General features: G+C 37.5%; 2 protein-coding genes across 3 annotated transcripts; both read left to right on the forward strand.

Moving 5' to 3' along the window:
- Positions 1–3,042: 3,042 nt before the first annotated feature.
- On the forward strand, positions 3,043–11,887 carry HAUS3 (HAUS augmin like complex subunit 3). Of its 2 annotated transcripts, none has more exons than XM_063157515.1 (7): positions 3,043–3,275; positions 4,207–4,266; positions 4,398–4,448; positions 4,910–5,942; positions 6,971–7,407; positions 9,006–9,234; positions 10,555–11,887. In XM_063157515.1, exons 4-7 carry the CDS (start codon positions 5,028–5,030, stop codon positions 10,819–10,821), a joined length of 1,848 nt encoding a protein of 615 aa, XP_063013585.1. In that variant the 5' UTR covers positions 3,043–3,275; positions 4,207–4,266; positions 4,398–4,448; positions 4,910–5,027; the 3' UTR covers positions 10,822–11,887. The 2 variants fall into 2 exon arrangements, with proteins under 2 accessions (XP_063013585.1, XP_063013586.1); XM_063157516.1 differs by having other exon boundaries at positions 3,045–3,275; positions 5,226–5,942.
- A 1,360-nt stretch (positions 11,888–13,247) lies between these two features.
- Positions 13,248–100,686, forward strand: POLN (DNA polymerase nu). Its single transcript, XM_063158098.1, has 25 exons — positions 13,248–13,263; positions 13,389–13,523; positions 16,280–16,341; positions 19,555–20,040; positions 20,396–20,589; positions 22,365–22,477; positions 24,028–24,185; positions 26,745–26,813; positions 28,168–28,228; positions 28,439–28,503; positions 29,278–29,361; positions 29,762–29,851; positions 31,294–31,350; positions 32,167–32,220; positions 32,444–32,509; positions 47,202–47,259; positions 48,758–48,835; positions 49,260–49,374; positions 66,775–66,857; positions 71,002–71,133; positions 74,021–74,131; positions 78,168–78,246; positions 88,930–88,997; positions 97,646–97,707; positions 100,618–100,686. Exons 1-25 carry the CDS (start codon positions 13,248–13,250, stop codon positions 100,684–100,686), a joined length of 2,565 nt encoding a protein of 854 aa, XP_063014168.1.
- The last annotated feature ends 15,752 nt before the right edge of the window (positions 100,687–116,438 follow it).

A 116,438-nucleotide genomic window follows, 5' to 3' on the forward strand; every position in this document is an offset into this window, starting at 1 on the left:
ATGCTGAAGTACACGGGTCTGAGGTTGGGTGGGGAAAGGGGCTGTTAGAAATTCTGATGATATGTGATGATATGTTTGTATGTTTAATCTCTGCCCTAAGAGCTGATGGATGGTCTAACAGATGAAAATTTGTTTCTCTTCAGAGGCTAGTTCTTTCAAAATGAGAATTTTAAGTGCACAGTGTTCTGACCTAAAATATTTCAATTCTAGCCTGAATTCCTATGCCAGCAGGGATTATGAGATCATGCTGTCTGTCAACTCTTCTTTTGTCCATCTGTTCCCCTCCTCCTTTTCTTGATAACTTCTGAACCTTCTGGCTAATTTTCACCAAATTTGACAAAGCAGAGATAGAATGGAGCCTGCAATTAATAATCCACGATGAAAACTTACATGGAAATTCCATGTCTGGGTAGAAAGAAAAATAAATGATTTCCTGCATTGAACATGGCCAAATTGAGCTCTTGCCTGTTTTCAAGAGGTGGCCACTGGCCAGCACGGACATGGCTCCAAACCTGCTCCAGAATGAAATTAGTGCTGCTTCCCCAGGTGAACAGATGGGGACATAGGTTTGGGAAAGGCCACAAAGGAGGTGGGACATCGTAGCCGTGTGAGTCTGGAAGGAGGGAGAGGAAGCAGCCACACAGGGAACTGAAGGCATCAGTTGCAGCAATCCAGGCAGACAATATGATAGACAATAGACAGGCAAACTTTTATCAGATGTGCTTGTGGACTTCATTGGCAGAGCTGCCTTTGGACAGCAGAATTTTAGGAATTTTTCTAGGTATTTAAAATTTGCTTTTACACAGGCATTTTTTACATGAATTACACCGATACTTATAAAATAAAACCAAACCAAAACCCCAAACCACAACACTGTGAAGCACAAGTCTGCAAAATACCACTGTAGGAGAAGTCCATTTTGGTGCAAGTAACTGAGTGAACTGAAACAGCAGGGCATTATGAAATAAGCTGGTGAATGCTTTTGTTCCTTCCCTGTTGGACAGACACAATGCACTCTATCTGCAAGATGATTTGAAAGTTCAGCCAGCCTAAACTGCAGCTGCAGATCAGACTGTAATCTGATGGGGAGGAATTCAACACTACAGCTCTTTTTGCCCATGAGAACTCGCTGCCAGGTCAGGGTTTAGTCTAAAAATGTCTTGCACAGGCCACAGTATACCAGAAACCAACATTCTGTACTTTGCAAGTGATACAGGTGCCGATTTTGATCAAAAAAGCCTAACATGAACTTGCCTTAGCTGTGCTAAGCTACAGGTTTGCTCATTTCCCTGTGTTGGTTCATTTCAACAATTGCATTAAGTGAGATTAGAGAAGCTGGACATTTAGGACAAGTAGTGGGAGGGCTCAACCACCCACATATGGACTGGGTCAATGCTTCATCAGGGTGAAATGTAGAGATAACATTTCTGGATACAATAAATTATTTCTTTTTAGAATAACTTGCCCTATGAACCACAACAAAAAGAAATGCCATTCTGAACTTAGTCTTCAACAGTGCAGAGGATCTAATTCAAGAGCTATTAGTGGGTGAGCTGCTCAATAGTAGCAACCACAATATAATTAAACTTAACACTAAAATGAATGCAAGACAACTAAAGCAAAGAGATACTCAATTTTAAGAAAATGACTTATGCAAAAATGGGGAAAAATGCCAAAAAAATCCTAAATGACTAGTTCCAAACCAAGGAGCCTGCAAACATCCATAAGGCTTAAAAATACAGTTCTAGAAGCCAAGGTAAAATGTCTGACATAAATAGAAAAACATGGCAAAAACCTCCCCTCCTGGTATGACTCAATGAGAACTTTAAGGAGGCTGTTGCAAGGCACACGGGGAAGCCCAGGAAAACGTGGCATGAGAAATGTAAAGAGGAAGTGAAGACAGCTAAACTCAAGGAGTGGCTGATAAAGGATGCTCAGAGTGTTAGTGACAAGTTTACATGACGTTTGTTGGAGAGCCAGTCTTTGCAATGCAGAGGTGCCACAATCTGTGGCCAGAGCATTCTGGCAACCTCACGGGCAGCAACAGCCAAAAAGCCAGGAAAACAGGGAGCTTTGTAAGGAAGGCACTGGGAATGAGGATTCCACAGGAAACCTTGGTACACCCGTGCCCTGAGGACTCTGTGCAGTCTGGTCTCTGCACCCTGAGCAAGGCAAAGCGATGCTGTGGAAGGTTCAGAGGAAGATGATGGGAACAATGCAGGGAATGGAGCACTGGAACAATGAGGGGAATGGAGCACTGGAACAATGTGGGGAATGGAGCACTGCCCCTACAGAGGCCAAATTTTGGGACTCTCCAAATTGGAGAGAAAAAAGCTGAAAGAAAATGCTCTGGGGGTTTGTAAATTGTCATGAATACCACGGGTAAGATACATGCAGAAGTGGCAGTGACCAAATCCTGAAATGCGAATACCAGGAAACATTTGATGGGTTTTAGAGAGAGCTACAAAACAATTAGGAAAGTGCCTTTTCAAGCAGCACTTAATGATGTTCTGGATGTTGCCTTGTGAAGTTATGCGTCAGCATGTTCAAAAAGGCTCCAGGCAAACCCAGGGACACTAAGCCCATGAATTACCATGAGCTACGCAGGGGTGAAAACCAGCAACACAGCAACACTGGGTACGGATGCTGAAGTGCCCGCCGCTAGCCACGTCTGGGCTTCAAGGAAGCTGAAGGGCACAGCGGTCAAAGCTGGACGACATCAATTGCGCTCAGGTCTGCCCCATCCTCCCGTTTCCGTGTGCTGGGCAGGGAAATCAGCGAGCAAGGGCCGCGGAGAGCGGAAGGGCCGGGCCCGAGGGGGCTGAGGGACCGGACCGAGCGCTCCCGCCCCAGCCGAGCGCCCTGAAGGGAAGCACGGCCCGGCCGTTGGAGCCCCGCCCACATGACGTCACCGTGAGCTGGCCGCGCGCGAGGCGGAAAGCTGCGCGCGTGCGCGGGAGGCCCCGTGGGCGGAGTGGGGGCGCGCGCAAGCGCGGTGGGGGCAGCGGGGCGGGAACGCCGCGCGCGCGGCGGGCGGTTCGAGCTGCGGGCGCTTCCCTGAACCTCCCCTCAGCCTTCCCGCGTCTTCTCCCACCCCTCCCTCGGCCTTCCCGCCGCCGCCCCTCACCCTCCCTGAGCCTCCTTCCAGCCCTCCCTTAGCCTCCCCTCCGCCTTCCCGCTGCTTTCCCTTCGCCCTCCCTGAGGCTCCCTTCAGCTTTCCCGACATTTCGCTCCCCTCCCCTCGAGCCGCCGCTGCGGCGGAGCAGAGCTCCGGGGTGAGTATGGAGCGGTGCTGCGGGCTCGGGACTCGCTGCCGGCGGGGCGGGATCAGCCGCCGCCACGCGCCCCCGCTCCCCTCCGACCTCCCCCCCGGCCGGGGTCCCTGCGTGGCCGGAGGCCGCGGCTGCCCCGGGGCGGGACGTGGCCCTGAGGGCTCCGCTTGTGCGGCCCGCGCGGGGCCGGGCATCGCGGGGGCTCCCTCAGGGCTCCCGAGCTCTTGTTTGTGGTGTTTGATGGCGCTGGCAGTGCCGCAGTGGCCCAGCGTGCCGCTCTCAGGACTGTGTGGGGGTCCGCCCTTGCACAGAATCACAGAATCGGTAAGGTTGAAAGGGACCTTTGGAGACCACCCAGTCCAGCCCTGCTGCAGGGTCACCTGGAGCAGGTTACCCAGGAACGCGCCCACGTTGTTTTGGAATGTCTCCAGGGAGGGAGATTTCACGACCTCTCCAGGCAGCCTGTTGCAGTGCCCTGCCACCCTCAACGTAAAGTCCGAACTCGTGTTAAAGTCAAACTCCTTGTGTTTTAGTTTACAGCCATTACTCCTTGTCAGTGGGCTCCACTGAAAAGATTGTGGCAGCATCCACTTGGCAGCATATTTATGAGTTTTGAGGACAGCCCTTTTAAGCACGGAGGGCAGAGGACGCTTGGGGCGCTGCCCTGCGGTACGGAATTCTCGCAACATTCTGTGTCATCTGCGGTCTCTGAGCTAAGTCAGACACATGGGGAGTTTTAGAGGAATGGCTTTACTTGTTCAGCTCTCCAGGCTGGCAGAGTGGGCTTCTCAGGGGCAATGTATATTTTAGAAACAAAGTATTAGGTAGTATCAAACTAAAAAAAGTCCCTTAGTGTTCCTGGAGTATTGCAGGCAAGGCCTCCTGGCTGTTGATAACTTATCCCGTATCCTTTGCTGTCTGTTACACACTTTAGGATTCCAAAGCTGAGTACTTGTCTGCTAGGAAACAGAAAAGCCGCAAACTTCCTTTTCATGTAAGTTGTGACCGTTTTCACAAGGGTATTTTTACACTTATTTTAATTTAAATTTTTTATAATTGATAAAAAAATCTGCAGTTTTATGTTGAGGTATTTATATATTAAAGCATTTCTTGTTCCATTTTCAGAGGAAACTTTAAAACAAAGTTTTAGAAGACAAGATTCTGCTTGCTGTTGAGGTAAAAAAACCCTTATAGCCAAGATCTTGAAATGCTGTGTGACATCACTGTAGTTTTGTTTTTAGAACAAACTGAAAACCCTGGTCATTTTGGAATAGTTAAAATAATTGTGGGTGTTTTTTTTTAATGAATATGCAGAAAACCATGTAAGTAAAATCACTTTTGCAGGCCAATGAATTGCTCAGTATTAATACCTGTTGCTTTTAAATTAATGATACTCTACTGTTTCTATAATAAGCTTATGTGAATTAAGGAAAAACATAGCTGCTTGCAATGATCTGGGGTGTAATTGATACAAAAATATGTCCTGATTTGACCAACAAAATATATTAAGATATCTGAAATTAAAATTGATGTCAAGTCTCTGAATAGCCACTTTAATCCAAAACTGCCTTCAAGGTTTTTTGGTTTGGTTTTGGTTGTTTTTTTTTGTGATCTGACACTTCCTTTTTCCTGTACAGACTCTTTTTATTAAAATACTGAATATTCATTTTAAATGGCAAAAAAATTAAAGCTGGAATAATACCTCAGATTTTTTCATGTATTTGGATCTTTTCTACTTACAAAAATATTTTCATCATGAGCTATGGGAAGGATTTTGTGGAAACTGTTAAAAAAATTGGATATCCAAAGGCTGATGAGCTTAATGGAGAAGATTTTGACTGGATGTTTGAGTCTCCAGAAGAAAAATCAATTTTGGAGTGGTTTTGTGGAAACATAAATGTGCAGAATGTGATATCTGAAGAAAAACTGCAAGATTTTGATAATCTTCTCCAGCACGGTAGGGATGTTTTGGAAGGAAATGCACTGGATGAAGTCCTTAAAACCTTGGAGGCCACAGATTCAATGAACAGCAGCCAAGAGGAGGACGAGGAGGAAGTGAAGAAATTAGAGGATGAACTTCAGACTCTTCAGAAGTTAAAAACCCTTCAAATTCAGCGGCATACTAAGCTCCAGCAGCTGATTGCTACAAACAGACACTTGTTACGGACATACCAAGGCAGACAGGAGGAAGCACGGCAGGAACGGAAAGAAGGACTGGAAGTGTTTACTGCAGCAAATAATAAGCTTGACAATAAACTGCAGTCTCTTATAGCTGCAGTGAAGGAATTTGCCTCTTTCTTCACTGCTTCAGATTCAGAACGAGGGTCAGGTGCACATGCACTGTTTTTTTCCCAAATTTCTTTGGACAGATACTTGTCTGTGGAAGAACAAAGCACTGCAGCACGCGCTTCACACTTAAAAAAGATTTTTTATGAAGGTATGCCTAAATGTGCTGAAAATTCACATGAAGACATCTTTCAGCTTGAAGATTTTATCAAGCAAGTCCCTTTTGATGAGGCCAATGAAATGTGTGAAGAGAGGCAAGAGATAACCAGGCTCCAGGCAGCATATATTTGTGCTCAGAACCAGCTCATTCAGCTGCAGGCTGAAGAGGAGGGCCTGAATTCAGCTATCAAGTGTGCAGAGAGCCTGCTGCAGTCCTTGGGCAAGGTAAGGTAAAAAGGTGACAGAAGGTGCTGGAGTTTTAAACAGACAGGCCAGTTCCACTGGGTCTAGTGAAAGGAATTGCTGAGTTACTGTTCTTTCAATCATTTTTATGTAGTGAAATTGCACTTTTGTGAAGTTTTAGTCTTGCTCACAAAACTGCTCTTGTGAAATATCTTTAGTTTCCATAGTTAGAAGTTCTTCAGTGTGGTAGACTACCTTTAATTCTACTTTTCAGCATTACTACCTTTAAAATCCTAGAATCTATAGTACCTTTCTAGATTAGTTTAACTTTGAATTTTCAAATTAGAACTGGCTCTTTGTACACTAAACAGAATCTTAGCTTTGGTTGCAGTTTTGTGGTATCAGGGAGCCAATATGATAAATGTATTCTTGTCTATATTGCTTAGCATAAGCTTATAAAGTTTTAGTTCACTCACTCTGGCAACTCGAGTATTTGTACCAAATAAATGGATCTGAGAGTTGAAGCTCCAGAAGTCTTTCAACGAGTGAGTGACAGGCAGATGTGGTTAGTGGAATTTGTGAAGAAATCATAATAAAAGGAAAAGTGTTTGCTTATGCCAGGCATGGAATAACTTGAGGCATCATGTCAGTTTGCATATTTTCATTTATGGATGACTAGTATACAGGACTTGATTGATTAGGGTAATTTGGAAAAGATTGATTTTGCCAACAGTGTTGATATCTGACTGAATATAAAAAATTATGTTTGCTTGTGAGATTTCAGTTAGGCATGCTTGAAACAGGTGCAAGGTAAAATGCAGCTCTTTTGTTTTTAACACAATAAACTGTTTCCTGACCCTGTGATAAAAAGAAATTATATTTATTATCTACTTTGTTCATCTGTATTTGCATTATTTTGTAAAATTCTGTAAAACTACTTGTGGAGTTTTCATTTAATTTTGTAGCTAAATGTAACATAAATACATGAATTTTATATGAACTGAAGAAATGTTTGGGATGTGGCTTGGCGAGAACCATGAAGAAATTCACAAATATTTTGTTTTATGCAGGATACTGGACAACAGGAAAACATTGGTGCTAAACCATCTAGTTTAAATGCTGAAATTTCAGCAATTAAACAAGATATAGCTCAGGTAAATAATGAAGAGCTGCTTCCCGTTCTTAAGAAGAAAGCACAGCTTCTGACTGCACCAGTGCTGAAAGAATACTTAAATCACCAAATTGCTCGGCAGAACTGTTATGCTGCAATTCAAGCTAAAATAGGCAGGCATTTGATAAGACAGAAAACATCATTTGAACTTATTCAGCTGGCCTGTGAAATGGAGATGAAGGAGCACCAGGAGTTCAGCTGCCAGCTTGAGAACTTGGTGGAATCTCTGAAACAAAGCAATGATAAGTTAGAGCAGAGACTACAGGTGATAGCTGAACGGAGTGAGCAGGCAAAGCCAAGGAGCACTATTGGCCCAGAGGATGGTTTGGCTTGCAGGTAAGTGTTATAGTCACTGTTGGACTTGCTTTGAAATAATACTGAGGAGATGAAGGCTCAGCAAGGGAAGCCTTGCCTGCTGCCGAGTTCTTATTTACTGGCTGTAGCTAATTAGAAATTTGAATTTTCAAGAACTGAAACTTTCAACATGTGAAACTTGTTTCTTCCCTGTCCTTTGAAATTCTTTGCAGGTTTGCCTGAGGAAAAACTGTTCAATTATCAGTCTTTTTAATATTGCTGAAGCATTCCTAATTAATATCCATAGCATGAAGAATGTTTAGACCCAGGCCTGTCTTATCTAGGACCTCCTGATACTCTAGAGATACAGAAGTTAGTAGCAGTGATTTCCTAGGCTGTGTGCATGGCCGGCAAAAACCACCCCCCGTGTGGTAGGAGAGAGGAATGACTCCTCCGGACTGTGACATGAGTTCAGCTCGATTTTACTGCTTGATTTGCCATCTGGTTTGAATGTCCTGGTGCCCATGTAGGAGTCTGGTTTTTCACCATCTAAATAATTAAGTCTCCTTAAAATTCAGGTGATACAGTTAAGGGTGTGTGCAGTGCTGCTCTTCCATCAAGACTAAACCTTTTGATGTGATATATTGTATAATTATAGGTGTGTTACTGTCAGACTTTTCCTCCTTCTTTACAATGGTGCTTTAAGTGTTTGGTTTTTTTTCAATACTTGATAAGTAATAGCTGGATGTGGTTAGGCACAGTAAATAACTGGAAAAATTAGACAGCATTAATTTTACTCCTATTGTGTGTTTGTGTTAGCTTGTTACACTTTTGTTCAGGTTTATAATAAAGTCTCCAAATCACTGAATGCTTCTAGCTATTTTTTTTGTTTTAGATGAAGGGCAGGCAAGTTGAAAGATTTAAAAACCCTATAGGCTTTGTAAACAGAAGACACTTGAAAGACATTCAGTTACTTCTGAAACATAGCCCCTTCTCTTAATAAAGCCAGTGTGATTTTATATCGGGCATCAGCTCCTGAAGATTTTGTTATGCAGAGGTGGTAGTAACACTTGGACTGTGTAAACTTGTCTGTAATCTTATTGAGCCCATTCCTGATGCAGTGTAAGGGTACACTCTGCTGTAGTGTGCAATTCTGTCTTTTGCATGACTTGTAACTAATTGGAGAATTTCTTAGCAGTCTCTTCATAGAGAGATAGAAAACAGGAAATACTTCAGTAAGCTTGAAAATGTTACAGAGATTGTTCTTATTTCTCATTTGCTGTTGAAGTCTGCTTTCATTCAGCACTTAAAAAAAATCCATCTTATTTTGCAGCTCTTGAAGTGGCAGGAAATAGTTGGCAAAAGCACTGTCAACTTCTATTTGCATTCATGATGTACTTACTAACTGTTACTTTAATATTTCATTGCTGCTAATTTGATATTGAAATATTTTGGATTCCTATTAATCACTGCTATATATAGATGGAATCCTGAAATCAGTGGGAGACAAAGTAGTGTTGTAAAAGCACCCTCAGCAGAACTTACCTTGAATTCTCAACACAGACATGTTCTCTTAACTAATGATGATAGAGTGCTTAGGAATGTTAAAATATTTGTGTGTCTAACTTCACTTGTTACAGGCTGTATCAGCTCCTGGAAGGAGGAAGTAAAAAACAGCAGTTGTTTAAGACATACAAAAGCCTGGAGCAGATGGCTCAGAAGTTAAAGCAGGACTGTGCCACAGTAGAAGATCAGCTGGCAGCATCTGCTCAGGAGCAGTCTCTCCTTTCGGCCAGCCTGGAGAGGGATGTGGATGCCCTTCATGCTGCTCTCTATTGTGGGACAAACCAGCTCCAGCTCCGGAGTCCAGTAAGCCCTTAAGGATTGTTTTCAAATTACTGCATTGTTTGGCATGTTCTTTTACTGATAAAGTGTAGTGTGAAGGCTCTAGACATGCAGACTGTCCCCACTAAGTAGCAACAAATTTATTAACATAATGATGATGGATGCTGAACATTTACATTGTTCTTGGCTAATGCTGGATTTTTATAAATGCTGGCAGGTAATAATTTTTTTGTTTCTGAGCAAACAGTTGTATCTAACTGAATTTCTTTCAGAGGCTTGTGCAGTCCTGTATTCCTGTAAGTCTGTGGTGTGGGGGATCCTTTGTCTGGGTAGGGTGTCACTGGAAAACTCATTTAAATAGCTTTTCATTTTATGTGGGCTCTCTGCCCTGTTACCTCTAAAACCCCAATAGTATGGTTTGGCCCCTTAAAAGCCTGGCCATGGGTGGGTCATTTGGACAAAATAAAAATGGCAGAATTTTAAAAGACAGCTGTAGTAGGACAATCCTGCTACACAGCTCTCAGGTATTATGCTTAGAACATCTTTTAAATGGGAACAGGATTTGTTAAATGCACCTTGTTAGGGTTTTTAAATAGTTGTAGATATCTCAAAAATGCATCAAGGGAAATCTTCTGTTACATAATACTTTCTTGGTTAATTACATAAAAATATATTTAACATTCATCTGTCAAATGAATTTACAGCATATAGAACAGTTTTTATTTAAAAATGAGACTGTAATTGGAACAGTATGTATTTAGAGATTGAACATAATTTAATAAAATACCTTCCTATTGACTTAAGTTACTTCTTAAAATATGGCATTTTGTTCTACTGCTACTGTTTCTCAAGGAAAGTAATTCCTTTAATAAGGGAATAGTGTGCAAGTCGATGATTAGTCTGCTTATACTGAGCTATAACAAGAATGCCAGCTGGGAAAGTTTAGCTGGTATTTAATGATTTAATTGTAAGATTGATTTGGCTTTTTTGTTGTGCTTTGTTCTTCCCTTTTAAGACTTGACTAGCAGTGAAGACTTGGAATTGATAGAAAATGTCATTCAGTCATGTCTCTAGGTCAGGTTCAGATTTTTATGGTCTTAACTCATCTAGTTCACAAGTAAATGGAATTACATTGGCATAATATGATATGAGTTCTGTTACATGGAGCTCAAAAATTATATACATTGAATGGAATCCCTTATTATCTTTGTTTCTATTTTTTTGTTATTATTTTTTGATTAAAAATTAATGGCTTCCCAAAGCAAAAAATCTTTCATATTTTTAGTTCAGCTAGTATATTAACAATAGAAAGGTAATAAATTTTTGTCTTCTGTTTTTTGTTAGGAACTTACTGAGCAGTTTCACGGACTGGAAGTGGGTTTAGAAGAACTAAATCATCTCCTCAAGGATCTGCTTGCTGATCTGAAGTCAAAGAGAAGCTTTTTAGAGTCCAATAAGCTGCTTCAGATGGAAAGAGACTTGTATGTGTACTTTTTCAAAGATAAAGAGCAGTTGAAAGAGATGGTGGAGAGACTTGAGCAGCAGTCTCAGGCTAAAGCCAGTGGTCTGGAAAATGAGAATTTCACAACCAGTGCAGTTCTTAATGTCTAAACAGCAATGTACTCTTAAGGAAGGAAAATGTTAATGTAAACTGTCTACGAGTTTATGGAATGATAAGCATTAGCTTGTCATGGCTGACACCTGTCACTGCAGTGAATCTTACTGCCACTGTTACCAGCTGAGACTGTGTGCTACTCTATGGCTTCTTCTGCCCCTGAATTCAACCTCAGTTTTGTCAGAACTCTTGGACATGGAATCATTGTTGGTTATTTGAGGGAAGTATGTTCAGGCTGCTCTTCTGCTGGCCTGTGTGCTCATTTCTGCTGCACACAGCATAGCTTCAATAGGAGTGTGAACTCTTGAGTCTTTTTGCTTGCTAAGAACTTTTTGAGCTGCCAAATGAATGTGGAGAAGGCATTCCAGATTTTGGAGCAAGGATGTAATGTGCTCATAGTGAAGAGGAGAGTTCTCAAAGGCAACAGATATTTCATGATTGTTTCCCCTACAGTTCTTCTAAGAAGACTTGATTTTGTTAGAAATGTGTTGGAATATGTACCAGAATCTGTTTTAACTACCAAGACCATCTGTTTTAAGACCATTCCAATATCTCTTAATTTAACTTATGGCCTATCTTCTCCATTGAAACCAGTCTATACTTACTGTGGCTTGGCAATGAACAAGAATTTAAAATTTATCTTTTGTACTTCTGAGTTTGCCTTACAATTTATAATGATAGGCATTTCAATTCAGAGTGCTGATGCTTTCATACTTGTGCTTCCATGTACATTGTTAGCCCATTTATAAAATTTGTATATAGCTTCCTAATGTACCAATGGAACTAAATAGGCTTTTATAGTATGATAACTTCCAGTCTTTTGTATTTTGATGGGATCTGCTGTGCTTGCTTTCAAGCACTGTACATATTGATGAAGGTTAGTATATTTGTTTAAATTCAATAACAGTAGTCTTAAAACTCTTTTGATGGCACTCCTTTAACTTCTATGTGATTAGAACTTATTTTTAAATGTGTAATTTTTTTTAACTTACTGGTTGGGTGTCTTTATGTCTGGATTTCATGCTGCTTAACTCTATACTTTGTGTATATTATTAAATGCCAAACTCTATCAATTCAGTTCAGTGTGGTTAATATTTATGGTGAATCTGTGTGAGTTTTCTAGGCCTGTTCTCAAGCATGGTGTCTTGTTTGTATTTAGTGTGATGGGTTCTCATTTTGATCTGCCCCTGAGGCTGGGACTGCTGCTTCCCAGCTTGGGAAGGCAGGGAACACTTTAACCCTGTGTGGGGAAGAAGTGTTGCTCTTAGGCGTAGAAGTTAGGAGGAGTTGAGTGCAGGGAAGGATTGTGCTTCTGACTCCTGGAACGTCAGGGAAAACAAAGCCATTCCACCTCTCACCCTTTCCTTCACATGCTTCTCATTAGAACTAGATGGATATAGCCAGTGCTAATGCAGAGTGATGGGTGTTCCTCTGAATTAGATGCAAATGTTGGCACTTTTAAGTATTAGAAGTTGCAAGGTACCTGTGGTCTTGAGCCAAGAAAAATATTTCTGTGTAGGCGGAGGAATTGTTTGCTGATGGTGAAGTTTGACAGTCTGCTCATGCACTGGGTCTAGTGGGAGAAGACCAGAGTAACAGCACTCCTGCCACCCACTTGTGCAGGAATAATTGAGTCAACAGCAGGTTTTGCTAGAGTGATTGATTTGTACAGCTTGGATCCTTGAAGTATTTTTTAAAGTGTTGCACATTTCTCTTGTGTTTGTGACAAGTTTTACATGTTCTTCTGGTCTAACTGTAAAACAACAAGTGTGGACACTGTTACTTGTGATTCTCCAGAGTGTGGAGGGATTCTCCCAAGCATTTTGTAGGTTTTATGGAATATGGACAGGTCAGCTAGAAAACCAGCTCCTTTTCAGAAAAGGATAACAGTTAAAACAACAGTAGCTGGGGTCAAAGCTTGTAGGGACTATAAATGTTACTGACCAGTTCCTTAAATTAACAAGCTATAGTAGCTATTTTAAAGTTGCTAATATATGGAAGTATTTGAATGCATCAATTATACAAAATTTTAAAAAGTAGAGGTCTTTTATGACAAATATTTTCTGAAACAGCGCATAACTAATGGCTGTATATTGTGTTAGTATTGCTTGTTTCTTTAATCTTGTGTTGGCTTAATTTTGGCAATTACTTGAAAGTTAACTATGTCTTTCCTGTTAAAATCCAAGCACTAGTGACAATAAATATATCCATGTGCTAGATACAGACTACTTTAAAGATGCTGGGAGGGGGAAAGTATCTCAGACATATTTCTTGTTTTATTTGTCAGATTTTATTTTCTTTCAGTACAAGTTAGCTCTACTTAGGACTGCTGATTTTTTCGTTGGAGTATTAAAACACTATTTCAAAGAAGTTTGTTTTTATACATTATTATATTTTTACTTTCTATACAGTACTGATAGGCATGTCTGGCAGCAAATGTAATTTTCCACTGAGAATGAATGGTTAAACATGTTCATTATACTTTGTTTTTAATTTCAACAGAATGTAAGTGAGGATTACTCATGGCCCTGATTGATTTATAATTTGTGTGTTCTGTGTTTAGGTTTAACCTTAGAAATGGAGCAGTACATAGGATGTGAGATTTCTAAAGTGCCTTTATCTAATATTGCTCAGAGGATTATGACAGCTTTGCAGTCTATTCCTGTAGAAGCTCAGACTAACAGAGAAAATAACCAGAGTGAGTAAAACTTAGCCTGATTTTTTCTGTTGAAAAGTTGAAACACAACAGTATCAAACCTTTAGTCCCTGATTTTAAATAGAGAAAAAGAAAATGTTTAGGTTTACAGGTTTAGAAAAGGAATTAAGCTGTTACTGTGAGACTTGCTGGGACTTTTCAAATTCAGTAATGTTATGTGAGTGCAAGGAATGGTACCACCAATTTAATTTTTTCTCTTTCTGTTCCTCCTATGTGGTACAGAATTATATGGGAATTTCAGACTGTTCCTTAAGTACTAGTGTTGTAAATTAGATGCATACATTAACTTGGCTCTGGACTAGATATTTAAAGATCACTGGAGGTACTAGGAACTTAACAGGAGACCTGTGAGCTCTCCAGACTCATTGTCTGTCCTTAAAACACACATTCATTAGCACTGTGCTCCTTGTGAAATTCTAGGGGGAAGAGTGAACAAAAGCCCCTGTGAAAGAACAAATTAGGCAATGTTACAAGTACCTCAGCAGTTCCAGAATATTGTGGGCACTAAGGAGGTTTTGCAAGGTGCAGGTTTTATTCTCAGTTCTGTGCAAATCACAGGCAGTCAAATTGTGGCTCTGGAAAGAAATAGAAAGTTAAGAGTTTTGCTTAATTTCAATTGCCTGTTTCCTCCTGAGAGTTAAATCCTGGAATATTTGATCAATGGGCTTTAAATCTGATATTTATTCCTGTGTATATTGTGTTTTTTGCAGCCACTGTTGTATATTAATTGTGGTTCAGGCTCCTCTTTCAGTAAAGTATTGGATCAGTGGAGCCTGGTGGTGAAGCAGTGACAAAGGTAATAGTTCACTGTGTAAATCACTGATACACATTTAAAGAAATGTGGGATGAGTTAATTTTAAAATGCTACATTATATGGTACATCTGGGACCAAAACCCAGATGATTTTAAAGAAAATTTGATTTCTTTTGAGCCTCAGTTTGATATTTTACTTCTCTTGCAACCTTGTCATTGCCTACACATACATACATTATATATATATATACATACATGCATATACATATTGCTTTAGTGTGGGTCTGTAAAAAGAAGTTTACCTCTCTTAAAAAACCAAAAACAACTGCAAACCTCTGATGTTAGTGGTCTGTTTCAGACTGCATTGAACTGTATTTCATAGAGAGATTTTTAAATTTTTAACTCTACTTAATGGAAAAAAGGTTTGTCTTTAGAAGGTAAATATTGGGCTCAAATAGAAAAAATATCTGCACTGTTGACCTAGTTGGTGAAATTCTGTGGTTATCCTGGCAGTGGAGCTCCAATCTTTTCATCAAGCCTTGAGGAGTTGGAGGCAGGGATGGGTTTCTGCTGCCATCTGGTGATACTTTGCCATAATTCAGAAACTGGAAGTTGCAGATCTCTTCAGTACCTGTCATAGCGACTGTTGGGTGCTGGAGGAGAGAAATGTAATCCTCATCATCTTCTCTGGGGATTGGATTTGTCAAGGAAAAGTGTCTAACTGTAAAACAATTATAAGCACTGAATGTAAACTCAGATACTATAATTCTTAATTTATTATTTCATTGTAGAAAGTGTTGAGAAAACAAAGGTAAAATGTTTGAAGCTACAAACACAGCTGTGCCATTTTGGCTGTTCTAACAGCTTAGGTTAGAAGTTTGAGCTGGAGCTCAATGTCTGATTATACACTTACACCAACATGGATAAATAAGCTTATTTTCTTCAGTAGACAAAGGTCTTGATTTGCCCAAACAAGTGTTTTTAAGAACAGTTCTAGTAAATTAAAATAGGTTACCTTCTGCTTTTTTTGATATTTGTGAACACCATTGTTGTTTCAGAGAGTATCTTGCTGCTGGTAATGCCAATTCATAGCTGACAGCAGCAGTTTGGTGTTGTACCCAGTATGGGCAGACAAAACACATACTCTGCCTGTGAGGTGTCTTTTGGCTGGGCAATAAGATAATTGAGACATAAAGAAATCCTAACTGCAAACTCTGGGGAGACCTGCACTTGAGGGGAGTCCTCTTTTCCCCTGATCCTCTTTCTGTGCCCACTGAGGTAATTCCTGCTAGCCTGTTACCCCTGGCTCCTTCCTTCCAGCCTTCACTTGCTTCTCTTCTTCTTGGGACTTGTGGCCAGTATTAAGGCAGAAAAGAAAATGCATGTCCTAATGGTGTCACTTGCCATGCCTGTTCTGTTGCAAGATGAGCAATGTGAAAAAATTATCCCCTGCAGGTGAAACATGGTCAGTTTGTTAAACACGATGTGCTAAACTCACATAATGCTTTATAGAACAAAAGTTTTGTGGAATACTGCTGCTGAATTCCAAGAAAACAGTTAAGCTGTGTGAAGTTTCTAGAGTTTGGAAATTTTTTTTTCCTTCGTACTCATACCCCTTGCTTTACTATGAACAAAATGAGTTGTGTTTCCTTGAAGAGGGAAATTCACATAATTACAGAATTATAGTAATGCTTCCTCTGAATACCATGGAAGAGGTTTTTCTGCTTTGTAGTGAATTTTAAGTAATTTTTTTTCTTAATGGTGACAGAGCAGTCTTCTGCATATGCATATTTTGGAACCTGCAGGGCCCTTTTAAGCATGAATACTAACCTGATACTAACTTGTTAAATGGTTGTCAAGGGAAATTTTTTTACAATTCTTTCAGGTTTGGTAAAGTGTCAGTAATATAATCCTGTATGAAACCTAAGGTATATGAGCTACTTGCAGATTCATTTGTATTGTAAATTGTTTCTTCTTTTTTAAAGGTATAGAGAAGACAAAGGAAAATAAACTAGATGATAAGGATGCACATCTGAGAAATGAAAAGGCAAGCATTTTGTAAAATTGAAAACTAATAAAAGCAGTCTTTTTGTAGGAGGTTTGAAGTTATACATTGGTTCTTTCATAACAAGCTTTATCATGCTAGATTTTATACAGTCATAGTTCAGGTAACTTCCGCTGTCTTATTTTACACTCGGTCTGTATTTACCTTTGAGAATCTGGGCCCAACTTCTGTTCCATTTTCACAAGAAGTTGATCTTTTATGACAGATTGATCAGAAATGAGGTTGCCACAGACAGCCACCAGAGTTTAGAAGTGTTCTTAGACTCCTGTTACTTAACAATTATAAAGTGAGCTGATTTGTATGAAAAATTACTTTGTCTTAGGAACCCTTAATTTTGGGTTTAATAATTTCTCTGAATTTGGTTTGGTGTGCATGGGAGTGAGTGCCAGTGCAGGAGTGGGAACAGGTAACTATGGCAGCCCCAGCTCAGGCTTTGCTTGTAAAATCCATTGAGTTGATTGATGAGTTGCAGATGCTGCTTACTAATCCCAGCTGCAAATTTCACAGCCTTCCTTACTCTGACTCTGGTGCATGTTGCACTCTTCAATTCCATTCAGGTTGCTCAAGATGCAGAAAGCTGATGCCTTGAGTGGAATGAGATAGTTTCCTACAAATTGCACTGGCTCACAGGCACTCATGCAGCTGTGGGTGCACATGGATAGGAGTGGAACCCCTTTTTGTAAAGATGACACTCTAATTTTGACTTGCTGCATCTAATGAGATCTTCCTACATTGACATAAATTATGAAACTGCATCCTGGGAGTCATTTTCTCTACTTCCAGCCATGCCATTATTTCTAATAGAAGGTCAGTTCTTCACAGAAGCTGCTGTTCCTCTCTGTGGTTAATTGTAGTTCCTGCTGTATTATTCTGACTTGATAATTAAATTCCTTTGTTTATATTTTTTGAATCTTTAAAAGAGAATTGCTTATTCCTGGTTCTATAATTACTAGAGTGTCCTAATTTAAATTCTGCTGTGTTAAATGATTGCAGTTTGTCTGGAGAATACACTTGAGTGAATTAGTTGTCTTTCTATGGCTTTTAAATATTTGGCCCTTCTGTGACAGGATTTTTCCCCTTCTGGTAACTTTATAGTGCCCACCTTTTGGTTAGCATTGCAAAAATCCAATAATTTGTCTTCGTTTGGAACATGTGCTATTCATTTTGGTAGTAGCAGAAGCTGAATTAGCTTCCTTTTCCTGTTTACTTAAAGTGTTAGAATTACCTTGTAATTGTACTTTTACTGTAGAGTAGATCCTGTGAAGTATGATCTGAAGCACTCATAAGCCTTTTTCACCTCTTGACTCTATACTTCTAAGGTTTGGGAATATGGGAACTGGTTTGAGGCATATTGTGAAACCATAAAAAAGCCCCAAACTTACTGGCTTTGTCATTGTGGCTTGCTCAATCAATACAGATGGGACTGAGGTGGACAGCAGCCTTTGATCAGTGAAAACTCTGCTGGGGACTGGAGGGAGCCCAGCAGGACCTGGTGGTTCCTTTGAAGGGAGGAGCTCTCAGTTTTTGCAGTGGTAATGACAGCAGATGAACTGAATGAGACTGGGCTAGAAGAGACCAAAATACAGTAATTATGAGAGATTTCAGTCACTTTCCAGTGGAGTTGATGAATATTAAGCTTAGGCATGGTGCTCTAACTGAAAATTAGGAGACAACTGTTTTGTGGAACAGTTAGAGAACTCATGAGAAAAATTTGTTTTTATTTGATCTGTGTGAGATCAGGTCCAAAACCTTCCCTGCTGACAGGTGCTCTTACAGAGGCTATAATCTTTTGGAAGCATTGAAAGATAGGTAAAAGTAATGATTAATTTTCAACAAGAAAACTACATAAAATTGAAGAAGCTTTTAAAAGAAATTATATGGAATTTTGGATAGAAGCTTTTAAGAGAAATTATATGGAATTGCCCTCCAAATCCAGAACATTTGTAGGTAGTATAGGGATTTATTTGAAGTAGAATATTGATGATTTGAAATGAATACTAAATTGTGTCTGGAAAAAGTAGTATGGCTAAGAGGCAGTATGACAGAGACTACTAAAAAATGTCATCATGCAAAAATGTGACCTAAGCAGAATTTGTATTATTCTATACTTGCCTCATCTGACTAAGTTAAATGAAATATACAATGGTATGGTTCAAAATAACTTTGAGGAAAAGCTTGCAAATGCATCACTAATACATAATTTTTTCAAGTGCCTCAGGAGTAGAAACTCACCAGCTCCTCTAAGGCCTATTTGTGATTGAGGCATAAAAAGTGTTGAGGGAAGATGCAAATCTGTATATCTGTAAATAGTTAAACACACATTTACCTTGGGGAATCTTGGAAGGGTCACTGGTTGCCATTCCAGAGAAATAAAATCAAGGCAGAGGATCTATTTCAGCTGAGGAGTTTGTAAAATAAACTAGCAAAGTAAATAGTAAGAAAGCACTAGGGCCAGTAGCATAGCAAGGAAATTTCTGAAGGAAATAAGGATGGAGGAGTAGAAGTCAAGCACTACCATGCAGCATCTTGCTTAATGCTGTTCAGTAGCATGCTGCAGTGGAGGAATCCAGGCACTATCTGGAGTAGGAAAAACTGTTCTGGGTATAGTGGATCAAACAGAATAGAATGTAATACTAATATTTCAATGTAATATAATAATAATACTTCAATACTTCAATGCAACTTTCTTATGTATTTTTTATGTCTTGCAATCCTGTAAGTTATTTGAAGGGATCCAGTTGATTCACATACTTGATTCCAAAGCAGTCAATAAAGTCCCTTCCCAAAAGTTCTATAACAAATGAAACTGTCATGAAAAGTGCTCTGAATGCTGAAGCTAAAGATGAAGGGTCTCTTCCCTCTTCAGACAATAATAACCTTGTCACTATGGAAGACAGGCTATTGGATTAGATGCCTCTTGTGGTTGTTAATTTGCCATTTTTAGTGTTGGACTAATAGTAGCTTAAAAAAGAAGTGCTTGTGGATGCAAATGGTGTATGTCAACAAAATCTCTACTGATACATATTTGAATTTTTGTTTATGTGGCTCCCCTAAACTGGCTCTGTTTTGTTAGTACCAACAGTTTTTCATAGAATTTTGCTTTCTTGAAAGCTTATCTAAACTAACTTAGTGCAATTTTTACTTTCTCCTTATAAGCCAAATAGTTGGTTTGCTAAAAATTTCTGATTTTCCCAGGAGGATTATGATTCCAGAATTGCCACATTAAAAACAACTGTCAGCCCTGAAAAAAGAACTGCTGGTCAGATAGTCAGGACAGTGCATATGGATAAAATACTTCGCTGTCAAGATACCCAAATACTGAGCTGTTACCAGGATTCAGGCTTCCCAAAATGGGAATATCAAGAAAGAAATCTTTCAGTAGAAGGAAACACCCTGAAGGATGGGAAAAACAAAATGGTTATTCCTCTTAAAAGAAAGCAAAATGTATCTACATCTTGTTCAGAGAAAACAAGAAAATTGCATGTAAATACCTCCATGTTGCATGAAAGAAGGTACAGCTGTACCCCTGGACAAATAAAGTCTTCTGGAAAGTATCCTTGTGATGTCAGCAGTTTAGGATGTGAAGAAAAAAGCAAACTCCTTGCAACTATAGAACAGGCAGCAGCTTTTATAACTACTATGATATTTCAAGATGGTTCTTCACAGCTCAACTCAGAGCAGGTTAGTGAAGGATGGGTTTTATTTAGTCACTTCTGTAGAACCATTTGAGTGTGCGTGTGAGTGATAATCACAAACCCATGCTCATTGGCAACACTTTTGTGAATGACATACCAAAAATTATGTTTTATGTTACATTTTATTTTCAACTACCAGGTACAACTTAGAGAAAATGAAACCACTAGGATTTTTGTTTCAAGGCTGAAACATTTGCATGCTCCTCTTGCATGTGTCAATGGTGTATGCAGTAACTGTAGTGTACAAAATAGGTTTCATATTGTAAAATAGTTGGGAATTTTTCTTTATAGGACTGCACAAAATCTGTCAGAGGAAACACTATTGTAATTATGCTTAACAGGCCTCTACCTTATCAGTAAAAGGAGTTGTTGTGCTGGTGAAGAATCAGACTGATCAGCCTTGCTCTCCAGGTCACACTTCAACTGGCTATACTTGGAATGCTGCAAATGAAAATGATAAACTAATTTATTTAAAAACTGAACAGTCATCTCTCTGGGAACGAGAACGAGAACCGGCTCACAAGAAATTTTCTTGGTGAGAGCATGAAGGAAAGAATACTCTTTTGTTTTACAAATGCTTTCAGCAGTAATGGTGTTGGTTACTTAGCACAGGCCTGATCTTTACATGTCAGGCTCATTGAATTTCATTTTGGCTGTGTTAGTTCTGTATCAAGTCTGGGCTAAGAGAAACCAAATAACAATGGACTATTCCTTTGGGCTCAGCATATCGCTGACTGCAGCCCTTTCAGAATTAGGTTGGGATTCTGGTAGGAGCTGTTTACATTCACCTGCAAATCCTTTATGAGCTGTTAAAGCTGGACAGCACCAAAGAATGTTTTGTCCAAGTTTATCTTTCTTGTATTTTAACTTCCATTTAGTGAACTGCATTTCTTAACTAGTACGGTTTTGATGGACATTATTCCTTTCTGAGCTTTATTAATGCTTTACGTCTTTTTAGTACAGTTTTTTTTAAATGGCTTTTGATATTCCAGGTGAAATTCTACTAATATTCAGTAATAATACAATATAATTTTGGAAGTAAAGGCTTTATGTATCTGCTTAATACTTATGCTAAATTTTAATTAAAATTTGGACTATGTTTTAAACTTCCAGTTATTAGAATCAAAGTCCATTTTTATTCCTATTACCTTGAAAATCATAACCCAAAAAGGGAAAAATAAGAACTGAATCTGATTCCTAGGTGTAATACTCTAGCATGTTAAAACTCCATCAGAATATTTTATGACTTTCAATAATTGCTGTTTTATTGTAAACTGCTGAATTTGGATTATTAAATTACAAACCATTAATTTCAAGATGCAGGACTTGGTTCTTAGCTGTATCTCTTCCACTGCTTGTAATCGTGGCTTGAAACAAGTCATGGCTTTGCTTCTCCAGCTGAAATATTGGAGTTACATGACAAGTACTTTAATAACATGTTGTCAGCTTGAATATAGATTGTTGGGAACTGAGAATAACATATCAGTAAAGCATGTACATAGGAACAGTAAAAATTTGATAAGCTGATTAAGAGTATTAGCGTTTAGATGAAACCTATGGGTAATTACTTATTGTAAGAATGGTGCAATTGTTTAAAAATGGATCTATAGTGCATACAGCAATACCTTGTGATCTGTGTGATTTCTAAGGTGTCCAAACCCTGGTTTTGTGGTCTCATACCATTAAAAATGCTTTATAAAAACTATTATTTTTCTATATTGCCCAAAATATAACTTACTAAAACAAATGACACACATAGTTGGTAAATCTACACACTAATATTTATGTAGTTGGTTATATCTATTTAAAATATCATGAATGAGGCAATTTTAGACATTTTCAAGAGGTATGGAAATACATGACAAAGATGAAGCATTTTGGATTTAAACAGCATATTAACACAGGGCAGTAATGGCAATTTAGATAGTCTAGTAACTTTAAAATCAGTGTTTTATAATGCTACATCAGTTTAGCCTCTGTGATCTTATTTGGGTATTTTGGAGTATTACAGGGATGCCAGCTGATGTTTTGGATTAAGGTTGCACTTCAAGAGTTAAACAAGGATTTGTTTTCTTTATGTACATGTGATAAGGCATATCTGCTAGGATGTTTTAATTTCTCATAGAACATAGCTTTGAGGATTACTGAATTGATAATTTAATATTCAAATGCAGTATTCTGTCCTTATAGGAATAAGGAAATGTCTTGGGTTAACTGTTTAGTATTAGGTGCTAATTAAAAGAACAAAGTAAATAGATTGACTAAATCTAGGAGCAGTATAGTGTGTGTTAATGAGCTACTTCTGTGCAGGCAAGTGTTGTTCCAAATGCTGCAGTGCAAAGTTCCAATAATTTGCTTCAATGCAAAAGATTTCCTAAGGACTCTACTTCAAACTTATGGTAATGAAATCAGCTGGAAACAAGGCAAGTATTGAATCTATGATCTCATCCTGTAATCTCTGTGCCACTGGTGTTTCTGTTAAAATCACCGAGTGTAAAAATAACTAAATTTAGTAAGCAATATATTACTTACTAAATTAAGTAATATATTGAAAAATAGAGTTTAGTACCATACAAAAAGAACACCTTTCTTGGAGGAGGTCATGACCAGAGGTTTGGCATGTCAAGCCTCATGTATTCTTCTCGGAGTAGGAATTAAATCATTGACTTAAGGATAGCTTCCAGTGGAAACAAAAGCTCTCAACACAGTCCTGACTATAGCTGAAAAAGTCAAACTACTTCATGTTTTATATTCCCTAGGAAAAAACTTCCTAGGAAAATGCTAAAAGCAAGGGCTGAAATAAATCCCAGAGATGCTCATAGTTGTCAGAATTAGGAATGACTTGAATGAGCCCATGTTCCTTTGATAGAAACAAGTAAGACTCTTCTCTTTGGATTATGCTGTAAAGGGACTGGCAATGGTGACAGTATGTAACTTGTACACACAGGAAGTATTTGATACTGTGATGCAATTCATGGGATTTGAATCTGAAGTTTCTAGTAACCAAACCAATTCTTGTTTAGGCTTTTCAACTTGGAAACTTCATGCTTCCTCATGCATTATTTCTGCTATGAAAAAAACAGCACACAAAGCTCCAACAAAACAAACAAAATCCCTAAAATTCTCTTTAGAGTAGTCCTGTAGCTGTGACTTGCATTATGGACATTAAAATTTGCTTCCAGGTAACTGAGTCTGCAAGGTTGTGTAGCATGAAGTTCTCTAGAAATGTACCTGTAGGTCATGGTTTGAACTTAGGGGTTACTGAAGAGGATAATTAGGTTTATCTTTGAATATATCACAAAGCAGCCTAGTTATTAGTTTCTCCTGTTCTTGGCAGAAGTGCAGGAGGCATGTTGAGATTGTAGTTCAAAGGAAAGTGAAACAGCACTGGGCTTGGCCCATCCTATCCATCTGTGTGTACATGAGGGTGCAGTGTAAGCACATATGATGCTAAAGGACAAAAGTTTGAGTTTTGGCAACAGTTCATTGTGCACCCATATGTGAATTCATATATACATTAACAATTGCTAGGAAGTAAATCTCTCACTGATCCCCAATAGCAATTTTGTGGATATCAGTCTAGTTAACAACAATAAGAAAACTGTACCAGAGGGAGACTCTCATAAAAAAACCCTTCAGCTTGAAGTTTTCAGTTCTAAGAAAGGAAGGTTTTTACAGTTAATCTAAGGAGCCAAAAGTTTACTTAAAATTGAAAACTTGAAAAAATCAACCAACCAAAAATCCACCCCAACCTCATGAAACAACACTCTTCAAAGATGTGCAATACTACACTTCCTCCTGTGTAGTCATGTTATTAACCATGTGTTACAGCTGTGAATTCAATGTTTGATATTTTTGTAGAGCAAATATGGTCCTTTTATGATGTGTGTGTGTAGGAAAGATGGGCAAAACTTTAAAGCTGTTTTTCAGTATGGGAGGTATTTTAAATATTTTGAATAACTTGTTTTTGTAGTTGCCAATAGTGTTGTGTTAGATCCAAGGATTGCAGCATGGCTGATAAACCCCAGTGACACAGTTCCTTCCTTTGAGTGTTTAATACAGAAGTATTTTGAAAAGCCTTTTTCAAAGGGAGCAGAGAATACTGATACAGGCACTTTGAGAAATGTATCTGTAAGTAGTTTGTTTTCAATTGTTTGGGTTAAAAAGGGAAGGAAATGATAATAGAATTACTTTTGCTTAGAAGATATTGTAAAAGAAGATAGATAATAGATGAATTTTCTAATGGAAGATTTTATAATGGAAAAAAATACTATTAATGTGACTTGTTGGAAATTGAAAGAAAGGGGAGAAGGGGAGATTTTACTGCATCTAACAAGATGGGAGCTCATTTTCTAGGAACAGCTGTAAAATTTTACTTTACAACTGTAAAGTTCAGTAACAACATTAATTAATATAGAGTTTTATATTTTTTCTCTTCACTATCCTGCGAAATAATTTCCAACTCTCCTTTCCAAAATATCTAATGCTATGTTTGTTGTCCAGTTCCTGTGCACTTGTAGCCTGTATTTAGTTGATTGTTATTAACAATTTTGCTAAATTTCTCAGCTGGTATGCACCACATCATAGGCTGACAAACAGCAGGGAGTCAAATGTGAACCTTCAAGCATTTGTATGAAAAAATCTGTGAATTTTAATTCTCAGTGTGAGAGAATTCATGATGAAATTTTTGAGATGTTATCCCCTGCACTATGGAAATTGAATCTTCCTTTATTATAGCAAATGTCCCCTGTATTTCTATTGAAATGTATTGCCTGAATGCTATAAAATATTTGTATCTCTTTTGGGCAATGGGGATCTACTGTGGACCTATTAGCTGTCAGAGGTTGTTTGAAGGATAAGATGATGTAGAACAACCTAAATAATGTTGTCTTTTCTGCCATTCACTTTTCAGAGGCCTTGCTCATTCAGACCAAGTACTGTACCATGATTGTAGGACTTGTAGGATACAAATCCACAGATGCCAAGAGGGCTTGGAGCATAGACAGGGGTTGGTTATACTGGCACTTACCCATCAGTGTAGACATTTCTGAGAAAAGCAGAGGCAGTTTACTTGAAAGCACTGGCTGTAAACTGCAGTTCTTCAGAAGCTACTTCATGAATTAAATTATTAGTGTAGGAAAAGACAAGCAAATAGACAGAAGTTACCTATGGTTCTTTTATGTATGATGGCCTTGCTGTGAGTCAGCATCCTTAGTCTTGTCTCTTCCCTTAGCTTGACTTGGTCTTTTGTTCTTCAGATGTCACATCTGTTCTTAGTTATTTTTCAACTTTGTTATCCTGATTTCCAGCTCTGTGTTAAATATTGAAATTTTATTTCCTTCCTGTCCTGCTTCAGGTCTAGTTTGTTTCCTTGCCACAGCCATCTCCAGTGACTTGTTCACTCGATTCCCAGTTAATGTCTCCTTGTGACATCCTGTGACTATCCCCCCCCACCATTCCTAGTTCCTTAATTTGTCACCTGCACTCTCACACTTCCTTTTTGGCTTCTCTCTCTTTGCTCAGTGAGTTCCGGTTCTTCCTGTGTCTCCTGGTTCTTTGCCAAGTTTATCTCTTCAATCTTCTTGCTCTGTTTTTACTGGTAGATTCCCAACAGTTGTCCATACTGCCAGAGGGATCTGTGGTAAGTGATAAATCATCTTGTGCCTCACTGCTTCAGTGCAGCTCCCTGTCTTGTGCTAGTCTTGTCCACCCACCACAGTTCTTGGAATGACTGCTGGTTTGTTCTGTAGCCCACAGCTCACCCACACACCTCTAGCACAAGGATGTGCTGCTTGTCTGTGTATTTGGTGCTGTGCCAAAGTGCTCATGGTCCACCTCCTGAAACATTTGCTGGAGCAGGTGCTAAACATTATGCTGGTCTTGTCATTGCTGCAATTACTGATGAAGAATTTTGGTGTCAGTTGAAGCCTGTCACTGGCCTGTCACTGGGCTCTCTTCCACCTCCAGGAAGGGATCAAGCAAGCTGTTTGTATTTCACAGACAGCTCATTTGTTCCAGAACAAGTTGGTATGGACAAGGTTTCTCGGAGACAAAATGGTGACTTTTCACTGCAGTATGGACTAGACTGTTTTAGAGCAAGGATCATCACCAGTGGATCTGCATATTTCAGTTCTGTAGAGAGTCCTCTGCATCTTATCTTCCAGGCCTGCTGTTTCTCAGTCTTTATTAAGTTTATTTTAATGGTCATGTAACTGCAGCTAACAATCTTTCTCAGTATTTGTATACATTTCAAATGGTATTCTAGCCAATTGAAGGAGGTGACCTGGTGTTGTGTGGAACACCTCTGGAACAGAAAGGAAGGAAATGAACAGTTATAGCACAAGAGTGGCAGTACTTATGTGAGAAAAAGGATGCAAGGAGTTTTTCCTCATTTTACAAGTAGTAAGAGAACTCTGACTTCAGTGTCAAAGGCAGTTTATCAATACTATATTTCTCTGTACTTGATGCAAAATGTAAGTACAGGAACAGGCAAAATCTGGAATGTTCATAATCTAGTGCTGTGTTAATGATTTGGGTTTCACAGAGATCACGTTTCTGAAATGTTAACAGAAGGTAGACAGAAAATCACATTTTTACAATTTATGCCTTTTAAAGAAGTTATATTGCTAAAATATTTAGTGTATTGTTAGCAACAAAGTTACTGATATATTTTTGATTTATTTATGTCAGTATCAAAACTTAGGTGTGAACTTGGAGAAGCTTTATAACGTAATGATGGACCTTACTCATGGCTTAAAGGTAAGTTGTAAGTAATAACTATGTAAGTATTGAATTAAAGAGAGTTAATGATGTATTTCTCATTCAAATTAGAACAATGCAATGCTTCAGTCCTTTGTGATTTACATTGGCAGTCAACATTTAAAATAAATTGCCCATCAAATTTGCCATTTTTTCTAGAAGGAGATGGTCTCAAGGTTAATGTTTAGGAGAAAATTTTCCTCTGCTACATTTAACTAAATGAAGATTCTGAGAACAGGAAAGGTTCAGAATATTGACTTGTCTTTGAATATTTTAAATCTATATATTACTGTTTAAAATGTATTAAAAGAGATAGAACATATATTATTCTATATATGTATTCCTTGCTTATGAAAACTCAGCATATCTTTTGTTCTAGATTGTGTTAACCAAGCACTGGTCACATGCTGGGACAGGCTGCCCAGAGAGGTGGTTGATGGCCCAGCCTGTCAGTGTTTGAGAGGCAGTTTGACAGTGCCCTTATCATGTTCTTTAAATTTTAGTCAGCCCTGAATTGACCAGGAAAGGTGACTAGATAGTCATTGCAGGTCCCTTCCAAATGAACTATTTTATTCTATTTTACCCCTTATTGCAGTTCAGAATGCTTCTCAAGAAATCTGTTGGGGTATGTGTTTTCTTCCTGTGACCATATAGCTGGAAAGTAGATTTCCAGGTATAGAATCCAGGGATAGAATTTAGGGATACACCCAGGTTCTGCTAGAAGGGGCATCACAGTTTCCCAGGGATTGTTTCTGAAGTTGCTGGTAGCAGGTGTAGGGCTTGCACCACGAGGTGATGGAGCCATGTTAATGTGCATATCAGCAGTGTGGTGAGCAAACCATGAAGGGAGGCAGCAGGGAAACACCAAAGGCACAGAAACACTGAGCCTGAGCCCACAAGAGTTTTTAGACAAAGTCAGGTTGCTTCAGTGATTAGAAAAACATCAGGCTTTCTGTTCTCTGTAAGTAGTTTGGAGACATGACCCTTTCAACTCTTATTTTCTCCCTAATGAAAACAAAGTTATGAATTATGAGTGGTTGCCTAATCATTCAAGTGAACAAAGGAAAAAGGATAACTGTGTGTCCTATTATAATGAGGCAGGCTTTAAAAATAAACTGTTTAGAAAAAAGGAGATGTATATATATTTCTTTATTAGCATTCTTGTACAAAATAGTTACTATTACAAAATTCCTATTCCCCACAAAGAGAACTGACAGCATTTAGAAACTATAATTTACACTAAGTAGTATTTCATGCCACAGACACATGTTGTCATGTAAAAAGGGAATATACAGAAAGTGAAATACTGCTCACTGGGAAATACTGAAGAATGTATTTATAACTTACTTTACAGGCTCAAGGTTTGTGGAACTTATTTTGCACATTAGAGCTTCCACTTATCAAAATTCTGGCAGGTATGAAAAGTTCAGTTCAAAATATGAATCTTCACTGTTTTCACACAGCTGCTGACTATGCTCAAGTGGAATGTAATTCCTCTGAATATGAAATGTTATCTTAGCCTCATAACAGCTGTGTGAGCTTGAGTTTCCATTTTACAGTCTAAGAAAAATGTAAGATTGAAATTGTGAATTATAAATGTTCTTAACCTAAAATTGTATTTACAGTGATGGAAACACACAAAATATATGTGAACAAACAAGAACTGAAAAAAACGTCAGAGATTCTGGGGGTAAATTTTGTATTAATTTTTTTTCTTGAAAATGATGTAGCATCATCTTTGTGCTTTTACTGAGGATAACTGATTAAAAAGAGAAGGAATTTTGTCACATTTTATGTAATAGTGTGATGTTTTTAGTATATCATTATAAATGATTATATTTACATTTTAGGATACTTCCCTATTTATTTGCGCAAGTAAAAGACACATTTGAGTCATCAGCCTTGTCCCAGAACTGAAATTGCATTGCAAAATGCATGGGTCCTTTTGGGTTATGTGTTGTAGAGTAAAAATGGTAATGACTCTTTCTGAACTTACAGTTTTCAGTACCCATTTTCCTGAGAAGTGATAGACTTCTCTCCCTCTTTTTGTGAACAATGCACTCTTTAAATGAGTGTTCTTTGATAAAAATAGCTGCAAGAGGATCCTATTTTGTAACATAAAATTTGACTAGATAATCATACTGGTCTGACAGATTACTAATTTATCAGAATAATTTGCATAGCTGTGTTTCTCACAGATCTCTGTAGGCTTCAGTAACCTAAATTCTTTAACCAGAAATGTTGGTACTACTTACTACAATAAATCCACTTCCCAGATCATAAAACAATATAAATTAAGGAGTGTATAAGCAATCTGCTCAAACAAATGTTGGTAGCCAGCCATGATTACACAATATCAAGTAGTCCATTTTAAATAAAGGTCCAATATTCTCATGAACCTTGGAAGCAGCAGATATTGAAGAAAATAATAGTGCAAGCAGAATAATTTTGATGTAATTTATAGCTGCGGCTCAAAGAGCTTGAACAGGAGGCTCATGAGGCTGCTGGAGAACGATTCCTTCTGACCAGCAGCTGTCAGCTCCGAGAGGTATCACTTGTTCTACTGTTTCTGCTTAAGGTGTATGTTCTACAGATTTATTGATACAGGTGAACTCTAAGCAGATATATCCTTACCACTTCTGACTTATTCTATGTTAATTATTTTCTGGTTTTAATGAAGGACATATAATTTTTTTCATAATTGTGACAATGTTGAATAATCTGTATTTGAATGTGTGTGCATAAATTATGCTCTTTTTTTTAGTAAATATGTCACTGCTTCAATAGCTCAAAAATAAAGATTTTAAATTCTGTATTGGTTCTCTTTGCTACAGTATGCTCTATTTATCTTGTAACCTGTTTCTGTTTAAGTTTACACACCTAATAATTTTCCTTTCTATTTCAACACTTGAAACACTGAAAGATTTATTGTCTTTTTCTTACCTTAGGTACTATTTGATAAGTTAAAGCTGCATATGCTGTGTGAGAAACTTCAGAGAACTGAAATACAACAGCTCGTATCCACCTCAGAAGTTGTGGTGAGACAGGGAAGGGTTTTAAAACCAGCTGCATGATTTAGCAAAACTTTTAAGTTATATTTCAGCCCATTCAGCCTGTCCAGATCCCTCTGCTGAGCCTTCTACCCTCCAGCAGATCAGCTCTTCCATCCAATTTGGTGTCATATGCAAACTGACTGAGGATGCTCTTGATCCCCTTGTCAGATCATTAAAAAATCATGTTGTGGAGATAAAAATAGCAATGGAGATTCTTCTTAGAAGAGAAAAAGCCTCTGTGCAGCTGCACCTGTTTCTGATTTGGTGCCACAATTGAATTGCTCTAGGTTATATAGGAGTTAGAGTAAAGTGCATAACTCATTGTTGAACATGAACATATTTGGGGAAGGTAGAAAGGTAATATTTATTACTTAAAGAAATTCCACTTTCAGTTCCACATTCAGTCAAGTGTCTGAGCTACCAAATATGATCTCCAGTAACCTTAAGAGTATAACCATAAAACCCACACATTACTCAAGGAGAAGGAGGTTTCATAGATCAGCCATGTAACCTTGGAGGGTGACAGAGAGCCTTGGGAAGTGAGAGGCATCAGTGAAATAGAATTCACGTCACCTTTTTGTGGGAACATAGGATTTGTAGCTAAAATCAAAGCAATGCTTTTAGGTAGTCCAACAACTGCTGAGAATTGGTTATTTGGAGAAAGGTAGGATGAAACCTTGCAGGAGATGAATAGTAGACAATAAATCTGAAGATGTTAGTTTCTCCCTCATAGCAAGAAAAAACCCTTATATTTTAAATATAAATTTTAGTACAGTTGCATCTGTTTTTCATCCTGGACTATTGTAGTTCCAGGAATTTTTTGTTGTACTTATAAATATCCAATCTGTATTTTCATAATTTAATTGTATTTCTCAACAGAATTTTTGGCAGTTTCCAATCAAAGTAATCAGAAATATGCTTTATTTTATTGTTTTTTTAAATTTGAATTTCTCTTGAAGTTTTCCTGGAACTTTTATTAAGGCATGAACAGGAGAAATTCTCCTCTTGCATTGTGTGTATATAAATATGTACATATGTATATATGTATTATCTTGTCTATTTCCATCATGTTCTTTCTTGCACTGGTGCTGTATAGCACAAAAACCAAACAAAGGGCAATAAATAGTGCACACACATCTCACCCCAGTGTTTTCAAAGTTGCTGTGGGAAAGTTTTTATGTCTGTGTGTCTTTTTGTTCCTGTGTGGGACAGGAGTGAAAATAAAATGGGAAGGAAAAATTCCCATCCTTCCTAATGAAGGCTTTCTTGGGGCTGAGATTGCTTGAATGATAGCATCCTTCTGCCAGTATTTTGTCCATTCCGCTGGTCAAGAAAATTTCTTCCTCCAAAATGTATTCTGTTGAAGTTTGTTTAATAATAAAACTTCAAGTAAAGTATGCCAGTAATTCCCTTTCTTGATTTTGCAGCTAAATAAATTGCAAGATCTTCATCCCTTGCCTAAGATAATTTTAGAATACCGCCAGGTGAGCTGATACTTTTTCACAGAATGTAGTTGCATTAAAGCAAAATTTAGCAAGACAGAAAAATATTTATAGTTAAATAAATAAATAAGTTGACTAGCGAAAGCTCATTCCAATACTAATTTGAAGTCAGTATCCTTAAGACTTTTTAATTTTAATGCTTATTGTTGTTTTGCTCTATGTTTGATTTCAGCTTGCAAACAACTTGTACAATGTTGCAAAGACAATTGGAAAACTTCAGTGTTAAATTTGTGTAGTGCTGTAAAGCTTACTTAGGGCAAAATGTCTGTTTTTTGAGTTCTGAAGAAATGCTGTGCATAAAGTGAAAGAGATAACTGTTTATGGGGAATTTTGGGATGACAAGCCTCCTGAAAATCCTAAACTATCTAGTTAGTCTGCTCTCACACTTAATCATTATGTTTCCAGTGAATGAGCTTCCAAGAATTAAAAAAAAAATTAAAAGTTTAAAAGTTTGTGGGTTTGTTTTTGGTTTTGATTTTCTTTTAAATTTGTTTGTGGTTTTTTGTGTGTGTTTTTCATGTAATCTATTGACCTGGGGACATAAGATATAAAATAATAAATTCTAATGATTAATTTAATAGTATTTGCAAAGCTCTGTCTTTAGGTTATGACCAAGCATTTACCTAACTCACAGGAATTGGTTAGGCTGCCAGCGAGTATATCCATTATTTATTTGGATAAAACTGTCTTTAAAATAGAAAAGTCTACAAGCAGGATGCATTTGGAAATTAGGATCTTTAATTTGAAAAATCCCTTTTTTTATAAGTAAACATTTATCTTAAAGTTTATGTATTTTAGGTTCATAAGATGAAATCAGCTTATGTGGATGGACTACGAACGTGCATGAAAAAGGTAGAAATATATAAAGTAGCTTGTAAAATCCTAAAAATATGTGAAATGATTGCAGTGTTTACAGTTTAAGAACTTTTATACATGGAAAATTTAACAGTATTTCTTTTGTATTTTATTGTTTTGATTGCAGTGAATTTTTATTACTGATACTTATATCAAATAAAATATAGTTCTTTGTCTTCATTCTTTATTTTTTTCCATTTTTTACTTTACCCGATTACAGGGATTCATTTCCTCCACTTGGAATCAAACAGGAACTGTGACTGGCAGACTTTCAGCCAAACATCCTGTAAGTGAGGTTATTGGAAGATTTGCATTTTAATAGAAATGAAAAATTAATATTACTTGTACAAAATATGTAATATTTTTAACACAAGAAATGTTTGTTTTCATGCAAGTCTAGCAGTTACTGTATTGTATCTAAATGGTGGACAGAAAAAGCTTATTAAATGGGTGGTTTACTGTAGGACATCTGTTCTTAGGCATATTTTGTGGTATGTGTGATTAGAATTAACATTGTTACCTGAAGGAGAGGAGTACAATTGTGAGCAATGGATGTACCTTGGACACTTCCTTGTCATGAATTCTGGTGTTCATGAAGCACTCCTTGTAAAGCATCAGTGGGCCCTGGAAAGTGGGTATTACAGAAAGAAAGGAAGCTCTCTTCTTCTGGAATTTGGCTTCAGGCCTCATAGCAGCAAAGGGCTCAGCTGGCAGTGCTGGTGCTCTGGAAGTCTTGCTTATATGGCTGTGACACATGGGCTCTTTGTGCTTCCTCTTGTCTGTGACAATCTCAATGTACATGCCTGAAATGTGTTTTATTTTACTTTATGGACTGCTGCAGGCTTAGGTTACTTTTTTTTTTCTTGTTTTTTTTTCCTTTCCACAAAGTGGCCTTTCAAGGGCTTACTTGAATGTGTTCGATGATCCCATTTCTCTTGGTGTTTATGACACCCACTGACCATTTGCTGTAGGTCAAAGGCCTTTGTGTTCCTCTCTTGTCACAGCCCGTGGCTGCATGGATGAGAGTGCAGGAGCTGGAGTGGGACAAGATGGGGCTGCAGAGCTCCAGGGGCTCGAGGCATAGGTGAGAGAACAGCAGAAGAAAAGTAGTGACTGTCCATCTGGGGACAGTTTCTGTTTGGTTTAACCATTGTCTTTTCTGCCAAAGACCTGCCCTCTGGCCCTGTGGGTGACTGGGGACAGATGCAGAGATGGGACTGTCCACAAAGGCTAGAGGGAATCTGTGAGGCTGTTATCCTTCTAACTTGTGCCCCAAAGTGTTGTCACTTCCTGTCCGTGCAGATTTGGGTACTGCTTATCTCTCTGCAGGACCCAACCTTAAGCTTCATGAGCACAAATGGGATTAGGAGGTTTCTGCAGGCTTGGAGAAAGGCCATGGTGTTCCACAGCTCTTTGTGGGAGCAGAGATTTAACTTTAACTGTTGTGAGCACTTTGCACGGATGGGCTGCTGTGGTTCCTGGCAAGTCCTGCCTGGAATGGTGACTTTGGGTTTCTGACAGAAATCTGTCCTGGGGGGTTCTCACCCTCACCACACTTGGTGACTTCCTTAGCTTTTCTTTCACCTGTCTTCACAGTTCATGTTTCATTTGCATCTTCCTACCCTCATGCTACATATTTCCATGGAATTTGTCATCAAACAATTTATAGGAAGTGCTTATGCTTTTTGCTGAGTAAAAATCAGTGTTTTGGATTCTGAATTAACAACAGAATGGGGAAGTGTTACTGCTGCTGTCATTTCTCATGCACCCAGATGGGAAAAACTGAGAGCAAAAGATGATCATGAAGGTCACAGTTTGCTGAATTCTCTGGAGTGAAGCACAGGCATTTCCAAGTCATAGCTGAACAGACAGCTGTCTTGAAAAACCACAAATACAACACAAAGTGACCTTTGGCCCATCATAGTAAAAAGGACATGAAATCTATTTTTCTTAAAAGTGGTTTTTGTTCAAAATAATGCTGCTAAAATTAGCATCCAGGGTTGCCTAAGGCTGGCTTTTCCTTCTAAGGAAAAACATTGGCATGGCTTTTTTTGTTTGAAATGTTTATGGAACTTATACCATCTGTTTCTGAATCATTTATTGATATGGAAGATATACTGCAGTGCCCAGTCACTTTGCTAAGTGTTAAAGGATTGGGAAGATTCTTGCCAGAAATCATAAATATTGGAGATATTTTTGCGGTTACTATGATATTATGTCAAATTTTAGCTGAATTTTTTGCTGAGGCAGTTTATTTTTGACTGTTTTAAAATGCTTTAACAAGTGATTAAAGCAAAAGATAAGTGTGAATCACATTCTTTGACAATTCAAATGGAAAAACATCCCATATTCTGCAGTGCTTCTGAGAGATTGGATTCCAATCAAAGATTTCTTTATCTTTCTTTTGTTATGTAAAGAGGATGGATCTATCTGTCCTCTGTCCTGTAAGGCATTTAATGGAGTCCAGGAGAGATTTACTTGTAGGTTTGAGGGGAAATGACTAGACATTGGATACAGAGCTGAATTTCTTTTTCAGATAAACTCTGTCATCTTCTTTCAGACAGTTCCACATTTGATGATGTATATTTTTGGCTTTATGTGGGTTTTTCTCAATAGATAAGTTTATTCACATGCATTTTTATGACTTTTGTGTTGTAACAACTTAGAGGGGGTTTCTTAGCAGCACTTTACTTCAGTGGCTCTCCATGTGTTCATCTATTTTAGTTTAACTTTACACTTAATTTCTTCTCATTTGGTTTCTTCCTGTACAGAATGTGCTTTGTATAAATCATGTGTTTTTCACACATAACTGTTAATGTATTTTTGCTAAACAATAACATGTATTATTGCATTTGATCTTGCAGTCTCCTGTTATTGCATTGTAGATGTCTATTTGCTACTTTTGGAAAACTTGAGTATCTGAAACCTAAAAGTAATTGTAAACTCTACAAATTATTTTATAATGTATCCACGTGCCAGTTTGTTGGGTTTTTTTCTCTATGATGGATTGCTTATGACTGTTAGGAGAATTTAATTAGATTTATTATTTGAATGTGTTATTTTCAAATTGTTTTTGTATAAATGTATTAGTCTTGTCTACATTAGGATGCTTTTTGATTATATTACTCATAGATAACTTTTCTATTATATATATTTATGACATTCATAAAAACTTGTTTATATTCTCCAGAGCCACCTGGAAATATCTCTTTTCAGTCTCTTATAGTTTAAAGCAGAAATAAATCAAGACACAAATGGAAAAGCATAAACCCAATTAAGATCAAGCCCCTTTCAGAATGAAAAGAGAGAAATCCTAACTTGAGATATAAAGATTGCATAAAATTAGATGTTATAATTTGGTTTAAGATGTTAATTTCAGTGCTAGAATCAGATATTCTGTATTAAGGTTTCTTTCCTCCAGGCTTCTGCAGCAGAGAGAACTGAAATGCTGCTAATGAGTTTATGCTTCTCTACTTCAGAAGATGCTTGTATCATTAAATTAAGAAGCATAAAGTGGTGGGCTTCAGGGAGCATTTCCTTCCTTTTAGTAACAAAAAGTTATACTGAAGATAAATAAAAAATTTTCACCTTCTTGAAGAAAGTGAAAAAAAAAGTATTCCTGCTTTTCCTCAGGAAAAATGCTTTTGTAGCTTGTCCAAGAAGGCAAAGAAATAAAAGAATATAACCTGTCAAAGAAACATGTTAGCCTATAATTTGGAAATCAGGAATGTAATTTGAAAGGGAAGTAATTAGGGCATATTAAATGTTAACATGCTTAAGGAAGGATCACAAAGAACCTGAAATATTGCATATATCTCAATCTCTTCCACAGATATAAGATTTTCTGGTGGTGAATGCACAATAGAGAATTGCATGCTTGTTTATTAGAAAATGAGTGTTGCAAGCAGTGTTTGGAATATGAATAATGAATTTAGCATCTGGTTTTCATTCTAAGGGGAGAGACTCCCTTGAAGTAGAGGCCCCTCTGAGCAACTGCCATCCAAAATGAGTCTGTTCTCTCAATTAACTTAGCAAAGCAGTATTTCTGATTAGCCATACTGTATCTGTGTTATTTCCCCTCTGGGCTGTTTTTTTTGGAGTGAAAATTTTTCTAATTTTCTCTGAGATAAAATGGAAATGTGGTTTTGGCATAGTTTTGGGATTCTGGACGGTGTGGATGGGATGCTGCTTGTTTGTCTCCCTTTTGTAGCAGAATCCCAATAGGTTTTCCATTTTGGCATCCCCACATGTGCACTCCTAGCAGGGTGGTCTGACAGAATTGTCCTCCCAAAGCTGTTGTGGCAGCTCCAAATTTCAGGCATTTTGTCCAAGGCCTTAGTAAGGCTGCAGGATGATGTGTGCTGCTATAAATATTTTTTTTGGAAATTTGTAGTCTGTGGTCACAATTGGATTCCAGCAGAAACAGGATATTCTGCAAGGTGTTTCAACAGTGATGGGATTCTGCACTGTCTTGTTTTATCCCTGCCCCTTTCTTTCACAGCTTTTAGAAGGTTTGGCAGAGGCTGGTGCAATGTGAGGAATCAGACACCAAGACTGGGAGCAGGAATATGCTTGCATTTTCCTTTTTTTGTTTAACCTCCTCCCCAGAATGAGCCAAGGCCTTGGCTGCTTTTGAAACTGCACTGATAGGAATAAGATTTTTGTAAACTAGCTTTCCAAAACATTTGCTTTCCAAATATACTGTCCAGCTGAGAAGATTATTTATGTAAAATGAAGAAATTATATGGGCCTTACCTTTTCATTGATCTTGGAGTGTGTTTTCTATTTTTTTTTAAAGTATGTTTATTGGAAAGCACTGGGGATAAAGACATGTCAGACACATTACAGGTTCATATAAAACATCTTGTCTAAAGTTTCTATAATGTCATCTAGGCTAACAAAATCAGTTTTTGCTAAGTATTCCCTAATGTGGGCTTTGCTTATAACAAGGGTGGGTTGTCTTAGCAGATATGAGACTGTGTCTGTGCTTTCTTGGGCTTTTGAACTAAAGCAATTTAATGTTGTATTTTCTGGTCAGTACAAACCCCTGTCACTCAGATGAGCTGATGTGTTGTTAGAGAAATCCAGAGTGTACTTGCTGATTGTTGTGGTTGATTGGTGTTCTCTGAGCATCTTTTGCATTCAGAGCATATTTTTGTGCCATATTTCTTTTCAGTATGTTTATTCCAATACTCTTGAGTCATATGGTGGTTATTACTGCACTAATAGCACTAAAATAGTGTCTCATTTTATGAGTAGAATTATGTTTTTATAGCTGCTTTTGTTGTTGCTTCATTTTTTTTAAGTTATCTTAATGAAGGCCTGAAGAAACTGCATTTACAGTATTGGAGACACAAGTTCTCTATTTCCTCTTCCTCACTCATCACAGCTGAAATTCTGTGACAGGAAAATTGTACTTAAAACTGAGTGAATGGGCATGTTGACAAGCCTTTGGGCCAATGACATTTTCAGGATGAAATTTTACACTACCTTAACATTGCAATAGAAAGTTCTTAAGTATTAGTGTAACAACTGTAGTGTGGAAAGTCACTGTTGGTCACATTGTACCACTCATATCTGATGCTCCAGAACATCACTGTGTTGGTTTATTACCCAAATGCAGAAACAAGGTTTGCTCTTTGTTCTCTCAGCATCTGGACTGCAGTGTCCCTTTCTATGATATATGCACATCTTTGGCATTCTCTGCTGTAATGCTCCTGATTTGTATAGATTCATTTACCTCATGGTGAGTGGGTGTATCCAATACATGGACAACATTTTATAGCACAATTTGACTCACTAAAGCTTGTAGCATCATCTGGGCTGTCATTCTTTAAAACAAGCAGTTCAATCCTGTCCTCTTCTCTTCTGTTTGGGATCATCTTTGCATGTATAATTGTTCCGTGTGTTATTTAAAGAAAGGTAATGTGCAGCTGGTATAAATCTACTTCCATGCAGTAATAGCATAAAAGATACTTGCATTTTGTTTATGCAGGATAAGGTAGTCTGTCATTATTTCTTCTACAAGCTAAACATAAGCACAGAAATAAACAGAGCAATTAAAATTGGCTGCTCAAAAATGAAAGATTCTATACAACTTGGAAAAATATCAGCCAGAGTATTTTTAGCATATTATGAAATATTGACTATGGAGGCTGAAATCTTCCTTCACTGTCCTTTAGTTTCTGGCAAAAGAAATTCTCAGAGAAGCTTAAATTTGTAGAAATAGGGAAAAAAAAGTTCCTCTAAAATCTTTCTATGCTTGAGAGATGACAGCACTGCATACTTCCACTTGTTTCTTTGGAATTAGAGGATAATATATTTCAATCCAGTATGTATAAATTAAATTGTCAGCACTGAGCATTTACTGCTACTGAGTGGACATTGCTAACGTTGTTGATTATATGCTGATTCATTTTACCCTTTAAATGGCCTTTGCCAGTGATCTTTTGGGAATGCTCCAGGTAAAAGCTAAAGCTATGATCATGTTTTAGAAATTCACCTTGGAATACAGCTACTACTACTGGCAGGTTATTTTTCTCTATAATATGATTGGAGCACAAAGCTAACAAGAATCAAAATTAAAATCATCCTTGCTAAAAAGCTTGTTTTGATTAATGTAGCTTTCACTACCTCACAGATTCAGAGGTGTTTTAATGTAAAGTAATTATAGTAATATCTATTACTGGAAGTATTCTGTTACATGAGTTAGTCTATGCACTTTGGGGTGTTTCTTGGAATTTTATTAAGTCTGATTCCATGTAATCTGAGAATAGTTTAAGAGCAATATTAGCATGGAGTTAAGCTTGCAAGAATCAATTAGTGTCATTCACTGATGTCTGTCATAGTCATTGTTCTGCTGCTGTTTATCCATTCACATTTCAACTCCTGTCAGGGCACTTCTCTTGTGCCTGAGGTTGGCATGTGCAGCATCCCCTGATGTCCCCACTGGGCACTGGGCCTCTGTAAGCTCTCAGGAGTTTCATGGAGCCCATGTCCTGCTGAGGCAATTTTTACTGTCCTCATCCACAAGACAAGATTGCTGAATCTTCAGCAATGTGCACAAATACATGTGTGATTCTTATATTAAATATCTCTGTGTCTATTTGTTATTAAGTTTTCTGTTGGAACTTCTTGGGAATTAAGATTTTAGAAATTCTGCCTGATGTTTTTTTTTTGGTTTTCATATGAAGCACTCCATTAGAGGGAGTTTTAGATATACACTGTAGGAACTACTCAGTGCTTGGAGACAGAACATTTGAAATAAAAATCTCAGACACACAAATTATGTCTGGTGTTACATGCTCTCAAAAGGGGAAAGTGTTACTATATTTCTCTGATGGCTGAATTCCTGTTTGCAAGGACAAAATGCAGTCTTAACTCCATCTCAACATAGATTTCATGTTTGAATAGATAAATAGTTTATTTTGCTATGTAGTGTTCTTCTGCTGTACAATTATCTTCCAATTTTATCTAGGAAAAATTTAAATATCTAAGAGGTTGGACAAGAGCAGAAATGAAGAATGATTTAAAAAATGGTTTATAGGGGAAGATCAAAGGTTAGGTAGATTGAAAGAGACTTCTTGTCTTGGATGGACCAGGTTTCACACAGTAATGATTTTCCAAAGCTTTGTCATTGGCATTCCAAAGAAATTCAGGAAAATTATCTCAGTAGCTCTACATTCCTATTATATTCATCTTTCTCTGCTGACAATTATTTTTATTTCTGTGTCAATAATTTTCCATTAAGTGGAAAATTTACCAATTCTTTATTTCCTCAGCAACCTTTCATAAAGCCTCAGGAAACTTTGTGCAGAGTTTTGGATATGGATGTGCTCTCTCCAGCTGGGAACAACAGTAGAAAAAAAACAGTGGTTTGTACAACAGTTGCTGAAGATGGACAGAATAGGACTGGGGTCATCTTGCTGTCACCCCTGTGGCCTTGCTGTCCATAGTTCTCCTGTCCCAGCATGATCATGCACTGGCTCTGACTCTTGGGAATTTACAGTTAAGGGCCACTTCTGTAAAGTCAGGGACTGTCCTTTCCTCATTGGGAGCAAAGAGATATTACTTACTTGGGTTTCCTTAACTCCTTCAACCAGCCTCCTGTTCACAGCCTTTTAAGAGGAATTCCCTGCAAACATATGCTCAGTAAATTCCTCAGTATGTGGAACAATCTTGTTTGAGATGCTGAATTTTACCCTTTTCATAAAACAACTGTTACATCTTTTCTTTTAACAGTAAATTCCTCCAGCCTGGAAATCTTGCAATTTTTTGTGCAGTTAGAGGTCTGGTGTTTCTACCTTTGGACAATATTCCCCTGACACTGTTTGCTTCAAAGCTATAATATGCAGCTCATCTAAAACTGTACAATATTTGCTATCTCCAGCTGCCACTCAAGGAGTTATCTCTATGCCTTAGCATTGGATTTTTTCACCAAAACCAAGTCACATCTCCTTGGGGTTCATCCCAGAGTTTGAGCTTCCCAAATTAATGAATATTAGTGTAATAGAGCTGGTATTCTGTGTATATTTTTCTTTCAGGAAAATGAAATTAAATAAGTAATAAAATGTAGTCAGTTTGTAGATGGGGAACAAGAGCAGTCTTTTTCTCTTGCAAGATACAAAGAGCTGTGTATATAGAAACTTCCTTGCTTGCTGTACAAAGGTGAAAATTTGTTACAAAACACAGATTTTAATCAAAGCAGTGAGTAAATTTTTTTTTTCGTTTTAAAAATAGCTCATCAAAACCTTTTTCATGTGCTGCTAAATCTTTATTATCTGAGATCATTGTCAGGTGTAAATTTCAAGGAATATGGCAAAAAGATAATTAGTTGTAGGTAATCAAACACTATTCTTAGAGCCTACTCTCTGAACTCAGAAGTCACGAATTTTGGTTGCCCTTTTTTCCTTCCTTGTGCTCACATCTTTCAAAGCTGATTAAGCTTGTGGGAATGAGATGAATAACTTCTAAGTTTCTGATGTCTAAAAAACCTTGATAATTCCTTGCTGCTGGTAAGGCAAGAGGGCAGTGCCTTGCCTTCGATTGATTGTTCTCTGCTGAAAAGTGCAAACTGGGACCAAAAAAGAGGAAATCCTTCTCCAGAAGTCTTTATGGTTCTGTGGTTTTTGACAAGGAAAATAGATGTCCTTAATTTTCCCCAAGCCGCTAGATGGCGATTGCAGACAAGTCAAGGTTTGCTAAGGAATGCATGTACCATCCATACCAGGCTGGCATTGCTATGGTGACTTTGTTCATTTTCCTATTTTCTGTGTTTATTGAGATCCATGCCAGATTTTAAAAATTAGATCTTCAGACTGTCTGGAAATTGTGTTTCATATAGAAGTCACAAAAAATAGCTGTTTATTCCTTTGGAACTAATATTTAATGCTAATGTGGGCACTAATAAAATGTGGCAATTTTCCAAAAAGTTTTTTTAAATTATTTTTGCTGTGTAATTTCTCATGAGTGAGTTGCCTCCAGCTTTGGAGGTGCCAGATAAATTGAGTGAGTTTGATGTTGTGAGTGCCCTCAGTCTTTTCATTCTGCATTGCAAAGATGCTCTTCTAGGCAGGGTGCAGTTTTCCTTGCTAGTCCTCCAATACCTTTGGCCTTTAACAATGGAGCAAGTGAAGTGTTGATGGTCAAGGAAGCAGTTCACTGAACCTGTGCTTAAATTTCTTCTCAAACTGATTAAATGAGATGTGAGAGCACAATTTATGACCAGGTGTGGTCCCATGTAGAACAACAAAAGACAAAGAAGTGAGAAAATTTTGAAGAAGAAGCAGCAAATAAACTGGAGAGAACAGTAAAGAATAGCAAGAATTAAAAAAAATAGCAATTAGATTTTTTTTTGAAATGCAATTAGAAATTTGGAATGTAAAGCTCAAAGGAGTTGTCATCCAGCTATCTATTAGTATTGTAATGAAGTCTGGTCTTACAGACCAAAGTCTTGCTTCTGCTCTAAAAGTATTACAATGCTAGTCATCAAACAGATGCTGTGGATTTAAAAGCTTACTTTGTGTTTTATTGTGTAGAGCTGAGTTGGTGTTCAAAGAGAATAGTTGTGGCCTAATTATTCTAATAAACTTTCTGGAGAAGAAGTTACTAAGAGAAATCACAGGAATTTTTGAATTGTAATGCTTCAGTTTTTGCTGGAGTGCTACATTTCATGAGAGAAACTAGAATTTTGCTGTTCTGAACTTTTTTTCAAATGGAAAAGAAAGTATGTGTATTTCTCAAGTATGAGGAAATAATTGGTTTCCTGAAGCAAAATCTATTAGAGCTATTAAATCTAACAAGATCACAGTCCCAGTAAATGTTATTGTTTACAAGAAATGCAAGTAGCTTTTGCTATTTGTTGGCACTGGTAGCCACTGTAAAACAATTATTTTGCTCTTGTGCTTGGCACTGTGCCTCACTAACAGCAGGTGGATTGGTCACCACATCAAAGGATATGTACATAACTTTACCTGTCTAACTCCTTCCTTCTATCTGTTTGGTCTAACTCCTTGGCTATTTTTTAATTTCCCTTGTGATACATCCATCCTGTATATATTTATGAATGGATATTCTTATCTTAGTAGGAAGTTTTGTCTCTGTTCTTATTTTTAAGTAAGCTCTTAGAACAGTGAGGGAATTAGTCAGAATCAAATGCCCACAGAATAGTCAGGAGCCACCTCTGTGCATTCCCATTTATTTCAGTACCTACCTACCTGTTATATTGCTTTGTTCCCCTCCCTGCAGTTTGTAGGGCTTCAGAATGACATATTCCATAAAGCTTTAGAAATGCAGATCTGGGTAATTATAGATTAGTGAGCCATTTTCCACAAAAAAAAAAAAAAAAAAAAAGCTTGTAAGTATTGATGCCTTTGTATACAGACATGGATGTGTATTCTGAGTCACTGGGGCTGACTGAGGTTACTTGTTCAAAATAACAATTTATGCTATTAATAATGTAAATGGGAAGGAGGAGAGATGTAGGGGTTGGCTGAATCCACATAAAAAACTGAAAGAAGAATCAGAGTATAGGAAATACAAACAACAACCCTACTTGATGTAGAGTAAGAAAGAATTAAAATGCACCACCAGCCTCTGTGATTAGGTGAAATCTAACTTCACTGACTTCAAAGGTCATTTATCCAATATATGTCTGTATACTGTAGTCCTTGGAAGGAACTGAAATAATATACTGGTTTTAATCTAGGAGGGAATGAAAATATCAGTGGCAAATGAAGATGCAGAATTTTGGATACCAGAAATAAAAAGCTCAACAGAGTTGAACTGACTGAGAAGAAACTCATAAAACTGGGGAGCTGCTTATTTGATTTTGATGAGGGATTGTTTCATTGATGATTCTACTCTCCTTACATATAATGACTTTCCTTATGGATTAGAACATTGCTTATTGAGGCTTGCAGCTGTGTTTGTGAGACTTCCAGAGAGACACCCAAACCCCATCAGTTCTGAGCCTCCTTGCCAGGACTGCTGGAGATTGTCTGTTGAGGATTTGAATATCTCCAAGGGTAGAGGTTTTGGAACTTCTCTGGGCAGCCTGTTCCAGTGTTTGACCACTGACACAGCAGAAAAATTTTTTTACATTCAAATGGAATTTCCTGTAATGGTTTCTGATTGTCACCTCTTGTCCTGTCGTTGGGCATCAGTGAGAAGAACCTGGCTTCATCTTCTCTACATGCTCCCATCAGGCACCCTGAGCAGAGGACAAGGATCAGTCTCTTGTCCTGCTGGTGATGCTCTTCCTGATGCAGCCCAGGGTGCTGTTGGCCTTCCTGAGTACAAAGCTCATTGCTGGCTCACGTTCAGCTTGCTCTTCACCATGATCCACAGGTTGTGTTCTGCAGAGCTGCTTTCCAGACTGTGAACCCTGTGGGACCCTGCCATCCTGTGTCTCCAGCTGCCTGTGGTCCCTCTGAATCACTCATCTGCCAAGCACTGCTCAGGGTTTTGGATTGCCTGCCATCTTGCTGAGGTTGCATGAGTCCTGTGATCCAGGTCATAGATGGGGCTGCTGGACCTTATTTGCCCCTGGGCTGCTCCAGCAGTGACTGACCTCCAGCTGTGTGACTGCACTTTGTGCCACTCACCAAAGCCCTTTGGAGCTGCAGTTCAGCTGGGTTTCAGTCCACCTCACTGTCCACTTATCTAACTTGTACTTCAGCAGCTTCTCTGAGGCTTTTATGAGTGAGTGTTTTGAAAGCCTTGCTGGAGTCAAGGTAAACAACATCTGCTGCTCTCCCTGCCTCCACAGAGCTGCTTACTGCATTGCACAAGGTGTCACTGGTTAAACATGATTTCCTCATTTTAAATCCATGGTGACTACCCCAGATCATCTGCTTGACTTTAATATGTTTGCAGATGTTTTCTAGGTTTATTTGTGCCATCATCTTCCTGGGAACTGAGGAAAAGCTCATTGGCCTGTAGTTTTCTGCATCTTCCTTCTTGTCCTTGTGGAAGATAAGAGTGACAGCTGCTTTCTTCAGAAATCTGCCCTGATTGTCACAGCCTTTCAGACCTATTGGATCTGGGACTTGGGCTTCATCTATCCTTTTATCAGTTGGAAGATAATTTTGGATTACAGTGTTGTTTTTACATGTTTTTAATATTTTAAAAAATAATTCTAGGATTTTCTTGTTAATTATCTACTAGAATAGCTTAATCTTTTTTTTTACCCTCACTCAGAAACAATGAAGAGAGGTGTTATAATAGTTAACTTCCACAACCAGCTTTTCCACCACACCTTTTCAAGTTTTCCTTCTTGTCTGTTGAAACATGATTTTTCAGAGAGGGCAATTTTGTTTCTTTGTTGGTTCTAACAAGATGTGGATGCCCTTTTCTAACAGTAAGGGATAACATTCACATCTCAGATTGGATGGTCTGTGAAGTTTTTGCAGAAAGACTTGAAATGTACACATAAAAACAAAACTACAGGTTATATTTTGTAGAGGTAGAGCCAGTAGAGGTAAAATCCGTGGCTATAGAGGGATTCTATGCAGCCTGTTTAAACCAGCAACTTGCCTAAAATTAATTAATCTAAAATTAGATGAGAGGGATGTGCTGAACTATTCCAATAGCTTAAAGATGAACATTAGAACTCTCATGTTTCTTGACTTACCTCTTTTCTGAGGAGCTAGTCAAATTATGAGGTGTTAACTAATTTACAAGGGAAAACACATTTTGCAATTGTAAGTACTGGTGTTTTCCAGAATTATTAATAACACTTCTAAAATTGAGTTTAAGGTAGACTTTGTTCATATGCCCTCAATGTAAACAAGATAGCAATATAGTGATTGATTTTTACATTGCTGATAGATTTTGAAATACTTTTTTTTTTTTAATTCACTTTGTTCAGGATTTTGAAGCTAATGAGACAAGGAAAAATGTCAGTGAGAGTAACTATAAACAATTTTAACCTGTGCTGGAAATTACCTAAGTACATATCACAATACCAGTGTAGAGTCAAATGAAAAGCCCCTCTCCATCCTATGTTAGAATGGTTCTATAAATCATAGTTAAAATATATTTTAATGTGTGTAAAATTAGGCTCCCACATTCATTCATGTCCAGGTACATAATAAAGGACTAAATTTTCTGAGTTTCTGAGGATCTACTAGATTCCATGGCCACTTGGACTGCATATTATTCATAGGAATGAATACTAGTTCTCCCCATCTTGTTGTTAGTGGAAATCAATAGCTGCCAATGGTAGTGTTAGTTTTGTGTACAGATTAAATAACCACTTGCTTCAAAAATTACTTTAAAATATGCATTACCATAAGCATTGCCACAACTGTGTTTTTAACTGTTTCTAGAAGCTAAAGAATAAAATATTCCAGTTGGCAAGTGTTTCTTCTGAGTATTGATGGACTAAGAGCAGTGTTGCTAATTTTTACCCATGCTGTGAAAATATTCTGTATTTTGTGTGGTATTTTCCTATCTCTCTCTGTAGGATGCTGTGGCAGGTGTTCAATTTGAGTACATTTAATTGTACATCTTTAAGGGTGGTACTCATGCTAGGAATGGCACTGTTGTGGTTCAGAGGTTTTGTTCTTTTGCTTCTGCTTTAGATTTCAATAGCATTTGCTGTCTGATTACATCCCTCTTAAGTTTAAAATAACAATTTTGAGTTGAAAATTGCATAGAAAATGATTGTTCTGATTTGGAAATTATATAGCACTATTCCCACTCTCTGAACTTTCAGTATTGCATAATATTAGTATGTTCCTCTAATTCCTGAACCACTTGCAAATTAATTACATGGAATGACAAAATCAGCTTGACACACATTCTCTTGTCATGTGTAGCTTTTCTAGATAAAGAAGCATAATGACACAAAATAACAGAAAGGAGTTGTCTTGTGCATCTTTGATGCTTTACTGGAGGTGTATGAACCCAGACCTTGAAAAAAAATTTGCTGCTGATCCTAGACCTGCATATTGGTTGATAAAATTAGCTCTAGTTTTTAACCTGTACTGATGTGCTGTAGACAATAAATGGTTCCTTATTTATCCTGCATTTAAAAATAGTAGGAATAGATACTAGAAAAAATCCAAGAGGCTGAAGAATATTCAACTCCTTTAGCCTGCAGACAAGATTCACATGTGTTCTTTTCTCAAAAGTAATGCAATATAACTAAAAGACACTGGTTAAAACAGGAAGAAAATTCTTTTTTATTGGATTACTAATTATCTTCTATGGTGCATCCAGAGATTAGGCTTTGAAATGGTCACAAGCGAGTAATTGTTCTTAGAATCTTCCAATTTTTATGGAAGAACAAATATTCAAAAGTATATACAGATGCAGAGGGTGAAGATTCCTTTGGAAGGCAAAGTGGTTAATCTTTCTTATTATATGGGAAAAAGTTGTTGGCACTAGTATCACTAATGCTGGTAATAAACTGTTCCTAAACATATTTTAATACATTTTCACTTACTAAGCATTTTTATTCTTCCTGTTTGTAGAACATTCAAGGTATCTCTAAACATCCGGTTACAATTGCAAAGAAACAGTACATAAAAGGTAAACTGTGTTTTTATTAAGATGAAAAGACAGTTTTATCTAATTATTTTACTGTGTGGTATTATATTTTGAAGCAAGCTGATAGGTCCAGCATTAAATATCAGATGATCAATGCTTTGTTATACATTAGCATTTAAACCAATTACTTTTTCTGATGTTCCTGAAAAAAAAAAAATTGGTGTTTCAGCACTGATTTAAATAGTTACAAGCTTTTAGATTTTTTTTGTTTTCCTCACTTTTTCCAAATGAAATTATACATCTTAAATACCTTAAATATCCTAGGGATGATTTTGTGTGTTTAGCTTGTAAGGCTTTGCCTGAGTCAATGTTTAAGCTGGGCCATTTTAATCATACTCACAACTAAACACCAGTAGTTAGTCAGATGTGTTGTTTTTGATAACAGATGTGTTAAGGCAGATGATTTAAGGCAGATGGTTCAGAGAGAATCAAAGTGAAGTCTAGAAAAGCATGAGCCAAGTGATAAAGAGAGAAACCCATAGAGCAGACTCAAATATAAGAAAGATTTTGGAACACACATTCTCCTCCTGGAATGCCTGCAGCCACAGCTGGGCATTGCTGCTCAATGTTTTTCTGCTAAGGTCAAGCTTTGCCTTTTCACAGCTTTTCACTCCCTGTGTTGGAAATAATACAGGTCATTAAACAGGAGGCTAGGGAAGATAATATAAAATTTTGACAGCAGTTTTATTTTATCTACATGAGTCATTTTTATAAGTATTTTTTCAAAGTTGCTATTAAAAACTATGTCAGCAGGGGCAGCATAAACCTGAGGTGCTGGGCATAACTATGGCACATGAAACTTTCTGGAGACTTTGTTAATCATCTTATATGCTTCTCAAAAATGTATTTCTAAGTTTTTCCTGTATCAAGACACATTTTTTTCTATTTTCTTCACTTTTATGCTGACCAGATCCTGTTGCATTTCAAACACCATCCCTCCCTACACTATGTCAAGTGATATTCCCTGGATGCATTCAGTTTCTAGTACCTTGTGTTAGTGTTTCATGATATTATTGGGGATTTCTGTCTTTACAATTTGGATGCCTATGACAGCTGTATGTTCTCAACATTATATTCCCCTACCACCTCAGAATTTGGTTATTAATACATTGCTGCAGCATGTTTAAAGATACAAAAATACATATTTTTACTTATTTTTGTAGGCTCTTCTTTATGAATGTATCCTTTATTAAGTGATCTGTGAATAATGCTAGTTATTGTATATATTTGATAGCTTGTGTTTAGGAAAGGGTTTGGATTTGAGAAAGGAAGTGAGCAGTACTGCAAGGGTGGTGAAGGTAAAGTTGTACATGACTGATATAGTGAAATAATTGTGATGCTGGCAGTTGGTGCTCTGCTAGTTTGCTTACACTGCCATTTCTATGGTGTTGGCTGTGTATTTGCAATAAAACCTTCTATGGTTTGCAGCACAGTATTTTTGAGCTGGTGTTTGGGATTTAAATGTGGATCTCCTCTCTAGGAAAAGAAGAGGACATAATAACTATTTCCCCAAGAACACTGTTTGTTTCAAAAAAAGGATGTACATTTTTAGCAGCAGGTAAGAGAGAGAGTGAATTATTATTCTCATACATATTAATAGTCACAGTTCTCTCATGTCTTTTTCCCCTCTCCTTTGGATGACATATTTTACAAAGCTGTCAAATCCCTTAGTAACAATTAATTTTGTTATGTGATGTGTGTTCCTTATTATGTTTTGGAAGTGGATGATGTTTTTGCCTTGTGAATATAAATAGTTAATAATATTAATTGACACATGAAGATAATGAAGGACTGAGACACTTTGTGATCCATAACTGGAATATAGCATCTTCAGGATGAGCTTCTTACAGGCACCTGCCTTTTTTGAGAATGAAGAAATGATTGACTACTCCAGGCTTACATTTTAATTTGTGATACTCTGGTTAAAATGTAGGTATGTTTTTATTTTAGAGCAATAGATGCATTTTAACACTGTTTTCTAGACTTTTCCCATATTGAGTTAAGGATCCTTGCTGACTTATCATCTGAACCAGAACTTCTGAAACTGTTCCAAGAACCTGAAATCAGTGATATCTTTACTACACTGGCTTCTCAGTGGTAAGATTAAATGTTGCATATTTTAATAGTAATTAGACAAAATATTAAGAATAACCTAAGCTATTTTATTACTGCATAATGATAACAAAAGACAGTATTTTGTTACAATATCTATTGTTCATACTATTTTAACACTATGAATTCCCTTCTGTCTTTCTGAGCCTTCTCTTCTCCACATATCAAAACTCTGCAATCCAACTGGCCAGTATGAGCCTTGTGGCTAAAGCTGATGCAATGATATATTGTGAACAGTGGTTGCTGATGGCTTCCTCCTTCTATTATTTTTAACCAATTCTTCTAAAAAATCCAGAGCAGCACTTAGGTTATCCATCTAAAAAAGCAGAACAGTTTTTCTGAGTAGCAGTACAAGCATTATTGAAATTTACTTAGATATCCAACAGAAGTATTGGAATCATATTACATATACTTGAGAAACAGAGACTAGAGCTTATGGGATTTCTTTTGAACTAATAGGGTTTAGTGCTTCCATATTCTGGAATTATTTGGAAAAGCTGCTACCCCAATCATTTAAAAAAAGTAGATATTTTAATCTCCATATCTATATAATTATTTACTAATCTCTTCAGTATGCCAATTAAAATATTAACTGTCAAAAAAGATGGAATAGTAGTCACTTAGCTGTTGAAGGTATTTTATATTGTTGTTTATATCATGGTGATGCCTAAAAACCTCTCTTGAGACTACTACTCCATTGCACTCAAAAGTGCATGATCATTCAATAAGTGCCAGGGTAGATGTCAAGAAACTTTTGGTTTCAACAGATAGGTCAGAAAAAAATTGAATAGAATGCTGTAGCATAAAGCTGTTTGAACAGACTGTAGTTCATGTAAATATTATGCACTTCTCTTATTTTCTTTGTCTCCCCCTCTTTTTTATCTTTTCATCTCCATTTTAGTTGGAAGATTGTTAGCTGAAAATGAAAGCAAAAATGCCTATGATTGATTGAGCTCAGTTCTCATCCTACAGTTTCTAAATTTTTGCAGGCATAGTGTTCCAAACATGGTACTTCCTGCACACTTCCATAGTTCACAGAATCGTAGAATCCTAGAATGCTTTGGGTTGGAAGGGACCTTAAAGACCACCAGTTTCCAGTTCCCCTTCCATGGGCAGGGACCCCTTCCTCTATCCCAGGTTGCTCCAAGCCCCATCCAACCTGGCCTTGAACACACCCAGGGCTGGGACATATTTGTTAATATGTTCTGAATCTGTACAAAGAAAGGGAGCTCACATTATATTTATTCTGCTACCAACAACTGTTTCTACTTGAGATGTGTGCATTCAGGGAGAACAAAACTCCAGACCACAAGCATTCCATGAAATATATCTATGGAAAGTTCACCTTTTTTCTAAAGTTTCTTAGAGACTTCTCTTGATACTGTAATCAATTCATAGCTCTAACTCGATATCGCTGGAACCTCATGATGGAGTTAAATCCTTATTTTAGTTTGATGATTTATTGGAAATGTATGCAGGAAGATGAGTCAAATTTTGTCTCAGCTCTGGGCACTGCTCCAGAAATACCATTCTATTCAGCAATCTCACGGCTCTTGGCAGCCGTCAACCTCTTGCAGTTGCTACACGGTAACTTTAAATTTAATGAAGAATTACAGGCAAATATTTTTATCAGACAGAATTGTCATGGTGTGTCTACAAAATCATTACATAATGATTCTGCTGACTCTACTCTCAAGCTTCAGTAAAGCTAATGCTTGGAAGAAACTTTCTATTGAATCTGTTAGATGACTTATGAATCACAGAAACACGAAGGGCGTGTTTAATCTCATCTAACCTTGGACATCTGTCACATACTTGGAGAGATTCATTTGGCAGACTGCTGATATGCCCTGTGTAATAATATCAGTTGCACAATAAAAGTGTTGAGTTCTCAGTTCTCACCATTGAGAACAAAGTAGGTCTGGGGTGGCCAGCTTAAATGTGGACATCTGTATTTGTTCTGACAAATTGAATTCCTCCTGTTGGGTCAGTTCCTACTGAACTCAGCTTGGATTTTTGAATGTTGTCCTTAATTTCTTTGGCACCAAAGAGAAGATATAAAATTACAGGCTTCACAAATGCTTTCTCATTCCAGATATTTATTCTTCTTTCATAGTCTGTAGTTGATTCTACTGACTGGTAAGGAGAAGAACAAAATAAACAACAAATCTTTTATCTCTTCCTGGTCATCTAGTTTTCTCTGGGTCTTTATCCTTTAAAATCTGTGCAACTGATACACCAATGGGCATAGCAAAAGTTTTGTTCTGTTTGAAGGAATTGTGTGTTTTTACTATTTGTCTTTCCTGACATATTTTGTACAATTGGAAAAACCTTTACAAAAAAAAAGGTTTTTTCTCTACAAGATCTATAAAGAATGGATTAGTTTCTGAAGCTCCCTCTCCAAGGACGAAAAATTAGGTTAGTGTTAGTATCTAGTAGCATATCAGCTTCTGAATGCATGTCAGGTGGTATCTTTTATCAGGTTTTCTATATCTAAAAATCCTTAGTCTGATAAATATTAAATCATAAATAGAGAAGAATATATTATTGGATAGAAATCTGAGCCACACTCCAGAGTCCAGCCAAGTTTTGTATCAGTTTATTCATTTATTTTTTCTATACTTCATAGCTTCTTCACTGAAACATGACTCTGCTCCTTAGCTGCCCTTCAGACTAAAGCCTTCAAATGAAATCCAACCTTTTTAAAAACTTTCACAGGCTTTTTATAGCATTTGGCAGGAAATACACATGGGTGGGCAGTTTCTGCAAAGAGGTGAACTCTCTGAGTTCCTGATTAAATTAAGATCTCTCATGTATAAAAGCTTTCCTTTCACAATTTGGTTTGGTATCCTGTGCTGTGACTCAGCCTATCTCTGGTGCCTTAGAGATGCATTTCTCTTGGATCGCTGTTGGATCCATGTTTCTGCTAAACATCATTCATATGGAATCTTTACCCTGGTCATCAGAGCAGGTAGAAGTGTGTGTGTGTCAGCCCAGGCTGTGTCTGTACATGGTAGTAAAGGGCTGAGTGAAATATTTACTGCCAAGCTAAAATTCACTCATGTGCAACACACTACCCAAACTAACCCCAGTGAGAGGCAAGGCTCCTGCCAGGCTGGGCTGGATCTTGTGCTACTCTGGTGAGCTTGCAGAGACAGCTCATTTCAGGAGTAACTCAGCTCCAGCATTCTGTGCCTCCCTGCTCTGGGCTCAGCTGTTTGCTGAAGACACTGCTTGCTGTAGAGTGTTTTTGAAGTATTGTGTATTCCCTTTGGCAGAACTGTCTTGAAGTGGCCATTCAGCTAAAACTGTCAGAAGCTGCAGTTAACTTCCACAGAACCACAGAATGGTTTGTGTTGGATGAGGCCTTTAAAGATTATCTAGTTCATCCCCTTGCTATGGGCAGGGACATCTTCCACTAGACCAGCTTGCTCATCTCTGCCTTGTACAGCCAATATATTTTCTGGTCATCTAACATAGTTATTCCAGCTAAAACTAAGGTGATAGAGGTTTTGATGGTCACTTGTATATGCTTAGTGCTCTTCTTCCTGTTTTGCTGGGATGATGAGGTATTACCAAAATTATCTTACAGTGAGTGCTCTGTTATGTCCTACAAAGAAAAAGCCTTAAAGACAGGTCAACACCTGCTATTACAGCAACACCAAGAGTGCATTACGTTAATGACACACTGAACACGTGGCAAAATTTCAAGGCTTGCCTAAACTTTTAAAAATTCATGATATAATGGATTCTTGCTACCTGCAAGTTCACCTTGTGTTCTGTTGCCTTGATGGCCTGTGACAGTCATAATCCTTTTAAATCCAAATCATCATCCCAGTGCTGAAGGTGACAAGAGCTGTCCTGGCAGCTGTCTGACCAGCCAAGGGACCCAACTGCCATTAGACATCCTGATGACAACAAACCTCAGTGTGAACTTTCTCTCACCTCTTTAGCTTTTACAGAATAAATGAAAAATAAGTAATTCTGTGTAATTTAAAATGCTCTTGATGTGCATATCTTAAAATCACTTTCAAAAATAGATGCTGAAAAATAAGTTTGGTCTTTTAGGTAATCTGCACTTTGCAAAATTTAGTAATTTGGGGTGTAATGATTAGCTGTCTCTTTCAAACTGTTCTTTTGTCACCCTTCTCAGTAGGTTGTTGTTTCTCCAACAAAGTAAATACTCATATTGGCAATATTGAGTCAAAAACCAGGAAAAGTATCTTGATTTAGCTAAGCACTTAAACACATCATTGCATGATGTGTTTCATATAGGGGTTTCATCCTGTCTGACTTCTGCCTACTTTACTGCTTGAGTGATTTTTTAAATTAGGATAGTGCTGTTTCAGAGTTCCTATGCTTGGAGCATTCATCCATTCTTAAAATATTTGGGTAAGTCCTTTCCTTTGTTTCTTTAGAATCTGCCTTAGACAAATGGAGATCCCCAGTAGTGACAAGTTCAGCTGCATCCAGCAGAGCACAGTGCTGCCCTCTATTAGGGGTCCTGAGTGCAGCCTGGCCATACTAATGCAACTCTGTTATTTATGGCTCTGAACATGCTTAGTCAATTTAAGGTTGAAGTTGTTGTCACTGTGATCCATTATTTGCTACAGATATCCCTAGTATCTGCAAAGTGTATCTATGTTCTATGTTTTATGTTCTCACGCCTGAAATAGAACACTGATATGTCTGTCATAAATGGCCTAGCAGATTTATGAGACCATTTTGCCCTTTCTAAATTATAACTATGAACTAAGATGGTGAAACATGTAGTCTCTATATCCTCATAAACCAAGAGGTTCAGAGGAAAAGACCCTGTAAGCAAATGGATAGAAGTGAAAGTCCAATACTCCTATATCCAGAAATTTAGGAAAGGGAATACCCAGGTGGTTTATAGTCTCTAGGGATAATATTAGCATATGAAACAAAGAACATTCTCTTGACTACATTACTTCTCTGAGATTTAATACTAATATTTCTAGATGGTTTGTATTGATTTACTGTTATCTTCTCATGGTAAATATACCTTTTCTTTGGATGATATTTGCTATTTGAGAATGGGAGAAATTAACAAAGATATTTTGTAAGTTGCTTACAGTATGATCTACTTGCAAGCATGAATTTATTACTGCTATAAATGGTGAGTGTTTAATTGTGTGAGAGTAGAAAGATAACTGTCCCTGTGCACAAATTTTCCTGTGCAGTGATAAATTACCTGGGTATTTTATGTCGTATATTCTGTGCTATAGATTGTCTGTAGATCCAGTGTAATGCTACCCAAGTTGGTCTATGCCTCAGAAAAATGCCTTCAATAGACAACATTGTTAAACAGTTGTACTCTAATTCTTTTTCAGTATGGAAATCAGAGAACACACAAAAAGTCTGCCTGTATGCAGTGAGTTTTCCTTAAATTCTAAAAGTAAAAGAATAGGAGAGTAGAGAGATTTAAATAATTTCTATATTGTAATACTTACATGTTACTATATAGTAGAGGAGTACGTCTAATACTGTTCAGTATACAGATGTGTTGTGTATTAAAAGGTATAATAATCTGATAACTGCTGCCATTCCAGTATGAAAATGGGCATCCTCTTTAAAGTATCAGTGTCTAGCTCTGAACTGTAATTTAACCTATACACATTAACGACTGATAGTGAATTAAAGTAACAAGGTGCATACTCTTTAAGGATGATATTTGCTCTGATGATACCAATGAAAGGATGGTTTGTGGCAGTTGTGTGCAATGCTTGCACTCATGGCAGCGTTTGAAAGAAGGCTGGAGAAATTGATAGTGGTCTAGTTGCTCCTGTTTCACATTGAGATCTGAGTTTTGTAAGATCCAAACCACAAAATACTCCCTTCTCTCTCATCTGTCATCTGCTCCCTCATATTCATGCTATTAGTGCTTTCTTTTGTGTGGTGATGAAGAGCAGCATGAATACCTGAGCTTTTTCCAGGTATTGAATTTACCTTGGATATAATAATTGTTCACCTGAGTCTGTGTGGCTTTCAGAGAGTTTAAAAAATTGGCTCCAGAGAAGAGAATATATCTTATTATGTCTTTGTAGCCATAGCAGTTTATATCTAAAATAAAGAAGTGTGTAATTTTCCTGGAATTCCAAGGGATTTATAAATTCTTTAGCACCAATTATTTTGAAAAAAAAAATTCCATTTTTATAGTGTAGGCTTGGTTGGCTGATGCTTTTAAGACATGGAAAGGTCTTTAGCTTATACTATCCATACCACAATCTGAGGAACTTGAACACTTCATTTCAAATAACTTTGGGAACTGTTTATAAAATGTTCTGAACATGAAAGTCCCTGTCTCCTCAGCTGGTATTTCTGTGGTATCATGGTGATATCTCTTCTGAACTGTTTTGTTAGAGACTGACATGCTGGTTTTGGAAATTACTTAAGAAAAAGCCTAGAGAGAAGCAAAGCACAAAATTACTTGAAATTAGCATGTTGAAAGGGGAAAAGGCTTTTTGTTATGTTTTTGGGTGATTTTTTTTTAATAAGTTCAGCCATACTTGTATAAAAAGACAACAGTGCAGGAAGATTTGGTTTGTTCTTCACAGAATGTCTTCCTACAGGAAGTGTGGAAATTTATTTCTTTACCACCTGCAGAGCAGGGGGTTCACAGAGCTGATTATATCCAGTGGTGACCAGGTGAGCCAAACTGTTGCATGCTGGCAGTTGGTCTGGTAGGAACTGTGACAAAATAGGAACTCTTGTTTTTCCAGCCTCTTGGCAATTCAGGATACTTCCTGACAATAGCTCTATCTGCTGTTACCCTGCTGAGTTCTGAAGAACACAGGAAATAAGCAGAGGTATTTTGGATATTCCTGAAATTAATCAAAATAAGTCCCCATGGGCTGAATAATACAAAAAGATAACTGGGTCTGTTTGAAAAAGATAAGGTCAAGTATGCACAAATGCTTGGTGGTGGGCTGACTAAATATATACACACCTGCCCATATCCATTTCATATGACTTTGTTTCAAATACCTTCTTTGTATTGAATAGATTAAAGATTAATCCTCCACAAAATAGTATTTTTTCAGGTTAATTCATATAACTGTATGGTATAGCAGATATGGAATTCAGTTGGGCTGCCTTCTCAAATAGCAAGAGGAAAGGCCAGTTAATCAGGGATAAGTTAAATAGATTTCTGGGAAGTGAATGCCACATCTGCAGCTGAAGGGGTTTTAAACAGATATGAATATTTGTCCTTCTATATTAATTTTATGAAAATATTATCAACAAGCTTGAACAGAGTCATTATTAATCAAGAGATGTCACCTGTGTGTTTGTTAGGTGATTAAGGAATAATTAAATGATCATGCTTATCCAGGTGGATTTTTACTAAGGAAACAGGAAGAGCTTTAGCTCTCCTGTCCCCACTAGCAGACATAGAGTTACAAGATTCAGCCACAGGGTTACACAGCTCCCTTTACCCCAAACAGAGCTCTTTTAGTTTTGTCCTTTGTCTAAATAATGGGCTACGCCAGTTTAGGGTTCTTAGAGCCCCATATTTGTCTAAAGATTTTTTAGATAATCCAGGCTATTTCATACACTTCTTCTAATCTTCTAGGACATGGGATCTCTTGGGTTCATGCATTTCTCCCCTTTTTTATGAACTTAATGTCAAGTCTGAAATGAATTTGAGTTAATTCATTCCACTTCATCCATTGCAAAATGGCAAAATCTTTGGTTTTGGAGTTGCAATGAAGAAGAGACATTCCATGCCACTGAGCACATATAAAATGGTGAAACATTTGCAGTATTAAGACAAGTTACAATCAATGTCTACTCTTTTCTGGGGAGTATTTAAGGTTACTTCTAGAATCCTTTGAAGAGAGTGGAGAAAAGTTTTCCTGTGTGTTACATGGCAGCCCCCTTAAATAAGTGTAAGTGAGCATCTCTGCTGAAGTCTCCCTTTAGAAGTGTGTGACTGTTGTGATCCTTCAGCTCTGAAGTTTGGTTCTGTAACTCAGCCTGTATTGATTCACTGTAAATCAGGAGGCCCTAAGATCAGTGCTGCCTGCTAGGACACTCACTAAGGTTTAATATAACATTTCTTTCATTAACATTTACTTGGCAGGCTTTCTAATCCTATAACAATTTTTAGTTAGTTTCAAGGCTTCTACTTACTTTCCTTTGGTGAAACAGATTCTGAAGAAGGATTTTTTGCTATATATGTATAATTTCTATTCTGATCAATAACTAAAATATCTCTCATCTTGTACCTTTATTTAGAGTGATACTGATAAAAAGTGTGGAATCAGTAATTTGTTTCTTATATGCTGTTAAGAGAGACACAATTTCAGTTTGAATGGGAAGGCATGCTCTTTTAAATCAAGTCACAAATTCAGGAACAGGTACTATGTACAGGTATTGTCATTATGAATCTGCCATTTAATAACTTGTTTGGTAAAAAAGTTGTGAGTGAGGCTGTACCACTTGCAGCTCCTGCAGCTGCTGTATGTGGTAAAAGGGGAAGATGTTCAGTTTGCCTGCTCAGAATCAGAGCTTTAAAATGTTTAAGTTCCAAGTTGAACACCTCATAGGTGTTGGTGTGGAATATTTTAACAGTGTTACTTTTGCAGCAAACAGATTTCTATGTGTTTTGAAAGCTCATTTGCAATAGTTGATATTAATGAAATTTAACACTTGTCTTACTTTGCACTCTGACAGTCTGTATGATAACCTGTGGAAATTTCACCTTGTACTTTACACTGCCTTGTAAAAGTGCAGCTGTGGCTTTAGTTTAGACTGGCAGATGAAGCAGAGGGAATAAAATCTTCAGGAAGCATAATGGCTTTTGGTTTTAGAAGGTTTAAATAAATGAGGCAGTTAACTAGAACTTTAGGCAGACAGCTTAATTTTAGGTCACATTGGGAGCTTATTATTATTGCACATTAAATGCTTTCTTAGCCTTCTAGAGTAAATGAAAAATAAAGTTTTACAATTGCCACCACCACAACTAAAACAGAAACTAGAGAGAAAGCAAGCTCTGAGGAGGCTGGATAGTCCTCAGTTGTTTTGTGGTGTCTGATAACTTTTGGCTTTGCTAATTTCATAGAAAGGTTTTGTTGTGTATGAAACTCTTATCTCCAAACAGTCATGTCCTTCTAGAGTGACTTTGATAAAATGCTCTGTTTTATGAGCACACTCCAGAGCTCAGTAAAATATTTCTGTTTATTTCATTTAACTCAACTTCAACTCTAGTGCCAAGCTAAATTTTGATGAAATCGAGACTGTCACAGCAATTGATTCTTCACTTTTACTTTTGCCTTTAGTTCAGTGTTGACCCAAGGCATAGCAGAAATTTAAGCTGAAAGAGATGTTTATAGAGAAGATTGAAAAAATGGGATAGGAAGTTTCTTATCCCTCTCTGCAGGATTTGTTCAAGACCCTTATATATAGCATGACTGATTTCTTCCTTTTTTGATTGCCCGGCCAAGATATTTCAAAGTCTGTCTCTTATTTTTTTTCTGTCTTGTGAGGATGCAGTTTGATGTAATGTGACATCTCCTCCTTCCCCTGCCTATTTTTCCTGAGCAAACTATACATTGTTGGAACAATATGATAGCTCTATGTTTTATTCTGTGTAATGTCTGAGATAGCATGACATCATCTTTTGATTATATATTAAGAACTCTGTTCTTTCTGTTTCACTTTTCTGGTATTTATCTAAAGGCTGCTCTGAAGGTCTCTCTCTTTATGAGACTTTTGACAGGTCCAAGATGAGTAATTATTTGATGCTCTGCTGCAGCTGCCTGTGTCATCTCCCAAAATGGCTGCTGCTCTGTCTTAACTATTTGAAGCTTCTTGAAAAGTGATTTGTGATAAGTAAAGAAGGAACTCCAAGGGCATTAATTTGCATTTGATCCCTGTTGTTTTATACAAATGGCCTCTGGGAAATTTTATGCCATCCCAGTTTGCATAGACTTCTTAATCCATTAACATTTATTTGTTCTTTAAGTGATAGTGCCCATCACTCTTGATGCTCACACCAGCACCTGATGTGGGGAGTTAGTTACCCTGACTTCCTTCTCTTCTGTGCTCATAGACCCAGAGAGACCCTAAAATAAGACTGCCCTCATGGTTCAGAAATAAAAAAAGACTATGGGTATGTGAGGTGAAAGCCCTTTTTCTTTTTTTCCAATGGGGTGAAGGAGAGGCAAGGTGAAGGTTGCAGGGTAAGGTGTGTTCTTTCAAGTACTTATGTCAGTGTCAGGGACTTCCTGCTCCAGCTGACATATGTCCAGGATTGTGCATTTTTACAGAAAAATCTTCTAAGTGGCCTTTTTCTAATGAAGAGCACTGAAAATAAGTGCTATCTAATTTATCTCTTCAGTATCTGATACCTGAAACAGCAACATGCCAGTAAATATCTTCATAAAGATAATGGATCACTTCAGTCCCAAATTAATCTCTCAGCAAGTCATTACTGATGATAGCTATAATTTATGATATAACCTTGTTGCAATTGCTTTATCTGGTTCCCTGCTACTTTAAAATGTAACAACAGAAGACTTCTGACCCTCATGGCAAACTGCAAAGTCGTGTTTTTATCTTCTTTAAAATACATGAAAGTTAGATACCATGCTCTTTAAAAGGAGGCTGAGAACTAATGAAATAAATCTTCATGCAGTGGATTATAGAGGCTACTCACACAAAATAAATTATTTTATTATTAGGTACTGGAATAAGTTTTAAAATGCTAAAGTGCTTCTGGATTCTTGCAAAACTGTTTTATTGGGGTTATAAAGATTTTCCTGTGCTAAATACATATAAAAGAAATTAAAACACAGTTTTGTAGGGTGGCATACCCAAAGGGAAAAGAGACAAAATGACAAAAATGTTTTAGAGTTGACTGTAGTCTGGGAAGGATGACATCAAGATGACAGCTGTAGTCTTTATTTCAAAGAAGCTGAACACAAATAAAAACTTTTAAAAAAATTTCTTAGCTAAGTAAAACACAGTGTTTAACTCCTGAATAGTGTGTTGTGACTCTCTCCCCTCTGAGCCATGGCTACATGACCCAGTACTTACATGGAAGATCCATGCCAGAGGTCCTCCATCATGTGCAGTGGTTACTGCAAGACAGCTCTGCCTCTGCTGATGCCAGGGTGAGGATAAATACACATGGATATAAATGTAATACTATGTAATACTATTGCCTTCAGGTAAGGAGGAAGAGATGTGAGGGATCTGCTGTCCTATGTTGTGAGGAGTTTCTTGATGTTATTCTGTGACCTTTTAGCTCACTTATGCAAACCAGGTAATGATAAAATTGCAAATCCAGGCATTTGACATAACCTTTGAATCGGACATGAGAAGTGTTTTGAAGTGACATAGATAAAAAAATACAACAAAAAACTAATATAAATACAACAAAACACTAATATATACTTTGGTTGCAGCAGAAAGGTTTATCTTTCTGTTACTCTTGACCTGCTGTTTCCTTTCTGGCAAGATATTAGTCTGCATTTTAGTCTTTGTAGATGCTTTTGTTCATAGAATCCTAGAATCCTACAAAGTTTGTGTTGGGAGAGACCTGGAAGACTATATAGTTCCAGCCCCCTACCATGGACTGGGGACACCTTCACTGGGCCAGGATGCTCAGAGCCCATCCAGCCTGGCTGTGAACACCTGCAGAAATAGGGAGTCCACAGCTTCTCTGTGGAGAGGTTTCTTTCCTATTTCTAGAAAAGTATCTTAGCTGTATTTCCACTCTTCTGGGCAGTCTAGAAAAATTTCATTTTTCATCCTGCTGTCTCCATGCTCTTGTGTGAAAGATAATCTCATTACTTTTTTTTGAACGTAGTTGTGTAAATGCCTCATAGTTATAGAAAGCATAGAAACCATACATTTTACATTTCTGTATGAAAAAAAAGATGGGCTAATTTTACATATCTTATGTCTAGCTCTTGATTGATACAACATAAAAGTAGTGATACATTTTGATACGACAATGTCTTCAGGGAAACTGTTTCCCAGCCTCTTCTTTTTCTGTATTTTGTAGCAGAGATTAGCCAGGCAAAAGTAATTCCAAGTTAGCTTCTGCATATTGCCTTGCAAATATCTGAGACAAAGTATGCCTGAGCCTTGTCAGCATTTTCCATGAGTCATGGAATAGCAGCTTTCAAAAAAATTGTTTATTCTTGCTCATTGCATTAGCAGCAGGTGAACTGGATTACAGGTAGTCCTTTTTTTCCTGTATGTCTTGAATACTCATATATTTTGTTATATATATATATATATATGTTATATATATATAAATATATATATATGAAACAGTATATATATTCTGACTGCCTCAGATATAAGGTCTGCTAAACTGAAAAAGTGAACTTTCAGAATTTACATGATCCATCCAATGGTGATGCTGCTGTAAAACTGGGCTTTTCTAATTTCTAATTTATGATTACATAAAATGTCCATACCTGTTTCATATCCCAACACAAAGTTCCAGGCACAAACTTATCGAATATAACACTCTCATCTGCTATTAAACAGCAACAGGTGGTGGAAAATGAGATTTATATAGTTCACTGATGAAAACATAAAAAGCTGTAAGAGCCATCAGATGAACAAATGTGTACTCACTCATACATTGACTCATTCATTGGACATTAATGACCACATATAAAATGAATTTAATGCCACTCCATCTCATTTCCCACACCAACAATTCACAGCTTGGACTTGGATGAATTGGCAGATGCAAGAGAGCAGCCAAGGGTTTGTGGCTATTATGAGTGAGCATAGCTTGGCTGGAGTGTAATGCAGATCAAGGCAGCACATGCCTGCCAGATATTGTGTTTGAGGAGTTTGTTCTGCCATTTCCTGTGCATAAACAGTTGCCTTCCGTCCCCACACAGCGTTTCCCAGAAATTCTGGAATGTCTTATCGCATTCTTTTAAGACTGATTTCCTCCCATTTCTACCTGTTCTCAAGGTTTTATTTTGCCATTGCTCATATGTTATGCCCTGTGGCCTCTTTAATCTTAATGGGTTTTTTATGTGTTTATGTTGTGTGAGCTCATTTCTGTATACTAAAATTCATGTTAGTTTTTTAATATTCTGTACAGGTAAAAAATTAACCCATTGAGATGTTTACTCTGTATTAAATGTGCTATTCCAGTTTCCAGTTAAACTTTGTTAAAATTACAGATATGATTGCTGTATATTTTTGGGGTATAAAGAAACTTGGTGTTCATATGTATTAGTGACTTAAGACTGAATTCAGTAGAAACTCTTTGAGATGTCCATTAGACCCCATTAATAAATGAAAATGTATAGTGCATTTTGGAGAAATTATGTTAATATTCAAAGTATTTTCTCTGAAAAAGTAATAAATGGTATATACCTCCTTTTGTTTTGTATCTTCACTTTATTTCTTAATCATAATTTCATGTTATCCTTCTTCATTGTTTGCTAGAAATTTTTTTCTCCATGTTTTTTACTCTCAGAATTAGGCAGCTATTCCCTTTTAGACAAACAGTACAATTCTTACTAGAGCCACCTTTTTAAAGACTCTGTATCTCTACTCTCACTGTGTTTGTTAGATATACTACAATTTTTGTCTGCAAGTTGTTTGCTGCTCTTACAAACCTTCCCAGATTGTTTAGCTCTGCTAACTCTTTCCTAGGATACTGAGATTTGCCAACCTGAACATGTCTTCCAGCACTGAGAACTGTTCTTTTTTCTGCCTAAGAGATGTCTATAAAATAAAGTACTATAAGGCAAAGTACTTAGAAATCAGTGCTAAACAAAGTAAAGGACAAGCAAATCAGAGATATGGAAATAGCCTGAGGCAAGTATGCAGGCAAGGACAGGAATGCAGAAGGTGAAATACTGCACATTTGGAGATTTGAAGATGGTGAAAATACTGATTATGAACTTGAACTTTTCCCAGCATACTTGAGAGAGAGTAACGAGAAGGATGTGGAAAAATGGAAAAATGTTTCATACTAGAACTAGTAACTGCATATTTATTTCCTGCAGGCCTTCAGGAATTTTGCTGTTTCCACAACAAAATCTGCAGCAAATTCTTTTTCCTTCTAAGCTTTTTCTGTACCAATTTCTGTAACATTGCATTAACAGTCATCTTCTTACTCCAGCTGTACAGACAGTGCTGGCTGGGCTGGAGTCACAGCCTCAGTGTCACTGCCCAGCAGTTAAGACTACTTTATGCCTATTAACCTTCCTTTTTCAGATTCAAATCTATTTTAAAAAATGCATTTCCACTAAAGATCTATGTTACATATACCACACTTCAGCACTGAATATTTTCATGCCCTGGATGGCTTGCTAAAAACTTCTTATGCAAGTATGCAGATCACAATGTCTTTTTATCAATATTTTGGGTGTTCCATGATGAGTCCAAAGGCAAAATAAAGATTTTATCATTAAATAGGTTCTCACAGTACCCATTAAGACAAATCAATTATCACAAACCTAAATTAGTTTGTAAAGGAAACAGGATAAAGCAGAAAGCCCACTGGGGATTTCTAACATGGCTGCTGCAGTTCTGAGAAACTGCACACCTCCCCTTTAATTTTATTGTTCAAAGGAATAAACAGCCTTCACCTCAAACTGCAGGAATGCCTCTCTGAATTACAGAAGGAATCAAACACTCTAGGAGAAGCCAATAATTGTCAATACAAAGAGAAAAAAAGCATTTATTAGGAAAAAAAGAAGAATAGTTATGATTAATGTCTTCTGTTTGCTCAAGCAGTTTTGATTTATATGGCAATTTCATACCTTATAATTATGTATTCTTTCATGTGGTACATAAATTTGCAAATACTCAGAGTGGCACATGTAATGCCTCTCTGTCCAATGCTCACATTTCCCACTGGCATGCTTGGAGGTGTTGACTGACCATTTTGGTTGTAACATTATATTGAAGGAAATATTTAAGATAAGGCTCTGAAATTTTTATTTTTTCCATGTGTTTCATGACTAATCACAGACCAGGAATTGCTAAGTGACTGTTGGATGGCCATGATTACATGATGCATGTACATCTGCACCAATAACTGTGTTAGGCAAGGTTTTATTGTGATTGCTGACACTGCCAATCATCATCACAGCAATGAGACTATTTCTGGTTTTTCCAGTCAGCCTTCCAAGCTGAAGCTTGGATAATACAAAATCATAATCAAAGTTCTAGCAGCAGTTCTAATTGTGCACAAATCCAGTTCTGGTGTCTTTCACTGCTAAAACTTCTCTAGAGCCACCAGTCCCTCCCAGCAAGTCTCACCTTGTGTCTCCCTCAGCATCATGGTCTGATGAATATCTTTATTCCCCTACAAGTGTCCACAGTTCTTACCCACTGTGTCCCTTCTGTTGTAGCCCTTCTTTTCCAGAGAAGTGAGCAGCTGATATACCCACTGCCTCTCAGTTTTCTCTAGCCTCTGACTTCAGTAAATCTCCAAGTAAATTCTGCTCCTGTTCTCCCATTTCTTGCATGGTCCAATCCAACCTAGTTCAAATTATGCAGTATTAGGAAATCAGTATTACATTTTTAGGCTTTCCCCAGTTTCAGCATTCCCCAGTCTTAGTGTTGCATGTCAGATGATACTTGCTCTTACCAGATTCTATTTTCCCTTGGGATCAATGCTTTCTCAAGTGTCTGTGTAGTTCTCTGCCAGGTTCTTCAGGAAATTCCTGGAGTCTTTCTGCTGGAGATTGTTTCAGGAAATCCTTAATGATGTCTAGTTTCCTAATTCTGCACTTATTAGCTCTTATTGCCACTTTGTCCTTGTATTCAGGTACAACTGCGAATCTCAACCTATTGTATTCAACAAGATCCATGAACTTTTGACCTGCCACAGCTAAGAAAGTAAAGTGTAAGAGTCTCAAACTAGCAGAATGATTAAGTGGGAACAGTCTTCATTACAGGTGGAAACACTATTAAATTACTCTTGTTTCTCAACTAAACTGAGCAGTGAAAAAGTTTGTTTCATCTTTAAGCAGTTAGTAGTAGTCAACAGAACAATGTGAGCTTCTGCAAAACCAAAGACTTTTTGTCCAATGAAGGCTGGAAATTGTATTCAGTTTTATTTTTTCTCTTCAAAAATCTGTACTGCCATAAAGACTTGCTTAAATCTGATTTCATCCAGTGTCTGCCTGTTTGTCATTCAGAATGCCTCATTATACCAGCGCTGAGCATAGGCTTGGCTAAAATCAGTGTATGAGGTATGCAAGCAAAAATTTGTGGCTCTGCTGATTTTCTAGAAATTTGAATATCTTAATAGTGGCGAAAGACTTTCCTTGAAGAAGATTCAGAGAAATACACCATTTTCTCAAAGTTCCTCTAATAAAACCTTCACAGCAAAGCATCTTTCGTGACAAAAAAGCTTTCATAGCAAACCATAGAAAACTTTGGTTTTAAAAATGTGACCAGACTCATGGAAAAAATGGACAGTCTCCTGAGGAGACTTTTTCTCAAATGGTGCAGATGTCATCAAGTATCTCTGATAGCAATTAATCTCCATGTTTCAAATACAATTTTTGTAAGTATTTGTTTTCAGAGAGTGAGTGTATGATTTCCCCCAACACCATTCCATTTAAACCAAATGGTCAATATTCTTCAGTGCTTTCAGTTGTTAATAATTTCATTATTCTTTCTGAAGCATTTTGATAAGGAAAACTATAGATGGCACATACTTGATGATTGCAGAGTCATAGCTTTTCATTTTTCACGTTGCTAAATCCATTAGCATTTTTGTAGGACTGTTTTATATGAGTTGGGAGAGAATGGGAGCTGGTAAGGAGGACACTTGGCTGGGAGTAATCTGGATGCACTCTTGAGTTCAGAATCAGCCACTGCTGCTGTTTTATGGAGCCTTGCTATTGTGGAGCTCTGTAAAGCATATGGAGAAAGCTGTGCCTGTTCAATCAGTTATTTCTTGAGAAAAGGCTTGATATTTCTGTTAGTGAAGCCTTGAATATAGCCTTATTTAAGCAAGCTTTAGGTCAGACTTCTGCTTTGAGTCTCTAGACCCTCACATCTTGAAGAAATGCTGCTGCTGGAAATTAGTTTTTCTCATGAGCCACTATTAAATCCTCCTCAACCTGAAAAGCTAGTAATATAGTAGTAGGATTTTTCCTAACCAAGAATTTAATTGAAAGGGAAAGAAGAAGATTAAAATCAAAATAAATGGTTTAATTTACTATGGACTATCAGCATGAAAATTTGTAAAGAAGTTGTGCATTCCTGGTTGACAACAAAAGCCCTCAAGTACATCTATTCATATCTTGCAATTTTGTAGTTATTGAATGATTATTGACTTTAAATAAGTTTTCTGTGGGGATAACAACTTAGTTTTAACTGAAAATGTGTGATTTTTGTTTGTTTGTTTAGGAAAGGGATTCCAATTGAACAAGTGAAACATGCTGATAGAGAGCAGGCAAAGCGAATCGTTTACTCTGTAGTTTATGGAGCAGGTAGGCATTTTTAGAAAAAACCCAGCCACTGTAAATTTATACTTTATTCATCATTTGTATAAGTAGACTGAATTTATAAAGATGAGTAAAAGTTTATCAGAGTATTGCATTTATATTTTTATCCAGTATTATCAAATTATCTACTCAGTATAAAAATTAAGAATTTAATGTAGTTACATTGCCATATACAAAGATTGTCTGATTTTGTATTTATTTACTGCTGATATAACTAAAGCATATATCTAATTTTGAGTGGACTTTTTAATTAACTAATTAACTATAATTTTCTTAGCATATAGACAGAGATGAGAATAACTGCAATGAAATTTTAAAAACTCCATTATTGTTTGAAATCACATTTATAGAATCAGAGAATGGCAGAGATTGGAAGGGACCTCTGGAGGGCATCAGATCCAGCCCCCTGTTCAAGCAGGGCTGGTTGCCCAGGCCTGTATCCAGATTTTTAGTGTCTTCAGGGCTGGAGAAAGGGCTCTTCAAGGCTCCACAGCCTCCCTGGGCAACCTGTGCCAGTGCTTGCTCACCCTCACAGTGTAAAAGTGTTCCTTTACTTTGAGTCTTAATGTTTGCTGCCATTTCTTTACAATTGCAGAAATCATGCAAAAATCCACTGTTACCCATTCTGCCTAAGTCTTGACCAGGTCCTAGATAAGTCAAGATGTTCTTCACACTTTCCAAAACTACCTGCTATTTCTAAATGATGCCCCACACTCCTTATCCTTTGTACATGCCTAGAGTTACCTTTTCTAGGGAGATAAATGCAGGTATGTCATCAGCCTAGAAGCTCTTGTGAATTGGCTTAAGTGAGCACCTGACTAACTTTCTTTACAGAGGGTGAGTTCTTGAAAAAGTAATTTAGGAAATCAGAGCCTTGGGCTGCAAACTTTATGTAACTTGGAAACACTTAATGTTACATCTTGAGTTCCTGGTTGTGAATGCTTTCTAAGCCATCTTTTGCACTGAGTCCTTGAACCAAAGGCAGAATCAGCCAGGGTATTCCATTTATCATTTATAGCATTCAGTTGGGAATAAATGCATCAAATTCAGTTCTCCTGAATATCTTTTTTATGTTTAGGGGTGTGTGTGTGTGTGGGCATATGCATACACACCTGCATTTTTCCATTAAGCTGTATTGCATTTGAAACCTCTGTGTTTAAAATCTATATTAAAGAAGCCCAGCACTTGTATCCTACACTGTAAATTTAGACCTCTCTGTGCTGAGACTGGAATCAAATCTTCCATTTCCCACCTGAATGGTTTCATCACTGGGTTACTTTACAAAATGCCAGCATTATGACCCCTGCCCCTTGGTCCATGCAAATGGTACACATTTCCTATCTCTTCCCTTCACTGTGGGTGGAACAGGCAGATACCAGATATAATCAGAAGAATCACCACCAGCTGAATGCCCTGTAGTTCTGTATATAGTCAGAAATGCCTCAATTCCTAGGGCTCAGTAGAGCCTGTGTCTGTCTACTAATCTATAGAGAACTTTAATGTTTACATTTAAGCACAGTATTGGCACTCCCTCACTTGCTTTGAACCAGGCACTAAAGATTTCAGTGCAGCAGTGCTTGATATGTGTCTCCATTTAATTGTTTGCCTTGTGTCCCTCTCTCTCAAACAAGGGCAGTTGAAGCACCTCAAAGATAATAAGAAGTTTCCAGTTCATTAGAAGTGTGATCAGATCCTAATTAAGACATGAAATGATATCATTAAACCACTTAGATGGAAACTGGGCCGACAAAAAGTAATTGTTAGATACCTGAAATTGATGGTCTGAATTCCACCCACAGTTTGTCTCCCTTCAAAAGACAGCTCACTTTTCATAAATGAGACATTTTTAATACAACTGAAGAGTGTGAATAATGTTTCTTTTAGGATTGAAAACTACAAAAACACTCCCTGAGGAGCTTGCCTGTATTATGCTTACAGGAGCTAATAAAAACCTTTCATGTAGTAAATAGTAAGCTTTTCATTTTCTTTTTTTTTTCTTAGGTTGCATGTTCTGTTTTCTTAGGTTGCACTTGGTTCATGCCTTCAAGGTCTTTTCTTAAACTCTGAAGGATAATAAAGGAAAAAGAAGATTGGTAATTAGGAAAAAGCTTTCACCTAGAGGGGTGGTTGGGCCCTGGAACAGGCTCCCCAGGGCAGTGGTCACAGCCCTAAGTCTGAACTAGAGTTCGAGAAGCATTTGGACAACACTCTCAGGCACATGGTGTGACTCTTGGGGTGTCCTGTGCAGGCCCAGGAATTGATCCTTGTGGGTCCCTTCCACCTCAGGACATTCTTTAAGTATTTTTGGTTGGTTTGGAGCTGTTCAATTCACCTGCTTCTGCCTTAGTCATCTCGTAGAACTAAAATGCAAGCAACTTAAACATCTGTAAAATAAGGAATTCCTTCTATTCAATGGCAGGATGTTCAAGCCCTGGACTAACACTGAGGGCTACCACAGTGTATAAATGAAAACTAATGCTATTTTAAATTTTGAAAGATTATATTGCAGAATGGAGAACATTGAAACTCACAGGCTGCTGCTGCTAATTACCCTGGCACAGATAACTCCAGAAGAGTGCTCAGAGGAGGTTTAGTCCATCCTGGGCTTTGCCTTGCGTGGCCTGTGCTCCTGCACTGTGGAGCATGATCTGACACAATTACGTTGCTGTTCATTCCCCTCTTTTTGCTTCCTGGGAGCTGCATTTCCCTGGGACCTTCCAGATATCCTTGCTAATATTGTGCTTTAATTTTCCTAGTATTTTATGCAATTGTTCTGTATATTAATAGTTCTTTAAATGGCGAACATGGACAAACTTAGATGTTACAGTTCTCCAAGGAAGCTACAGTAGTCTCCTAGCTGCTAGCAATGTGTGCTTTATCAAATAGATTTGTCATTTGCTGACCCAGGAAGAAAACCCAAATTAATTAGATGTCAAAAAAAAGAGAGTACAGATCTATAATAGCTCAGCAAATGTCATCCTGGATGTCTGTGTGAATTTCTTCCTCTAGCACCTTGTCCAGACTGGTGTTCTTGCAGCTCAGTGCAGATCCTGGCGTGACTGAGAACAAAATGCTACAAGAATTGTTCTGAAGTGCACATCAGCCTGACAGTGATGGCATGTAGATGGCTGCAATCCTCCCTCTTTTTAAAGTGCCAGACAATTTTTCTTGACAGTCTTACTGTGACAAAGACTATTCCATGCCTTTGGTGCTTTGAGATGTCTCCTCTCAGCTTCAGACAGTGCTGGTTCTGTGTTCCTGTGCAGCTGACACAAATATATCTGTCTTTCAAACTTCATATGACTAATGTTGATGTATGTTTTATTTTTACTGGAACTGTTTGATTTATAAGTGGGTTTAAACAGTAGCTCTTAGTTGATATTTTAACACTCTGGAATATCTTCAGGTTTTTTCCACATCTTCTTTTAAATGCTCTTAGATCCAGCATAACAGATATTGTGCACCTATATCCTGTCCAAAAGCTATTATTCCTTTCTCCCTCTGTTGGAACACTTTTTCTGTTTTTTCTTTTCCCATTTTTTTCTTTTTCCAACCCTTTTATCTCAAAATTTGGACCCCAATTTCTACTGACATTGAGGTCCCTAGGACTCTTTGCAATCTGTGGGACCCAGCCTCCAAACATCTTTTCTAAATTCAGACTGAATTCTAAAGCTTCTAGCTAAATTTAAACATCTCCAACCATTTTAGATCTTCATTATATTTGTGTTTGTTAAAAGTTAGTTTCAAATCTTTATCTGCTCTTCTAAGTTTGGAGATTGCAACAGTGATCTAGTAAAATGATACTTAAAGCTACAGCATTGCTCTGTGAACAAAAGTGATTTTACCCACTTTATAGGTATAAATTTTAACAAGTAATTTCTTAATTACATACTTCCCATATATTTCTTACTAATTATATGCTTAATCCAGTAACTTCAGTAAAACATTCAAGCTCAGGGTTAAACATTTATTTTGCTGCAATATGATTTTAGTGTATCAGATCCATCCTCTTTCATAGAGGTAAGTAAAGTTAATTAATTCCACTAATTGTGCATGAAACCAGTGCTATTGTATGTAGTGGTTTTCTGTTCTGCTTTTTTGCATACAGAAATAATTTCTGTACCACCAGGTAAAGAACGTCTCGCTGACTGCCTGGGAATTACTCCTGTTCAAGCCAGTCAATTTATAGAGAGTTTTATGCAAAAATACAAGAAAGTGCATGAATTTACAAAGAAAACCATTGAGCAGTGCCGGAATAAAGGTAATCCAAAGTCTGTGACCATATTTTGTTTATTGATCTGCACTGTGTGACAGTGGTGAGGACAAAGATTCAACTTGGCCCAAATTCAGATAGTTACAGGACAGCAGAAAAAGATGGAATATCCTTTCTTGGTGAATCAGGGTTGGGTATTTTTTTTTCTTTTTTAGCCCTAAAAGGAGCTGGGTAAGTCTGCCTTTTCTCAGAAAGACACTAACAGAATAAGACATCTGTTCTCAGAATGAACCCCACTTAATGTCAAGTTACACTGCATCATTTTGACATATAATGTACTCCAACAGAAAAAAAGCCCTAGGAATCTTCTACCTAATAAATTTGGTACATGGCTGCTGGACCGTGGAAGTTCAGTCAATTTACACAGCCAATTTTTTTTAACTTATTTTTTCTTTGCATCATTTAGAATTTATGTTCTTGAAGTTCAGGTGGTAGCTGTAGTGACAGATGTGCACAGAGTGCTTCTGGAGCCAGCAGCTGCAAACTCTTCTTGCACCAAATTTGTTTTTAGTCTAAATATTCATTTATATTTAGTGAATCCTAGGAGTGCAGTAATTTGAGAAGAGAAAACATAGCTGCTTGAAATATTGTCTTTTAAAAGCTAATTAGCGGAACTGTCAAAATTGAATTCTTTTGTTTCTTAAAAGGGCAGGCAGTACTAAGACATTTTTTAGAAATAAACAGTAAATTTGCAATACAATATTACCCATTGCTGTATGGGTGAGTGTCCTGACAGAAACATATAATTCACTTCTAATCATGAGAATTGGTAGTATTAATTTTTTGTACTTTGTAGGCTCTCAAAATCTACTGGAAGTATGAACTGTCATTGTGTTACACATTTGCATTCCTTTGTTTATTAATGTTGCTCAAGAAAAGTGAAGTTACTGAACATCTATTTTTAGCTGTAATTAAGCCAAACATAACATACCTAGTAAAATATTACACATTTATGATATATTTTTGGTGCATTTAAAATAAGTCAGCATTCTTTTCTTTAAAGTGAATGAATTTCAATGAACAGACTTCTGTGCAAGAGAATCTGCTTTATGAATTCAGTCGACAGGAATATCATGATTAATACTCTAAAGTCATCACAGCACCCTTGTCTAATTATTTCTTACTCCTTCTTACACTCCTGCCTTTCAACCATTTTAACCATTAATGGTAGAAGAGCAATCTGTTTAGGTTGTACAAGCTTTAGAAATCTGCAGCAGATCAATATTATTTAATATTTTTCTTGTTAATCCACCTTGGATTCTAACTTTTCACCGAAACCTTCCAACTTATTGAGCTCATTAGTAGGTATTTTTTTTAAACTTATCTGCAGTTCAAAGGTGAGCAGCACCCCCCTGACTAATATATTTTAAGTGTTATAAATGTCTGATACTCCATGTAGACATGAAAAACATATAAATAATTCTATTATGAGGAAGAGATTTGTTTGTGTATATATTAATATCCTGCTGCTGTTTTTATGAAATTATTGACATATTGAAAAGACCACATTAAGGCCTCATTCAGGTATGCATTTGCAGATTAATCATTGACACCAGGCACCTTCTCTGCCACTGTTACACAGATGATGGTGTTTGTCTGGGGATGCTGCTCAGTTATGAGGAGTCACACCTCACAGGAATCAGGATATTGCAGCAAATCTGATTTTACTTAAGAATACAATCTAATTTTACCTAAGAATACAATGTTCAAGAATTCCATCTTTAAATACTATTCATCATGGAAAATGATGAAAATGTTAGTTAAATTGGGAAGACTGATTTGCCAAAGAATACCCTAACTTCCAGATAATTCAGTTTGTTGTTTCAAAACTGGTACTTTTGGTATCAGCCCTCCTGGAAATGCAATAATTCACAGAAAACTAAATTAATTCATCCTCTGCACACAAGCCTGGGTATGTGTTGTCCATAATAAGGTGACAACTTTTTGTTTGAAGAGGTCTCCTTACCACTTGTGCTTGCACAGAGGAGGAGATGAAGCCATGTCAGTCTGAATTTCCATGGTATCTAATGACAATTCATGGGTAGTCAAGGTGATCAGAAATAGAAAGAAAATTTTTTTCAAGATGTATTTTTAACATGGATGATTTTTCATTTTTCTTAAAATAAGAATAGAAGTTTATTTTTGAAGATAAGCTAAGTTTGTGTGTGTTATTTTGACAAGAGGAACCTCACATCTCTTTTCCTATCTCAACTCCTCTCACTTGCCCTCCAAATAGGGTTTTTTTAGGAAAATACATCATAGGGCCTAACATAAAGCTTTAACTGTGTTTTAATGTTTATTTTAAACTAAAAATTCCTACCACACTAGAGTTAAGGAAGTTTGGCTGTGAAAGGAACACAGAAATACTACATAAAGAAAATGGGAAAAAAAAAAACTTTTTCCCCCCCAAAAAACCTATTTTATATTTTTGGGAAATATTCATTACTGATTTAATGACTCTACAAATTGATTTTTCTTTACTATTCCCAAGTAAACTATTCATTGTGTGGAAAGCTCTAATTATGGCTGCTAATAGATAGCTAATTCTGCTAGGTATTTATAGTTTCATCCCCCACAGAGAGAGTTTGCTGCTTTATCAGTAGACATTCCTAATAAAAATTGAACAGCCTTAAAGCACTAAAGTTTTCCATGTATAACATGTACCAATTCTCTGAATTAAATAATACTTAATACAGAAATACAATAAGCGTTGAAGGTTTAAATAAACTCTGACTGTTTTCAGTGGACAAAATATTAAATTGACTCAAGCAGCACATAATTACAAATATCTGTATTATTTTCAAAAATGATTTTTGAAATTTAATTTTAATCAGTCTGTAACACATAAAAGTAATTTTTGTTTAAATCCTGCAAGGTTACGTGGTTTCCATAATGGGACGCAAGAGGCCCCTGGCCAACATCAATGCACAGGATTACAAGCTACGTACTCAAGCAGAGAGGCAGGCTGTAAATTTTGTTGTTCAAGGTAAAGATCTGCCTCCCTACCTTCCTCTCTACCCATCTGTCTTTATCCCTGCTTAGCTTTAGTGGGCAACAACTCTGATAATCTCAGAAGAATGGATATTGCAGTAGTCTACTAGACTAGGCGTGAGTTTTCCTGTGAAAAAGAAGTTAAAATTATATATTCTATCTACCTTGGAAATTGCCAGTAAACAGAATAATATAATAATAATGATAATATTAATAATAGCAACAGTATAAATATTCTAATACGCTAAAGTGCTCTGTGATAGTTAAATGTGGGTATTGATGAACACTATGTATAGAGAGAATATCTAGAATTCAATTCTTCAGATACATTGTTTCTTTAAACACTTGCCTTTCTGGTTTTTATAGTCTGTTACTCCAGAAAGGTTTCTGTGATTCTTCCTGTGATTCTTTCTGTGATTTCTTACAAATTCCAGCTTTTATTTTGCCAGGTAGCTTTAGTTTCAGAAATACAGAATGTTACAATAACTGTGCATTGTTATTATTTGTTTTGAAATCCAGCCCATTCTTTGCAGAAACTTCAAACATCATTCTGTAGAGGGCAAGAAAAAAGGTATTTTTTTTCCACAGAAAAGCATTTTGCATATAGATTGGAAATGTAAAAGTATTCTGTGCTCACATGTTAGTTAATTTGATACAATAACATACTCTGGTTAGGTCAGGTGTGTACAGAATTTAGATACCCAAAGAAAAAAAATCCTGAGCTGTCAGCCCAAGACTGAGATCCTTCCTACCTTGATGTCCCTTAGAAGAATTATTTTTTTTAATTGGATGATGCTGACAGGGTTTTCTTTAAGTTACCCTGGAAGTGTACAATTTACAGGCAAGGAAAAAGTGCTTTCTAGACATGGTGATGGCATGTTCCTTCCAAAGCTGTTTGAATTTTCCTTTTGAAAGTATCACTTTCTCTCCAAATATTATTCATTTGAATGTTTAATTTTTAAAATGACTTAAGTATTTATGTCATGTTTGACAGTCTTTGAGTACTGTCTCTGCAAAGATACCTACAGGTCTAGAATTCTTATTCTAATTCCCATTCTGTGAGTCCTGCAGTGCACACAGTGTAGCACTGATAAAGAGACACAACCCTCTGAGCAGCATTTGCTGTGTCCATCTGTCCCAAGAGCTGAAGCAAGGCTGTCTATGGAACACTCACTTCTATGTAGCTACAATAATGAGATTGTCAGATTTTGTTGTCAGTACTGGAGGACAAATCTGATGAAAAATAATATAATTGTTACTCAAAATGGAATGTTAGAAGGTGTAGTGAAGCAAGGATTAAAAACTCTAAAATATTCAGTATTCCCAAATTTTATTAAAAAAATCATTTTAGACTACCATGATGTTTCAATTTTAATATTTCACCTATAAGGTAATATTTGAAGTCTATAAAAACTTTCAAAATTGTAAAACTTTTTATCACATTTAGTGTAATAAATTGCATTTAATATGTTTTATAGTTTTTCCTAATAGTCTAATTAATTTAAGTAGTTTACATTTTGATTATGGTAGCAGTAAATGATAGTACAATGCATTTCAGATGCATTACAATATTGAGAGGAATGCAGAATTGCAGCTTTAAATTATTACAATTCAGTTTCTCACATTTCTTTCATAGTGTTTTTCTCTTTTTGAATATTTCCCAGTTCAATAGTTTTCACCAATGTACAGCATAATATTCTTCAGTTATTATTCAGTTGTACCTATTCCCATAGAGCAAATAGTTTATCTTTAATTATTTATTTGTAATTATTTTCTTTTTTAAAAGGAAAATTATTTACTTTTTAAAATAGGATACCTCTAAAAATCTTATTTCAGTAAAAAGATATTTTGAGAAGCCTTTCAAATTTTATTACTCTACAATATTTCATAAGGAATGTATCTAGAGCATATCTTTTGTGATGGACTAAATGCTAAGTATAGTTTTATTCTCACAATCACTTAGAAGATATTTACCTTACCTTTGCTGAAACAGCCTTTCTTACTTTTTATATCAGTTGTCCCTTTTTGTAATGTGTTGATGTGTTGTAATGTGTAATTTGCCACATCATTTAAACAGGAAAACAGGACGGGTATTTGAGGCTAAATCTGCAGTCAGACATTGCCATCTCAATCATCAGCTGAGGGTCAGCATGGGTGCAGTTAATGAGCAAAACAGAGTCTGCATGTGATCCAGAGGAGGCAGCTTGTCATAGATGACTGTGGAGAAGGAAGAGATGTTAAGCCTTTGTCCTTGTTCTTTTGGATATTCTTCCCTAGCCAAAAAGGTCCCGCTGTATCCTGGGGGACATCAGGCCCAGCCTCCCTGGCCAGTCACTGTCCCACTGAGCTCTGCCCTGGTGTGGCCCCACCTCACGTCCTGTGTGCGCTTTGGGTGCCTCCATAGAAGAAGGACATCAAACTGTCAGACTGTGTCCAGAGGAGGGTCACCAAGACAGTGAAAGGGGTTGAGGACAAGACTTACAAGGAGCAGCTGAGGTCCCTTGTGTTGCTCAGCCTGGAGAAGAGAAGGCTGTGGGGTGACCTCATCCCAGTCTGCAGGTTCCTCAAGAGAGGGAGTGGAGGGGGAGGTGCTGAGCTCCTTTTTCCAGTGACAGCTGTAGGACTTGTCACTACAGGGAATGGCATGAGGCTGTGTCAGGGAGGTTTAGATTGGATATTGGGAAAAGGTTCTTCACCCAGAGGGTGGCTTGGCACTGAACAAGCTCCCCAGGGCAGCAGTCACAGCCCCAGGCCTGACAGAGTTCAAAGAGTGTTTGGACAATGCTCTCAGTCATAGGGTTCGGATTTAGAGCCCTGCAAGGAGCAGGAGTTGGGGAGTTGGACTTGCTGATTGTCACTCTTGCGCCGGGCTCGGCGCAGGAGCAGGCGAGAGGCAGGGTTGTAGCAAAGGCAGAGAAAGCTTTATCCAAAGAACTGTGTGGTTTTTATAGAGTGGTACCATAGATTCTGTTCTATTGGCCAACTAACAGAAACATCTTTCTCACGCACTGTCCTTGAGAGGAACAGAAAAACAAAGTAGAAAGACACCTGCAAATTGTTTATAGTCAACAAGTTATCACATCTTTCCAGCTCCCTAAAACTTCTCACAAGCCGCTGTGAGAAACGCTTGCCATTTCTCTCTCTCTGTCCCATGGCATCCACAGATGATCTCTTCAGATTGGAGATGTGTCCCTTCAGGTGGGAGATTTCTGTGATTCTCTGATTTCCTCCAGCAGACTACCCTTGTCACTTGGCTACCTGGCTGTTCTCTGCCCCTATTCTGAAAGTTGAATCATTTGAAAGAAAAAAATTCAGAATTCATTGAGTTACAGGGTTGTAAAAATGACCATGACATTTAGGATGTTTAATGTTTAAGGAGGTTTATGGCTTCCACTCTTTACTCAAAGGATTGTTTTTATATTTTATCAGATAAATCTTTTGTGTAAAATGTTTGGAACAAAGCCCTTCACCAAACTACAGGCCTGGAGAATCATTCTGCTTCTTGATGACCAGAAATGTGTCATTTATTCCGTGCCATGACACTGTTTAATGCACCACTGCTCTTAACACTGTAATGTAATGAATATACTTTGCATATACATGGAAATATGAAAAAGTGTAAAATTAAGGCTCCAAATTGAAATGCAGCACTGAAACAATGTTCTGACCTTTTGTGACATTAAACTTTAATTGATTATTAAATAAATTTTAATTAAAGCTTAGAGATAGATAATTTCATACCTTTTTTATAGAAAGCAATTTTTCAACATATAGTCGGGAATGACAAATTCACCTTTAATTAACACATGATATCATATTGTTATTTTCTAGTTTTAATTAACATATAATTACTTCCTCTGTTATTTATTAATCTTAAAATGTTTCACATATTACATTAATTGGATCTGCTAGTTTACAAAATTCTTATAATTCAGAATCTTCTGATATTTTTTGTTCCTATGCCATAGTTCCAAGAAGAACATTCTCTTTTTGCATGCTTTAAATTAAAACCAGATCCCTTTCTTTCGTAGGCTCTGCAGCTGATCTTTGTAAAATGGCTATGGTGAAGATTTTTGCCTCTGTTGTCATTTCTCCAACTTTAACAGCCAGGTTAGTAATGAATAACTGCAAAATTTCTTGGTTTCAAAACAAAATGAGTTGAAATGAATGTTACTGGCATTTTAAGCAGCTCTAGAACTACCATGTGTACCTCTGAGTCTTTTAACAAGCAAGGACATGCAGAATGCTTTTATACATTTAAAGTTATATCTTTGTGCTTAAATGGTTAGATCTGTAAATGCATCCCAAGGCATTCAAGTGCCCCAGGGTCATTTGAGCTCAGTCAGATCTAATTCAGTGGTAGTTCTGCACCTTTGAAATCAAGTCCACTGATCATATCCTTCCTGTATTTGAGCGTACTGTACAGTGGGAATTGAACATTCAATGGACTGGGAAAAAAAACAGGAATCAGGAAACCAGTGCTCAAGCAAAATAAATGAACATTTTTCATTCTTGTATAGATGGCTTTTCTTTAAAGAAAAGCTTGGTCATCATGATTCTCTTCTGTTGTGACTGCTCAGAGTTGGGTGTGAGATCACAGAATGTCCTCAAAGAGCTTTATGCCAGTAGCAGAAATAATGAAGTCTACTTTTCCTGTGGAGAAGTTGGTCCAGACAGCCACTGAACATTATTATTTGCTGCAATAAAAAGAGACTTTGAAGTCAAATATGTAGAAAAAAACTCCAAATAAGTGGTTTCTCATCTTTGGTAATGCAAAGATTCTGTAGCAAACAATCCAGTAGAACATGAATTGGTGCAGTAGAAGTTCAGACAAAAGCAGACTAGTGCAAGTAGGGCAGAACATCAATGTTTCTGTTGGCATCTAGAAAGGATGATAACAATTTATCTGTAGCAATCATGCATTGAGGACTACTGTGGGTGTGTAGCTCAGTACAAAGAAATAGGGTTTGTCCTTCTGAATGTACTTCTATGGATATTATCTAATCCTATAAGTAATTTGTGTGTGTTAGTGTGTGTATCATTTACACAGAGCAGTGTTGTCTTATCTGATCAGTGTTTGAAAATACAATTTCTAATTACAAATAAAAGTTCAGTTTGTTGAATTCAAAGTAGTTGGACTCATTCCTATGCTAAAAATAAAACAACTTCTGAATAACTCTTAAATGTTCTTGCAACTTTTTAAGCAAAATACCATTGAACTATTTAAAAAAAAATAAAGTAGTACAAATCTGAAAAGGGAAATTGTTCTTTGGTGGAGATCCTGCCTGCACTCAGTCAATGATACATTTATGTATTAAATGTTGGATGATGCACTATCACATATTGCACTGTACACTGCCAGGCAGATTGTCTGCACTGATTATAATTCATTTTGCTACCTGAGTTGAATGAAGAGCCCAGAATCTGTCAGCTGTGGCATGGATGAAAATTTCTGTAGCAGTAGCAGGCGTAACTGAGTTAGATGAGTGATAGAGGAGCAGCCAACAGCTTTTAGTGGAGGAGGCAAGTGGAGGTGGTGCAAGGGCAAAGAACATACTACATTCTGTGGTTCCTGCCTGGCACACAGATCTTTAGGTTCAGCAGCTGCCTGTTTGTTGTAATTCTGAGAAAGCCAAAGTGTTTTTGCTACTAATGTCATGTCTGATTAAGCTTGTGAATGTTTTTTTCTCTCAACAAAAAATTTTACTTGAGGTTTTCTTTCTTAAAATCATTTATTTCAAAGAAGTAATGTCACCAAATGGCTAAGGAGGTAACAGCCATGGGGAAGTATTGGAGCTGTATGTGTTGAAATTCCGGGTGTTGTGAAAGCATAGGGGAATGGCTACACCAGATAACAGAAAAACATCACTGCCTATCCTGCTTGTTCCTATCATAAATGTCACAGCTGGGAAAGACCAACACTGCAAGGGCATTTAAAAAGGATAGACTGTATTAAACAGGGGGTTTGAACTGCTGCCAGCCATTAATAACTGGATGCCTTTGCTAGAGGAGAGTGTTTTAGTAGTCAATAATGGCTCCTTGCTGTAATATTTAGTAGGTACTTACAGACCAGACTTGTCAGAAAAGCACAATCAATGCCTTTGTAAATTCTGTAAGCACTTCCCTGCTTGGACAGTGGCATTTGAAAACATCATAAGGATCTTGCCAAAAGAATATGGGACTGAAACTTGAAATATTTTGTTTCTGCTTGTCTGCCAGGTGACATTCAGTTGGTTATTTTTCAGTGGTCTGTTTCTTGATTTTCTTATCAGTCAGGTTAGGATAATGATTCTAACATCCTTTGTAAAGCCTTTTGAAAAATATTGTTGAAAGGAAGTGTGGACATAATTGGTGCTATTGTAACAGTGGGAATGTACAGTAGCTCTTCCAAAATAAGAAATATAATCAATCTCCTATTATCACTCCATCAGATCATATTCATTCCAAAGACAGCATACAACTATCTTTTCTTCTATCTTCATACCCCTGTAAGTATCTTTATTTCCCTGTTAGAATTTCTAATTTTAGAAACAGGGTTTTCACTTTGAACAGCATATGAAAGGGAAATATCATTTTTACATGCTTTAGAAGTGATTATGAACATTTACCCTGGGAGACAGTATTCTATTAAGCATAGCTAAGTTTTGGCTAACACTCAACATTTTTTCTTCCTTACCTTAGAAATAGAGAAAAAAAAAATTCTAAATAAGGTCTTACAGTTTTTAGTGTTAGTTTGCAGGTATGTTTGCAGTCTTCACTCTCAACACTGCATTTATTGTTCCTGTGCTGGAGGCTGTTCAGCAGCAAGAAAACTCTGACCCAACAGTGTGAAGCTTCATTTTTGTGTGTCTAGCAGTCAGTAGATTTTTAGTTCTTGTTTGCACATATGATACTGTATTTGGAAGGCAGGAAAGGTGATTTAATTACATTTTCCTGATGCTTCATCAGAGAGGTGTTCTTGATGAAACAGTACTTTCCACTGTGACTGATCAATTCTGTCAACAATCTCAATTTTTTCTTTATGTTTATTTATCTTCTAACTCAAATACTAGCCTAGCAGCTTATGCAATTGACAATAACAAGTCAATCAATTACTTGGAAGCAATTTTACAGAAATCAGGAAAAGTAGTATTAAATTTAATATATATGATACAGATCTAATAATAGTATGGGTTGACTACTGGCATCAGTGTTAATATCTCTGCATTTTGTGTGGTGCTGACAAGTTTTCAGACTTCTCCTGTATTACCTAGATCTTTCTTAAGATGTTCTGCTGCTGCTGGCCAAGTTGCTCACTGAAAATGTGCTGCTAGCATAAATTATTGAAGTGCCAGCTTTCACCCATCTGATGCAATCCACAGAATTTCCTCACAATGTTTCCTGCAGGCAGATGATAGCAGAGAAACTTCTGAAACGAAATCAAGGCATAGAGTAGCAGCTGAAAGAAAGACTCATGGAATTGATGAGAGTGCAAAGGTGAACTTGGTGAACTCAGATGGACAGTTGTAGTTCTTTTCTGTGTTTAAAACATCACTGCAGTGAGAACCACATGGAAACTTGGTGAGAAAGAAGGGTGCTGACAAATTGTGGAAGAATTGCTGCCTATAGCATTGCTTGTACATATTATCATTTTGTAAGCTGAAGAAGCACTGATGTTACCCAAAGTCTATTAGGTATTACATGGACTTCTCAGTATCTCAACAACATGCACATGAATTTTAACAAGTCTGCAGAACTATTGAGAAATTTGGTGTGAATCCACCAAATCTGCTTTTGCATGAAGTTAATGTTCCTCCAGCACTGGACCTGTGCCACAAACACACAGCTTTACTTCTCAGCATGTCTGGAGTCCAGTTAAAGAGACCGGCTCAAGCACAGGCCAAGTATAAATGAGTAATCTGAAAGGGAGAAACCACCAGCAAATTAAAGGGAAAGCTTTATTTTCTTGGTTGATCCCAACTGCTTTTCAATAGCAGTGAGTGGATGTTGGAGTTTTGTATGTCTTCCTTAAGGAACACCTTAATCAACCTAATGATTTTCTGTGCTGGTGAGCTGTAAATACAACTGGCTTCTACAGATATCTAAATTGGTTAGAAACAGCTCTTACTGTCCCAGCAACAAGTATTGTTTTATGTGACCTGGATTTTTTTCAGCTAGAAGTCATGTGATCAGTCAAAAATGATGAATTTCTTGAAAGCAGCTTTCAGTTTTAGTACAACACAAGAATCTAGCAGCATTTTTATAAGGTGTGTAGGGATTCAATAATTATTACTTCATAAACTGCTTATAATCTCTCAGATTCATACAAAAGGGCATATTAATAAACCAAACTTCCTGATTGTATCATAGTTTCAAACAAATAAATTAAGTAAAATTTGTAGTACTGCTGCTATGTGTGTTGATCTTCTTTAATTTGGGGTATAAAACTTACATCCATCTATCTGTTTCTTCAGAAGTTAAAGAACTGTTTTTACTCATGTTTCTTCTCTAGCAGTTAACTAGGATTTTCAAATAAATGCTTTTTGCTCTGGTATTCTGCCCACAATTCCCACTCAGTATGCACCCAAACTTCCTTAATGTATTAACTCTAGCAAGATGATTAACTTTTATCCTTAGCCTGATACTGGAGAAATTGAACCACAAGGAAAAGATAAGTTTTGGATTCTGCTTGAGAGGAGAGTAAAATTGTTGTTTCACAGACAAATGCTTTTGTTTCTGTAGCACAAGGACATTTCTGAGGTCATATTGCACTCTCAATAGCTGTTCTCTAATATGTAGTGCTTTACCTCCCAAAGTAGCCAAATAACATTGAATTTCTATGGAAGCTGTAACTTAGAAAAATCATCACTTTCCTCAAGCAACTAAAGCAGTATTGTTTTTGCATGTATCCACAAGATGGTGAGCTGTTACCTGAACACTTCATGCTCAGTGAGCCAGAGCAAATCAGACTAATTTGTTCTTTATAGAAAGAGCCAAGTACATTTAAAATGCTGAAATATCGCAGCCAAAAGAGACATGCATGATTTAACAGGTTTTTCACTATTCCTTTATGTAAGACATTCAATACAAATAAATATATTTCTTTTATAAAACCTTTTTGTAGGTCACCTTTTAGATTTGTATGTTTTCAAACATTTTGGATACATGCAGAAATTCTATTATCTTTAATTAGCCATCTGTTCAGTTTCCTACTCTTCATGATGTAGCTGCTGAGAAAACCTATTTCACAGGCTAGCTGAATTTTTATGGCAAAAATGTTAAAATAATTTGGTCTTTATCATGAAAACACTGAAACAGGTAGCTTGAAGTTAATGCAAGTAACATCTATTCATGCATGATGTATCCTGAGCTATAACTTTTATATTACAACATTAGGAATCCACATAGGTGCAGCCTCAAAAAAATTTTTAGAAAGGGAAAATTCTACAAAATATTACAATATGCTAATGATCTTGTTCCTTTCTTACATGACAATAGGCCTTCTGTCCACTGGGTTCTGTGGGGAAACCGTGGCACAATTACCCAACAGGTAGTGTTAGTAGTATCAGAAAACAAATGAATAGTGTTTCAGTACAGGGAACATGGATATTTCTGAGAGGAATTGGATCCAGCTTCCATCTGGTCCATTATCACTGAGTGTGGCCAGTAGCAGATGCTCCAGGAGGGAGGTGTAAGATCTGTAGAGAGTACAAATGTCTGTCTGTCTGCAGATTTTCATCTTGCTCTGCTTGTGGGGATGAGTCTGAGTTCTGCAAAGTAAGATTTAAAAGTCTTCCCACAAAATCATTGTATGTCATCAGTTCTAAATGTTCTTGACATCCATGCAAGTGTTTGTTAAATGAGCAGCCATTCTGGCTTTTTCTGGCAAAGTATTTCATTACGTGCCTTTTCAGTCAATATTTTATTTTATTAAATCCTTTATTTTATTAAATATTGATTTATTAAGTGTGAATGTGTCAATTTTTCAAATGATTAATTTTTTTATTTAAAAAACATGAAATATATTTCCTTTTTTTTTTTTGTTTTGATGGACTGGGTTTTCTTTTTTTTTCCATATTCCCCCATTTGTCTGATTTTAAAATACCTTATTGTTTTAATATTTTTTTTCCTAACCACTTAACAGTTTTTATGCTTTTTGGGTTTATTTTTAAACTTTTTACACATAGCTTTTAACTGTGTACTCCCATATCTGCAATTTTGAAGTCTCCCATTAGGCATTTATAGGTTTCAAATTCAAAACAAAAAATGTGATGTTACTAGTTGGATTATTATTTTATTGATTGATTTGCTTATATCAAAAAAGGGGAAGAACATAGGATGAGAAACCAGGATATTAATATTTGGGACATAAAATCTGATACTGTTGTATGGCCTTCATTTCACTGGTCAGAGACATAGTGCTTTTTTAAATAAGATGAAAACCTTGTGAGAATAGAAAACAAGAAATATTTTTAAAATATTTTCTAAAATATTTTAAAGAATATTTTAAACAAGTATTTCAAAGTTTATTCTACCAAGTGATCATTAATGCCTTATTTAAAGTGGTGTACTTTTCGTAACTCTTCAATGTTTATATTTTTGTTGTTCTTACATAAATACTTAACTGCTAACATTGTTTTAAATTCTCAAGATTTATTATAGGTTTTTTTCACTAGAATTTTTTACTCCAACCATTAATTTATAATGGATTTCAAATAATCAATCTTCTTCTCTCCTTCTCCAAAGACCATCCTTCTGTTTTAGGACAATCTCTTGTTAAAATATTATTTAATTTTCAGTATCTCTTCAAGTTAAAATATGTCATTTGCTGTGGAAATTTTACACTGGTATGTATGATCTAGTTCAGAATCAGATCTGTGACCTTGTCCTGCACCACTTTTTATCTGAAGATGTAGGAGTGTCCATCAGGAACCATCTTAAACTGAGCTGGGCTCTCAGCTTGGCTCTTGGTCAGAATGAGGTGGCCTCAATTCCTTACAGAATTATGGTATCAGTTAGGCTGGAAAATACCTTTAAGATCATTGAGTCCTGCTATGTTATGCATGATGATCAAACCCTCTTTTTTAACCCCTTTTCCAGTTGCCCAGTTTTAAACCTTATTTTAATTTATTTTCTATTCAAAATCTTAAAACAGACAGCACAGTATAATAGAGAATGGTAGAATCAGTTAGGTTGGAAAACACCTCTAAGGTCATTGAGTCCAACTGTTAAGCTGGTACTGCCAACTCCACCACTAAACTGTTGGTGGTTTATATTTTATTTTATCTTTCTACAGACCAATCTGGAAAGCTGAACCATGTTATGCTTTGGGTGTGTTGTTAACAGAAGTAAAAATTTCCCCAGTGATGCAAAAACTATATAAAAAAATGTACAGAGGGTTAATCTCTGTCTAACTTCAGGTAGCTGTTTTGGGAGATGGCACTGCCACAAAGCCACCACACAGAGCTGCGATTTTCCAAGTGTGAGTTCAGAACATCTAGGTCAGAACCAGCCCTAGTCCCTTGTCTGTAGAAGAAGCATGAATTTAATTAGTTTCAGCATCTCTTGGCACATTCTAACATCCTGAAGCACTGCATGTTGCTGTTAAAATCCTCCTTCTGATGAAGACTACTATGATAATCCTTTCTTTTTTCCCCTCTCCTACACTGGCCTCTTCTAGTGAACATACCTACACTGGAGCCTGCAGCATGTCATGTCACTAAACTTCTTTTGAGTTTAGAGAGAAAGCTGTTTCCTTTAATAATAAAGAAAAATGCAGTTGCTCAGTAATAAGGTAACAGCTGTTTTGGTGTGGTCAGTTCAGTAGTGTAATTATTTCTAGGTGTTTGTAGTAGTAATGGAAAACCTTCCAATTCTGTACTTTAGAACAGAGTAGTGAGACCTGGAATATATTGATTTCCAGTAACAAACAAAATCTTCATTAGTTCTTTTATTAGACAAATGGCCTGATACTATGCTCTAACAATATGGGTTCATAAATAGAATACTATGAAAAATCTATTGAGAACATTTTAATCAGTTTTGGCATATATTATTCATTAATATGATTATGATTCAGTAGTAATAGCTGGGCTGTGATCTACTGGAGGCCTGAGAATTTAGTCCCTGTGTTGCTTTATAGGAAACTGGAAGAATGATCAATGTAGTGTTAAGAAAATGAAAAATATCTTCTTTTTTAAATCCTATAGTGCAGCATTATAGTTTAAGAAGGCTGTTTTATGCTGGGCACACTAAAGTGGTGTCAAAAACCATGTTCAGACTGGCAGTCACATAAATATTTCTGCATTTGAGAGGTCAGACTGTAAAAATTTCTATTTCCACACTACTAGCATGCTCAGATGCAAGTCATGTTTCTCAGTAAAGGAAATCCTATGTGTACTCACCAAAAGTGATGTCTAATTTTTAGTCAGGCAAGAACATAGTTAATAAAATACTAGTTTCTAAATCAAAGGCATTCTTAACATCTGTAGAATTAAAAATATACTAGTGTCTGCCTGGTTTGCAATTTCTAATCCAGTTGGCCATACCTTTTAGCACAAGATAATGAGAGAAGCTTGCTATTGCAATATTCCTTCAAATTGAAGAGAATTCAATTAAGCTATTAAGCAAAAGTATAGGGGCTTTTTCAAACTTCTTTCACTCAGTCTATGCAATAGCTAGGTAGGTGCATGCAGGGAAATGGTGAAAACTGTAAATATTGAATGTACAAATTGCTTTGATTTTTTTCTTTCATCTTTATTGATGTCAAATTGAATGCTTCCTTCTGTGGAACAGCATATTGCATGAAAGTGTTATTACTTAAGCAAGCTTGAAAAAATGCAGGTGGCCTTGTACTGCAAGACCAGAACTCATTATTTGCTGTGAAACATGTAAGAAAAAGAGATAAAACATCATCAAAAAATATCTATCTTGTTTGATGAAGATTAAGGAGGAAATAGTGTGTACTATTTCATTATTGGCATCAGTCTAGGAAATCATGTTTAGTGTTAATTAAATCTTCTGTAATATCTTTCATTTGAAAATAGAAGTGTATTAGAAATACTCATTCCTTAGATCTCACAAATATTATTCCCATTTTCTAACTGAAGGCATTGGTTAGGAGAGCAGCAGAGCTAGACAGAGAACCAGCAATGCCAACTTCTAGTCCTGTATTTAGCAGACAGAACATGGTCCTGAACCTCAAATTAATCACAAATGTGTAAGACAGGGCAAGTGTAACTCTGCAGCTCCAGGCAGCTCCTGAGTTAACTGGCAATGCAGCTGAGCTGATGGGCTGTGATGTTCAGGATGATGTGGGTGAGAAACAGAAATGTTCTTTAGCTATGATGGAGAGCTAAGCTAAAGGAGCTGGGCTGCATTCATTTGGTGAACGGGAGCATGTAGAGTTGTATCAAGTCTATTTTGCTGTCCAGAGAGAAAATTTCAGTTAATTTATATTGTTTCCACAGGTTTTTGGACATACATAAGATGGCACTTAATTCTGGTCCAAACCTGCTCCTCCTGTTTTACTTTTAGCATGGAGGTGAGGTGATCACTTGCTACAATGCTGAGAAGTTTTGAAAATCCTATTCTTTCATTCCTAAATCCTGAAAAATTTATGATGAAGTTTTTATGTATATTGTAAGTTCTTCTAAGAAAGGACTTTTCCTTACCAAATATTCAGAATATATGATGCTTTAATCCTGACTGAAGGCATGAGACTACTCTGGAACAAACAATAATCAGTCCATTGTGTTTTTATTGGACTGGTTTAATAAATGCAATTATTTTCACTTATTCAATTGATTGACTGTTTATTCATCTTTAATATTCACTGTTCTGATTTGTACCTTTTGCATGTCATTTCAATGGTTATCAGGATACTCTTGTTTTAATTAATTTACTTGAATTAGAAATTACAACTTTTCATGTAACTGTGTTCTCTTGCTACAGATGATCCTGGTCTTTTCATCTATTTCTTTTTTTGTGTCCTGTGTCCTAATTTCCTATTAAAAATATGTTAATCTGTTTCATTCTGCTTCTGACTGTGTTGTAAGTGACTAATAATTTAAGATCTATTATTAGAGCTCACCACACTGTTAGTCAATGTCACACTGTAATTTAAGGCAGTGTGAAACTATCTTAAGAAGCTGTGAAAAGTTATAAGTCATAACCATATTGATGTTTCAGCCATTTGTAAAGAATTATTTACTTGAATAACTGCTATTATTAAGAAAAAATATTAAGAAAAGTCTACAAGTGACATTTAATTTAAATCATGGAATCACAGCATGGTTTGGGTTGGAAGGGACCATAAAGACCACCTTGTTCAACCCCCTGCCATGGGCAGGGACACCTTCCACGAGACCAGATTGCTCCAAGCCCCTGCAACCTGGCTTTGAGCAATTCCAGGGATGGGGCATCCACAACTTCTCTGAGCAACCAGTTCTAGTGCCTCACCACCATCATGAGAAAGAACTTCTTCTTTATATCCAATTCAAAAAACCAAACTATATTAACAAAACGTAATCTGTCTCCACAATTTCTTGTCTTTTTCTGCAAATTAGGTTGGTTTTAAGTGATACCTTGTTATGTCATCAAATCCCTGAATGACATTTATATGGTGGCAAGCACAATTTGGGTTTACAACTATGGCCGTCATGTTTCCAGAATATAGGGAGAGGCAATTCTTAAATCCATTAATGATTTTTAAATTTTCTTTGGATGTTTATTTTGATTTTAACTTATCCATGAATGGAAAGCACTGTTAAAAATTTCTTGCATATATTATCTGATGTCTCTGAAATTTTTCAGGTTAATTGCCCAGATCCACGACGAATTGTTGTTTGAGGTAGAAGATTCTCAAATCCAGGAATTCTCAGGTAAATAAAATCTCTTCTGCTCTTTTCCTCTTAGAGAATAAAGAACTAATGTAGTGCGAAGAAGCACATTGGTTCTCACAATTAAGAAAATGTATACTAAGCAGATTTTTCTGAATGCTTTCCACCACTGGCTTGTATGTAAAATGTGATATACTCATTTGGAATTCATTAGCATGATTATTTGTATTTAGTTTTTTAATCAAGATTTCATTATCCACTGTGTGAATCCTGTAAAAGTAAATACTATTTCTTCCAAGGTTTTAGAGGGAAATAAACCAGTTTGAAGTACTTTAGATTAGGGACTGTTACATAAAGAATTATTCCATTCTTCATGTAAGATTATGCCACACTGTAATTTCTAAGTTAGTTTACTGCTTTTTTATAATAAGAAACCTTTATGATGGCACTCTCAAGATTAAGGTTAGTAAAAGTTTGTGCCTATGTTTCTATCTTCTCATCTGTCTTACTTCCAGACATTATTCCCTAAGCCAGGGTTTGTGTCAGCATCTGGTACAAATTTAGCAAGTGAGGGCATGTAGCAGGCTATTGGGTCTCTTCTCCAGTAAATTGTGGATTTATTCCTGTAGGCACCAAGCGTTTATTCACAAATGTTGACCTAGTTTGAAGCTCAACAAAATGTTTGGCTAAACCCATTAGTCAAAATATCAAAAATGATTTAAATTAACCAATACAAGAAATATCTTCCATTATAGCACAAGCATTTAATAAAAAATTAATTTCACCTTCCCGTGCTGCATTCATTTGAACAGTGCAATTTCCTATATTAGTCTCATTTCATCACTGATCCCTCTTGTGAATATTAGTTCAGAATGAGAGCATTAAAACTCTATCTAATCTAAACAAATTACCTGGGAAGTATTTCAGCTCAATATATTCAGGGCATTGTAATGAATTAAGTTAATATATTAACATTTGACCTCTAAATACAGGAATTAAAATCAGATTTAAAGTTTAAAAAATATATACAATTTATAGGAGATTGCAATATCTGTTCAGAAAATGTCTAAAAGTGACATAGTTTCAGAGTTAGGAAGTGTAGTGCATTGAAAGACATCTGTAGGACAGCATAGAAGGATTTTTATTATCTTATTTTGCATCAATTTGCATAAAGTATAGAGCTAATATTATACCCAAAATATAAAAATGATTCATGGTTGATTATACATGTAGAAAATCATAGATTCTGCCCCCATTGGGTCAAATTTAGATCTCCGTTACTAGTGTGAATTTGTAGCAAATTCAGAAAAATCAATACTTTTCAAGTATAACAGAAAAAACCTCTAGCTATCATATGAATAATAGTAATACATTATCCCAATATGGAAATATGGTGACTGGAGGCTTTTTTCTGAAAATGCAGAAGGAGTGCAATTCAAATACTCAAGTTTAGACTGTGTAGTAATTAGTTTGCTGATCTCCAGGTCTAGCTGCAGGGTGCAGAACAAACATACCTGTAAATTCCTTCTTGTGCCTCAAAGTTATAATCCTATAATTGAAGTTGCTAAGATGACCTTTAGAAAATGGACTTGGGCAGTCTTGAGGTATGAGATACCTTGGAAATTGTCATTGCACTTAGCATGGGCTGCCAAACTTGAGTGTTCAAGATGGAAGTTTGTTTCATTCTGCTGATTGAAGATTGACTTTTCAATTTGTCTCTACTTTGCCCTAAGAGCCAAAGAAAAAAAAAGGAAATTCTTCATTACAGGAACTTTCAGATATACTCCTGTCAGAACAGAAGAATGATAACTTGTCTTATTCTTTACACAAAAGAGATATGGAGATATTGATTTCCTTCCTTTTTATTCATCACTGGGAGAGCCTTACTTGGAGTACTGCATCTGGTTCTGAGCTTCCCAGACTGAAGAAAGTGCAACAAAGGGTGACAAAGATGAGGAAGGGTCTGGGGGGAGAAGGCAGGCTGAGACCTGGGACTGTTCAGCCTGGAGAAGAGAAAGCTCAGGGGATCTTGCTAATGTATATATCCTAAGGGAGTGGGCATAGAGGAAGTGGTGGTGCCCAGTGACAGCACCCAGGCAATGGGCACAAACTGAAACACAAAATGTTCCCTCAGTAGATGAGGGAACACTGTTTTACTCTCAGGGTGACTGAGCACTGGCACAAGTTGCCCTGAGAGGTTGTGGAGTCTCCATCCTTGGAGATGTAAAAAAGCCATCTGGACAAGGTCCTGGGTAACCAGCTCGAGGTGGTCCCTCTGAGCAGCAGGGCTGGACCAGGTAACCTCCAAAGGCTCCTTTCAACCTCTCTGACTGTGGTTTGCAAGTAGTTCTGCTACTGGTAGAAGAACTAATCCAAGATGTCTTAAAAGGGTCCAAAGCTGGCAATTCTTCAGTCATTAATGAGGATTTTGTTTGATCTGAATAGCAGAGAAAGTGTGAATCTGCAGTGGCATCTCACTTGCAGCCAGCAGCAGTGCTGAAGCACATCTCCCTATTGTCCCAGTCCTTGGTGGGAATGGTTTCAGTTCACATCACAGAGCAGCCTGAGAACAGTTGACCTAGATTCCTTTCAGATGAAACTAAATAGGAACACTCTTTTTCTCCTCATATTTTCCAATTATTTCAGGAGCTGCTAAGTAAGGTAACAGATTAGATATCTGAGAGTTAAACCAAAGAGGAGTCAGTAGGATGTGTGCTCTTAATTCACTTAAGTGCATTGAAAGTCCAAATAGAGTTTTCATCTCTTTACCTACAGTTCTCTCACCCTTTTTTAAAAATCCTTACTCTTTTTGTTTTTATTTGCCAATATTCTTTAGCTGTCAGCTTTGTCTTTACATATCTAATGAGCTTTTGTCCATTCAGAAACTTTAAATTACAGAATCTGCTGACTTGCAGTTTCCAGCCTGCAGTTTAATGATCCAGACAGAAATCTCAGTTGTACAGTCACAAAGCTCAGTAAAGGGAAGGACGTGGACTTGAAGCTAAAGAGCAGTGCTGGAGGGTTTAAATGGATTACACTTCAGTGCTGTGTTATTCTTCTGCATTTAATGTGATCCAAGAAGTGCTGGCCTACTATTCAGCATGTTTGCATTCTGATTCCAGTCATGCTTCTGATCTACTTTTTCAGGAAAGCATCAACAAATATATGTCTCCTTTTTCTTGCTTGTAGAATGAACATGAAACTTAAAATATTTTTAAGATTTATAAATTAAGAACATAAAGGTAAATAGTATTATTTCATAAGATCGCAATGCAGGAGATAAGCCTTCGCAGCAGCATTTCCCTGATGGAAGAGTCTCTTTTGAATTGCTTCACAACATTAAAATGTTCTTTTGCTTCTTAGACTCTCTTGAATGGCAGCTGAAAATTGCCCCAAGGAATTGTAGTATTGGCACTTTCTTTAGTTTTGCATAGGACTTCATATGTTCCCATAAGAATTTCCAGGACTTTACAATATACAGAAATCCCATTTATAGTACATTTAATAATGCACAAATTATTTGGAATATTTTGAATCTAATAAACAAGAGGACAAGAAAACAAGCAAAGAAGTGTTCTTTTTTTTCTGATGTACTTCTGCACAAAGTACTGCATGAGGTGGGTCATCTCAAGGTCTCATCTGTACTTTGGAAGAATACCTTCTTCAAAAAGAATCCATTGCCCACAGTTTTATAGTGCACATATGGCTCACTCTGAATGGACAAGGCAGAACATCATTTATTTATAATAAGGTTTTGACTGCCCAAGCTTTGACATACTTTGAAATACAATGAAGCACATAGTACTCTGAATGTTGCAATTTTCATCAATGATATGGAATATTGTTCCCTTCAATTCTCTGTTTAGGGCAAGAACATGACAGCAAAAGAGCTTTTTAAAATCCTAATTTCCTATTATAGGGTGCTTGGGAAGTTCAAATCAAAACATTTGGCAGAAATTCGTTTTGCTTGGGCAGAAGACTCTCAGCTTTACCATCAATAATCTGCCTGGTTTCTGGCCAGCTTGCCTGTCTGGCTTCCTCACATCTTGAGCTCTCCAGCAGCCCAGGAAGCAGAAAGGCAGATGATACTATGGGAATGCCAAAAACTGGATTCTTGGATCTGAGAAGGCTCAGTGCCTCTGAGTCCTGAAGTCTGTGTAATCAGGTAGTCAGTCTGTCCCCAAGTCAGACTCTGGAAGAGTATTTAGGAATGGCAGAACTCAATTTTTCATTTTGTGAGACTGTTTCTGACACTGGTGCTCCATGCTGTGTTTGAACTGCCTCTTTGGCTTTGGATTATGCTGAATGCATTACAGCTAAAAGGGGGAACACGCTTTGTGGGGAAGAAAAGTCAATTTTTAAATTTTTTTTTTATGGTCAAGGGATACCTGTAGTTACAACTGTAGAATCTGGCTTCTAATGTGTGTTCCATAAATAGCTGGTGAGTTTGAAAGGTGAACTTTGCCAGTGGCAATTACTGTGGACTCTTCTATGCCTTTCTCTCTGCTTGATTGCATCCATTAGTGATAATTAAATGAAAGACACTTGGTACTTGAAATAACATCTTTTTGTGGAAATTCATGTATTCCAGTGCTTTGTGTTCAATATCATAGTGCATTAGAGTAATTTTAAAGGGTGTTTTTTTTTAGAATTCATTTATAATTATACAGTATTGATAAAAATAAAAAATTTCTGCATCTGTTTGTATTTTTGATACATGCACAATGTAGAGCTTGAAACAATTTTTCTAATACTTAACTAGGTATAAAATATTTCAGCTCAAGTCCTTACCTTAATTTAAGAACATAGAAATGACCAGTCAAAAAAAGAAAAAAAACCAAACAAAAAAACCCCCAAACAACAAAACACAACCAAAAAGAAAAACCAAACCAACAATCAATATAAATTAAACCTATTTATGTTGGTATTAAGATCACTTGCTACCCAAAGAATAGTATCTTAGACATTTTTTTAACATCTGCCAGTGCACATTTTTGGTTCACATACAGATTACATGAAATTTCACTTTATTCTGCTGCAATTTTATGCTTACTTGATACTGAGACAACTGCATTAAAATGTGCACATGTTCAAAAGGGAACTGCAGGAACAGAAGAACAAAAGAATGAACTGGTCATCACAAGTTAGTGACATTTTCTTTCCTCTGAGGTGCCGTTTTCTAGCTTGGAAAACACTGGTGCGTAAACTAAAGATGCCTCTAGATAGCTTTCAATTTGCAAAAATTCCTGTTCCATAGATCATATGTCTGGCCAGCTTTGACATGTTTCTAGAGTCATAATTTCATAGGTGAGTGCACTTGAAAAATGTCTTCAGTTTGATAGGGACAAATAAGCTTTTGTTCCACAGCAAGCATGCGTGTCTTATCTTTGTTCCTATTCACAGCACTTTCAATAAGCATATTTATTCTGGTCAGTATCAAGAAAATCTAATGTATGGTAAAACATGTGTTAAAATTTCAGTTCCTCTGAAATCTTTTAACTTTGCTGTCACCATTTTTTTATGCACAATATTTTAGCATGTATACGTAGCTTACAAAGCATTTTAAGATGAGTATAATCAACAGCTTTCCTAATTGCTGACTATGGGTTTTGAGAGATAACTTGCAAAGATTGGGAGAACAGCATTTTACAGATGCCTTTGCAGTACATGGCTGGCTGTAAAGGAACACTTTAAAATTAATAATTTATGTGCCCTAGATATACTAGATTCTTGACTGAACAGAAATAATCATTATCCCCAAAGTCTCCAGTCTAAACCTTAGACAAGAAACAAAAAATCAAGAGTGATAGAGACAGATTTATTTAGACACTGTGGTTCTGTTTTTTAGTGACTACACTCTAAAATGTATACAAGATAAAGAAGATATAGTTGTACATATTTGATTATTTATTGTGAGCCTTGAGAAAGAGGGAAATTTTCAAGGAGATTTGAAAAAACAGTGGAAGAATCAGATATTATGTACATAGGACTAAAGGGAACCTTTCCTGTGATTACATACCCCCATGCCATATGGTCTCTTTTATAAATTATCATCTTCATATGAAAAATTACTCCCACTAAGGACTGTTCCAGAATTTTGTCTCTCCAAAACCTAGAACTTTAAATTTCCAGCCTAAATGTATTCAGCCACTATACCTATTTATTTTTGTGCAAAGACTGTAATGTATTTAAATTCTTCCTTCTTCACTGTTTACAGTCTTAGCAGACCACTGAACAGGAATGGCAATCCAGCTGCTTTTTCTTGATATTTGCAAGGGAGTGATTTCAAAAGGCTGAAATGCAGACACAACAACTTCAGATTGCTTGAAATGAATGGCTTTACTAAACTCTGGATAGAGAAAAGTCAGTGTGACATGAGAAAGAGAACAGGGACCTGAACTGACAGAAAAAAAGGAAAGAAGAAAATGAAGCAAACCATGGAGAGGTTTTTAATGGTTGTCAAAGTGAATGAAGAACCATTGGGTTTGTTCACTGATGTGGCCACTTTAATCTGTGCATTTTAAAATTAAGAGTATTTAAGAATGCAGCAGAACTCTGGTTGTGCCAGATGCCTTAGAGCAATAAGTGTGTGAACCAACAGACAAAGCTGTTGCAGTTATTGCTGCCATCATGGATCCCCTTTTGGGGATAACAGCTAAATGGGACATAACTAGTCCAGTTCAGAGGTCTAGAGAACCTGGGGGGAGTAGATCTCACTCAGTGCACAGGAGGCAGCAGCCTTTGTCATATCCCTCACTTATTTCAGCCCAGGAAGAGATGCTGCTGACTCATGCTCCATCTTTTACTGTCTGTTGGAACTCGTTTTGTCAAGAAGACCTATTCCTCTCCTTGCCCAAAGGCTCTGCTGCTGTTTATTTATCTAAAAACACAAGAAATTATAAGCTGCTCAGAGTTGAGTGTGCTCTTCCTAAGTGTCTGGTGAAACACACAGAGCTGAGTGATTCTGTGTGAGAAGTGCAGAATTCAGGTGTTATCCTCTCAAAAGTTTTGTGTAGTCATAGCTTGGAAAAAATGTTTATCCAGGACTGACTGGCAACACACTGAGCCTTCTGAAGGCATCCCACCTGGCTGGGGTGCCCCAGCATCTGCTGCATTGCTGACCTCCTGGAGCTGACAGCTTGTTGAAATTCAGAGTGGGCTTCTCAAGACAGAGGCAGTCCAACACTCCTCTATTAATAGCCATGTTGACTTGGACTGGATTACAAATGAGTAATTATTTAGGCCAGCACTTCTCCTTTCACAATCTGTGGATTGCAGTGTTTGTGTCTGCTTTTGAAAAAATGTTGTTCTGCCCCACAGTGGACCACGACGTACCCCAAATCTGACATGAAGCAAGTGTACAGGTGTAGCTGTACGTAGATGTGTCAACAAATGTCTTGGCTTCCTCAGCTCTGGCACTTGATCTGCTGATACTTTGAGTAACTGCATAGTTTGGACTTCATGAAAAGCTTATGACAGCTCGTTAGCACAGAAATCTGAGTGAGCCAGCACGGTCTGATCACTGTTCAAGCAGAAGTTGGTTATCCTCATCATTATTATCAGGCCAGCCTCAGTGTCAGTGACACGACATGAAACATTACAGATTGCTCTTCATTGCTGGCATCATTAGAAAGGTTTTGGCAGCAGCCAGAGCAACAACATCCACAGCTTCTTAGAGTTCTTGTCACCCCTTTGCCTCTAACCTCAGCTGCCAAAGAGCTGTGATGTGCAGTGAGGGATAACTTCAAAGGAAGCTGCTCAGTAGTCATGTGGGTTTGCTCTGGCAGCTCAAATCACAGCCCCTGCTTCTTCTCAGGCCTCTGAGACACAAGACCACATCCATTATTTATTCCCCCATCCTGTCAGAGCAGGGCAGGTTCTGGGGCCACCTGGTATTCCTGCTTCACTTTCACTAGCCAAAAATACCTTCCATTTTAGAAGCTGTTGATCCTCTCCTTGATTTTTATTAGAAGAGCATGTGTTGAAGCAGCAATCTTTGTCAAGCAAAACACTAATTAGCAGGACCAGTGATGGTAAATCTGATCCCAGATGATTGTTTTGGAATAATTATAGATGCATTTGCACAGTAATACAGAGCATAGTGTTATGGCATGATGAGTTGTTAAGTTACATGAATTATACTGAAGTTAATTGTTTAGAGTCCTGATAGCTCCACTACCCCACAGAGATGATTTTTTAAAAAATTTGGCTCTGATCTTTTTACTTTGAAGATTAAAATATTTTTTAAAGTTCAGATTCTTGTGGGCTTTTTTCCTAGCTTCTTTTTTAAAGTGAGTTTTATGGTTGCACAAGAAAGTTAGAAAATTAAAATATATAAAATGTCATCACACAGATAGTTATGAGAAGTGAAGTTGAACACTAAGCATTCACACATGCTCTACATACCTTTATATGAAATGTAGTAGTGCTATACTTCTTTACATATGGGCTAGATAAATTAAATAATTCTGCAAATTTTACCCAAAAATTCAATTTAAAAAAGGAAATTAAACTGTTCTCAAGAGATAAAATATCACTTTAAAATAATCTGAAAAAGTTGTAAACGATAATTTTTAATGTAGAAATGCAGGTATTATGTAACAGAATATAAAAAACTATTTTTAATATACATATATATAACAATTCTAACATGGAAAATAAAGCTGTAGGTTTTCAAATTTACCTTACAGCACTGGTAAAAACAATAATGGAGTCCCTACAGCAAACCACAGCCTTGGAAGTGCCACTGAAGGTAGGGACAGTTTTGAATTTCCATTTCTTTCTCAGGCATGCTTAGCTTTGTACATCATCATCATCATCATCATAATATTAGGAATCTAGAAACAACTATTTTGCTTTTTACTTCAATTGTTTCATTTTCATATTTGCAGTAATTGCTTTTTCAAATTACTATAAAAGTTCCAAAGGAAAATAACTGAAAGAAAGGATACTCCCTTTTGGGAAGTGAGATTGTTGTAGCAATGCACATGGTAATTTAAAAATCTATTTCGTTCCTTGCCATGGAACTTCTGTTGGGTGTGGTAGAGTGAGAAATATGTCCTTTTAATATGTGCCTGCCTTTCTAGATGTGCCAGGCATTCATTACTGCTGAAAAAATATTGCAAAAGATCTTTCTCCAGTAATTTTCAGTTATAAAATGTGTCTATTTAACATTTCTGTGTGGATGCCTAGCACACAAAGCAAACAAAATCACTGGTCATTGCTAAAGGTAGAGAACATAATCTGCCAGACCAGCATCTCTGGAATGTGAGTAGGTAACTACACAGCTTTCTATGTATTGGACCAAATGGTAATTGCATGATAAAATAATTATGTTTTTCTCTCTACAAAACTGGTACCTGTCACTGTAGCCTACTGCTCAGCTTTTGTTGCTTGGTAAAAGGCTAAAGCTCCTGGGAATCCCTAAACTTCAGTGAGCCAAAGCCCAAGGGTTTCCAGTGTGCTGACAAATGGAGTACTTGGTGTTGCCCGGTCACTCACTCAGCAGTAATACCCAACAAGATTCAGGGACAGAAACAGCTTTATTCTAATTAGTTCAGAGATGGTTGCAACATATAGATTTGCACTCATGGAAACAGCTGAAAAAGAAAACTACTTGATAATTTTTCTTGTATTTCCTCCTGCAGATCTTCTGTATCTATTGCAGAATTCCAGCCACTCTTTGAGGCTTGCAGTTACAAGACCCTTTATGGGTCCTTAGGGAGCCCATCCTTCCCACAAAAGTTGAGAAAGGATAATGAAGGGTATCCAAGATCTAAATTACTTGTTCTGGTTCCCATACTTTTTTCCCCCCTCACTGTTCACTTCACCTTTGTAAGATCTTACATTCCTGTTAACTAAATGTTAAAAGTCCAATGAGACTTTTTGGCTACACTGGGATTATAAATGTCTCACACTGATACTCCCAAGCTTTGCAAAATGCATTTCTGTAGGTTGCTTACATTGTACACCTGTGTTTGCCTTTCTTCTTTTGTTACAAATTCCTTGGGAAAAAAAGAAGCTAGAGTGTTTTTCAAGATACATTACATTGAAATATTTTTAATCTTAATTTTAATTTTAAATTTAATTTTAATTTTTAATAATAATTTTAATTACTGTATTAGATACCTGGCATTCATGCTTCTATAAGGTTCTTAAATATAATCAAGTATGGTATTACTGGTGGCATATAAAGTGAATAGCAATCATAGTCTCCTTTCCGGATAGGAAAAGTTTAAGGAGACTTTTTGGTGCCTTTTTCAGAGGAAAAATTTTCATACTTTCTCTGAGGAAGTCATGGTCATGAAATAAATATAAGCACTGTAATAGGTTTCTGGGAAAGACAAATGTTTACGTGGTTACTGAGAGTGTTCCTGGTTGCAGGGGTAGAATATCATTTTAGTGTTACATTTTTCAGACTAACCATTAACTGGCAGAAGGTTTCAATGTCCTATGGACAAATGGAACATACCTTGTTATTCACCTCTGTCTAAGGTGTTTTACTGTCACACACTGGCAAATCCTTCTCAATGCATTAAACAGATGGGTTCAAGATGTCATTCCCATGAGAACAGTAATTCTCCTTTAAACACCAACTATGCTTTAATAGGTGAAAAGAAACACATTCTTAGACAATAAATAGTTATCTGGGGCTTTCAAAGATTAGGACTTTTGGAGATACACATTTCATAACCCTTGTTTGGTCTCCTTTTCCTAAGCAAATTACTGTGGCAGTCCTGACATACTTCTGCTTGTGCATGTTAGACTACATCCATCATGGAGATACTTCAGCTTCCTCTGAAGCTTAAAAGAGAGATCAATGACAGAGGCCAGATAGAAAACATAAAGTTTGATCTCAGAGAAAAAATTGAGAGTGATCTTTAAAAAAAAGTCTGTTTTTTTGTTCATGTTGTTTACCCTTCTATACAGTAGGAAAATGTCTTTCAGGATTAGAGATGTCGAAGATGAAAAGATTTTTGTGAAATGCTCCTGCTCCCCTTCAGCAGACTTACTTCAACTAAATATGTATTATGTGCACCCTTATGTATGAATATTATTTCTTAATACAGAGACAAAATGTCACTAAAGTAGAGCACACATATAGTCTTAATGGGGAGAGATCTCTTTTTCTTCTTTGAGGTAAAGGATGTTTTATCTTTGAAGTAGCTTTTTTTTCCCAAAATATAGTCCATGCTAATGAGGCAGCTTTCATGTCAACAAATCTACTGTGTACAACAGCACTAGGCACTGCAAAACAAACTGAAATTAAGCCAAAGCAACAATAAAAATACCCCAGAACTTGAAAAGTGGGGGGTAAAAAACCCTAGTATCTTTATGCATTGCTGACAAAGTTGCTGATGATAAACATCAAAATCATCATTTGTAGCTCTTTTAAAAGCATGAGATGAATTTTGCTTTAGTGTATTCATTGCAATTCAGTAACACGTATTTGCAATTTGAAAACTAAAGGTTAGTTTAAATTGTTAAGGTATTTTTATCAGAATTGTAGCAATAATTGAGTATTAATACAAATGAAGAGCATTTCACACTGGATAGACATGGAATCTGGAGCAGTATTACATCCAAAGGGAAAAGCAAAAAGAGTAATTGTGCTATATGTGATGTGTTTATTTGTTTAAATTTTTATTTTTTTCCCTGACAGGTTCCCTTGAAAGTGATTCTCACCACTGGGAAATCATGGGGGTGTATGACAGAATTGGAGGAGATGTAAAGCAGTCATTGGGGATGTTATTCAGTACCCAAACACCTCATTGGCCTGTGCTGATTCCTGGCTGAATCACTAGGCAACAGCGCTGCTGGATCTTTCATAAGCACCTAATACTCTGCATGTGAATTTTTTTACTTCATTTTGTCTGTAGCCCTAGGCAACAGCAGTGAGATAAAACTGGTTTTTACCAGTTCATTGTGTTTCCTTTAGCCAAGGTATCCAGCAGGGAGCTGCTTTTGTTCACAGCTAAATTACTACATGTAAGAAATGAAACAAGACAGTATTAACCCTTTGGGAGCATCACAAATATATTTGAGTTACACAGATGTTTAGACTTTAATGTTAAATATTTTGTGAAGTGCTTGTGTAGAAATACTTATAAACTGGCAGTATTTGGACTGTGTCAGATGCTTGACTGTTGTGTTCAGCTTATTTTGTATTTTGTGAGTAGAATGTACTGCTTGGTGTTCATCACATATTAACTGTCCCATTCCTCAGACTTAGAAAAAGAGTTAATGAACTTAATTTTGTCTAGAATTTTGGAGCAAAACAGATAAACAAAATAGAAGCTTAAAGGTATTAAAAATAAAGAGATTGTTGTCCATTCAATTAATTTCAAACTGAGTTTTCACTATAGCCTTAGCATACTTTAGACAAAATATGACAGTTTTGCTAATTTATTATTTTTATTACTGATATAATGACAAATATTGTTTAGATAAATTTTAGGATTCAGCCTTATTCCTTTTTAGGATTCAGGCTTTTACTTCAATGTTTGGATTTTTTATTAATAATTTGTTTTTCTGTAGAGTTTGTTCTTCAAATGAGATTTGTTTCATAACATTACTGTTTTACAAATTCTGTATCTGTGCTTGTGGTATATAAAATTGTCCTTGAAGTCTACTAATTATTCAGAAATTAAAGTCAAGCAGAAAACTTTTAAGAGTTGTTCAGTATGTTTCAGCATTAGACTTCAAATTATCACTGTAATACAATTTAAATTCTAGAACTGTATGATTGTAAAGACTTTGCAGCATTTTTAATTTGTATAATTAATTAATTTTACTTTGCACTTAGAGCCATTAAACTATTAAACATTGTTTTCTTATGTTGCTTATTAATCATACATAACCTGTCAGCTGATGTGAGTCAGTAGTTTCTAAAAATTGATTCTTATAAAACTGGCATTGATCATGTAAGCAAAGTCAGAACCTGCTGCACATTAATTGGGGCCAGATTTTGGCAGGGGGATCCAGCCTGCATGGCTGTGACACCGTGCCAGGTGCTGGGAGCAGGGGCCCTGATCCCACCTCTCCAGCAGAGAGGAGGTTGCACAAGTTTCCTTCTGTTTTTTGCTATTTTCGAGCCCTCTGTGTTTGCAGTGGCATTGAATAAGTGTGAAATGTTCTGTCTCATCTCTTTCACTCCTCTTGAAGATCTGCTGGTTTTGGGAAGCCTCTACTAAATAAGCCCTGTTTCTGTAACACTATATTGCTAACCTTCCTACCATATGGAGCAAATAATAATTTTTGGTAAATTTCCCAGCTGATTTTCACCTTGTGCATTTTTCTTAGGATGCATACTTTACAATTAGATGAACGGTGCATTTTTTTCAAACCCCTTCAACCTAACAAAACCCAAAACCACACTTAAGAACAAAAAGAACCTCAATCCACTTGTGTGAATTGACATCTGTTCAAATCTGCAGCTACAGAACTGCAGAGGTCACCATACAAATTTTCAAACACAGCCCTTCACAAATGACTGTCAGTCACACTTCCCCAGACATGTGCACTTTGTGTAGGTTGTCATACAAGAGGCAAAGTTAATATTTTATTCTCCTTGTATCACAGTTTCTTCAGGGTTTTAAATTCCCAAAGAATCAGCTAATAGAAGATTGAAGACCAAGCAGTAAAGCAGCAATTTATCACAAGTGTCTAAGGGCTCATTCTGTGGGCACTGCTGGGAGGCCAAAAGGCAAACTGGCATAATTTTGGAGGATTGTTGCTTACCAAGTCTTGGGACTTGGTGAAGTTTGTGTCCCCCCAGCTTGCAGGATACATACCATGAACTTGGGATATCAGTGCTCCAAATTCTCCAGTAAAGAAACTGAGAAGCTTTCTCCATTTGAGAAAGAGTAGTGTTTGCAGTTCATTTCCCAATGAGATCCTCTGGACAAGGCATCAGTTTTAGCTCACTTGTGTGCTGATCTATGTATAATCATAATAATCTGTGCAGTACAGTTTATTCAAACCTTAGTTGAGGCCTGAATCTAAAGAGCCATTATAGGAAGCAAGGCCAGTCCTGACCACAGATTTCCTCCCAAATAAATATAGGTGAAAATATTCAGTATTTGACGACTGCCTTGAATTCCTTTGGGTGGCACAATAATTTTACACCACAGGACTCAAGACCCTTATTATAATAAATAACCACCTTGTCAGGTTATTTTGGTTCTGCATGAAAGGGACTTTAAAACATGGTTAGGCTTGAGCAGAACAATCATAAGAGCACTTTTACATCCTTAAAGCTCTCAATTTGGTCTCTAAAATGATTCTGTTTTCCTCACAACATACAAGGAGGCACTGGGAGAGCAAGAAACAAAACCTTCTGTTTGAATTGCAGAACCCTGCAAAAGTACTGATCAATGAGCATGGGAAATCACAAAATAAATGGGCAGGGGGAAATAGCTGGTTGTACTTAGTTCCAGTTATTCTTTGTGAGCAGGAATTTCATTAATTGATTCTCTGAACACAGTAATAACACCCTTTTAAACTGATTTGTGTCTGGGTTTTATTTCAGGTCTGTCTTTGACGGCCTGAATCTTCCTTCTGTTCATCTGTAAATCTCTTTGTTTGCCATGTGAAGTAGTGGGGAACGAGCACTAGTTGAAAATATTTCAGCTCAGTGTCTGTGGGAAATGAAACAGCTCAGCTATTTGCTGGTGTTTGCATGGGATGCCATGACCAACACTTCCCTGCTTGCAAATCTTGTCATGTCCACATACAACTGTGGGACAGCAGGACTGATCTTCATTGCTGGTCCAGCTTGATAAAAACCATAGCTCAAACACTGACCTCAGATGTTATGTGAGCAAGACATCTTAAACATGAGGAGGGGAAAAAAGTGTGAGTTTTTGCAAAGTAAGAGTAGATTAAGAGATTGAGTCTGCTAGATCACTCAGGACATAGTTTTATTCATGCTAATGATTAAGAAAAAGCCCTTAAAAAGAAAATAATTTCATTTTTTGGGAGTCAGCAAAACCTATTCCTCTCATTTCATGTTTAATCTGATTTTAAAAGGAGGACAAATAAGGTTGGTTCAAGGTTGTTGAACAAGGTTCAAGGTTGAAACTTCTTTTCTTGCTTCGCCACTAGAAGACCAGACTGGACAAATCCCTGAGTAGCCTCTTTTTGGCCTCATAGCTCACCCTACTTTGAGCAAGGGGTTGGACTGGAGACCTCCTGAGGTCCCATCCCTACTGAGTTTTGGTCCTGTGTCATTCCTCAGTTAGACAACAGCAATCGCCTGGGTGGAAGACAAACCAGAAATTCCCTTTAAACATTCTGCTGCACCACATTAAGGATATAGTGCCATTCCAGCAGAAGCCCCAGAAGTGTTTTGGAATTTGCCTTCCCACCTGTGTTGCCTCATTCTGTGCCAGCATTTACTATATTCCCTGGCTCACAGGCTCACTTTTGGCTGGCATACTTCCTTTTGGTATTAGCACATTGTCAGAAACACTCAGGGAGTGGAAAGGAATAGTTTTTTCTGCCATTCTGTAATGGTTGTAGTAGAGTTCTCTGTGTTTAAAATAAGTTTCAATCATGCCTTGTCTTTGCCTTGCTGGGAAACATCCCCAGCCTAATAATCAACTCATCCCTTCTGGAGACAGCAGCCAGGCTGTTCTTACTGGTCAGCTGGTTCTCTTGAGATGTATTTGAAGGGCACTTCTACCACCTGTTCCTGCAAGTCCCTTTTTGTTATCAAGCAAGTTGTTATTATCTGCTCTAAATCCAGGCAATTTTTTATGCTGTCTATTTATGTTTTGAATTGTGGAGGTCCAACTTCCAGTCAATGTTTGTACATTTTCTGTGCACTTTTCCATGTCACCTTCTTCATTCAAGATTAATTAGTTGGACAATTTTTAGCTCCTTTCTTCCTCAGCTTTTGCTTCTTACACTGACAATTTTCCACTGCTAACCTTTCCTCCCACTCCTCATCGATGCTGTTGTTATTTTTAGTACAAATCTCACTATTAGTTGTCCACAAGTTAAAAAAATTGCTTATATTTTTATCTCTAATCATTGTGCCCTCAGTTGATTCCTCTGCCATTTGGTATGACATTTATGCATTTATAGCATTTTAGAGACTGTTCTCTGGCTAATTATATTTTTACTGTTATTCATTTCATGATCAATTTTTCCAGGCTATCAGAAATTGACTGTAGAAATTCTCTCTGGTTTCCCCTCCCCCTACATTTTTGGCAGCTTGATCTGCTGTGCACGCTGAATTTCTCACATCTAATTATTCAAAAGTGCCATGCATCAGATTACAATCCCATTTTCCAATTTGTGTGTTAAGCAGAGTACTGTAGTTACAGGCTCCTGAGAATCAACCTCCATCCTCCCCACGAGTGGCTCCTGCCTTTCTCTACAGAATTGGCTGAGACAAAATTAAATATCTCCCTGGGTTACTTGGCCTGTCTGCACTGGTCCATTAGTCCACATGCAGCTGAGTCCAGAAATTGGTTAATTGCTGATTTATCCTAAATGTTTTATTGGTATCTGGTTAGGTGAAGAAGACAAGTGTCCTCAGGACTTCTGCCAGATATTTTTTTCCCTCTCTTTTTAACTCTAAGCTATGCCCCAGAGCCTGTTCAGGCTGATGATTGACTCCAAACTACATGTGAAAGACACCTATAAGAACTTCATTTCTTCACAATGAATAAATTCTGCAGCAGTTTGAAAGCTGAGCCACCCTACTCTCCTGCCAGCAATCCCCATCTCTGTTTATCTTCCCATCCATTCACTTGAACTGTGATGGTAAATTAAATAAGCTACCCAGGGAGGCTTTCCTTTAAATATAATGAGCTTTTGTAACATATGAGCTGGGAGAAGTCAACATCTTCCCTTGAGGCCTCTGTGGGTCTCAGATGAGGTTAAAAAAGTGTTGCAAATGTTGGGCTGTAGTCAAAATCTCTGGCTGCTTCTGATACTGTGGCTTGTGATACATTTGATTTTTTCTTCTGGAGATTATTTGTTTTTAGTCCTTTCACTTCTCATACCTGACCTAAAATTTAACCTTCTCCTGGCATTATCCATATCCTTTAACACCTTCCATTCCCTGGAAATCAGGTTAATAAAAACCTCTTTAATTCATCCCACACCTCCAGTCTGGGTAGACATTTATCATTGCACAACAAACCAAATATTTTTCTGCAAAGAATCATATATTTCTTTGGGAAGCTCTTGAATCCTGTTTATATTGCTTTTGTACAGTTGAAATCTTGCTTTAAATCCTTCTGGCCAACAGGTTTATAATTCAATAGGATTTTAACACAATGGAATATTAGTATAAGATGAATATAAAGAAGTGAGGATAAATGCAAAGCATCACACAAAAGCAAAACCAGTTACCTACCCAAATGTAGGCAACATATTTCCTAAACTATAGGGAACAGCTAGTTAGGTATCAATTTCAGGAAAGGACCTGGGGATCTGAAGGTGTTTCTAGAAGGATCAGGAGTGGAATAACTAATCCCTCCACTCACTTCAGCACCAGCAAGGTCTCAGTTGAATGCCTTGCCCAATTTTCAGAAGTGCATTTCAGAAAATAGATGGAGCAACAGGAATCCATAGGAGACCAACAGGAGTGATCAGAGCTATAGACTATATCACCTGTGAGGAAAGGCTGCAAGAATTTAAGTCAATTAACCTTGAGAAGACTGAGGAGAAATCTAAAAGGATTCATTCAGTATGAGACAGGCTGTCATAAAGGTGGCACTGAACTGCTCCATAGGTCTCCTGGGGATAGAATGAGAAGAGAGGGGCTTAAATTTCAGCAAGGTGTAACTAGGGGAGATGTTAAGCAAGTGTTTACAAAGAGTGCTAGCTATAATTGAACATTTGGATGGAGTTGAATAGAACTTTCAGGTATTTATTACTGTGCATTTCTAGAGCAGGATTTACAAATACACATGATAATATACTTATACTTCTTTGATCCTTCTTCAGTCCAGGGGCAGATGCTGAGCAGCACAGTGGGATCCTTCCAACCCTTCATCCTTCAGAGAATGCACACACAGCAACAGAAAAGGTGCCATTGGCAAACCAGACCCTGAGTTTCCATCCCAGTGCAAAATGAGGGGCTTCCAGTGCAATGTGTGTTACAGGTTCTGGGCAGACTCTGTACAGTGTAAGAGCAAACAAAGCTCTCTGCCACTCCTCTCTGTGCAGCTGGCCCCTGGGGACAGGAGTAGAAGGAACCAGCTCAGATCCTTCCCAGCCTCAGTTATTCTGTGGGTGTACACCAATGCAGAGGCGAAGCACTCAGCTTTTTGCTGGCTCATTCCCAGCCAGAGTCCCACCTGGGCCAGCTCTGCAGCCTGCCTGGATGACAGTGCCAGATTCTTACTTGCCTCAGAGAAAGAGCCCATAATGGTGTTTTTTAATCACTGGAGTTTTACTGGTGGAGAAAACTGGGATTTTCTGATGAAGTCTGTGTCAACTAGTGCAGACAGATTTTTCTTCATACTGAAAGAAAATAGTTAAATTCTGACCTGCCCTTGATCTTTAAAGGATCTTCATCTTTTGATCAAGCAAAAAATAGCAGCGTTCCAACTCTCAAGACTGTTGTTTTGCTCTCTCCCCTGCTTGCCAGCGTTCATTGCCAATTCCTTATGGATAACATGTTACAGGAACCTCTGCATCAACGTTGCTGAGCAATCTTTATTGGTGCTGGCTGAGGACTGGAGATGGGACTCCTCTCCATAATTCTTAGGGAAGCACCTTCATCTATGTGAATTGAAACTTGATACAACTTTTATCTGTATCCTTGCAGGTGAGTTGCTGCTCAGCTGTTGAGACTTTGACGCATTTCCTTACCCAGGGTCATGCCTTTTGTATGTAACATATGTATATAACATATACATAACTCTATGGTTGTTCAAACAGCAATTAGGATACAAATTAGGAAACAACATACAAGATCAGTAAGTCATAAGACAGAAAACGCTATTCCCAGGTTGATTTGCAGACAGCTCCTTAAGACTGACCAAAGTTTGTATTCATCAGTCCTCCACAAAAAATTACTTTCAATGTTGGGCAACACCTGAATTTTTTAATTAATGAAAAATGTTATTTTCATGTTTAAGGCACACAGTGTTGACTTCAGAGGTGATTTTCCCCTCTGCTTCAATTTTGAGGAAGACATGCCTCTGCAAGCTCAAATCCCAAAATGAGCATAAAGGTTCATAGCCCCAAATACTCCTTCTGGTGCATTTAGTAGAGCTCATCTCTGTGAGGCATCTACAGGTTGATTTTCTCTGACTGAACACTCTCTTCAGAATTATTGCTGTCAGTTCATTTGGGAGATTGAAAATAGCAAACCCACACATCTGTGACTTACTCAAAGATAAGCATGAGCATGTATCCTTTGAGAGGCTCAGTGCCAGACAGACATGATCAGGAATGTGTTGGCTTTTGTGTAATAAGTGCACCTTACCCTTGAGGTTGGCCAAAAGTGTGTTTGTCTATCCCAGCCCACCCCAGCACCACCTCCATTTCCTGCTCATGTTCCTGGTGTGTCCATCCTTGCCATGCAGGGAGGGGACCTGCTGAGCTGGCACTTTATCTTTGCTTATCTGGAAGTCCAGCTTGGGCCAAATGAACTTCTGACCCTTCTTTTCATCAGCTGCTAGCATGAGGATTACTCAGCCTGACAGAAGTAGCAGGAGCTGGCAGACTGTTGGTGTCACACAGCATTTTTAGGACCAGGTGTTCACTCAGCACTCCAGAAAGTGCCTGGTCTTAACCTGTCCCTTGTTTGCCAGCCCTCTGAATAACCAAGCAGCCCAAAACCTGTGCCCAGGGAAGTGATCGATTCTGCCCCTCTGGAGTTTAAGTGCCAGCTTCTGGGATTCACTTCCTTGTGACTGATATCCCTGGTCTTTTGTTCTAGCACTGAGCAGGCTGTTCCTTCCTTCAAAAGGCAGCCAGAGCAATGGATGTTGCTGCTGCTCCTGTCCTTTTATCTACAAAGTGTAAGAAACCTTTCTCCCTGAAAGGCTTTCAGCATCCACCACCCACAGGAATGCACAAATCACCAGATTACAGGATGTTCTGCTGAGGAGCTTTCTGTGCTCCCTCTTGGGGCTGGCCACTGCATTTGAGCTAATCAATATTTGGAAAGAAGAAAAAAAAAGGCGTGACTGTCCGTCCTCCAAGGTACTGCACCCACAGAATAGAGAAAAGCCTGGCCTCTGTCTCCAGTCTTCAATCCAGGCAATCCTTCATGTTTCTAAATATGTCTTTGCCCATAGGTACACCCCAGTGAAATCCCTTCCTTTTGCCCTTGGGCTTTCCACTTTTTTTATCACTCCTCAATTATGGATCCTCCAAGTCCCTCTTCATGCTCCACACTGGTGGTGCAGAGCCAGGAATGTGCTTTCTTGTCCCTGCTTCCCCTCCATCATCTTCTGACTCAAGAGTGGGCATTTCAGCTATTTTTATGTGATGTCTTTGCCTTAAAACTCCTTTCTAGGTTCTTCATATTTCAGTTATTTCAATAGATTAGCTTAGCAGCAGGTGTTATTCGCTCCCCATCCCACTCTACCTCCTGCTTTTTTTTGCTCATTGATTCTTCTGTACCTAACAGTTGCCAATAACATTATTTTTACTCCTTACTCCAAGGACATTCATCCTCAGCAACAGCGAAGTCTCTTTTTTTCACTTCTGGCTTTGTTTTTTTTTTTTTTTTATTTCCAAATCTGCCAGTTTAAAATATTGTCCTGTTTGTGGTTCATTTAAACACATTAGTCATAGGGAGGAAACTGTGCAATTGAAATCCCTCTACTGCCTACATGAAACTCACATTGTAGGCTAAGTGTTTAATCTTCAGATACTTCCTTTTCCTGCCCTGGAGAAATGGGGAAGTAAGCCATCAAATTGTCTGGTTCATAAAGCCATTGGGCTAAAAGTCAATTTTGAAAACACTTCTTGATATACAGTTGAAAAAATGTGGGTTCTCCCCCAAAAACTAGTGAAATGACAGAACTCAGCAGATAAAACTGAGCCTAAATGAAACCTGCATGGAAAAGACTCAATTCAGAATGTTTGGAGATGCTCTGAAGAAGTCTCTGCCTTTCTGCTTCCCACAATTAAGGAATAGGAAAGTTTTGAACCCTTTGGTACTGATAACTGAACTTGGACACCACTGCAGGGGTCCAAGATCTCAAGCCTGCTTTGTAATTTCAGCATCTGTTTAGATGTTTAGAGAAGAGCCACAGCTCAGAGCCGCCCTCCCAGTGTGTATCTTTAAGTGCATCATGATTTCTTTCTTCAGGTTCTTTGAAATTTCATCTGAGCCATCTGTCCACCACTACTCTTCCAGACAACTTAGTGCTTACAGGCCAAGGCACTCTCCTCACAGTGTGTGCTGGAAGGGATCTCAATTTTTGCTTACAGAGAAATAAGGTTTTCAGATCACTTCCTCTTGGAATGGTCAGTGATGCTCTTATTCCCTAAGGCTGTGGCACAGGACTGTGAAAACAGAGCCTCTGGCAGTGCTACCAGTCAGGACACAAGCATAAATCCATTACCAAGGCAGGCTGTATCAAACATTTTGTAGAAGAGTCTTATCTATTTATTTCTGTTTTCCTTAGACCCTGACATGCCTTGTCTGTAAAGACTAATCTTGAGTCACCTGCACAGAATGTGGCCTTTGACAATCCCCCACAAAAGACTCAGAACCACACAGAATTTTCACTTCTTTGTAAACTAAATCAAACCAGCCCCTTTGAAGACCTGGCATTGTAATAATTGGGATGGTTTGTGTGTAGAAGTCATAAATAGGTGAGCAAGATAGACAAAATGCTTGGCATTTATAATTTTAATGTCTAACTTTGGTAGTACTCCCAGAAATAATAATTAAGTAGGAACTAAATGGCTTTCCTTAATTAAAACATTTTGCCAGGAAAACAATGTTATCATTATAGTGCAAGAGTTCTACTGTCATTACAAGGGTTCCACATTGCCAGAGTTTTGTACCTCCTTGATGTTTCTCGCAGACAGCTCCTCCAGGCACTGACTGTTCCTCATCCTCACAACAGCCACTGACTCCAGATCCCCCAACCAACCAATCCACTCTTTTACAACACTCTTCTGACTGGCTACAGCTGTGGCCTGTTAACATCAGGCCTGCTCCTAAGCCTTAGTAATTGGTTCAGCTGCAACTCTTCAGGGGATAAGATTATATTCTATACTATCTTCATTTACCCATACTGTACCCCCCTACAAAACAACACTGATAGGTACCTCACTTCCAGGAACTTCACATCCCAATAAACTGACCAAGGGTTGCTATATTGAATTTCAGCAAATGCCTCCATAGCCGTGGCAGGAACTCGCTGTCAGTGCAGTTTGGGAGGCTCAGTGATGGTGGAGCAGCAGAGAGCGCAGTGTGGGCTGCAGGAGCACTGGGCAAGGTCCTGTGGGGAGCTCTGCTCTGTTACTGCCCTGCCCTAACACATCCTACAGACTCACAGACCCAGAGGAATTCCTTTAAAGTCCCGCTCCCTGGGTAATCCTGAAGTGAAGAGGTGGAGAGGGGCAAAGATACCATGGACCATCTCTTAAAAGGCCTGCAATGGGCACCCTAAGTGTGGGAGCTGCCTGCTGAGGATGCTCTGCAGCTGCAGCCACGCTGCTTTAGAACATCTTGTTCAGAGCAAGAGCTGCCTGTGAAAGTGCCTTGGACCTGTCAGCTCTGCAGCATGAGAATCACACAATCTTTATTAAACTCATTATCTGTAGAATGGATGTAAAGAGATTTGTGTGACTTTCTTTAATTTAGTGAAAAGGGAACAAAGAAACAAGCTTAAACATTGTTCTTTACCTTGACCTGGTGTTTCAGCTGACACAGATTTTCCACAACACCAGCCATGAGAGCAGGCAAAGCTCTCTGGGCAGCCACTGAGTGATGGCAGAATGAGCTCTTCAGCCTCCAGCTCTGTGCAGCTCTTAACATCCAGGGAGTAGGAGGCTGTTGCACACCCCTGGTAAAATAACTCTTCGGTTTAAACACAAAACTCTTGAAAATATTTTTCTGAGAATGAGTTTTTGAGTACCGGACACACTTAGATAAATTATTCTATACCTGCATGCTGGAAGTGTATGAAGTTCACAGTTCTTACCCATCTGACACAGCCTTTTGTAGGCCCTGAGCTTCTGTGCTGTTTTCCCTTAAGACTTCTTTACATATGCAAAAACTACTGAAAATCTGTGTGGAAGCTCCGGTGACAAATCCTTTGAGACTCTGACATGATGAAGGAACAAGCCATCTCAATGAATAATTTTGCAGTTTATTAGCATAGTGAAGTGTTTTGATTACTTTTGCTTAAGTGAATGACAAAGGAACCCTTTTATCACATACCCTGCTCATTTCACTATTATTTGTCCTATTGAAAGCTATCCTTTTTTTTTTTTTTTTAATTAGGCATAGGCATAGCAAATTCTTAGGACCAGAGGTGTTATGACACTGATATTAATTAAAAGGCTACTAAAGAAATAATAGATAATCATGTGATTAAGCTGTGTGTCTCAGATGTTCAGAGTCTAGGAAAACAAACAATCTTGGAGGGGGAAAGGATATTTATATTTTAGCCTTCATAACTTGCAAGTGCTCAAGGTATCTGTGTGACTTGTTCAGGTTTGCCATGCAAACAGAGCATTCAATAAATCTTAATGACTCAGCACGAGAGTAAAGGAGAAGGCAACAACATTTCTAACCTCTCCAGCTGGTAAACTCTCCCAAAGCACTGCTCACAGCCTGGCTGGGCTCACTTCAAACATCTGAACACAGGCTGTCTCAAATGATAGTAGATCCTCATGTTTATCCAGCTGAATCACGTCCTTTGTGTTTCTAGAGGGCATTGCTGTCCATACCAAAATCTATTGTGTTTCTGTTAGAAGGAGTGTGTAAAAAACAGCATCTGCCTTCTCTAAATGCACAGTGTCTGCAAGTCACAGGGAGGGATTTTTGCCAGGCTGCCCAAAATCTCAAATACTGGTTTTAAACACTGCAATAGAGCTGAAGCATGAAGGGGAACTGCAGTTCTTCTCCCCAAGGCCAGGCTGAAGGAGATGGTGTGTGATAATCCTAGGTGTATTAATTGACATTTAGGAGAATAATACTGCAATGATAAAAAGCCCAGATCTAGCATCAGTGAGAAACACCTCAGCCTTGTGAAAATTTAATAAGCTATCATGGATATGTTCTGCAGTTTAATGTACCCAAGTGTCAGCCATACAAATTTTTCCTGTCTGGGAACCAAACTGGAAAGTTTTCACACTATTGTATTTGTAGAAACTAGCTATCAGGTTGACTTTTTATTTTCTATTTTCCACTCTTTTTCCCTTTTAATTTTTTTTTAATTTGCTCACCCTTTTTTCAGTTTCCCACTTTTCCCAAGACACTGATGTCCCATCTAACATTATCTGAAACAGAATCTGATGAACAGAGCTACCTTTTTTCTTCTCTGCACTAACCCCTGCAAAACTTAATGGGAATGAAGAGAGGGACAGGTCAGTATAATTTTGCCTGTCATTTGAGTTCCATTCACCACACCTGGCAATGCAAAAGGAGGATCTCCAGTTCTTCAGTTGGGTTCTTTCTTACAGTGGACTCAGTGAGAGAGCTGGGTGTATAATAATCATTCTTAAGAGGAAAAAAGGTATCTTCATTACAGAAATATATATATATATATATATTTGAGTTTTTATATGAATTGACATGCATACAGGCTAATAATGATGTTTTAGACATTCTTGCATCAGAGAGCATTTTGAACAGAATGCTAATCTCTGCAATGTGAGGCAGAATCACAGTGTGTTTTTCCCCTGTGGTTAAACTTGAAGTTATTTTAGGTGGTGTTTTTCTGGGTGTGCTGCCCTGAAATGGAAGGAAGAGCTGTTCCTCTGCTGTGCCCTTGTGTCTGTGAATATCCACGAGGGGATGTGCCCACAGTGGCAGCTGCACACAGAGCCCTGCTGCCCTGCCCACCCCTGCATTCAGAGGCACAAACTCTCCTGGGCTTGGAGCCTCTCACCCACCTGCTGGGATGGAGGGAAAATTCAGCTCTTCGTGCAGGTTTGACATTCTGCATGAGGTCATTGTTCAAGGCACGGGGTTGTTGTCAGGCCAAAGCAATCCAAACCCTACAAACACCTCTTGGATTGCTCAGCTCATCTATCCATGGAGGGAAAAAAAAGGTAAATCAGTATGTGAAGAGAGCATCCAATCCTAAATTCATTTCCTGGGGTGATCTTCTTGGGTCTCAAGGCTGGACCTCCCCCTTGTAATGACTCTCCAGCAGGTTTGAGACTCCTCGTGCTTTAAGAGCAAGAGAAGTTCATCACCATGGGACTGGAGGGTTCTCCACCTTCCACACTTGGCAAAGGCCAAGAGCAGCATTTGTAACCATTTAGTCATCCCTCCCTCCCTCACTCTTTGATGTTTTCACAATTCCCAGGGTGGGGGAAAGATCCATCTTTCCCACTTGGTGGCTCCTGGTCCGGTACTGAATCCTCTTCCCCTTGGTGCTCTACCCAAATATCTTCCTAGTGCACATTACTTGGAGGTTTTTTAATGGTCCACTGACTTCTAGCATTTCTTTCTCTTCCTTAAAGTGCTCTTAAAGAAGTCACAACCTGTAAGACTTAAACATTTACTTTTTTGTTGTTTTTTCTTTATGCTTCCACAAAAGAAAAAACACAAAAAATTAATTTTGGAAGCCAATCTCATCATACAGATCAGTCTTTCCTGTTGAGAAACATGGCCTCTTCAGCTGAGAAGGATGTAGGAGCTTCTGTTTTTACAAGTAAGCCCAGCAGCTCTAAACCAAAATGGCCTCTAAACAACAGAATTGGAAAACTGATGTTGATTTTTATTGGCTATTATTCAGGGCTGCTGCAAGGCAAAATATGAGTGACAACATAAAACAAATAAAGAGGAGTGAAAGGTAATTCAGTTTGCTGTAGTGTTCCTTTCTTCCGTTGCACTTCTCTCTCTGCAGAGAAACACAAAGCAGCTCTTTATTCTTTTCCTATCCCATCAGTTTTTTCCTGTATAGGTCAAAAAACTGAAGTAATTAGATTCTAATATAATTACTGGTGGTGAGCAAATGATTTTCACACTTCTCTCTGGTAGAGGGAACCACAGTGCAGATAACCAGTGCAGCTGGACCACACTAATGACCACCTGAGTTTTCACAAGTAATTTGTCTTTACCAAGCATCAAACCTTTGATTTTTTAACAACCAGGAATACATTTCCCTGCTAAGTCTTTAATCTTTGGTTACTGACTGCAACCATTTACCTTTAAAGCCCCAATGAATATCTGTTGAAGAAATGATAATTTGTCCTTCAGCTTCCCTGAGTTCTCAGGTGCAATTAAGCTTCTCTACAGAGGCATCATGTTAGGATTTATCTCACCTTAGGTGTTTCTGGAATAGACATTTACTGCTGGGTAGTCTAGACATGCCTTGGACTGGTTATTAATGGAGAGAAATGAGTGATTTTTGGAGCATGATTCACCTGACCCTGGCTTTCATGTCCAGATGAGAAGATTCATCTTCCTACAATGCTCATTCCTCTTCTGTTATAACAGATATCAGGTGCTGGATTTACTTTATTGACTTTGCAAATGCAATCAAGCTCAGAAAAGAATGAAAACCTACCATGGAGAAATTAATAGGCTGATTCCCTGACAAATTTGGCCAGTAGTGTTGTAAATAAGTGCAATAAAAACAATCTTTGAGACAGGACACCCTCACCTTCACCCTCATGAGGATTTCTTCTATTAAAATGGGAGAGGTGGTAACTGTGGTACTTTCATTTGTGGAACAGAGGCTGTGAACCAGGGAGATGCTTAAGGGAGTAAAGAGAGAAATGTCACAGAAAGCTCCATGAAAGTCTTGGGAGATGAAGGAAACTTCAAGCTGACTCCAAGCAGGCTCTGCAACAGCTGAGCAGAAGTGTCCCTTGACACAAGGTGGGGATGGATGGATGGATGGATGGATGGATGGATGGATGGATGGATGGATGGATGGATGGATGGATGGATGGATGGATGGATGGAGAGATGTAGATAGCTGGATAGGTAAGTTGACAGATGGAATATTTTGCAGCTGTTTGCCCAAGATAAAAACAGTTTTGTGGGTTGGATGTTTTCAGCAGGGGTCCTCCCTGCCTGGTTCCAGCCTCAACCTTCTTCCTCTCTTTGGGAGAGCACCAAACCCCTGATGGGAGGCCATGCTTATGGCAGAGGGACAGCCTGGAGTGGGTCTATGCTGCTGCTTTGCTTTGGCTTTTTAGGAGGCACCAAGGTGTCCATAGATGGTGGCTGTGCTGAGAGCAACAGGGAAAGGGATCAGGAGGTCCAGAGCACGAGATACATGCTGGGAACACAGGCATGGAGGCAGAGTCCTTGTCTCCATTAATTCTAATTTTTTTATCTGAAGAAATTCACCACAAAGG

Source organism: Melospiza melodia, chromosome 5 (assembly GCF_035770615.1).
Source record: "Melospiza melodia melodia isolate bMelMel2 chromosome 5, bMelMel2.pri, whole genome shotgun sequence".
NCBI lineage: Eukaryota > Metazoa > Chordata > Aves > Passeriformes > Passerellidae > Melospiza > Melospiza melodia.

Excerpts from the sequence above, each read along its gene's own strand:
- POLN (XM_063158098.1), top strand. Across the intron at positions 16,342-19,554 it reads CACATCTGAGAAATGAAAAG|GAGGATTATGATTCCAGAAT; the intron begins GCAAGCATTTTG and ends TGATTTTCCCAG. Across the intron at positions 47,260-48,757 it reads AAAGAAACAGTACATAAAAG|GAAAAGAAGAGGACATAATA; the intron begins GTAAACTGTGTT and ends TCTCCTCTCTAG.
- HAUS3 (XM_063157515.1), top strand. The coding sequence starts at position 5,028 with ATGAGCTATGGGAAGGATTTTGTGGAAACTGTTAAAAAAATTGGATAT. Across the intron at positions 7,408-9,005 it reads GAGGATGGTTTGGCTTGCAG|GCTGTATCAGCTCCTGGAAG; the intron begins GTAAGTGTTATA and ends CACTTGTTACAG. Across the intron at positions 9,235-10,554 it reads AGCTCCAGCTCCGGAGTCCA|GAACTTACTGAGCAGTTTCA; the intron begins GTAAGCCCTTAA and ends GTTTTTTGTTAG.